The 127229-nt window shown below is 51.8% G+C and overlaps 2 protein-coding genes across 2 annotated transcripts; both read right to left on the reverse strand.

Annotated features, from left to right (window-relative positions):
* Positions 1-4196: 4196 nt before the first annotated feature.
* On the reverse strand, positions 4197-44923 carry LOC140723542 (NACHT, LRR and PYD domains-containing protein 3-like). The gene is made up of 6 exons (XM_073038117.1): positions 43928-44923; positions 9962-10048; positions 5716-5886; positions 5400-5570; positions 5077-5244; positions 4197-4912 (listed from the first exon to the last, which is right to left on the reverse strand). Exons 1-6 carry the CDS (start codon positions 44794-44796, stop codon positions 4825-4827), a joined length of 1554 nt encoding a protein of 517 aa, XP_072894218.1. The 5' UTR covers positions 44797-44923; the 3' UTR covers positions 4197-4824.
* Positions 44813-92232, reverse strand: LOC140723538 (uncharacterized). Its single transcript, XM_073038112.1, has 11 exons — positions 92222-92232; positions 85656-85750; positions 84662-84828; positions 83572-83743; positions 83408-83473; positions 80152-80315; positions 77949-78120; positions 76808-76974; positions 74977-75148; positions 74812-74877; positions 44813-45666 (listed from the first exon to the last, which is right to left on the reverse strand). The coding sequence occupies exons 2-11, from the start codon at positions 85714-85716 to the stop codon at positions 44930-44932; spliced, it is 1944 nt and encodes a 647-aa protein (XP_072894213.1). The 5' UTR covers positions 85717-85750; positions 92222-92232; the 3' UTR covers positions 44813-44929.
* Positions 92233-127229: the final 34997 nt, after the last annotated feature.

The raw sequence follows: 127229 nt of genomic DNA on the forward strand, positions 1-127229 counted from the left end.
AAGTATCTCTGATTTCAAATCATTGTTAAAGGAAGCAGAGAAGGAAAATTTCCAGAAAATGATTTATTGAAACAGTTGCGGGAAGCTATTGTTGAGGCAGAAAAGTGTGCCTTTGTTGCTCAGCAACTACTTAATGATAAACGGCGGGAGGGCAGTGGTGTGCCTCCTGGGATGATGTTTGGTGGGGAACGGGGTGGACCAGACGGAAAGCTGACCAGGAGCCTGATAGAACTCCGGGCGTTGGCCAACGAGCTGAAAGAGCAGTCCGGGGTAAACAACCCAGTGGTAGATTGGCTGAATAAGACCTTTGGTAAGTGGGGAGCGTTCCTGGGACAGTTGGCGTTAGGACTGTCTATTTCAATTGCTATTTTTATCACGTGTGGTTGTTGTTGCATACCCTGTATCAGGACCCTAGTCGTCCGAACTATAGATCGAGCTTTGACTGGAAAGGATGGACCTCCACCGGCGTACCAAACGCCGGTGTTCCCGGTGGAGGGAGAGGACACGGCCCTCCCTGAAAGCGGACGCGCTATGGGAGGACACGGACTGGAATGGACCATGGCAAAGGGGGGATTGTGAATTTGTTCTTGAATAAGTTTTCAGAAATGTTGCGTGCTACTTGTAAAAATTGCTGATGCTTAGGGAACCCCTACCCATACTTTATGACCCTAGGTCGGACAAATCAGGAAATGCAAAAAGGGAGGGCATACCAAAGAGTGCCGGGGGGACGCTCGCCTCCCTGCCTGGTCCCGACAGCCGCGGAAAAGCTTGTAATGGATGTGGCCTCGGGGAGGCCAAGGGAGGGAATGTTAGGGTTAATTTGCGACTGCCAGTTAAGGTCAGCGTGATATTAGCAGACAGAAATACAAGGGAGGGAGCGAAACAAGGGATCCTTTGTCTCTAAACTGCAAGTGTCACGTGATTCAGTAAAAACTGGGAATTCGTGAAAAAATTGATATCAGACCAATTAGAAGGGCAAAAGTGTCCAATATTACCAAATATGTATAACAAAGTTCAGCATTATCAGATATGTGTAGTGGGGGTTGGGCTAAGGGAAAAAGGGGTATAACTAAGAAAAGAATGTAAGGGGAGGGGAGAACGCGCCTTCCCAGCTGGGACTTGTCTCCTCGCTGTGCCAGTTACGCTTCTGCATTAAAGCCAAGTTTTGTAATATTCCGGTGTTGGTTGTCTCTCTTCCTAAACGAACACAGGGCAGAATTTAAAGCCCAAACAGTCTGAACCCGGGTGTGTGTGATGGGACGATGTGGGGGTAGCTTCACTCTGTGACTGTGCCGGGGGAGTGTCTGATGGACGGTGTGGAGGGAGCTTCATTCTATGTCTGACCCCAGGAGTGTGTGCTGGTACAATGCAGAGGGAGATTCACTCTGTGTCTCACCCTGGGAGTGTGTGATGGGACGGTGTTGAGGGAGATTCACTCTGTGTCTGACCCCGGGAGTGTGTGTGACGTGACGGTGCGGAGGGAGCTTCACCCTGTGTCTGACCCCGGGAGTGTGTGATGGGACGGTGTGGAGGGAGATTCACTCTGTGTCTGACCCCGGGAGTGTGTGATGGGACGGTGTGGAGGGAGATTCACTCTGTGTCTGACCCCGGGAGTGTGTGATGGGACGGTGTGGAGGGAGATTGTCTCTGTGTCTGACCCCGGGAGTGTGTGATGGGACGATGTGGAGGGAGATTCACACTGTGTCTGACCCCGGGAGTGTGTAATGGGACGGTGCTGAGGGAGCTTCACCCTGTGTCTGACCCCGGGAGTGTGTGATGGGACGGTGCTGAGGGAGCTTCACCCTGTGTCTGACCCCGGGAGTGTGTGTGACGTGACGGTGTGGAGGGAGATTCACTCTGAGTCTGACCCCGGGAGAGTGTGATGGGACGGTGCCGTGGGAGATTCACTGTGTGTCTGACCCCGGGAGAGTGTGATGGGACGGTGCGGACGGAAATTCAATCTGTGCATGACCGGGGAGTGTGTGATCCGACGGTGTGGAGGTAGATTCACTCTGTGTCTGACCCGGGGAGTGTGTGATGGGACGGTGCGGAGGGAGATTCACTCTGTGTCTGACCCCGGGAGTGTGTGATGGGACGGTGCTGAGGGAGCTTCACTCTGTGTTGACCCCGGGAGTGTGTGATGGGACGGTGCTGAGGGAGCTTCACCCTGTGTCTGACCCGGGGAGTGTGTGATGGGACGGTGTGGAGGGAGATTCACTCTGTGTCTGACCCCGGGAGTGTGTGTGACGTGACTGTGCGGAGGGAGATTCACTCTGTGTCTGACCCCGGGAGTGTGTGTGACGTGACGGTCTGGAGGGGGATTCACTCTGTGTCTGATCCCGCGAGTGTGTGATGGGAGGGTGTGTTGGGAGATTCACTCTGTGTCTGATCCCGCGAGTGTGTGATGGGACGGTGTGGAGGGAGATTCACTCTTTGTCTGACACCGGAAGTGTGTGATGGGACGGTGTGGAGGGAGATTCACTCTGTGTCTGATCCAGCGTGTGTGTGATGGGACGGTGTGGAGGGAGATTGTCTCTGTTTCTGTCCCCGGGAGTGTGTGATGGGACGGTGTGGTGGGAGATTCACTCTGTGTCTGACCCCGGGAGTGTGTGATGGGACGGTGTGGAGGGAGATTCACTCTGTGTCTGACCCCGGAAATGTGTGATGGGACGGTGTGGAGGGAGATTCACTCTGTGTCTGACCCCGGAAGTGTGTGATGGGACGGTGTGGAGGGAGATTCACTCTGTGGCTGACCCCAGGAGTGTGTGATGGGACGGTGTGGAGGGAAATTCACTCTGAGTCTTCCCCGGGAGTTTGTGATGGGATGGTTTTGAGGGAGCTTCACTCTGAGTCCGACACCAGGAGTATGTGATGGTACGATGCAGATGGAGATTCACTCTGTGTCTCACCCTGGGAGTGTGTGATGGGACAGTGTGGAGGGACATTCAGTCTGTGTCTGAACCCGGGTGTGTGTGATGGGACGATGTGGGGGTAGCTTCACTCTGTGACTGTGCCGGGGGAGTGTCTGATGGACGGTGTGGAGGGAGCTTCATTCTATGTCTGACCCCAGGAGTGTGTGCTGGTACAATGCAGAGGGAGATTCACTCTGTGTCTCACCCTGGGAGTGTGTGATGGGACTGTGTTGAGGGAGATTCACTCTGTGTCTGACTCCGGGAGTGTGTGATGGGACAGTGTGGAGGGAGATTCACTCTGTGTCTGACCCCGGGATTGTGTGATGGGACGGTGTGGAGGGAGATTCACTCTGTGTCTGTCCCCGGGAGTGTGTGATGGGACAGTGTGGAGGGAGATTCACTCTGTGTCTGACCCCGGGAGTGTGTGATGGGACAGTGTGGAGGGACATTCAGTCTGTGTCTGAACCCGGGTGTGTGTGATGGGACAGGCCATCTTGGCCCTTCTCTTCCGTGCTAAACACTCACTCTCTACCATGTCCCACTGACCTGCACTCACCCCATAACCATCCATTCCTCTCCTGTCCATATACCTATCCAATTTTTTTTTAAATGACAAAATTAAACCCGACTCTGCCACTTCTACTGGAAGCTCGTTCCATACAGCTACCACTCTCTGAGTAAAGAAGTTCTCCCTCGTGTTACCCCTAAACTTTTGCCCCCTGACTCTCAACTCATGTTCTCTTGTTTGAATCTCCCCTACTTTCAATGGAAAAATCTTTTCTACGTCAACTCTATCTATCCCCCTCATAATTTTAAATACGTCTATTAAGCCCCCCCCCCTTCAACCTTCTACGCTCCGAAGAATAAAGACCTAACTTGTTCAACCTTTCCCTGTTACTTAGGTGCTGAAACTCAGGTAACATTCTAGTTAATCTTCTCTGTACTCTCTCTGTCTTGGTGACATCTTTCCTATAATTCGGTGACCAGAACTGTACACAATACTCCAAATTCGGCCTGATCAATGCCTTTTCCAATTGTAACATTACATCCCAACTCCTCGACTGAATGCTCTGATTTATAAAGGCCAACATACCAAAAGGTTTCTTCAGCACCCTATCCACATGAGATTCCACCTTCAGGGAACTATGCACCATTATTCCGAGATCACTCTGTTCTACTGCATTCCTCAATGCCCTACCATTTCAGTTCATCGGGTGCTGGGGGCAGCAGTAACCCCATGTCACTGATTCTCCTATAATGAGACCAAAGTCAGACACCAAGACACTAAGTTACAGCGGTTTATTGATATCATCATGACAAATGTAAATCGACTCTCTCACAGTCACACACAATTAACTGACCGGCGACAAGGAGTGACCGGTTGAATAATCAGTCCCGTCTCTCACCGTCACTCTGCATCGGGGAACCGATGATTATAAAATCACACTTCAGGGCCGTGTCCGGGATCGCTGCAGATCCAGGGTCACTGCCGAGGGATTTGTCCATTTAACATCATTATATCGGCCAGGCTGCCGAATGCACCGTCCTCAGCAAAGGGAGCAAAAGGATTCTCTCCCGGGATCATCCCCCCCACCCCGGGACACCGGTGCCCCAGACTGAGCCCCGGACCCCGGGATCTTCCTGTCTGGGTAATTCCCCGGGGTGTCACGTGGGGAGTCTCGACACGCACATCCGGCGGAAGCTTCCCCGCCGGACAGCAGGCGGAAATACGTCACTGCGGACCGCTGCGAGCGACGCACACAGCGCGGGGCCCGAGCCGGTTCCGTTAAAACCGTTGGGAATCAGCCCCGGCGCGCGGCCGTTAAAGGTAAGGGCGGGAGTTAAAGGGGAGGGCGGGGAGTCGGCCAAATGTCCCCATCCCGCGGGCGGGGATGTTCACACATTCAGATGTTCACACGATCACTCTCAGTCCGGGTCTGGGTTCCTGCAGAGATCTCAGTTCCTTCTTCCCGGTCCGACTGAACCGATTCCCCCACAGCCTGAAACAGATGGGAGAATAAAGATGAAATAAACAGATTACACAACAGTGTCAGTGACAGGGGACCGGGGTTAATGTTTCAACAACACACACAGACAAATATTACCAGAAAACCCGCGGATCCACTGATATTTTATCACATTGAACATAAACACAAACACTCACTGGATCTCCTTCAGACTCGGGACGGTCAGTATGAGGCGGCGGAGAGCGGGGACAGATCGGTCTGTCAGCGAGTTGTAACCCAGGTACAGTTCCGTCAGTGATGGTTTTGTACTGAGAGCGGAGACGAGATCCTCGGCACCAGAATCTGTGAGACCGACATCCCTCAGCCTGGAGATGAGAGAGAGTGAGGGTGAAAGACACAGAGAGACAGGAGACGGTGCAAATCCCCACTGTTTATCAGTAACACAATTACTGATCACATTCATGTTCAGTGACAGACACCCAGTGACTGTAAACACAATCTCCCACAGTCTGGTACTTACCACAGTTTCTGTATTTTACACTCCGGGTTCCTCAGAGCCGCAGACACCAGTTTCACTCCTGAATCTCCCAGTTTATTTTCACTCAGGTCCAGCTCCGTCAGTGATGGGTTTGTACTGAGAGCGGAGGCGAGATCCTCGGCACCAGAATCTCTGAGACCAACATCCCTCAGCCTGGAGATGAGAGAGAGTGAGGGTGAAGGACACAGAGAGACAGGAGACGGTACAAATCCCCAGTGTTTATCAGTAACACAATTACTGATCACATTAATATTCAGTGTCAGACACCCAGTGACTGTAAACACAATCTGGTACTTACCACAGTTTCTGTATTTTACACTCCCGGTTCCTCAGAGCTGCAGACACCAGTTTCACTCCTGAATCTCCCAGTTTATTACCACTCAGGTTCAGCTCCGTCAGTGATGGGTTTGTACTGAGAGCGGAGACGAGATCCTCGACACCAGAATCTGTGAGACCGACATATTTCAGCCTGTAGATGAGAGAGAGTGAGGGTGAAGGACACAGAGAGACAGGAGACGGTACAAATCCCCAGTGTTTATCAGTAACACAATTACTGATTTTTTTCTTCAGCACAACTGCGCAAGTCGGCCAGTGAGAACAGCGAGAAGAGTTTAAAAGGAAGACAGATTTACAGAGCGAGCGTCAGAGGAGCGGGAGACAGAGTAGGAAGGCTTTGGCTCAACGGGGCTTCGGCGATAAAGGGTCGAGGCGAGGTAGGTTATCTGTTTACAATACAGACAGAGAGTATGTGTGTGAGGCTGGTTTTCTGTGCTCGGTGTCAGATGTGGGAGATCCTGGAGACTCCCAGCCTCCTGGAAGGCAACATCTGCACCCGGTGTGTCGAGCTGCAGCTCCTTAGGGACCGAGTTAGGGAACTGGAGATGCAGCTCGATGACCTTCGTCTGGTCAGGGAGAGTGAGGAGGTGATAGAGAGGAGTCACAGGCAGGTGGTCACACCGGGGCCACGAGAGACTGACAAGTGGGTCACAGTCAGGAGAGGGAAGGGCAAGAAGCAGGTACTAGAGAATACCCCAGTGGCTGTACCCCTTGACGATAAGTACTCTTGTTCGAGTACTGCTGGAGAGGGAGCAACAACAGCTACACATCTGGCACAGACTCTGCCCCTGTGGCTCAAGGGTGGGGAAAGGGAGAGGATGGCAGTAGTGATAGGGGACTCTATAGTCGGGGGTCAGACAGACGATTCTTTGGATGCAGGAAAGAAACTCGGATGGTAGTTTGCCTCCCAGGTGCCAGGGTCCGGGATGTTTCTGATCGTGTCCAAGATATCCTGAAGTGGGAGGGAGAACAGCAAGAGGTCGTGGTACATATTGGTACCAGTGACATAGGTAGGAAAAGGGAAGAGGTCCTGAAAACAGACTACAGGGAGTTAGGAAGGAAGTTGAGAAGTAGGACCTCAAAGGTAGTAATCTCGGACAGTGAGAATAAGATTAGGATGAGGTGGAGGATAAACGCGTGGCTGAGGGATTGGAGCAGGAGGCAGGGATTCAGATTTCTGGATCATTGGGACCTCTTTTGGAGCAGGTGTGACCTGTACAAAAAGGACGGGTTGCACTTGAATCCCAGGGGGACCAATATCCTGGCAGGAAGTTCTGCTAAGGCTACTGGGGAGAGTTTAAACTAGAATTGCTGGGGGGAGGGAACCAAATTGATGTGACGGAGGAGAGGGAGGTTGGCTCACAAATAGAGAGAATTTGGAGACAGTGTGAAAGGGAGGATACACAGGTGATAGAGAAGGGAGGCACTCAGTCCGATGGTTTGAGATGTGTCTATTTTAATGCAAGGAGTATGATGAATAAAACGGATGAGCTTAGAGCGTGGATCAGCTCTTGGAGCTATGATGTGGTGGCCATTACAGAGTCTTGGATGGCTCAGGGGCAGGAATGGCTACTTCCAGTGCCAGGCTTTAGTTGTTTCAGAAAGGACAGGGAGGGAGGCAAAAGAGGTGGGTGCGTGGCACTGTTGATCAGAGATAGTGTCACTGCTGCAGAAAAGGAGGACGTCATGGAGGGGTTGTCTACGGCGTTTCTGTGGGTGGAAGTTAGGAACAGGACGGGGTCAATAACTCTACTGGGTGTTTTGTATAGACCACCCAACAGTAACAGGGACATCGAGGAGAAGATAGGGAGACAGATTCTGGAAAGGAGTAACAATAACAGGGTTGTTGAAGTGGGAGATTTTAATTTCCCAAACATTGATTGGTATCTCCCTAGAGTGAGGGGTTTAGATGGAGTGGAGTTTGTTAGGTCTGTTCAGGAAGGTTTTCTGACACAATATGTAGATAAGCCTACAAGAGGAGAGGCTGTACTTGATCTGGTGTTGAGAAATGAACCTGGCCAGGTGTCAGGTCTCTCAGTGGGACAGCATTTTGGAGATAGTGATCACAATTCTGTCTCTTTTACCATACCTTTAGAGAGGTATAGGATCAGATAAGTTAGGGAAACCTTTAATTGGAGTAAGGGGAACTATGGGGCTAGCAGGTTGGAACTTGTAAGCATGAATTGGAAACAGATGTTCTCAGGGAAATGCACCGAAGAAATGTAGAAAATGTTCAAGGGATATTTGCATGGGGTTCTGAGAAGGTACACTCCAATGAGACATGGAAAGGACGGTAGGGGACAAGATCTGTGATGTACAAAATCCGTTGTAAATCTAGTCAAGAAGAAAAGAAGAGCTTATGAAAGGTTCAAAAAACGAGGTAATGATATGAATCTGGAAGATTATATGGCGAGCAGGAAGGAGCTCAAGAATGATCCTGAGAGGTAGGGTTTATGAACATCTGGAGAGGCAAAATATGATTAGGAATAGTCAGCATGACTTTGTCAAAGGCAGGTCATGCCTTACGATCCCGAATAATTTTTTTGAGGATGTGAGTAAACACATTGATGAAGGAAGGAAGAAGATGCAGTGTATATTGATTTCAGCAAGGCATTTGATAAGGTACCCCATGCAAGACATATTGAGAAAGTAAGGAAGCATGGGAACCAAGGGGACATTGCTTTGTGAATCCAGAACTGGCTTGCCTACAGAAGGCAAAGTGTAGTTGTAGACGGGTCATATTCTGCATGGAGGCCGGTGACCAGTGGAGTGCCTCAGGGATCTGTTCTGGGACCCCAAGTCTTTGTAATTTTTATAAATGACCTGGATGAGGAAGTGGAGGGTAGGGTTAGTAAATTTGATGATGAGACAAAGCTTGAGGGTGTTGTGGATAGTGTGGAGGGCTGTCAGAGGTTACAATGGGACATTGATAGGATGCAGAACTGGGCTGAGAAGTGGCAGATGGAGTTCAAACCAAATAAGTGTGAAGTGGTTCACTTTGGTAGGTCAAATATGATGGCAGAATATAGTATTAATGGTAAGACTTGGCTGTGTGGAGGAACAGAGGGATCTTGGGGTCTGAGTACATAGGACACTCAAAGCTGCTATGCAGGTTGACTCTGTAGTTAAAAAGGTGTACGGTGTATTGGCCTTCATCAGTCGTGGGATTGAGTTTAAGAGTCTAGAGGTAATGTTTAAGAGTTGAGAGGTTATGAGGGGGATAGATCGAGCTGACGTGGATAGGCTTTTTCCATTGATAGTAGGGGAGATTCAAACAAGAGGACATGATTTGAGAGTTAGGAGGCAAAAGTTTAAGGGTAACACGAGGGGGAATTTCTTTACTCAGAGAGTGGCGCTTTATGGAATGAGCTTCCAGTAGAAGTGGTAGAGGCAGGTTCGGTATTGTCATTTAAAGTAAAATTGGATAGGTAAATGGACAGGAAAGGAAAGGAGGATTATGGGCTGAGTGCGGGCCAGTGGGACTAGGTGAGAGTAAGCGTTCGGCACGGACTAGGAGGGCCGAGATGGCCTGTTTCCGTGCTGTTATTGTTATATGCTTATATGTTGCAGCTATATAGGACCCTGAACAGACCCCACTTGGAGTACTGTGCTCAATTCTGGTCGTCTCACTATAGTAAGGACATGGAAGCCATAGAAAGGGTGCAGAGGAGATTTACAAGGATGTTGGCTGGATTGGGGAGCATGCCTTATGAGAATAGGTTGAGTGAACTCGGCCTTTTCTCTTGGAGTGACGGAGGATGAGAGGTGATTTGGTAGAGGTGTACATGATAATGAGAGGCATTGATCGTGTGGATAGTCAGAGGCCTTTCCACAGGGCTGAACTGGCTAGCATGAGAGGGCATAGTTTTAAGGTGCTTGGAAGTAGGTACAGAGGAGAGGTCAGGGGTAAGTTTTTTTACACAGAGAGTGGTGAGTGCGTGGAATGGGCTGCTAGCAGCGGTGGTGGAGGCGGAAACGATCGGATCTTTAAACTCCTGGATGGCTACATGGAGCTTATAAATATAGAGGGCTGTGGGTAAAACCGAGGTAATTCTAAGGTAGTCACATGTTCAGCACAGCTTTGTGGGCCGAAGGGCCTGTATTGTGCTGCAGGTTTTCTATGTTACTTTATTTCTACTGATCACATTAATGTTCAGTGTCAGACACCCAGTGACTGTAAACACAATCTCCCACAGTCTGGTACTTACCATAGTGTATGTATTTTACACTCCCGGTTCCTCAGAGCCGCAGACACCAGTTTCACTCCGGAATCTCCCAGTTCATTCCGCCCAAGTCTAAACACAAACAGACAGATTGATAAACAAAGTGATTCAAACTGTGGGTCTGAGGGAATTTCTCTCACTCGGATATTTCAGAAAACATTAAACTCTTCAGTAATTTCACTGATTGGAGTTCCCATCACTGTCAATGTCCCTCATTGTGACCAGCTCCAGCGTATTCAAAGAAGGTCAGTAATAGTCTGTAGGTGTGACCCTGTGAACTCCACATATTCTGTCCCATTCCCCGATGGAGAGAAAAGTGTTCCTGACCGAAATGCAGAAATGTCAATGGGACACAGTGAAATAGACCCACCTGAGCTAAAGGGATGGGGAAGAGAGTTCCCACAGGAGGAAGGGGGATAGGGAAGAGAGATCCCACAGGAGGAAAAGGCATAGGGAAGAGAGATCCCACAGGAGGAAGGGGGACAGGGAAGAGGGATCCCACAGGAGGAAGGGGGATGGGGAAGAGAGATCCCACAGGAGGAAGGGAGATGGGGAAGAGAGATACCACAGGAGGAAGGGGGATGGGGAAGAGAGATCCCATAGGAGGAAGCGGGATGGGGAAAGAGATCCCACAGGAGGAAGGGGGATGAGTAAGTGAGATCCCAGCGGAGGAAGAGAGATCCCACAGCCGGAAGGGGGATGGGGAAGAGATATCCCACAGGAGGAAGGGGGATGGGGAAGTGAGATCCCACAGGAGGAAGGGGGATGGGGAAGTGAGATCCCACAGGAGGAAGGGGGATGGGGGAGAGAGATCCCACAGGAGGAAGGGGGATGGGGAAGAGAGATCCCACAGCCGGAAGGGGGATGGGGAAGTGAGATCCCACAGGAGGAAGGGGGATGGGGAAGTGAGATCCCACAGGAGGAAGGGGGACGGGGAAGAGGGATCCTCCAGGAGGAAGGGAGATGGGGAAGAGGGATCCTAAAGGAAGAAGGGAGATGGGAGAGAGGGATCCCACAGGAGGATGGGGGATAGGGAAGAGAGATCCCACAGGAGGAAGGGGGATGGGGTAGAGAGATCCCACAGGAGGAAGGGGGATTGGGGAAGAGAGATCCCACAGGAGGAAGGGGGATGGGGAAGAGAGATCCCACAAGAGGAAGGGGGATGGGGAAGAGAGATACCACAGGAGGTAGGGGGATGGGGAAGAGAGATCCCACAGGAGGAAGGGGGATGAGGATGAGAGATCCCCGGGAGGAAGGGGGATGGGGAAGAGAGATCCCATGGGAGGATGGAGGATATAGAAAGAGATTAAACAGGATGAAGGGGGTACAGGTTGAGAGATCGGCCTGGAGGAGGAGGGATTTGGAAGAGAAATTTCTCAGGAGGAAGGGGGATGGGGAAGAGAAATTCCACAGGACAATGGGGCATGCCAAAGAGAGATCCGACAGGAAGAAGTCGATGGACGAGAGAGATCCCACAGGAGGAAAGGGTATGGAGAAGAGATTTCCAACAGGTGGAAAGGATGGGGAAGAGAAATCCATAGAAGGAAGGGGGATGGGGAAGAGAGATACCACAGGAGGAAGGGGGATGAGGATGAGAGATACCCGGGAGGAAGGGGGATGGGGAAGGGAGATCCCACAGGAGGAAGGGGGATGGGGAAGAGGGATCCCACAGGAGGAAGGGGGATAGGGAAGGGAGATCCCACAGGAGGAAGGGGGATGGGGAAGTGAGATCCCACAGGAGGAAGGGGAATGGAGAAGGGAGATCCCACAGGAGGAAGGGGGATGGGGAAGAGAGATCCCACAGGAGGAAGCGGATGGGAAAGAGAGATTCCACAGGAGGAATGGGGATGGGGAACAGAAATCCCACAGCAGGAGGCGGATGGGGAAGAGGGATCCCACAGGAGGAAGGGGGATGGTGAAGAGAGATCCCACAGGAGGAAGGGAGATGGGGAAGAGAGATCCCACAGGAGGAGGGAGGATGGGGAAGTGAGATTCCACAGGAGGAAGGGGGACGGGGAAGAGGGATCCTCCAGGAGGAAGGGAGATGGGGAAGAGGGATCCTAAAGGAAGAAGGGAGATGGGAGAGAGGGATCCCACAGGAGGATGGGCGATAGGGAAGAGAGATCCCACAGGAGGAAGGAGGATGGGGTAGAGAGATCCCACAGGAGGAAGGGGGATGAGGATGAGAGATCCCCGGGAGGAAGGGGGATGGGGAAGGGAGATCCCACAGGAGGAAGGGGGATGGGGAAGAGGGATCCCACTGGAGGAAGGGGGATGGGGAAGGGAGATCCCACAGGAGGAAGGGGGATGGGGAAGAGAGAACCCACAGGAGGAAGGGGGATGGGGAAGTGAAATCCCACAGGAGGAAGGGGGATGGGGAAGTGAGATCCCACAGGAGGAAGGGGAATGGAGAAGAGAGATCCCACAGGAGGAAGGGGGATGGGGAAGAGAGATCCCACAGGAGGAAGGGGGATGGGGAAGAGAGATCCCACAGGAGGAAGCGGATGGGAAAGCGAGATTCCACAGGAGGAAGGGGAATGGGGAACAGAAATCCCACAGCAGGAGGCGGATGGGGAAGAGGGATCCCACAGGAGGAAGGGGGATGGGGAAGTGAGATCCCACAGGAGGACGGGGGATGTGGGAGAGAGATCAGACAGGAGGAAGGGGGATGGGAAAGCGAGATCCCACAGCCGGAAGGGGGATGGGGAAGAGATTTCCCACAGGAGGAAGGGGGATGGGGAAGTGAGATCCCACAGGAGGACGGGGGATGGGGAAGAGAGATCCCATTGGAGGAAGCGGGATGGGGAAAGAGATCCTACAGGAGGAAGGGGGATGAGTAAGTGAGATCCCAGCGGAGGAAGAGAGATCCCACAGCCGGAAGGGGGACGGGGAAGAGATATCCCACAGGAGGAAGGGGGATGGGGAAGAGAGATCCCACAGGAGGAAGGGGGACGGGGAAGAGATATCCCACAGGAGGAAGGGGGATGGGGAAGAGAGATCCCACAGGAGGAAGGGGGATGGGGAAGAGAAATTCCACAGGACAATGGGGCATGCCAAAGAGAGATCCGACAGGAAGAAGTCGATGGACGAGCGAGATCCCACAGGAGGAAATGGTATGGAGAAGAGATTTCCAACAGCTGGAAAGGATGGGGAAGAGAAATCCATAGAAGGAAGGGGGATGGGGAAGTGAAATCCCACAGGAGGAAGGGGGATGGGGAAGAGAGATCCCACAGGAGGAAGGGGGATGAGGATGAGAGATCCCCGGGAGGAAGGGGGATGGGGAAGAGAGATCCCATGGGAGGATGGAGGATATAGAAAGAGATTAAACAGGATGAAGGGGGTACAGGTTGAGAGATCGGCCTGGAGGAGGAGGGATTTGGAAGAGAAATTTCTCAGGAGGAAGGGGGATGGGGAAGAGAAATTCCACAGGACAATGGGGCATGCCAAAGAGAGATCCGACAGGAAGAAGTCGATGGACGAGAGAGATCCCACAGGAGGAAAGGGTATGGAGAAGAGATTTCCAACAGGTGGAAAGGATGGGGAAGAGAAATCCATAGAAGGAAGGGGGATGGGGAAGAGAGATACCACAGGAGGAAGGGGGATGAGGATGAGAGATACCCGGGAGGAAGGGGGATGGGGAAGGGAGATCCCACAGGAGGAAGGGGGAATGGGGAAGAGGGATCCCACAGGAGGAAGGGGGATAGGGAAGGGAGATCCCACAGGAGGAAGGGGGATGGGGAAGTGAGATCCCACAGGAGGAAGGGGAATGGAGAAGGGAGATCCCACAGGAGGAAGGGGGATGGGGAAGAGAGATCCCACAGGAGGAAGCGGATGGGAAAGAGAGATCCCACAGGAGGACGGGGGATGGGGAAGAGAGATCCCATTGGAGGAAGCGGGATGGGGAAAGAGATCCTACAGGAGGAAGGGGGATGAGTAAGTGAGATCCCAGCGGAGGAAGAGAGATCCCACAGCCGGAAGGGGGACGGGGAAGAGATATCCCACAGGAGGAAGGGGGATGGGGAAGAGAGATCCCACAGGAGGAAGGGGGACGGGGAAGAGATATCCCACAGGAGGAAGGGGGATGGGGAAGAGAGATCCCACAGGAGGAAGGGGGATGGGGAAGAGAAATTCCACAGGACAATGGGGCATGCCAAAGAGAGATCCGACAGGAAGAAGTCGATGGACGAGCGAGATCCCACAGGAGGAAAGGGTATGGAGAAGAGATTTCCAACAGCTGGAAAGGATGGGGAAGAGAAATCCATAGAAGGAAGGGGGATGGGGAAGTGAAATCCCACAGGAGGAAGGGGGATGGGGAAGTGAGATCCCACAGGAGGAAGGGGAATGGAGAAGAGAGATCCCACAGGAGGAAGGGGGATGGGGAAGAGAGATCCCACAGGAGGAAGCGGGATGTGGATGAGAGATCCCCGGGAGGAAGGGGGATGGGGAAGAGGGATCCCACAGGAGGAAGGGGGATGGGGAAGTGAGATCCCACAGGAGGAAGGGGGTTGGGGAAGAGGGATCCCACAGGAGAAAGGGGGATGGGGAAGTGAGATCCCACAGGAGGAAGGGGGATGGGGAAGAGAGATCCCACAGGAGGAAGGGGGATGGGGAAGAGAGATCCCACAGGAGGAAGCGGATGGGAAAGCGAGATTCCACAGGAGGAAGGGGAATGGGGAACAGAAATCCCACAGCAGGAGGCGGATGGGGAAGAGGGATCCCACAGGAGGAAGGGGGATGGGGAAGTGAGATCCCACAGGAGGACGGGGGATGTGGGAGAGAGATCCGACAGGAGGAAGGGGGATGGGAAAGCGAGATCCCACAGCCGGAAGGGGGATGGGGAAGAGATTTCCCACAGGAGGAAGGGGGATGGGGAAGTGAGATCCCACAGGAGGACGGGGGATGGGGAAGAGAGATCCCATTGGAGGAAGCGGGATGGGGAAAGAGATCCTACAGGAGGAAGGGGGATGAGTAAGTGAGATCCCAGCGGAGGAAGAGAGATCCCACAGCCGGAAGGGGGACGGGGAAGAGATATCCCACAGGAGGAAGGGGGATGGGGAAGAGAGATCCCACAGGAGGAAGGGGGACGGGGAAGAGATATCCCACAGGAGGAAGGGGGATGGGGAAGAGAGATCCCACAGGAGGAAGGGGGATGGGGAAGAGAAATTCCACAGGACAATGGGGCATGCCAAAGAGAGATCCGACAGGAAGAAGTCGATGGACGAGCGAGATCCCACAGGAGGAAAGGGTATGGAGAAGAGATTTCCAACAGCTGGAAAGGATGGGGAAGAGAAATCCATAGAAGGAAGGGGGATGGGGAAGTGAAATCCCACAGGAGGAAGGGGGATGGGGAAGTGAGATCCCACAGGAGGAAGGGGAATGGAGAAGAGAGATCCCACAGGAGGAAGGGGGATGGCGAAGAGAGATCCCACAGGAGGAAGGGGGATGGGGAAGAGAGATCCCACAGGAGGAAGCGGGATGAGGATGAGAGATCCCCGGGAGGAAGGGGGATGGGGAAGAGGGATCCCACAGGAGGAAGGGGGATGGGGAAGTGAGATCCCACAGGAGGAAGGGGGATGGGGAAGAGGGATCCCACAGGAGAAAGGGGGATGGGGAAGTGAGATCCCACAGGAGGAAGGGGGATGGGGAAGAGAGATCCCACAGGAGGAAGGGGGATGGGGAAGAGAGATCCCACAGGAGGAAGCGGATGGGAAAGCGAGATTCCACAGGAGGAAGGGGAATGGGGAACAGAAATCCCACAGCAGGAGGCGGATGGGGAAGAGGGATCCCACAGGAGGAAGGGGGATGGGGAAGTGAGATCCCACAGGAGGACGGGGGATGTGGGAGAGAGATCCGACAGGAGGAAGGGGGATGGGAAAGCGAGATCCCACAGGAGGAAGGGGAATGGGGAACAGAAATCCCACAGGAGGAAGGGGGATGGGGAAGAGAGATCCCACAGGAGGAAGCGGGATGAGGATGAGAGATCCCCGGGAGGAAGGGGGATGGGGAAGAGGGATCCCACAGGAGGAAGGGGGATGGGGAAGTGAGATCCCACAGGAGGAAGGGGGATGGGGAAGAGGGATCCCACAGGAGAAAGGGGGATGGGGAAGTGAGATCCCACAGGAGGAAGGGGGATGGGGAAGAGAGATCCCACAGGAGGAAGGGGGATGGGGAAGAGAGATCCCACAGGAGGAAGCGGATGGGAAAGCGAGATTCCACAGGAGGAAGGGGAATGGGGAACAGAAATCCCACAGCAGGAGGCGGATGGGGAAGAGGGATCCCACAGGAGGAAGGGGGATGGGGAAGTGAGATCCCACAGGAGGACGGGGGATGTGGGAGAGAGATCCGACAGGAGGAAGGGGGATGGGAAAGCGAGATCCCACAGCCGGAAGGGGGATGGGGAAGAGATTTCCCACAGGAGGAAGGGGGATGGGGAAGTGAGATCCCACAGGAGGACGGGGGATGGGGAAGAGAGATCCCATTGGAGGAAGCGGGATGGGGAAAGAGATCCTACAGGAGGAAGGGGGATGAGTAAGTGAGATCCCAGCGGAGGAAGAGAGATCCCACAGCCGGAAGGGGGACGGGGAAGAGATATCCCACAGGAGGAAGGGGGATGGGGAAGAGAGATCCCACAGGAGGAAGGGGGACGGGGAAGAGATATCCCACAGGAGGAAGGGGGATGGGGAAGAGAGATCCCACAGGAGGAAGGGGGATGGGGAAGAGAAATTCCACAGGACAATGGGGCATGCCAAAGAGAGATCCGACAGGAAGAAGTCGATGGACGAGCGAGATCCCACAGGAGGAAAGGGTATGGAGAAGAGATTTCCAACAGCTGGAAAGGATGGGGAAGAGAAATCCATAGAAGGAAGGGGGATGGGGAAGTGAAATCCCACAGGAGGAAGGGGGATGGGGAAGTGAGATCCCACAGGAGGAAGGGGAATGGAGAAGAGAGATCCCACAGGAGGAAGGGGGATGGCGAAGAGAGATCCCACAGGAGGAAGGGGGATGGGGAAGAGAGATCCCACAGGAGGAAGCGGGATGAGGATGAGAGATCCCCGGGAGGAAGGGGGATGGGGAAGAGGGATCCCACAGGAGGAAGGGGGATGGGGAAGTGAGATCCCACAGGAGGAAGGGGGATGGGGAAGAGGGATCCCACAGGAGAAAGGGGGATGGGGAAGTGAGATCCCACAGGAGGAAGGGGGATGGGGAAGAGAGATCCCACAGGAGGAAGGGGGATGGGGAAGAGAGATCCCACAGGAGGAAGCGGATGGGAAAGCGAGATTCCACAGGAGGAAGGGGAATGGGGAACAGAAATCCCACAGCAGGAGGCGGATGGGGAAGAGGGATCCCACAGGAGGAAGGGGGATGGGGAAGTGAGATCCCACAGGAGGACGGGGGATGTGGGAGAGAGATCCGACAGGAGGAAGGGGGATGGGAAAGCGAGATCCCACAGCCGGAAGGGGGATGGGGAAGAGATTTCCCACAGGAGGAAGGGGGATGGGGAAGTGAGATCCCACAGGAGGACGGGGGATGGGGAAGAGAGATCCCATTGGAGGAAGCGGGATGGGGAAAGAGATCCTACAGGAGGAAGGGGGATGAGTAAGTGAGATCCCAGCGGAGGAAGAGAGATCCCACAGCCGGAAGGGGGACGGGGAAGAGATATCCCACAGGAGGAAGGGGGATGGGGAAGAGAGATCCCACAGGAGGAAGGGGGACGGGGAAGAGATATCCCACAGGAGGAAGGGGGATGGGGAAGAGAGATCCCACAGGAGGAAGGGGGATGGGGAAGAGAAATTCCACAGGACAATGGGGCATGCCAAAGAGAGATCCGACAGGAAGAAGTCGATGGACGAGCGAGATCCCACAGGAGGAAAGGGTATGGAGAAGAGATTTCCAACAGCTGGAAAGGATGGGGAAGAGAAATCCATAGAAGGAAGGGGGATGGGGAAGTGAAATCCCACAGGAGGAAGGGGGATGGGGAAGTGAGATCCCACGGGGATGGCGAAGAGAGATCCCACAGGAGGAAGGGGGATGGGGAAGAGAGATCCCACAGGAGGAAGGGGGATGAGGATGAGAGATCCCCGGGAGGAAGGGGGATGGGGAAGAGGGATCCCACAGGAGGAAGGGGGATGGGGAAGTGAGATCCCACAGGAGGAAGGGGGATGGGGAAGAGGGATCCCACAGGAGAATGGGGGATGGGGAAGTGAGATCCCACAGGAGGAAGGGGGATGGGGAAGTGAGATCCCACAGGAGGAAGGGGAATGGAGAAGAGAGATCCCACAGGAGGAAGGGGGATGGGGAAGAGAGATCCCACAGGAGGAAGGGGGATGGGGAAGAGAGATCCCACAGGAGGAAGCGGATGCGAAAGAGAGATTCCACAGGAGGAAGGGGGATGGGGAACAGAAATCCCACAGCAGGAGGCGGATGGGGAAGAGGGATCCCACAGGAGGAAGGGGGATGGGGAAGAGAGATCCCACAGGAGGAAGGGGGATGGAGAAGAGAGATCCCACAGGAGGAAGCGGATGGGAAAGAGAGATTCCACAGGAGAAAGGGGGATGGGGAACAGAAATCCAACAGCAGGAAGCGGATGGGGAAGAGGGATCCCACAGGACGAAGGGGGATGGGGAAGGGAGATCTCACAGGAGGAAGGGGGATGGGGAAGAGAGATCCCACAGGAGGAAGGGAGATGGGGAAGAGAGATACCACAGGAGGAAGGGGGATGGGGAAGAGAGATCCCATAGGAGGAAGCGGGATGGGGAAAGAGATCCCACAGGAGGAAGGGGGATGAGTAAGTGAGATCCCAGCGGAGGAAGAGAGATCCCACAGCCGGAAGGGGGATGGGGTAGAGATATCCCACAGGAGGAAGGGGGATGGGGAAGTGAGATCCCACAGGAGGAAGGGGGATGGGGAAGTGAGATCCCACAGGAGGAAGGGGGATGGGGGAGAGAGATCCCACAGGAGGAAGGGGGATGGGGAAGAGAGATCCCACAGCCGGAAGGGGGATGGGGAAGTGAGATCCCACAGGAGGAAGGAGGATGGGGAAGTGAGATCCCACAGGAGGAAGGGGGACGGGGAAGAGGGATCCTCCAGGAGGAAGGGAGATGGGGAAGAGGGATCCTAAAGGAAGAAGGGAGATGGGAGAGAGGGATCCCACAGGAGGATGGGGGATAGGGAAGAGAGATCCCACAGGAGGAAGGGGGATGGGGTAGAGAGATCCCACAGGAGGAAGGGGGATTGGGGAAGAGAGATCCCACAGGAGGAAGGGGGATGGGGAAGAGAGATCCCACAAGAGGAAGGGGGATGGGGAAGAGAGATACCACAGGAGGTAGGGGGATGGGGAAGAGAGATCCCACAGGAGGAAGGGGGATGAGGATGAGAGATCCCCGGGAGGAAGGGGGATGGGGAAGAGAGATCCCACACGGGGAAGGGGGATGGGGAAGAGAGATCCCACAAGAGGAAGGGGGATGGGGAAGAGAGATCCCACAAGAGGAAGGGGGATGGGGAAGAGAGGTCCCACAGGAGGAAGGGGGATGAGGATGAGAGATCCCCAGGAGGAAGGGGGATGGGGAAGAGAGATCCCATGGGAGGATGGAGGATATAGAAAGAGATTAAACAGGATGAAGGGGGTACAGGTTGAGAGATCGGCCTGGAGGATGAGGGATTTGGAAGAGAAATCTCTCAGGAGGAAGGGAGTTGGGGAAGTGAAATTCCACAGGACAATGGGGCATGCCAAAGAGAGATCCGACAGGAAGAAGTCGATGGACGAGAGAGATCCCACAGGAGGAAAGGGTATGGAGAAGAGATTTCCAACAGGTGGAAAGGATGGGGAAGAGAAATCCATAGAAGGAAGGGGGATGGGGAAGAGAGATACCACAGGAGGAAGGGGGATGGGGATGAGAGATCCCCGGGAGGAAGGGGGATGGGGAAGGGAGATCCCACAGGAGGAAGGGGGATGGGGAAGAGGGATCCCACAGGAGGAAGGGGGATGGGGAAGGGAGATCCCACAGGAGGAAGGGGGATGGGGAAGTGAGATCCCACAGGAGGAAGGGGAATGGAGAAGGGAGATCCCACAGGAGGAAGGGGGATGGGGAAGAGAGATCCCACAGGAGGAAGCGGATGGGTAAGAGAGATTCCACAGGAGGAATGGGGATGGGGAACAGAAATCCCACAGCAGGAGGCGGATGGGGAAGAGGGATCCCACAGGAGGAAGGGGGATGGTGAAGAGAGATCCCACAGGAGGAAGGGAGATGGGGAAGAGAGATCCCACAGGAGGAGGGAGGATGGGGAAGTGAGATTCCACAGGAGGAAGGGGGACGGGGAATAGGGATCCTCCAGGAGGAAGGGAGATGGGGAAGAGGGATCCTAAAGGAAGAAGGGAGATGGGAGAGAGGGATCCCACAGGAGGAAGGGGGATGGGGAAGTGAGATCCCACAGGAGGAAGGGGAATGGAGAAGAGAGATCCCACAGGAGGAAGGGGGATGGGGAAGAGAGATCCCACAGGAGGAAGGGGGATGGGGAAGAGAGATTCCACAGGAGGAAGGGGAATGGGGAACAGAAATCCCACAGCAGGAGGCGGATGGGGAAGAGGGATCCCACAGGAGGAAGGGGGATGGGGAAGTGAGATCCCACAGGAGGACGGGGGATGGGGGAGAGAGATCCGACAGGAGGAAGGGGGATGGGAAAGAGAGATCCCACAGCCGGAAGGGGGATGGGGAAGAGATTTCCCACAGGAGGAAGGGGGATGGGGAAGTGAGATCCTACAGGAGGAAGGGGGATGAGTAAATGAGATCCCAGCGGAGGAAGAGAGATCCCACAGCCGGAAGGGGGACGGGGAAGAGATATCCCACAGGAGGAAGGGAGATGGGGAAGAGAGATCCCACAAGAGGTAGGGGGATGGGGAAGAGAGATACCACAGGAGGAAGGGGGATGGGGAAGAGAGGTCCCACAGGGGGAAATGGGATGAGGATGAGAGATCCCCGGGAGGAAGGGGGATGGGGAAGAGAGATCCCATGGGAGGATATAGAAAGAGATTAAACAGGATGAAGGGGGGACGGGTTGAGAGATCGGCCTGGAGGAGGAGGAGGGATTTGGAAGGTAAATCTCTCAGGAGGAAGGGGGATGGGGAAGAAAAATTCCACAGGACAATGGGGCATGCCAAAGAGAGATCCGACAGGAAGATGTCGATGGACGAGCGAGATCCCACAGGAGGAAAGGGTATGGAGAAGAGATTTCCAACAGCTGGAAAGGATGGGGAAGAGAAATCCATAGAAGGAAGGGGGATGGGGAAGTGAAATCCCACAGGAGGAAGGGGGATGGGGAAGTGAGATCCCACAGGAGGAAGGGGAATGGAGAAGAGAGATCCCACAGGAGGAAGGGGGATGGGGAAGAGAGATCCCACAGGAGTAAGGGGGATGAGGATGAGAGATCCCCGGGAGGAAGGGGGATGGGGAAGAGGGATCCCACAGGAGGAAGGGGGATGGGGAAGTGAGATCCCACAGGAGGAAGGGGGATGGGGAAGAGGGATCCCACAGGAGAAAGGGGGATGGGGAAGTGAGATCCCACAGGAGGAAGGGGGATGGGGAAGTGAGATCCCACAGGAGGAAGGGGAATGGAGAAGAGAGATCCCACAGGAGGAAGGGGGATGGGGAAGAGAGATCCCACAGGAGGAAGGGGGATGGGGAAGAGAGATCCCACAGGAGGAAGCGGATGGGAAAGAGAGATTCCACAGGAGAAAGGGGGATGGGGAACAGAAATCCAACAGCAGGAAGCGGATGGGGAAGAGGGATCCCACAGGAGGAAGGGGGATGGGGAAGGGAGATCTCACAGGAGGAAGGGGGATGGGGAAGTGAGATCCCACAGGAGGAAGGGGGATGGGGAGGTGAGATCCCACAGGAGGAAGGGGGATGGGGAAGAGAGATCCCACAGGAGGAAGGCGGATGGGGAAGAGAGATACCACAGGAGGAAGGGGGATTGGGAAGAGAGATCCCATAGGAGGAAGCGCGATGGGGAAAGAGATCCCACAGGAGGAAGGGGGATGAGAAAGTGAGATCCCAGCGGAGGAAGAGAGATCCCACAGCCGGAAGGGGGATGGGGAAGAGATATCCCACAGGAGGAAGGGGGATGGGGACGTGAGATCCCACAGGAGGAAGGGGGATGGGGAAGGGAGATCCCACAGGAGGAACGGGGATGGGGAAGTGAGATCCCACAGGAGGAAGGGGGTTGGTGAAGTGAGATCCCACAGGAGGAAGGGGGACGGGGAAGTGGGATCCTCCAGGAGGAAGGGAGATGGGGAAGAGGGATCCTATAGGAAGAAGGGAGATGGGAGAGAGGGATCCCACAGGAGGATGGGGGATAGGGAAGAGAGATCCCACAGGAGGAAGGGGGATGGGGTAGTGAGATCCCACAGGAGGAAGGGGGATTGGGGAAGAGAGATCCCACAGGAGGAAGGGGGAAGGGGAAGAGAGATCCCACAAGAGGAAGGGGGATGGGGAAGAGAGATACCACAGGAGGAAGGGGGATGGGAAAGAGAGATACCACAGGAGGAAGGGGGATTGGGAAGAGAGATCCCATAGCAGGAAGCGCGATGGGGAAAGAGATCCCACAGGAGGAAGGGGGATGAGTAAGTGAGATCCCAGCGGAGGAAGAGAGACCCCACAGCCGGAAGGGGGATGGGGAAGAGATATCCCACAGGAGGAAGGGGGATGGGGAAGTGAGATCCCACAGGAGGAAGGGGGATGGGGAAGTGAGATCCCACAGGAGGAAGGGGGATGGGGTAGAGAGATCCCACAGGAGGAAGGGGGATGGGGAAGAGAAATCCCACAGCCGGAAGGGGGATGGGGAAGAGAGATCCCACAGGAGGAAGGGGGATGGGGAAGTGAGATCCCACAGGAGGAAGGGGGTTGGTGAAGTGAGATCCCACAGGAGGAAGGGGGACGGGGAAGTGGGATCCTCCAGGAGGAAGGGAGATGGGGAAGAGGGATCCTATAGGAAGAAGGGAGATGGGAGAGAGGGATCCCACAGGAGGAAGGGGGATGGGGAAGTGAGATCCCACAGGAGGAAGGGGGATGGGGAAGTGAGATCCCACAGGAGGAAGGGGAATGGAGAAGAGAGATCCCACAGGAAGAAGGGGGATGGGGAAGAGGGATCCTAAAGGAAGAAGGGAGATGGGAGAGAGGGATCCCACAGGAGGATGGGGGATAGGGAAGAGAGATCCCACAGGAGGAACGGGGATGGGGTAGAGAGATCCCACAGGAGGAAGGGGGATTGGGGAAGAGAGATCCCACAGGAGGAAGGGGGATGGGGAAGAGAGATCCCATAGGAGGAAGGGGGATGGGGAAGAGAGATACCACAGGAGGAAGGGAGATGAGGATGAGAGATCCCCGGGAGGAAGGGGGATGGGGAAGGGAGATCCCACAGGAGGAAGAGGGATGGGGAAGAGGGATCCCACAGGAGGAAGTGGGATGTGGAAGAGAGATCCCACAGGAGGAAGGGGGATGGGGAAGTGACATCCCACAGGAGGAAGGGGGATGGGGAAGAGAGATCCCACAGGCGGAAGCGGATGGGAAAGAGAGATTCCACAGGAGGAAGGGGGATGGGGAACAGAAATCCCACAGCAGGAGGCGGATGGGGAAGAGGGATCCCACAGGAGGAAGGGGGATGAGGATGAGAGATCCCCGGGAGGAAGGGGGATGGGGAAGAGGGATCCCACATGAGGAAGGGGGATGGGGAAGGGAGATCCCACAGGAGGAAGGGGGATGGGGAAGAGGGATCCCACAGGAGGAAGGGAGATGGGGAAGAGAGATCCCACAGGAGGAGGGAGGATGGGGAAGTGAGATTCCACAGGAGGAAGGGGGACGGGGAAGAGGGATCCTCCAGGAGGAAGGGAGATGGGGAAGAGGGATCCTAAAGGAAGAAGGGAGATGGGAGAGAGGGATCCCACAGGAGGATGGGCGATAGGGAAGAGAGATCCCACAGGAGGAAGGAGGATGGGGTAGAGAGATCCCACAGGAGGAAGGGGGATGAGGATGAGAGATCCCCGGGAGGAAGGGGGATGGGGAAGGGAGATCCCACAGGAGGAAGGGGGATGGGGAAGAGGGATCCCACTGGAGGAAGGGGGATGGGGAAGGGAGATCCCACAGGAGGAAGGGGGATGGGGAAGAGAGAACCCACAGGAGGAAGGGGGATGGGGAAGTGAAATCCCACAGGAGGAAGGGGGATGGGGAAGTGAGATCCCACAGGAGGAAGGGGAATGGAGAAGAGAGATCCCACAGGAGGAAGGGGGATGGGGAAGAGAGATCCCACAGGAGGAAGGGGGATGGGGAAGAGAGATCCCACAGGAGGAAGCGGATGGGAAAGCGAGATTCCACAGGAGGAAGGGGAATGGGGAACAGAAATCCCACAGCAGGAGGCGGATGGGGAAGAGGGATCCCACAGGAGGAAGGGGGATGGGGAAGTGAGATCCCACAGGAGGACGGGGGATGTGGGAGAGAGATCAGACAGGAGGAAGGGGGATGGGAAAGCGAGATCCCACAGCCGGAAGGGGGATGGGGAAGAGATTTCCCACAGGAGGAAGGGGGATGGGGAAGTGAGATCCCACAGGAGGACGGGGGATGGGGAAGAGAGATCCCATTGGAGGAAGCGGGATGGGGAAAGAGATCCTACAGGAGGAAGGGGGATGAGTAAGTGAGATCCCAGCGGAGGAAGAGAGATCCCACAGCCGGAAGGGGGACGGGGAAGAGATATCCCACAGGAGGAAGGGGGATGGGGAAGAGAGATCCCACAGGAGGAAGGGGGACGGGGAAGAGATATCCCACAGGAGGAAGGGGGATGGGGAAGAGAGATCCCACAGGAGGAAGGGGGATGGGGAAGAGAAATTCCACAGGACAATGGGGCATGCCAAAGAGAGATCCGACAGGAAGAAGTCGATGGACGAGCGAGATCCCACAGGAGGAAATGGTATGGAGAAGAGATTTCCAACAGCTGGAAAGGATGGGGAAGAGAAATCCATAGAAGGAAGGGGGATGGGGAAGTGAAATCCCACAGGAGGAAGGGGGATGGGGAAGAGAGATCCCACAGGAGGAAGGGGGATGAGGATGAGAGATCCCCGGGAGGAAGGGGGATGGGGAAGAGAGATCCCATGGGAGGATGGAGGATATAGAAAGAGATTAAACAGGATGAAGGGGGTACAGGTTGAGAGATCGGCCTGGAGGAGGAGGGATTTGGAAGAGAAATTTCTCAGGAGGAAGGGGGATGGGGAAGAGAAATTCCACAGGACAATGGGGCATGCCAAAGAGAGATCCGACAGGAAGAAGTCGATGGACGAGAGAGATCCCACAGGAGGAAAGGGTATGGAGAAGAGATTTCCAACAGGTGGAAAGGATGGGGAAGAGAAATCCATAGAAGGAAGGGGGATGGGGAAGAGAGATACCACAGGAGGAAGGGGGATGAGGATGAGAGATACCCGGGAGGAAGGGGGATGGGGAAGGGAGATCCCACAGGAGGAAGGGGGAATGGGGAAGAGGGATCCCACAGGAGGAAGGGGGATAGGGAAGGGAGATCCCACAGGAGGAAGGGGGATGGGGAAGTGAGATCCCACAGGAGGAAGGGGAATGGAGAAGGGAGATCCCACAGGAGGAAGGGGGATGGGGAAGAGAGATCCCACAGGAGGAAGCGGATGGGAAAGAGAGATCCCACAGGAGGACGGGGGATGGGGAAGAGAGATCCCATTGGAGGAAGCGGGATGGGGAAAGAGATCCTACAGGAGGAAGGGGGATGAGTAAGTGAGATCCCAGCGGAGGAAGAGAGATCCCACAGCCGGAAGGGGGACGGGGAAGAGATATCCCACAGGAGGAAGGGGGATGGGGAAGAGAGATCCCACAGGAGGAAGGGGGACGGGGAAGAGATATCCCACAGGAGGAAGGGGGATGGGGAAGAGAGATCCCACAGGAGGAAGGGGGATGGGGAAGAGAAATTCCACAGGACAATGGGGCATGCCAAAGAGAGATCCGACAGGAAGAAGTCGATGGACGAGCGAGATCCCACAGGAGGAAAGGGTATGGAGAAGAGATTTCCAACAGCTGGAAAGGATGGGGAAGAGAAATCCATAGAAGGAAGGGGGATGGGGAAGTGAAATCCCACAGGAGGAAGGGGGATGGGGAAGTGAGATCCCACAGGAGGAAGGGGAATGGAGAAGAGAGATCCCACAGGAGGAAGGGGGATGGGGAAGAGAGATCCCACAGGAGGAAGCGGGATGAGGATGAGAGATCCCCGGGAGGAAGGGGGATGGGGAAGAGGGATCCCACAGGAGGAAGGCGGATGGGGAAGTGAGATCCCACAGGAGGAAGGGGGTTGGGGAAGAGGGATCCCACAGGAGAAAGGGGGATGGGGAAGTGAGATCCCACAGGAGGAAGGGGGATGGGGAAGAGAGATCCCACAGGAGGAAGGGGGATGGGGAAGAGAGATCCCACAGGAGGAAGCGGATGGGAAAGCGAGATTCCACAGGAGGAAGGGGAATGGGGAACAGAAATCCCACAGCAGGAGGCGGATGGGGAAGAGGGATCCCACAGGAGGAAGGGGGATGGGGAAGTGAGATCCCACAGGAGGACGGGGGATGTGGGAGAGAGATCCGACAGGAGGAAGGGGGATGGGAAAGCGAGATCCCACAGCCGGAAGGGGGATGGGGAAGAGATTTCCCACAGGAGGAAGGGGGATGGGGAAGTGAGATCCCACAGGAGGACGGGGGATGGGGAAGAGAGATCCCATTGGAGGAAGCGGGATGGGGAAAGAGATCCTACAGGAGGAAGGGGGATGAGTAAGTGAGATCCCAGCGGAGGAAGAGAGATCCCACAGCCGGAAGGGGGACGGGGAAGAGATATCCCACAGGAGGAAGGGGGATGGGGAAGAGAGATCCCACAGGAGGAAGGGGGACGGGGAAGAGATATCCCACAGGAGGAAGGGGGATGGGGAAGAGAGATCCCACAGGAGGAAGGGGGATGGGGAAGAGAAATTCCACAGGACAATGGGGCATGCCAAAGAGAGATCCGACAGGAAGAAGTCGATGGACGAGCGAGATCCCACAGGAGGAAAGGGTATGGAGAAGAGATTTCCAACAGCTGGAAAGGATGGGGAAGAGAAATCCATAGAAGGAAGGGGGATGGGGAAGTGAAATCCCACAGGAGGAAGGGGGATGGGGAAGTGAGATCCCACAGGAGGAAGGGGAATGGAGAAGAGAGATCCCACAGGAGGAAGGGGGATGGCGAAGAGAGATCCCACAGGAGGAAGGGGGATGGGGAAGAGAGATCCCACAGGAGGAAGCGGGATGAGGATGAGAGATCCCCGGGAGGAAGGGGGATGGGGAAGAGGGATCCCACAGGAGGAAGGGGGATGGGGAAGTGAGATCCCACAGGAGGAAGGGGGATGGGGAAGAGGGATCCCACAGGAGAAAGGGGGATGGGGAAGTGAGATCCCACAGGAGGAAGGGGGATGGGGAAGAGAGATCCCACAGGAGGAAGGGGGATGGGGAAGAGAGATCCCACAGGAGGAAGCGGATGGGAAAGCGAGATTCCACAGGAGGAAGGGGAATGGGGAACAGAAATCCCACAGCAGGAGGCGGATGGGGAAGAGGGATCCCACAGGAGGAAGGGGGATGGGGAAGTGAGATCCCACAGGAGGACGGGGGATGTGGGAGAGAGATCCGACAGGAGGAAGGGGGATGGGAAAGCGAGATCCCACAGGAGGAAGGGGAATGGGGAACAGAAATCCCACAGGAGGAAGGGGGATGGGGAAGAGAGATCCCACAGGAGGAAGCGGGATGAGGATGAGAGATCCCCGGGAGGAAGGGGGATGGGGAAGAGGGATCCCACAGGAGGAAGGGGGATGGGGAAGTGAGATCCCACAGGAGGAAGGGGGATGGGGAAGAGGGATCCCACAGGAGAAAGGGGGATGGGGAAGTGAGATCCCACAGGAGGAAGGGGGATGGGGAAGAGAGATCCCACAGGAGGAAGGGGGATGGGGAAGAGAGATCCCACAGGAGGAAGCGGATGGGAAAGCGAGATTCCACAGGAGGAAGGGGAATGGGGAACAGAAATCCCACAGCAGGAGGCGGATGGGGAAGAGGGATCCCACAGGAGGAAGGGGGATGGGGAAGTGAGATCCCACAGGAGGACGGGGGATGTGGGAGAGAGATCCGACAGGAGGAAGGGGGATGGGAAAGCGAGATCCCACAGCCGGAAGGGGGATGGGGAAGAGATTTCCCACAGGAGGAAGGGGGATGGGGAAGTGAGATCCCACAGGAGGACGGGGGATGGGGAAGAGAGATCCCATTGGAGGAAGCGGGATGGGGAAAGAGATCCTACAGGAGGAAGGGGGATGAGTAAGTGAGATCCCAGCGGAGGAAGAGAGATCCCACAGCCGGAAGGGGGACGGGGAAGAGATATCCCACAGGAGGAAGGGGGATGGGGAAGAGAGATCCCACAGGAGGAAGGGGGACGGGGAAGAGATATCCCACAGGAGGAAGGGGGATGGGGAAGAGAGATCCCACAGGAGGAAGGGGGATGGGGAAGAGAAATTCCACAGGACAATGGGGCATGCCAAAGAGAGATCCGACAGGAAGAAGTCGATGGACGAGCGAGATCCCACAGGAGGAAAGGGTATGGAGAAGAGATTTCCAACAGCTGGAAAGGATGGGGAAGAGAAATCCATAGAAGGAAGGGGGATGGGGAAGTGAAATCCCACAGGAGGAAGGGGGATGGGGAAGTGAGATCCCACAGGAGGAAGGGGAATGGAGAAGAGAGATCCCACAGGAGGAAGGGGGATGGCGAAGAGAGATCCCACAGGAGGAAGGGGGATGGGGAAGAGAGATCCCACAGGAGGAAGCGGGATGAGGATGAGAGATCCCCGGGAGGAAGGGGGATGGGGAAGAGGGATCCCACAGGAGGAAGGGGGATGGGGAAGTGAGATCCCACAGGAGGAAGGGGGATGGGGAAGAGGGATCCCACAGGAGAAAGGGGGATGGGGAAGTGAGATCCCACAGGAGGAAGGGGGATGGGGAAGAGAGATCCCACAGGAGGAAGGGGGATGGGGAAGAGAGATCCCACAGGAGGAAGCGGATGGGAAAGCGAGATTCCACAGGAGGAAGGGGAATGGGGAACAGAAATCCCACAGCAGGAGGCGGATGGGGAAGAGGGATCCCACAGGAGGAAGGGGGATGGGGAAGTGAGATCCCACAGGAGGACGGGGGATGTGGGAGAGAGATCCGACAGGAGGAAGGGGGATGGGAAAGCGAGATCCCACAGCCGGAAGGGGGATGGGGAAGAGATTTCCCACAGGAGGAAGGGGGATGGGGAAGTGAGATCCCACAGGAGGACGGGGGATGGGGAAGAGAGATCCCATTGGAGGAAGCGGGATGGGGAAAGAGATCCTACAGGAGGAAGGGGGATGAGTAAGTGGGATCCCAGCGGAGGAAGAGAGATCCCACAGCCGGAAGGGGGACGGGGAAGAGATATCCCACAGGAGGAAGGGGGATGGGGAAGAGAGATCCCACAGGAGGAAGGGGGACGGGGAAGAGATATCCCACAGGAGGAAGGGGGATGGGGAAGAGAGATCCCACAGGAGGAAGGGGGATGGGGAAGAGAAATTCCACAGGACAATGGGGCATGCCAAAGAGAGATCCGACAGGAAGAAGTCGATGGACGAGCGAGATCCCACAGGAGGAAAGGGTATGGAGAAGAGATTTCCAACAGCTGGAAAGGATGGGGAAGAGAAATCCATAGAAGGAAGGGGGATGGGGAAGTGAAATCCCACAGGAGGAAGGGGGATGGGGAAGTGAGATCCCACGGGGATGGCGAAGAGAGATCCCACAGGAGGAAGGGGGATGGGGAAGAGAGATCCCACAGGAGGAAGGGGGATGAGGATGAGAGATCCCCGGGAGGAAGGGGGATGGGGAAGAGGGATCCCACAGGAGGAAGGGGGATGGGGAAGTGAGATCCCACAGGAGGAAGGGGGATGGGGAAGAGGGATCCCACAGGAGAATGGGGGATGGGGAAGTGAGATCCCACAGGAGGAAGGGGGATGGGGAAGTGAGATCCCACAGGAGGAAGGGGAATGGAGAAGAGAGATCCCACAGGAGGAAGGGGGATGGGGAAGAGAGATCCCACAGGAGGAAGGGGGATGGGGAAGAGAGATCCCACAGGAGGAAGCGGATGCGAAAGAGAGATTCCACAGGAGGAAGGGGGATGGGGAACAGAAATCCCACAGCAGGAGGCGGATGGGGAAGAGGGATCCCACAGGAGGAAGGGGGATGGGGAAGAGAGATCCCACAGGAGGAAGGGGGATGGAGAAGAGAGATCCCACAGGAGGAAGCGGATGGGAAAGAGAGATTCCACAGGAGAAAGGGGGATGGGGAACAGAAATCCAACAGCAGGAAGCGGATGGGGAAGAGGGATCCCACAGGACGAAGGGGGATGGGGAAGGGAGATCTCACAGGAGGAAGGGGGATGGGGAAGAGAGATCCCACAGGAGGAAGGGAGATGGGGAAGAGAGATACCACAGGAGGAAGGGGGATGGGGAAGAGAGATCCCATAGGAGGAAGCGGGATGGGGAAAGAGATCCCACAGGAGGAAGGGGGATGAGTAAGTGAGATCCCAGCGGAGGAAGAGAGATCCCACAGCCGGAAGGGGGATGGGGTAGAGATATCCCACAGGAGGAAGGGGGATGGGGAAGTGAGATCCCACAGGAGGAAGGGGGATGGGGAAGTGAGATCCCACAGGAGGAAGGGGGATGGGGGAGAGAGATCCCACAGGAGGAAGGGGGATGGGGAAGAGAGATCCCACAGCCGGAAGGGGGATGGGGAAGTGAGATCCCACAGGAGGAAGGAGGATGGGGAAGTGAGATCCCACAGGAGGAAGGGGGACGGGGAAGAGGGATCCTCCAGGAGGAAGGGAGATGGGGAAGAGGGATCCTAAAGGAAGAAGGGAGATGGGAGAGAGGGATCCCACAGGAGGATGGGGGATAGGGAAGAGAGATCCCACAGGAGGAAGGGGGATGGGGTAGAGAGATCCCACAGGAGGAAGGGGGATTGGGGAAGAGAGATCCCACAGGAGGAAGGGGGATGGGGAAGAGAGATCCCACAAGAGGAAGGGGGATGGGGAAGAGAGATACCACAGGAGGTAGGGGGATGGGGAAGAGAGATCCCACAGGAGGAAGGGGGATGAGGATGAGAGATCCCCGGGAGGAAGGGGGATGGGGAAGAGAGATCCCACACGGGGAAGGGGGATGGGGAAGAGAGATCCCACAAGAGGAAGGGGGATGGGGAAGAGAGATCCCACAAGAGGAAGGGGGATGGGGAAGAGAGGTCCCACAGGAGGAAGGGGGATGAGGATGAGAGATCCCCAGGAGGAAGGGGGATGGGGAAGAGAGATCCCATGGGAGGATGGAGGATATAGAAAGAGATTAAACAGGATGAAGGGGGTACAGGTTGAGAGATCGGCCTGGAGGATGAGGGATTTGGAAGAGAAATCTCTCAGGAGGAAGGGAGTTGGGGAAGTGAAATTCCACAGGACAATGGGGCATGCCAAAGAGAGATCCGACAGGAAGAAGTCGATGGACGAGAGAGATCCCACAGGAGGAAAGGGTATGGAGAAGAGATTTCCAACAGGTGGAAAGGATGGGGAAGAGAAATCCATAGAAGGAAGGGGGATGGGGAAGAGAGATACCACAGGAGGAAGGGGGATGGGGATGAGAGATCCCCGGGAGGAAGGGGGATGGGGAAGGGAGATCCCACAGGAGGAAGGGGGATGGGGAAGAGGGATCCCACAGGAGGAAGGGGGATGGGGAAGGGAGATCCCACAGGAGGAAGGGGGATGGGGAAGTGAGATCCCACAGGAGGAAGTGGAATGGAGAAGGGAGATCCCACAGGAGGAAGGGGGATGGGGAAGAGAGATCCCACAGGAGGAAGCGGATGGGTAAGAGAGATTCCACAGGAGGAATGGGGATGGGGAACAGAAATCCCACAGCAGGAGGCGGATGGGGAAGAGGGATCCCACAGGAGGAAGGGGGATGGTGAAGAGAGATCCCACAGGAGGAAGGGAGATGGGGAAGAGAGATCCCACAGGAGGAGGGAGGATGGGGAAGTGAGATTCCACAGGAGGAAGGGGGACGGGGAATAGGGATCCTCCAGGAGGAAGGGAGATGGGGAAGAGGGATCCTAAAGGAAGAAGGGAGATGGGAGAGAGGGATCCCACAGGAGGAAGGGGGATGGGGAAGTGAGATCCCACAGGAGGAAGGGGAATGGAGAAGAGAGATCCCACAGGAGGAAGGGGGATGGGGAAGAGAGATCCCACAGGAGGAAGGGGGATGGGGAAGAGAGATTCCACAGGAGGAAGGGGAATGGGGAACAGAAATCCCACAGCAGGAGGCGGATGGGGAAGAGGGATCCCACAGGAGGAAGGGGGATGGGGAATTGAGATCCCACAGGAGGACGGGGGATGGGGGAGAGAGATCCGACAGGAGGAAGGGGGATGGGAAAGAGAGATCCCACAGCCGGAAGGGGGATGGGGAAGAGATTTCCCACAGGAGGAAGGGGGATGGGGAAGTGAGATCCTACAGGAGGAAGGGGGATGAGTAAGTGAGATCCCAGCGGAGGAAGAGAGATCCCACAGCCGGAAGGGGGACGGGGAAGAGATATCCCACAGGAGGAAGGGAGATGGGGAAGAGAGATCCCACAAGAGGTAGGGGGATGGGGAAGAGAGATACCACAGGAGGAAGGGGGATGGGGAAGAGAGGTCCCACAGGGGGAAATGGGATGAGGATGAGAGATCCCCGGGAGGAAGGGGGATGGGGAAGAGAGATCCCATGGGAGGATATAGAAAGAGATTAAACAGGATGAAGGGGGGACGGGTTGAGAGATCGGCCTGGAGGAGGAGGAGGGATTTGGAAGGTAAATCTCTCAGGAGGAAGGGGGATGGGGAAGAAAAATTCCACAGGACAATGGGGCATGCCAAAGAGAGATCCGACAGGAAGATGTCGATGGACGAGCGAGATCCCACAGGAGGAAAGGGTATGGAGAAGAGATTTCCAACAGCTGGAAAGGATGGGGAAGAGAAATCCATAGAAGGAAGGGGGATGGGGAAGTGAAATCCCACAGGAGGAAGGGGGATGGGGAAGTGAGATCCCACAGGAGGAAGGGGAATGGAGAAGAGAGATCCCACAGGAGGAAGGGGGATGGGGAAGAGAGATCCCACAGGAGTAAGGGGGATGAGGATGAGAGATCCCCGGGAGGAAGGGGGATGGGGAAGAGGGATCCCACAGGAGGAAGGGGGATGGGGAAGTGAGATCCCACAGGAGGAAGGGGGATGGGGAAGAGGGATCCCACAGGAGAAAGGGGGATGGGGAAGTGAGATCCCACAGGAGGAAGGGGGATGGGGAAGTGAGATCCCACAGGAGGAAGGGGAATGGAGAAGAGAGATCCCACAGGAGGAAGGGGGATGGGGAAGAGAGATCCCACAGGAGGAAGGGGGATGGGGAAGAGAGATCCCACAGGAGGAAGCGGATGGGAAAGAGAGATTCCACAGGAGAAAGGGGGATGGGGAACAGAAATCCAACAGCAGGAAGCGGATGGGGAAGAGGGATCCCACAGGAGGAAGGGGGATGGGGAAGGGAGATCTCACAGGAGGAAGGGGGATGGGGAAGTGAGATCCCACAGGAGGAAGGGGGATGGGGAGGTGAGATCCCACAGGAGGAAGGGGGATGGGGAAGAGAGATCCCACAGGAGGAAGGCGGATGGGGAAGAGAGATACCACAGGAGGAAGGGGGATTGGGAAGAGAGATCCCATAGGAGGAAGCGCGATGGGGAAAGAGATCCCACAGGAGGAAGGGGGATGAGAAAGTGAGATCCCAGCGGAGGAAGAGAGATCCCACAGCCGGAAGGGGGATGGGGAAGAGATATCCCACAGGAGGAAGGGGGATGGGGACGTGAGATCCCACAGGAGGAAGGGGGATGGGGAAGGGAGATCCCACAGGAGGAAGGGTGATGGGGAAGAGAGATCCCACAGGAGGAACGGGGATGGGGAAGTGAGATCCCACAGGAGGAAGGGGGTTGGTGAAGTGAGATCCCACAGGAGGAAGGGGGACGGGGAAGTGGGATCCTCCAGGAGGAAGGGAGATGGGGAAGAGGGATCCTATAGGAAGAAGGGAGATGGGAGAGAGGGATCCCACAGGAGGATGGGGGATAGGGAAGAGAGATCCCACAGGAGGAAGGGGGATGGGGTAGTGAGATCCCACAGGAGGAAGGGGGATTGGGGAAGAGAGATCCCACAGGAGGAAGGGGGAAGGGGAAGAGAGATCCCACAAGAGGAAGGGGGATGGGGAAGAGAGATACCACAGGAGGAAGGGGGATGGGAAAGAGAGATACCACAGGAGGAAGGGGGATTGGGAAGAGAGATCCCATAGCAGGAAGCGCGATGGGGAAAGAGATCCCACAGGAGGAAGGGGGATGAGTAAGTGAGATCCCAGCGGAGGAAGAGAGACCCCACAGCCGGAAGGGGGATGGGGAAGAGATATCCCACAGGAGGAAGGGGGATGGGGAAGTGAGATCCCACAGGAGGAAGGGGGATGGGGAAGTGAGATCCCACAGGAGGAAGGGGGATGGGGTAGAGAGATCCCACAGGAGGAAGGGGGATGGGGAAGAGAAATCCCACAGCCGGAAGGGGGATGGGGAAGGGAGATCCCACAGGAGGAAGGGTGATGGGGAAGAGAGATCCCACAGGAGGAACGGGGATGGGGAAGTGAGATCCCACAGGAGGAAGGGGGTTGGTGAAGTGAGATCCCACAGGAGGAAGGGGGACGGGGAAGTGGGATCCTCCAGGAGGAAGGGAGATGGGGAAGAGGGATCCTATAGGAAGAAGGGAGATGGGAGAGAGGGATCCCACAGGAGGAAGGGGGATGGGGAAGTGAGATCCCACAGGAGGAAGGGGGATGGGGAAGTGAGATCCCACAGGAGGAAGGGGAATGGAGAAGAGAGATCCCACAGGAAGAAGGGGGATGGGGAAGAGGGATCCTAAAGGAAGAAGGGAGATGGGAGAGAGGGATCCCACAGGAGGATGGGGGATAGGGAAGAGAGATCCCACAGGAGGAACGGGGATGGGGTAGAGAGATCCCACAGGAGGAAGGGGGATGGGGAAGAGAGATCCCATAGGAGGAAGGGGGATGGGGAAGAGAGATACCACAGGAGGAAGGGAGATGAGGATGAGAGATCCCCGGGAGGAAGGGGGATGGGGAAGGGAGATCCCACAGGAGGAAGAGGGATGGGGAAGAGGGATCCCACAGGAGGAAGTGGGATGTGGAAGAGAGATCCCACAGGAGGAAGGGGGATGGGGAAGTGACATCCCACAGGAGGAAGGGGGATGGGGAAGAGAGATCCCACAGGCGGAAGCGGATGGGAAAGAGAGATTCCACAGGAGGAAGGGGGATGGGGAACAGAAATCCCACAGCAGGAGGCGGATGGGGAAGAGGGATCCCACAGGAGGAAGGGGGATGAGGATGAGAGATCCCCGGGAGGAAGGGGGATGGGGAAGAGGGATCCCACATGAGGAAGGGGGATGGGGAAGGGAGATCCCACAGGAGGAAGGGGGATGGGGAAGAGGGATCCCACAGGAGGAAGGGGGATGGGGAAGAGGGATCCCACAGGAGGAAGGGGGATGGGGAAGGGAGATCCCACAGGAGGAAGGGGGATGGGGGAAGAGAGATCCCACAGGAGGAAGGGGGATGGGGAAGTGAGATCCCACAGGAGGAAGGGGGATGGGGAAGTGACATCCCACATGAGGAAGGGGAATGGAGAAGAGAGATCCCACAGGAGGAAGGGGGATGGGGGAGAGATCCCACAGGAGGAAGGGGGATGGGGAAGAGAGATCCCACAGGAGGAAGGGGAATGGAGAAGAGAGATCCCACAGGAGGAAGGGGGATGGGGAAGAGAGATCCCACAGGAGGAAGGGGGATGGGGAATAGAGATCCCACAGGAGGAAGCGGATGGGAAAGCGAGATTCCACAGAAGGAAGGGGAATGGGGAACAGAAATCCCACAGCAGGAGGCGGATGGGGAAGAGGGATCCCACAGGAGGAAGGGGGATGGGGAAGAGAGATCCCACAGGAGGAAGGGAGATGGGGAAGAGAGATACCACAGGAGGAAGGGGGATGGGGAAGAGAGATCCCATAGGAGGAAGCAGAATGGGGAAAGAGATCCCACAGGAGGAAGGGGGATGAGTAAGTGAGATCCCAGCGGAGGAAGAGAGATCCCACAGCCGGAAGGGGGATGGGGAAGAGATATCCCACAGGAGGAAGGGGGATGGGGAAGTGAGATCCCACAGGAGGAAAGGGGATGGGGAAGTGAGATCCCACAGGAGGAAGGGGGATGGGGAAGTAAAATCCCACAGGAGGAAGGGGGATGGGGGAGAGAGATCCCACAGCCGGAAGGGGGATGGGGAAGTGAAATCCCACAGGAGGAAGGGGGATGGGGAAGTGAGATCCCACAGGAGGAAGGGGGACGGGGAAGAGGGATCCTCCAGGAGGAAGGGAGATGGGGAAGAGGGATCCTAAAGGAAGAAGGGAGATGGGAGAGAGGGTTCCCACAGGAGGATGGGGGATAGGGAAGAGATATCCCACAGGAGGAAGGGGGATGGGGTAGAGAGATCCCACAGGAGGAAGGGGGATTGGGGAAGAGAGATCCCACAGGAGGAAGGGGGATGGGGAAGAGAGATCCCACAAGAGGAATGGGGATGGGAAAGAGAGATACCACAGGAGGAAGGGGGATGGGGAAGAAAGGTCCCACAGGAGGAAGGGGGATGAGGATGAGAGATCCCCGGGGGGAAGGAGGATGGGGAAGAGAGATCCCATGGGAGGATGGAGGATATAGAAAGAGATTAAACTGGATGAAGGGGGGACGGGTTGAGAGATCGGCCTGGAGGAGGAGGGATTTGGAAGGAAAATCTCTCAGGAGGAAGGGGGATGGGGATGAGAAATTCCACAGGACAATGGGGCATGCCAAAGAGAGATCCGACAGGAAGAAGTCGATGGACGAGAGAGATCCAACAGGAGGAAAGGGTATGGAGAAGAGATTTCCAACAGCTGGAAAGGATGGGGAAGAGAAATCCATAGAAGGAAGAGGGATGGGGAAGAGAGCTCCCATAGGAGGAAGTGGTTTGGGGAAGAGAGATCCCACAGGAGGAAGGGGGATGGGGAAGAGAGATCCCACAGGAGGAAGGGGGATGGGGAAGTGAGATCCCACAGGAGGAAGGGGGATGGGGAAGTGAGATCCCACAGGAGGAAGGGGAATGGAGAAGAGAGATCCCACAGGAAGAAGGGGGATGGGGAAGAGGGATCCTAAAGGAGGAAGGGGAATGGAGAAGAGAGATCCCACAGGAAGAAGGGGGATGGGGAAGAGGGATCCTAAAGGAAGAAGGGAGATGGGAGAGAGGGATCCCACAGGAGGATGGGGGATAGGGAAGAGAGATCCCACAGGAGGAAGGGGGATGTGGTAGAGAGATCCCACAGGAGGAAGGGGGATTGGGGAAGAGAGATCCCATAAGAGGAAGGGGGATGGGGAAGAGAGATACCACAGGAGGAAGGGGGATCGGGAAGAGAGATCCCACAGGAGGAAGGGGGATGAGGATGAGAGATCCCCGGGAGGAAGGGGGATGGGGAAGAGAGATCCCATGGGAGGATGGAGGATATAGAAAGAGATTAAACAGGATGAAGGGGGGACGGGTTGAGAGAACGGCCTGCAGGAGGAGTTATTTGGAAGAGAAATCTCTCAGGAGGAAGGGGGATGGGGAAGAGAAATTCCACAGGACAATGGGGCATGCCAAAGAGAGATCCGACAGGAAGAAGTCGATGGACGAGAGAGATCGCACAGGAGGAAAGGGTATGGAGAAGAGATTTCCAACAGATGGAAAGGATGGGGAACAGAAATCCATAGAAGGAAGGGGGATGGGGAAGAGAGATCCCATAGGAGGAAGGGGGATGGGGAAGAGAGATACCACAGGAGGAAGGGGGATGAGGATGAGAGATTGCCGGGAGGAACGGGGATGGGGAAGGGAGATCCCACAGGAGGAAGTGGGATGGGGAAGAGAGATCCCACAGCAGGATGGGGGATGTGGAAGAGAGATCCCACAAGAGGAAGGGGGATGGGGAAGTGATATCCCACAGGAGGAAGGGGAATGGAGAAGAGAGATCCCACAGGTGGAAGGGGGATGGAGAAGAGAGATCCCACAGGAGGAAGCGGATGGGAAAGAGAGATTCCACAGGAGGAAGGGGGATGGGGAACAGAAATCCCACAGCAGGAGGCGGATGGGGAAGAGGGATCCCACAGGAGGAAGGGGGATAGGGAAGAGAGATCCCACAAGAGGAAGGGGGATGGGGAAGAGAGATACCACAGGAGGAAGGGGGATGGGGAAGAGAGATCCCACAGGAGGAAGGGGGATGAGGATGAGAGATCCTCGGGAGGAAGGGGGATAGGGAAGAGAGATCCCATGGGAGGATGGAGGATATAGAAAGAGATTAAACAGGATGAAGGGGGGACGGGTTGAGAGATCGGCCTGGAGGAGGAGGGATTTGGAAGAGAAATCTCTCAGGAGGAAGGGGGATGGGGAAGAGAAATTCCACAGGACAATGGGGCATGCCAAAGACAGATCCGACAGGAAGAAGTCGATGGGCGAGAGAGATCCCACAGGAGGAAAGGGTATGGAGAAGAGATTTCCAACAGCTGGAAAGGATGGGGAAGAGAAATCCATAGAAGGAAGGGGGATGGGGAAGAGAGCTCCCATAGGAGGAAGGGGGTTGGGGAAGAGAGATCCCACAGGAGGAAGGGGGATGGGGAAGAGAGATCCCACAGGAGGAAGGGGGATGGGGAAGTGAGATCCCACAGGAGGAAGGGGGATGGGGAAGTGAGATCCCACAGGAGGAAGGGGAATGGAGAAGAGAGATCCCACAGGAAGAAGGGGGATGGGGAAGAGGGATCCTAAAGGAAGAAGGGAGATGGGGATCCCACAGGAGGATGGGGGATAGGGAAGAGAGATCCCACAGGAGGAAGGGGGATGGGGTAGAGAGATCCCACAGGAGGAAGGGGGATTGGGGAAGAGAGATCCCACAGGAGGAAGGTGGATGGGGAAGAGAGATCCCACAAGAGGAAGGGGGATGGGGAAGAGAGATACCACAGGAGGAAGGGGGATGGGGAAGAGAGATCCCACACGAGGAAGGGGGATGAGGATGAGAGATCCCCGGGAGGAAGCCGGATGGGGAAGAGAGATCCCATGGGAGGATGGAGGATATAGAAAGAGATTAAACAGGATGAAGGGGGGACGGGTTGAGAGATCGGCCTGGAGGAGGAGGGATTTGGAAGAGAAATCTCTCAGGAGGAAGGGGGATGGGGAAGAGAAATTCCACAGGAAAATGGGGCATGCCAAAGACAGATCCGACAGGAAGAAGTCGATGGACGAGAGAGATCCCACAGGAGGAAAGGGTATGGAGAAGAGATTTCCAACAGATGGAAAGGATGGTGAACAGAAATCCATAGAAGGAATGGGGATGGGGAAGAGAGATCCCATAGGAGGAAGGGGGATGGGGAAGAGAGATACCACAGGAGGAAGGGGGATGAGGATGAGAGATTCCCGGGAGGAACGGGGATGGGGAAGGGAGATCCCACAGGAGGAAGAGGGATGGGGAAGAGGGATCCCACAGGAGGAAGTGGGATGGGGAAGAGAGATCCCACAGCAGGATGGGGGATGTGGAAGAGAGATCCCACAAGAGGAAGGGGGATGGGGAAGTGATATCCCACAGGAGGAAGGGGAATGGAGAAGAGAGATCCCACAGGTGGAAGGGGGATGGAGAAGAGAGATCCCACAGGAGGAAGCGGATGGGAAAGAGAGATTCCACAGGAGGAAGGGGGATGGGGAACAGAAATCCCACAGCAGGAGGCGGATGGGGAAGAGGGATCCCACAGGAGGAAGGGGGATAGGGAAGAGAGATCCCACAAGAGGAAGGGGGATGGGGAAGAGAGATACCACAGGAGGAAGGGGAATGGAGAAGAGAGATCCCACAGGAAGAAGGGGGATGGGGAAGAGGGATCCTAAAGGAAGAAGGGAGATGGGAGAGAGGGATCCCACAGGAGGATGGGGGATAGGGAAGAGAGATCCCACAGGAGGAAGCGGGATGGGGTAGAGAGATCCCACAGGAGGAAGGGGGATTGTGGAAGAGAGATCCCACAGGAGGAAGGTGGATGGGGAAGAGAGATCCCACAAGAGGAAGGGGGATGGGGAAGAGAGATACCACAGGAGGAAGGGGGATGGGGAAGAGAGATCCCACAGGAGGAAGGGGGATGAGGATGAGAGATCCCCGGGAGGAAGGGGGATGGGGAAGAGAGATCCCATGGGAGGATGGAGGATATAGAAAGAGATTAAACAGGATGAAGGGGGGACGGGTTGAGAGATCGGCCTGGAGGAGGAGGGATTTGGAAGAGAAATCTCTCAGGTGGAAGGGGGATGGGGAAGAGAGATCCCACAGGAGGAAGCGGATGGGAAAGCGAGATTCCACAGGAGGAAGGGGGATGGGGAACAGAAATCCCACAGCAGGAGGCGGATGGGGAAGAGGGATCCCACAGGAGGAAGGGGGATGTGTAAGAGAGATCCCACAGGAGGAAGGGGGATGAGTAAGTGAGATCTCAGCGGAGGAAGAGAGATCCCACAGCCGGAAGGGGGATGGGGAAGAGATATCCCACAGGAGGAAGGGGGATGGGGAAGTGAGATCCCACAGGAGGAAGGGGGATGGGGAAGTGAGATCCCGCAGGAGGAAGGGGGATGGGGAAGAGAAATTCCACAGGACAATGGGGCATGCCAAAGAGAGATCCGACAGGAAGAAGTCGATGGACGAGAGAGATCCCACAGGAGGAAAGGGTATGGAGAAGAGATTTCCAACAGCTGGAAAGGATGGGGAAGAGTAATCCATAGAAGGAAGGGGGATGGGGAAGAGAGCTCCCATAGGAGGAAGGGGGATGGGGAAGAGAGATCCCACAGGAGGAAGGGGGATGCGGAAGTGAGATCCCACATGAGGAAGGGAGATGGGGAAGAGAGATACCACAGGAGGAAGGCGGATGGGGAAGAGAGATCCCATAGGAGGAAGAGGGATGGTGAAAGAGATCCCACAGGAGGAAGGGGGATGAGTAAGTGAGATCACAGCGGAGGAAGAGAGATCCCACAGCCGGAAGGGGGATGGGGAAGAGATATCCCACAGGAGGAAGGGGTATTGGGAAGTGAGATCCCACAGTAGTAAGGGGGATGGGGAAGTGGGATCCCACAGGAGGAAGGGGGATGGGGAAGTGAGATCCCACGGGAGGAAGGGGGATGGGGGAGAGAGATCCCACAGGAGGAAGGGGGACGGGGAAGAGGGATCCTCCAGGAGGAAGGGAGATGGGGAAGAGGGATCCTAAAGGAAGAAGGGAGATGGGAGAGAGGGATCCCACAGGAGGATGGGGGATAGGGAAGAGAGATCCCACAGGAGGAAGGGGGATGGGGTAGAGAGATCCCACAGGAGGAAGGGGGATTGGAGAAGAGAGATCCCACAGGAGGAAGGGGGATGGGGAAGAGAGATCCCACAAGAGGAATGGGGATGGGGAAGAGAGATACCACAGGAGGAAGGGGGATGGGGAAGAGAGATCCCACAGGAGGAAGGGGGATGAGGATGAGAGATCCCCGGGAGGAAGGGGGATGGGGAAGAGAGATCCCATGGGAGGATGGAGGATATAGAAAGAGATTAAACAGGATGAAGGGGGGACGGGTTGAGAGATCGGCCTGGAGGAGGAGGGATTTGGAAGAGAAATCTCTCAGGAGGAAGGGGGATGGGGAAGAGAAATTCCACAGGACAATGGGTCATGCCAAAGAGCGATCCGACAGGAAGAAGTCGATGGACGAGAGAGATCCCACAGGAGGAAAGGGTATGGAGAAGAGATTTCCAACAGCTGGAAAGGATGGGGAAGAGAGATCCATAGAAGGAAGGGGGATGGGGAAGAGAGATCCCATAGGAGGAAGGGGGTTGGGGAAGAGAGATACCACAGGAGGAAGGGGGATGGGGAAGGGAGATCCCACAGGAGGAACGGGGATGAGAATGAGAGATCCCACAGGAGGAAGGTGGATTGGGAAGAGAGATCCCACAGGAGGAAGGGGGATGGGGAAGAGAGATCCCACAGGCGGAAGTGGGATGGGGAAGAGATATCCCACAGTAGGAAGGGGGATGGGAAAGAGAGATACCAGAGAAGGAAGGGGGATGGGGAAGTGAGATCCCACAGGAGGAAGGGGGATGGGGAAGTGAGATCCCACAGGAGGAAGGGGGATGGGGAAGAGAGATCCCACAGGAGGAAGGGGGATGGGGGAGAGAGATCCTACAGGAGGAAGGGAGATGGGGAAGAGAGATACCACAGGAGGGAGTGGGATGGAGAAGAGAGATCCCACAGGAGGAAGTGGGATGGGGAAGAGATATCCCACAGTAGGAAGGGGGATGGGAAAGAGAGATACCAGAGAAGGAAGGGGGATGGGGAAGTGAGATCCCACAGGAGGAAGGGGGATGGGGAAGTGAGATCCCACAGGAGGAAGGGGGATGGGGAAGAGAGATCCCACAGGAGGAAGGGGGATGGGGGAGAGAGATCCTACAGGAGGAAGGGAGATGGGGAAGAGAGATACCACAGGAGGGAGTGGGATGGAGAAGAGAGATCCCACAGGAGGAAGGGGGATGGGGGAGAGAGATCCTACAGGAGGAAGGGGGATGGGGAAGAGAGATACCACAGGAGGGAGTGGTATGGGGAAGGGAGATCCCACAGGAGGAAGGTGGATGGGGAAGAGAGATCCCATGGGACTAAGGGGGATGGTGAAGAGAGATCCCATGGGAGGATGGAGGATTTAGAGAGAGATTAAACAGGATGAAGGCGGAACGGGTTATGAGATCTGCCAGGATGAGGAGGGATTTGGAAGAGAAATCTCACAGGAGGAATGGGGTTGGGGAAGATAAATTCCACAGGACAATGGGGCATGCCAAAGAGAGATCCGACAGGAAGAAGTCGATGGGGGAGAGAGATCCCACAGGAGGAAATGGTATGGAGAAGAGATTTCCAAAAGCAGGAAAGGATGGGGAAGAGACATCCATAGAAGGAAGAGGGATGGGGAGGAGAGATCCCACAGGAGGAAGGGGGATGGGGAAGAGAGATCCCACAGGAGGAAGGGGAATGGGGAAGAGAGATTCCACAGGAGGAAGGGGGATGGGGAGGAGAGAACCCACAGGAGTAATGGGGATGGGGAAGAGATTCCAAAGAATGGAAGGGGGATTGGGATGAGAGGTCCCACAGGAGGATCCCAAGGGTAAATGATAATCCTACAAGACGAGAGGATGCAGATTTTTTTTGTACGTGTATGTTGGGTCTGAACAGAGGCCCAGAGGAGATGCACCCTCGCTCTTTGCTTATCTGGAGGTGAGCAAAGTCACACACGGTGAATGGCAGTAGGAGGACAATCTCACAATGATATTTCTTTCCTCACTGGGACAGTCTGCTGATGGTCTCTTGTCCCTCACCGGGAAGGGGGTGTGAATCTCTGACCCACCTGCTACAGTCAGTGTCGGTCTGAGTGTCAGTAACAGTGAGAAGGAAAATTGTCAATGGACGTGTCACAGGCAGTGAGAAACACAGCCATTCCTGTGATTTACTACCATTAAACCAATGGCTGTTGTTCACTGATCTGATGAAGTCTCCAACATCCCTTCACTAGGAACTACAGAACCCTCCCGCCTTGGGGAATTACTGACCGATCCCCTGGGCATTTGTCACAACTCTTCACAATCTGATTTACTACAAATTTACTGAAATTCCTTTACATTGAAACAACACAATGGGACAGTTTCACAGTTCAGAGTGAGAGATAAATCAAGTTACCTCAACTGCTGGCACTTGTGCAGCTCGGGACCCAGCCGCTGGATTCCTTCACACTGAATGTGACAGCTCCCCAGGTCGAGGTGTTTTATTGTATCACAGAGTCCGATGGCATGAGACAGGACCGCGCAGTCAATCGGGGTCAGTGTCATTCCATTGAATGAGAGTGTTTCCACAGATCCCAGTGCGGCCTGAGCCAGTCCACGATTCTGAGACTCGAACAGGTAGTGCAATGTGTTCAGGAGGCTCCTTTTACCAGCTTCACTCTTCGTGTTTCCACTCTGGCGTTTAACCTCTTCCTTCACCCAGTCAATCACCCGGCAGGTTGTTTCATTGAGAAATGGACCCAGAAACTCCTCCAGGCCCCGAGCTGTCATTGGGGAGGAGAGACCAGCAACAAAACGGAGAAATACCTCAAATCGCCCATCTGTCGTGCTGTGGACTTCTGTAAGGAATTTCAGGATATCCCCGGAATGTGGATTCAGGAATTGTGCGACTGCAGCTACAAACTCTTGGATGGTGAGGTGTGGGAATGTGTACACCACGCTCCGGGCAGAATCCTCTCTCTCCAAAAACTCCATCAGGAACCCGGACAGGAACTGGGAAGGCTGCAGATTGTACTTCATCAAATCTCCATCTGTAAACACAATCTTCTTCTGGGACACTCCTCTGAAGGCCATCTGACCAACCCTGAGTAACACATCACGGGGGTTCTCAATGTCACGGCCGTGGTTTTTCAGGATGTTGTAAATATAGTAGGAGTACAGTTGTGTGATGGTCTTGGGAACTCGCTGCGGGTCCCTGACTCTTTGTGTGAAGAAGGGGCCCAGTGCCAGAGCGAGGATCCAGCAGTAGGAGGGGTTGTAGCTCATGGTGTACAGGATCTCGTTCTCCTTCACATGTTTGAAAACAGCTTCCGCCACCGTCTGATCTTCAAAATGTCTGATGAAATATTCCTTCCGGTCCTCACCACCAAATCCCAGGATTTCAGCCCGGACACTGATCTCAGCCTTTTCCAATAAATGTAACGCAGTGGGGACGGGTGGTCACCAGCACTGAACACCCTGGGAGCAGCTTGCCCTGGATTAAACTGTACACAATGTCAGACACCTTGCACTTGAATTTACGATCTGTGCATGTGGACCGAGGTTCTGTGTCTCTCTGACTGTCAGCAAAATCAATTGTGTCATTGAATTCATCCAAACCATCGAATATAAACAGCAATCCCTCTGGGTTCTTCCAGACTTCTCTCAGGATATTCCCAAAGTAAGGATACTGATCCAGAATCAGTTCCTTCAGGTTTATTTTGTGGTTAATGGAGTTTAAATCTCGGAATTTGAAACTGAAGACAAACTGGAATTGTTGGTATATTTTCCCCGTGGCCCAGTCATAAACAATCTTTTGTACCATTGTTGTTTTCCCGATCCCCGGGACTCCAGCCATTGCTGCCGAACTCCCAGATTTGGATTTACTCCGGGAAGAGCTGCTCTGGAATAACTGATCAGTCCGGATTTTCTCCAGCTCTCTGCAGAATTGCTGTTCTCTCCTCTCTTCGTGGTCTCTGCCTCTTGCCAGCAGCTCATGTTCCACCAGTCTCCGATCTCGAACAGTAGAAATGACCGTGAGCTCAGCGTATCGATCCACCAGCTGAAAAACCTTCACCTTCTCCCTCATCAGGATCGTGTTCACTCTCATTTTTTCCGTTTGTGCCCGCAGAGTCTCCTTGTGTTTCTGTTGAATATCTTCCATGGGAACAGACAGTGGACAAGCTGTTAGATGCCTCAACTCAGAACTCAGTATTTAAGCACACAGGAGTTAGCTCAAATCTATTGCATTGATTGCATTCACCAATGGCTGTTCATACAGTAAAGTAAATTCAATTAACTGACCACTGACTGGACAGAGAGGCCTGGTCCAGATAAACACCAGGTCATCACATTTCCACATTAACTGTGCTGTGAAGGTCAGTATTTCCCTGGTAGTTTACTGACCCCCCGACTGTCTCGTACCGAACAAACTCCCACTACTGTCACAGCTGTCATTTTTTCCTGAGGAAGAAACTTTTCATCCTCAGTGTTGATGTGGCGTATGGAGATAGAGAAGAGGGTTGTGTGCATTCTGTTAAAGTCACAGCTCCCCTTCCCACCCACCGTCACTGATTCAACATACAAAGAAGTAACTTTGCGCATCAGCACATGCAATGTGGGTGGCTGGTTGGGGTGTGTGGCATCTCAAAGTGTCTCTGAACCCTGTCAGGGGTCTGAGGGGTCTCACAGAGTGTCAGGACCCTGTCAGGGGTGTGAGGGGTCTGACAGTTTGTTGGGACCTTCCCAGCGTTGGGTGGCGTCTCACTGTCTATCAGGACCTTGTCAGAAGTGTGTGGGGTATCATGGTGTATCAGACCCTGTCACGGGTGTGTGGGGTCTCACACTGTGTCAGGACGCTTTCAGTGAGTTGTGGGGTCTCCATGTTTGTCAGGATCCTCTAAAGAGGGTTTGGTGTCCATTCAGTGTGTTTGGACCCTGTCAGCGGTGTGTGGCATCTCCCAATCTGTCGGGAAACTGCCAGGGGTGATTAGCGTCTCACAGTGTGTCAGGCCACTGTCAGGGTGTGTGCTTTCTCACAGTGTATCACAACCCTGCCAGGGCTTTATGGGGTCTCAGTGTTTGTCAGGACACTGCCAGGGGTGTGTGGCATCTCAAAATATGTCAATACCCTGTCAGGGGTGTGTGGTGTGTCACAGTGTGTCAGGACCCTGTCAGGGGTGTGTGGGGTTTCACAGTGTGTCAGGACCCTGTCAGGGGTGTGTGGGGTCTCACAGTCTGTCAGGACCCTGTCAGGGGTGTGTGGGGTCTCACAGTGTGTCAGGACTCTGTCGGTGTTTTGTGGGGTCTCACAGAGTGTCAGGACCCTGTCAGGGGTGTCTGGGGTCTCACAGTGGGTCAGTAACCTGTCAGGGATGTGTGGGGTCTCACAGTGTGACAGGACCCTGTCAGGGGTGTGTGGGGTCTCACAGTGTGTCAGTAACCTGTCAGGGATGTGTGGGGTCTCACAGTGTGTCAGTAACCTGTCAAGGATGTGTGGGGTCTCACAATGTGTCAGGACCCTGTCAGAGGTGTGTGGCGTCTCACAGTCTGTCAGTACCCTGTCAGGGGTGTGTGGTGTCTCACTGTGTGACAGGAACCTGTCAGGGGTGTGTCGGGTCTCACAGTGTGTCAGGAACCTGTCAGTGATGTGTGGGGTCTCAGTGTGACAGGTTCCTGTCAGCGGTGTGTCACATCGCACAGACGTCAGAACCCTGCCAGTGGTATTTGGGATCTCCCAGTCTGTCAGGACCCTGTCAGGGGTGTGTGGCGCCTCACAGTCTGTCGGGAAATTGCCAGGGGTGTGTGGGGTCACACAGTGTGTCAGGACCCTGTCGGTTATGTGGGGTCTCTCAGTGGGTCAGGACCCTGTCAGGGGTGTCTGGGCTCTCACAGTGTGTCAGGACCCTGCCAGGGTGTCTGGGGTCTCACAGTGGGTCAGGACCCTGTCAGGGGTGTGAGGGATCTCACAGTGTGTCAGGACCCTGTCCAGGGTGTGTGGGGTCTCACAGTGGGTCAGGACCCTGTCAGGGGTGTGTGGGGTCTCACAGTGTGTCAGTAACCTGTCAGGGATGTGTGGGGTCTCACAGTGTGTCAGTAACCTGTCAGGGATGTGTGGGGTCTCACAATGTGTCAGGACCCTGTCAGAGGTGTGTGGCGTCTCACAGTCTGTCAGTACCCTGTCAGGGGTGTGTGGTGTCTCACTGTGTGACAGGAACCTGTCAGGGGTGTGTCGGGTCTCACAGTGTGTCAGGACCCTGTCAGTGATGTGTGGGGTCTCAGTGTGACAGGTTCCTGTCAGCGGTGTGTCACATCGCACAGACGTCAGAACCCTGCCAGTGGTATTTGGGATCTCCCAGTCTGTCAGGACCCTGTCAGGGGTGTGTGGCGCCTCACAGTCTGTCGGGAAATTGCCAGGGGTGTCTGGGCTCTCACAGTGTGTCAGGACCCTGCCAGGGTGTCTGGGGTCTCACAGTGGGTCAGGACCCTGTCAGGGGTGTCTGGAGTCTCACAGTGGGTCAGGACCCTGTCAGGGGTGTGGGGTCTCAGAGTGGGTCAGGACCCTGTCAGGGGTGTGTGGGGTATCACAGTGTGTCGGGACCCTGTCAAGGGTTTCTGGGTTCTCACAGTGGGTTAGCACCCTGTCAGGGGTGTCTGGAGTCTCACAGTGGGTCAGGACCCTGTCAGGGGTGTGGGGTCTCTCAGTGGGTCAGGACCCTGCCAGGGGTCTGGTGTCTCACAGTGGGTCAGGAACCTGTCAGGGGTGTCTGGCGTCTCACAGTGGGTCAGGATCCTGTCAGGGGTGTGTGGGGTCACACAGTATGTTAGGACCCTATCAGGGGTGTGTGGGGTCTCTCAGTGTGTCAGGATCCTGTCAGTGGTATGTGGGGTCTCAATGTTTGTCAAGATCCTCTTAGGAGCTTGTGGTGTCTCTCAGTGTGTCAGGAACCTGTCAGAGGTGTGTGGCGTCTCACAGTCGGTCTGGACCCTGTCAGGGGTATTTGGGATCTCACAGTGTGTCAGGATCCTGTCCGGGCTGTGTGGGGTCTCTCAGTGGGTCAGGACCCTGTCAGGGGTGTCTGGGCTCTCACAGTGTGTCAGGACCCTGTCCAGGGTGTGTGGGGTCTCACAGTGGGTCAGGACCCTGTCAGGGGTGTGTGGGGTCTCACAGTGTGTCAGTAACCTGTCAGGGATGTGTGGGGTCTCACAGTGTGTCAGTAACCTGTCAGGGATGTGTGGGGTCTCACAATGTGTCAGGACCCTGTCAGAGGTGTGTGGCGTCTCACAGTCTGTCAGTACCCTGTCAGGGGTGTGTGGTGTCTCACTGTGTGACAGGAACCTGTCAGGGGTGTGTCGGGTCTCACAGTGTGTCAGGACCCTGTCAGTGATGTGTGGGGTCTCAGTGTGACAGGTTCCTGTCAGCGGTGTGTCACATCGCACAGACGTCAGAACCCTGCCAGTGGTATTTGGGATCTCCCAGTCTGTCAGGACCCTGTCAGGGGTGTGTGGCGCCTCACAGTCTGTCGGGAAATTGCCAGGGGTGTCTGGGCTCTCACAGTGTGTCAGGACCCTGCCAGGGTGTCTGGGGTCTCACAGTGGGTCAGGACCCTGTCAGGGGTGTCTGGAGTCTCACAGTGGGTCAGGACCCTGTCAGGGGTGTGGGGTCTCAGAGTGGGTCAGGACCCTGTCAGGGGTGTGTGGGGTATCACAGTGTGTCGGGACCCTGTCAAGAGTTTCTGGGTTCTCACAGTGGGTTAGCACCCTGTCAGGGGTGTCTGGAGTCTCACAGTGGGTCAGGACCCTGTCAGGGGTGTGGGGTCTCTCAGTGGGTCAGGACCCTGCCAGGGGTCTGGTGTCTCACAGTGGGTCAGGAACCTGTCAGGGGTGTCTGGCGTCTCACAGTGGGTCAGGATCCTGTCAGGGGTGTGTGGGGTCACACAGTATGTTAGGACCCTATAAGGGGTGTGTGGGGTCTCTCACTGTGTCAGGATCCTGTCAGTGGTATGTGGGGTCTCAATGTTTGTCAAGATCCTCTTAGGAGCTTGTGGTGTCTCTCAGTGTGTCAGGAACCTGTCAGAGGTGTGTGGCGTCTCACAGTCGGTCTGGACCCTGTCAGGGGTATTTGGGATCTCACAGTGTGTCAGGATCCTGTCAGGGCTGTGTGGGGTCTCTCAGTGGGTCAGGACCCTGTCAGGGGTGTCTGGGCTCTCACAGTGTGTCAGGACCCTGCCAGGGTGTCTGGGGTCTCACAGTGGGTCAGGATCCTGTCAGGGGTGTGTGGGGTCACACAGTATGTTAGGACCCTATCAGGGGTGTGTGGGGTCTCTCAGTGTGTCAGGATCCTGTCAGTGGTATGTGGGGTCTCAATGTTTGTCAAGATCCTCTTAGGAGCTTGTGGTGTCTCTCAGTGTGTCAGGAACCTGTCAGAGGTGTGTGGCGTCTCACAGTCGGTCTGGACCCTGTCAGGGGTATTTGGGATCTCACAGTGTGTCAGGATCCTGTCAGGGCTGTGTGGGGTCTCTCAGTGGGTCAGGACCCTGTCAGGGGTGTCTGGGCTCTCACAGTGTGTCAGGACCCTGCCAGGGTGTCTGGGGTCTCACAGTGGGTCAGGACCCTGTCAGGGGTGTGAGGGATCTCACAGTGTGTCAGGACCCTGTCCAGGGTGTGTGGGGTCTCACAGTGGGTCAGGACCCTGTCAGGGGGTGTGTGGGGTCTCACAGTGTGTCAGTAACCTGTCAGGGATGTGTGGGGTCTCACAGTGTGTCAGTAACCTGTCAGGGATGTGTGGGGTCTCACAATGTGTCAGGACCCTGTCAGAGGTGTGTGGCGTCTCACAGTCTGTCAGGAACCTGTCAGAGGTGTGTGGCGTCTCACAGTCGGTCTGGACCCTGTCAGGGGTATTTGGGATCTCACAGTGTGTCAGGATCCTGTCAGGGCTGTGTGGGGTCTCTCAGTGGGTCAGGACCCTGTCAGGGGTGTCTGGGCTCTCACAGTGTGTCAGGACCCTGCCAGGGTGTCTGGGGTCTCACAGTGGGTCAGGATCCTGTCAGGGGTGTGTGGGGTCACACAGTATGTTAGGACCCTATCAGGGATGTGTGGGGTCTCACAATGTGTCAGGACCCTGTCAGAGGTGTGTGGCGTCTCACAGTCTGTCAGTACCCTGTCAGGGGTGTGTGGTGTCTCACTGTGTGACAGGAACCTGTCAGGGGTGTGTCGGGTCTCACAGTGTGTCAGGACCCTGTCAGTGATGTGTGGGGTCTCAGTGTGACAGGTTCCTGTCAGCGGTGTGTCACATCGCACAGACGTCAGAACCCTGCCAGTGGTATTTGGGATCTCCCAGTCTGTCAGGACCCTGTCAGGGGTGTGTGGGGTCTCACAGTCTGTCAGGACCCTGTCAGGGGTGTGTGGCGCCTCACAGTCTGTCGGGAAATTGCCAGGGGTGTCTGGGCTCTCACAGTGTGTCAGGACCCTGCCAGGGTGTCTGGGGTCTCACAGTGGGTCAGGACCCTGTCAGGGGTGTCTGGAGTCTCACAGTGGGTCAGGACCCTGTCAGGGGTGTGGGGTCTCAGAGTGGGTCAGGACCCTGTCAGGGGTGTGTGGGGTATCACAGTGTGTCGGGACCCTGTCAAGAGTTTCTGGGTTCTCACAGTGGGTTAGCACCCTGTCAGGGGTGTCTGGAGTCTCACAGTGGGTCAGGACCCTGTCAGGGGTGTCTGGGCTCTCACAGTGTGTCAGGACCCTGCCAGGGTGTCTGGGGTCTCACAGTGGGTCAGGATCCTGTCAGGGGTGTGTGGGGTCACACAGTATGTTAGGACCCTATCAGGGGTGTGTGGGGTCTCTCAGTGTGTCAGGATCCTGTCAGTGGTATGTGGGGTCTCAATGTTTGTCAAGATCCTCTTAGGAGCTTGTGGTGTCTCTCAGTGTGTCAGGAACCTGTCAGAGGTGTGTGGCGTCTCACAGTCGGTCTGGACCCTGTCAGGGGTATTTGGGATCTCACAGTGTGTCAGGATCCTGTCAGGGCTGTGTGGGGTCTCTCAGTGGGTCAGGACCCTGTCAGGGGTGTCTGGGCTCTCACAGTGTGTCAGGACCCTGCCAGGGTGTCTGGGGTCTCACAGTGGGTCAGGACCCTGTCAGGGGTGTGAGGGATCTCACAGTGTGTCAGGACCCTGTCCAGGGTGTGTGGGGTCTCTCAGTGGGTCAGGACCCTGTCAGGGGTGTGTGGGGTCTCACAGTGTGTCAGTAACCTGTCAGGGATGTGTGGGGTCTCACAGTGTGTCAGTAACCTGTCAGGGATGTGTGGGGTCTCACAATGTGTCAGGACCCTGTCAGAGGTGTGTGGCGTCTCACAGTCTGTCAGGAACCTGTCAGAGGTGTGTGGCGTCTCACAGTCGGTCTGGACCCTGTCAGGGGTATTTGGGATCTCACAGTGTGTCAGGATCCTGTCAGGGCTGTGTGGGGTCTCTCAGTGGGTCAGGACCCTGTCAGGGGTGTCTGGGCTCTCACAGTGTGTCAGGACCCTGCCAGGGTGTCTGGGGTCTCACAGTGGGTCAGGATCCTGTCAGGGGTGTGTGGGGTCACACAGTATGTTAGGACCCTATCAGGGATGTGTGGGGTCTCACAATGTGTCAGGACCCTGTCAGAGGTGTGTGGCGTCTCACAGTCTGTCAGTACCCTGTCAGGGGTGTGTGGTGTCTCACTGTGTGACAGGAACCTGTCAGGGGTGTGTCGGGTCTCACAGTGTGTCAGGACCCTGTCAGTGATGTGTGGGGTCTCAGTGTGATAGGTTCCTGTCAGCGGTGTGTCACATCGCACAGACGTCAGAACCCTGCCAGTGGTATTTGGGATCTCCCAGTCTGTCAGGACCCTGTCAGGGGTGTGTGGCGCCTCACAGTCTGTCGGGAAATTGCCAGGGGTGTCTGGGCTCTCACAGTGTGTCAGGATCCTGTCAGGGCTGTGTGGGGTCTCTCAGTGGGTCAGGACCCTGTCAGGGGTGTCTGGGCTCTCACAGTGTGTCAGGACCCTGCCAGGGTGTCTGGGGTCTCACAGTGGGTCAGGATCCTGTCAGGGGTGTGTGGGGTCACACAGTATGTTAGGACCCTATCAGGGATGTGTGGGGTCTCACAATGTGTCAGGACCCTGTCAGAGGTGTGTGGCGTCTCACAGTCTGTCAGTACCCTGTCAGGGGTGTGTGGTGTCTCACTGTGTGACAGGAACCTGTCAGGGGTGTGTCGGGTCTCACAGTGTGTCAGGACCCTGTCAGTGATGTGTGGGGTCTCAGTGTGACAGGTTCCTGTCAGCGGTGTGTCACATCGCACAGACGTCAGAACCCTGCCAGTGGTATTTGGGATCTCCCAGTCTGTCAGGACCCTGTCAGGGGTGTGTGGCGCCTCACAGTCTGTCGGGAAATTGCCAGGGGTGTCTGGGCTCTCACAGTGTGTCAGGACCCTGCCAGGGTGTCTGGGGTCTCACAGTGGGTCAGGACCCTGTCAGGGGTGTCTGGAGTCTCACAGTGGGTCAGGACCCTGTCAGGGGTGTGGGGTCTCAGAGTGGGTCAGGACCCTGTCAGGGGTGTGTGGGGTATCACAGTGTGTCGGGACCCTGTCAAGAGTTTCTGGGTTCTCACAGTGGGTTAGCACCCTGTCAGGGGTGTCTGGAGTCTCACAGTGGGTCAGGACCCTGTCAGGGGTGTGGGGTCTCTCAGTGGGTCAGGACCCTGCCAGGGGTCTGGTGTCTCACAGTGGGTCAGGACCCTGTCAGGGGTGTGAGGGATCTCACAGTGTGTCAGGACCCTGTCCAGGGTGTGTGGGGTCTCACAGTGGGTCAGGACCCTGTCAGGGGTGTGTGGGGTCTCACAGTGTGTCAGTAACCTGTCAGGGATGTGTGGGGTCTCACAGTGTGTCAGTAACCTGTCAGGGATGTGTGGGGTCTCACAATGTGTCAGGACCCTGTCAGAGGTGTGTGGCGTCTCACAGTCTGTCAGGAACCTGTCAGAGGTGTGTGGCGTCTCACAGTCGGTCTGGACCCTGTCAGGGGTATTTGGGATCTCACAGTGTGTCAGGATCCTGTCAGGGCTGTGTGGGGTCTCTCAGTGGGTCAGGACCCTGTCAGGGGTGTCTGGGCTCTCACAGTGTGTCAGGACCCTGCCAGGGTGTCTGGGGTCTCACAGTGGGTCAGGATCCTGTCAGGGGTGTGTGGGGTCACACAGTATGTTAGGACCCTATCAGGGATGTGTGGGGTCTCACAATGTGTCAGGACCCTGTCAGAGGTGTGTGGGGTCTCAATGTTTGTCAAGATCCTCTTAGGAGCTTGTGGTGTCTCTCAGTGTGTCAGGAACCTGTCAGAGGTGTGTGGCGTCTCACAGTCGGTCTGGACCCTGTCAGGGGTATTTGGGATCTCACAGTGTGTCAGGATCCTGTCAGGGCTGTGTGGGGTCTCTCAGTGGGTCAGGACCCTGTCAGGGGTGTCTGGGCTCTCACAGTGTGTCAGGACCCTGCCAGGGTGTCTGGGGTCTCACAGTGGGTCAGGACCCTGTCAGGGGTGTGAGGGATCTCACAGTGTGTCAGGACCCTGTCCAGGGTGTGTGGGGTCTCACAGTGGGTCAGGACCCTGTCAGGGGTGTGTGGGGTCTCACAGTGTGTCAGTAACCTGTCAGGGATGTGTGGGGTCTCACAGTGTGTCAGTAACCTGTCAGGGATGTGTGGGGTCTCACAATGTGTCAGGACCCTGTCAGAGGTGTGTGGCGTCTCACAGTCTGTCAGTACCCTGTCAGGGGTGTGTGGTGTCTCACTGTGTGACAGGAACCTGTCAGGGGTGTGTCGGGTCTCACAGTGTGTCAGGACCCTGTCAGTGATGTGTGGGGTCTCAGTGTGACAGGTTCCTGTCAGCGGTGTGTCACATCGCACAGACGTCAGAACCCTGCCAGTGGTATTTGGGATCTCCCAGTCTGTCAGGACCCTGTCAGGGGTGTGTGGCGCCTCACAGTCTGTCGGGAAATTGCCAGGGGTGTCTGGGCTCTCACAGTGTGTCAGGACCCTGCCAGGGTGTCTGGGGTCTCACAGTGGGTCAGGACCCTGTCAGGGGTGTGTGGGGTATCACAGTGTGTCGGGACCCTGTCAAGGGTTTCTGGGTTCTCACAGTGGGTTAGCACCCTGTCAGGGGTGTCTGGAGTCTCACAGTGGGTCAGGACCCTGTCAGGGGTGTGGGGTCTCTCAGTGGGTCAGGACCCTGCCAGGGGTCTGGTGTCTCACAGTGGGTCAGGAACCTGTCAGGGGTGTCTGGCGTCTCACAGTGGGTCAGGATCCTGTCAGGGGTGTGTGGGGTCACACAGTATGTTAGGACCCTATCAGGGGTGTGTGGGGTCTCTCAGTGTGTCAGGATCCTGTCAGTGGTATGTGGGGTCTCAATGTTTGTCAAGATCCTCTTAGGAGCTTGTGGTGTCTCTCAGTGTGTCAGGAACCTGTCAGAGGTGTGTGGCGTCTCACAGTCGGTCTGGACCCTGTCAGGGGTATTTGGGATCTCACAGTGTGTCAGGATCCTGTCAGGGCTGTGTGGGGTCTCTCAGTGGGTCAGGACCCTGTCAGGGGTGTCTGGGCTCTCACAGTGTGTCAGGACCCTGCCAGGGTGTCTGGGGTCTCACAGTGGGTCAGGACCCTGTCAGGGGTGTGAGGGATCTCACAGTGTGTCAGGACCCTGTCCAGGGTGTGTGGGGTCTCACAGTGGGTCAGGACCCTGTCAGGGGTGTGTGGTGTCTCACTGTGTGACAGGAACCTGTCAGGGGTGTGTCGGGTCTCACAGTGTGTCAGGACCCTGTCAGTGATGTGTGGGGTCTCAGTGTGACAGGTTCCTGTCAGCGGTGTGTCACATCGCACAGACGTCAGAACCCTGCCAGTGGTATTTGGGATCTCCCAGTCTGTCAGGACCCTGTCAGGGGTGTGTGGCGCCTCACAGTCTGTCGGGAAATTGCCAGGGGTGTCTGGGCTCTCACAGTGTGTCAGGACCCTGCCAGGGTGTCTGGGGTCTCACAGTGGGTCAGGACCCTGTCAGGGGTGTCTGGAGTCTCACAGTGGGTCAGGACCCTGTCAGGGGTGTGGGGTCTCAGAGTGGGTCAGGACCCTGTCAGGGGTGTGTGGGGTATCACAGTGTGTCGGGACCCTGTCAAGGGTTTCTGGGTTCTCACAGTGGGTTAGCACCCTGTCAGGGGTGTCTGGAGTCTCACAGTGGGTCAGGACCCTGTCAGGGGTGTGGGGTCTCTCAGTGGGTCAGGACCCTGCCAGGGGTCTGGTGTCTCACAGTGGGTCAGGAACCTGTCAGGGGTGTCTGGCGTCTCACAGTGGGTCAGGATCCTGTCAGGGGTGTGTGGGGTCACACAGTATGTTAGGACCCTATCAGGGGTGTGTGGGGTCTCTCAGTGTGTCAGGATCCTGTCAGTGGTATGTGGGGTCTCAATGTTTGTCAAGATCCTCTTAGGAGCTTGTGGTGTCTCTCAGTGTGTCAGGAACCTGTCAGAGGTGTGTGGCGTCTCACAGTCGGTCTGGACCCTGTCAGGGGTATTTGGGATCTCACAGTGTGTCAGGATCCTGTCAGGGCTGTGTGGGGTCTCTCAGTGGGTCAGGATCCTGTCAGGGGTATGTGGGGTCTCTCAGTGTGTCAGGATCCTATCAGTTGTCTGTGGGGTCTCTGAGTGGGTCAAGACCCTGTCAGGGGTATGTGCGGTCTCACAGTGTGTCGGGACTCTGTCAGGGGTGTCTGGCGTCTCACAGTGGGTCAGGATCCTGTCAGGGGTGTGTGGGGTCACACAGTATGTTAGGACCCTATCAGGGGTGTGTGGGGTCTCTCAGTGTGTCAGGATCCTGTCAGTGGTATGTGGGGTCTCAATGTTTGTCAAGATCCTCTTAGGAGCTTGTGGTGTCTCTCAGTGTGTCAGGAACCTGTCAGAGGTGTGTGGCGTCTCACAGTCGGTCTGGACCCTGTCAGGGGTATTTGGGATCTCACAGTGTGTCAGGATCCTGTCAGGGCTGTGTGGGGTCTCTCAGTGGGTCAGGATCCTGTCAGGGGTATGTGGGGTCTCTCAGTGTGTCAGGATCCTATCAGTTGTCTGTGGGGTCTCTGAGTGGGACAAGACCCTGTCAGGGGTATGTGCGGTCTCACAGTGTGTCGGGACTCTGTCGGGGGTGTGTGGGGTCTCACAGGGTGTCAGGACCCTGCCAGGGGTGCCTGGGGTCTGTCAGTGTGTCAGGACTCTGTCAGGGGTGTCTGGGGTCTCACAGTGGGTCAGGGCCCTGTCAGGGGTGTGTGGGGTCTCACAGGGTGTCAGGACCCTGCCAGGGGTGTCTGGGGTCTGACGGTGGGTCAGGACCCTGTCAAGGGTGTGTGGGGTCTCTCAGTGGGTCAGGACCCTGTCAGGTGTGTGGGGTCACACAGTCTGTTAGGACCCTGTCAGGGCTGTGTGGGGTCTCTCAGTGTGTCAGGATCCTGTCAGTGGTATGTGGGGTCTCAATGTTTGTCAAGATCCTCTTAGGAGCTTGTGGTGTCTCTCAGTGTGTCAGGACCCTGTCAGAGGTTTGTGGCGTCTCACAGTGTGTAAGGATCGTTTCGGGTGTGTGGGGTCTCTCAGTGGGTCAGGATCCTATCAGTGGTCTGTGGGGTCTCTGAGTGGGTCAAGACCCTGTCAGGGGTATGTGCGGTCTCACAGTGTGTCGGGACTCTGTCAGGGGTGTCTGGGGTCTGACAGTGGGTCAGGGCCCTGTCCGGGGTGTGTGGGGTCTCACAGGGTGCCAGGACCCTGCCAGGGGTGCCTGGGGTCTGACAGTGTGTCAGGACTCTGTCAGGGGTGTCTGGGGACTCACAGTGGGTCAGGGCCCTGTCAGGGGTGTGTGGGGTTTCACAGGGTGTCAGGACCCTGCCAGGGGTGTCTGGGGTCTGACGGTGGGTCGGGAACCTGTCAAGGGTGTGTGGGGTCTCTCAGTGGGTCAGGACCCTGTCAGGTGTGTGGGGTCACACAGTCTGTTAGGACCCTGTCAGGGGTGTGTGGGGTCTCTCAGTATGTCAGGATCCTGTCAGTGGTATGTGGGGTCTCAATGTTTGTCAAGATCCTCTTAGGAGCTTGTGGTGTCTCTCAGTGTGTCAGGACCCTGTCAGAGGTTTGTGGCGTCTCACAGTGTGTAAGGATCGTGTCGGGTGTGTGGGGTCTCTCAGTGGGTCAGGACCCTGTCAGGGGTGTGGGGTCTCACATTGTGTCATCATCCTGTCGGGTGTGTGGGGTCTCTCAGTGGGTCAGGACCCTGTCAGGGGTGTCTGGGCTCTCACAGTGGGTCAGGACCCTGTCAGGGGTGTGTGCCGTCATACAGTCAGTTAGGACCCTATCAGGGGTGTGTGGGGTCTCTCAGTGAGTCAGGACCCTGTCAGGGGTGTCTGGGCTCTCACAGTGGGTCAGGACCCTGTCAGGGGTGTGTGCGGTCATACAGTCAGTTAGGACCCTATCAGGGGTGTGTGGGGTCTCTCAGTGAGTCAGGACCCTGTCAGGGGTGTGTGGGGTCTCACAGTGTGTCAGGACCCTATCAGGGGTGTGTGGGGTCTCTCAGTGGGTCAGGACCCGGACAGGGGTGTGTGGGGTTCCACAGTGCGTCAGGACCCTGTCAGGGGTGGGTGGGGCCTCACAGTGTGTCAGGACCCTGTCAGGGGTGTGTGGGGTCTCACAGTGTGTCAGGACCGTGTCAGTGGTGTGGCGTCTCTCAGTGTGTCAGGACCCTGTCAGGGGTGTGTGGGGTCTCACAGGGTGTCAGGACCCTGTCGGGTATGTGGGGTCTCTCATTGGTTCAGGACCCTGCCAGGGTGTCTGGTGTTTCACAGTGGGTCTGTAACCTGTCGGGTGTGTGTGGTCTCACAGTGTGTCAGGACCCTGTCAGGGGTGTCTGGGGTCTCACAGTGGGTCAGGATCCTGTCAGGGGTGTCTTGGGTCTCACAGTGGGTCAGGATCCTGTCAGGGTGTGTGGGGTCACACAGTATGTTAGGACCCTATCAGGGGTTTGTGGGGTCTCTCAGTGTGTCAGGACCCTGCCAGGGTGTCTGGTGTCTCACAGTGGGTCAGGAACCTGTCGGGTGTGTGTGGTCTCACAGTGTGTCAGGACCCTGTCAGGGGTGTCTGGGGTCTCACAGTGGGTCAGGATCCTGTCAGGGGTGTGTAGGGTCACACAGTATGTTAGGACCCTATCAGGGGTGTGTGGGGTCTCTCAGTGTGTCAGGATCCTGTCAGGGGTGTCTGGGGTCTGACGGTGGGTCAGGACCCTGTCAAGGGTGTGTGGGGTCTCTCAGTGGGTCAGGACCCTGTCGGGTGTGTGGGGTCACACAGTCTGTTAGGACCCTGTCAGGGGTGTGTGGGGTCTCTCAGTGTGTCAGGATCCTGTCAGTGGTATGTGGGGTCTCAATGTTTGTCAAGATCCTCTTAGGAGCTTGTGGTGTCTCTCAGTGTGTCAGGACCCTGTCAGAGGTTTGTGGCGTCTCACAGTGTGTAAGGATCGTGTCGGGTGTGTGGGGTCTCTCATTGGTTCAGGACCCTGCCAGGGTGTCTGGTGTTTCACAGTGGGTCTGTAACCTGACGGGTGTGTGTGGTCTCACAGTGTGTCAGGACCCTGTCAGGGGTGTCTGGGGTCTCACAGTGGGTCAGGATCCTGTCAGAGGTGTCTTGGGTCTCACAGTGGGTCAGGATCCTGTCAGGGGTGTGTGGGGTCTCACAGGGTGCCAGGACCCTGCCAGGGGTGCCTGGGGTCTGACAGTGTGTCAGGACTCTGTCAGGGATGTCTGGGGTCTCACAGTGGGTCAGGGCCCTGCCAGGGGTGTCTGGGGTCTGACGGTGGGTCAGGACCCTGTCGGGTGTGTGGGGTCACACAGTCTGTTAGGACCCTGTCAGGGGTGTGTGGGGTCTCTCAGTATGTCAGGATCCTGTCAGTGGTATGTGGGGTCTCAATGTTTGTCAAGATCCTCTTAGGAGCTTGTGGTGTCTCTCAGTGTGTCAGGACCCTGTCAGAGGTTTGTGGCGTCTCACAGTGTGTAAGGATCGTGTCGGGTGTGTGGGGTCTCTCAGTGGGTCAGGACCCTGTCAGGGGTGTGGGGTCTCACATTGTGTCAGGATCCTGTCGGGTGTGTGGGGTCTCTCAGTGGGTCAGGACCCTGTCAGGGGTGTCTGGGCTCTCACAGTGGGTCAGGACCCTGTCAGGGGTGTGTGCGGTCATACAGTCAGTTAGGACCCTATCAGGGGTGTGTGGGGTCTCTCAGTGTGTCAGGACCCTGTCAGTGGTGTGTGGGGTCTCACAGTGTGTCAGGACCCTATCAGGGGTGTGTAGGGTCTCTCAGTGGGTCAGGACCCGGACAGGGGTGTGTGGGGTTCCACAGTGCGTCAGGACCCTGTCAGGGGTGGGTGGGGGCTCACAGTGTGTCAGGACCCTGTCAGGGGTGTGTGGGGTCTCACAGTGTGTCAGGACCGTGTCAGTGGTGTGGCGTCTCTCAGTGTGTCAGGACCCTGTCAGGGGTGTGTGGTGTCTCACAGTGTGTCAGGAACCTGTCTGGTGTGTGTGGGGTCTCACAGGGTGTCAGGACCCTGTCGGGTATGTGGGGTCTCTCATTGGTTCAGGACCCTGCCAGGGTGTCTGGTGTTTCACAGTGGGTCTGTAACCTGTCGGGTGTGTGTGGTCTCACAGTGTGTCAGGACCCTGTCAGGGGTGTCTGGGGTCTCACAGTGGGTCAGGATCCTGTCAGGGGTGTCTTGGGTCTCACAGTGGGTCAGGATCCTGTCAGGGGTGTGTGGGGTCACACAGTATGTTAGGACCCTATCAGGGGTTTGTGGGGTCTCTCAGTGTGTCAGGACCCTGCCAGGGTGTCTGGTGTCTCACAGTGGGTCAGGAACCTGTCGGGTGTGTGTGGTCTCACAGTGTGTCAGGACCCTGTCAGGGGTGTCTGGGGTCTCACAGTGGGTCAGGATCCTGTCAGGGGTTTGTGGTGTCACACAGTATGTTAGGACCCTATCAGGGGTGTGTGGGGTCTCTCAGTGTGTCAGGATCCTGTCAGCGGTATGTGTGGTCTCAATGTTTGTCAAGATCCTCTTAGGAGCTTGTGGTGTCTCTCAGTGTGTCAGGACCCTGTCAGAGGTGTGTGGCGTCTCACAGACGGTCTGGACCCTGTCAGGGGTATTTGGGATCTCACAGTGTGTCAGAATCCTGTCTGGGCTGTGTGGGGTCTCTCAGTGGGTCAGGATCCTGTCAGGGGTATGTGGGGTCTCTCAGTGTGTCAGGATCCTATCAGTGGTCTGTGGGGTCTCTGAGTGGGTCAAGACCCTGTCAGGGGTATGTGCGGTCTCACAGTGTGTCGGGACTCTGTCAGGGGTGTCTGGGGTCTCACAGTGGGTCAGGGCCCTGTCAGGGGTGTGTGGGGTCTCACAGGGTGTCAGGACCCTGCCAGGGGTGCCTGGGGTCTGACAGTGTGTCAGGACTCTGTGAGGGGTGTCTGGGGTCTCACAGTGGGTCAGGGCCCTGTCAGGGGTGTGTGGGGTCTCACAGGATTTCAGGACCGTGTCAGGGGTGTCTGGGGTCTCACAGTGGGTCAGGGCCCTGTCAGGGGTGTGTGGGGTCTCACAGGGTGTCAGGACCCTGCCAGGGGTGACTGGGGTCTGACGGTGGGTCAGGACCCTGTCAAGGGTGTGTGGGGTCTCTCAGTGGGTCAGGACCCTGTCAGGTGTGTGGGGTCACACAGTCTGTTAGGACCCTGTCAGGGCTGTGTGGGGTCTCTCAGTGTGTCAGGATCCTGTCAGTGGTATGTGGGGTCTCAATGTTTGTCAAGATCCTCTTAGGAGCTTGTGGTGTCTCTCAGTGTGTCAGGACCCTGTCAGAGGTTTGTGGCGTCTCACAGTGTGTAAGGATCGTTTCGGGTGTGTGGGGTCTCTCAGTGGGTCAGGATCCTATCAGTGGTCTGTGGGGTCTCTGAGTGGGTCAAGACCCTGTCAGGGGTATGTGCGGTCTCACAGTGTGTCGGGACTCTGTCAGGGGTGTCTGGGGTCTGACAGTGGGTCAGGGCCCTGTCAGGGGTGTGTGGGGTCTCACAGGGTGCCAGGACCCTGCCAGGGGTGCCTGGGGTCTGACAGTGTGTCAGGACTCTGTCAGGGGTGTCTGGGGACTCACAGTGGGTCAGGGCCCTGTCAGGGGTGTGTGGGGTTTCACAGGGTGTCAGGACCCTGCCAGGGGTGTCTGGGGTCTGACGGTGGGTCGGGACCCTGTCAAGGGTGTGTGGGGTCTCTCAGTGGGTCAGGACCCTGTCGGGTGTGTGGGGTCACACAGTCTGTTAGGACCCTGTCAGGGGTGTGTGGGGTCTCTCAGTATGTCAGGATCCTGTCAGTGGTATGTGGGGTCTCAATGTTTGTCAAGATCCTCTTAGGAGCTTGTGGTGTCTCTCAGTGTGTCAGGACCCTGTCAGAGGTTTGTGGCGTCTCACAGTGTGTAAGGATCGTGTCGGGTGTGTGGGGTCTCTCAGTGGGTCAGGACCCTGTCAGGGGTGTGGGGTCTCACATTGTGTCATCATCCTGTCGGGTGTGTGGGGTCTCTCAGTGGGTCAGGACCCTGTCAGGGGTGTCTGGGCTCTCACAGTGGGTCAGGACCCTGTCAGGGGTGTGTGCGGTCATACAGTCAGTTAGGACCCTATCAGGGGTGTGTGGGGTCTCTCAGTGAGTCAGGACCCTGTCAGGGGTGTCTGGGCTCTCACAGTGGGTCAGGACCCTGTCAGGGGTGTGTGCGGTCATACAGTCAGTTAGGACCCTATCAGGGGTGTGTGGGGTCTCTCAGTGAGTCAGGACCCTGTCAGGGGTGTGTGGGGTCTCACAGTGTGTCAGGACCCTATCAGGGGTGTGTGGGGTCTCTCAGTGGGTCAGGACCCGGACAGGGGTGTGTGGGGTTCCACAGTGCGTCAGGACCCTGTCAGGGGTGGGTGGGGCCTCACAGTGTGTCAGGACCCTGTCAGGGGTGTGTGGGGTCTCACAGTGTGTCAGGACCGTGTCAGTGGTGTGGCGTCTCTCAGTGTGTCAGGACCCAGTCAGGGGTGTGTGGTGTCTCACAGTGTGTCAGGACCGTGTCAGTGGTGTGGCGTCTCTCAGTGTGTCAGGACCCAGTCAGGGGTGTGTGGGGTCTCACAGGGTGTCAGGACCCTGTCGGGTATGTGGGGTCTCTCATTGGTTCAGGACCCTGCCAGGGTGTCTGGTGTTTCACAGTGGGTCTGTAACCTGTCGGGTGTGTGTGGTCTCACAGTGTGTCAGGACCCTGTCAGGGGTGTCTGGGGTCTCACAGTGGGTCAGGATCCTGTCAGGGGTGTCTTGGGTCTCACAGTGGGTCAGGATCCTGTCAGGGTGTGTGGGGTCACACAGTATGTTAGGACCCTATCAGGGGTTTGTGGGGTCTCTCAGTGTGTCAGGACCCTGCCAGGGTGTCTGGTGTCTCACAGTGGGTCAGGAACCTGTCGGGTGTGTGTGGTCTCACAGTGTGTCAGGACCCTGTCAGGGGTGTCTGGGGTCTCACAGTGGGTCAGGATCCTGTCAGGGGTGTGTAGGGTCACACAGTATGTTAGGACCCTATCAGGGGTGTGTGGGGTCTCTCAGTGTGTCAGGATCCTGTCAGGGGTGTCTGGGGTCTGACGGTGGGTCAGGACCCTGTCAAGGGTGTGTGGGGTCTCTCAGTGGGTCAGGACCCTGTCGGGTGTGTGGGGTCACACAGTCTGTTAGGACCCTGTCAGGGGTGTGTGGGGTCTCTCAGTGTGTCAGGATCCTGTCAGTGGTATGTGGGGTCTCAATGTTTGTCAAGATCCTCTTAGGAGCTTGTGGTGTCTCTCAGTGTGTCAGGACCCTGTCAGAGGTTTGTGGCGTCTCACAGTGTGTAAGGATCGTGTCGGGTGTGTGGGGTCTCTCATTGGTTCAGGACCCTGCCAGGGTGTCTGGTGTTTCACAGTGGGTCTGTAACCTGACGGGTGTGTGTGGTCTCACAGTGTGTCAGGACCCTGTCAGGGGTGTCTGGGGTCTCACAGTGGGTCAGGATCCTGTCAGAGGTGTCTTGGGTCTCACAGTGGGTCAGGATCCTGTCAGGGGTGTGTGGGGTCTCACAGGGTGCCAGGACCCTGCCAGGGGTGCCTGGGGTCTGACAGTGTGTCAGGACTCTGTCAGGGATGTCTGGGGTCTCACAGTGGGTCAGGGCCCTGCCAGGGGTGTCTGGGGTCTGACGGTGGGTCAGGACCCTGTCGGGTGTGTGGGGTCACACAGTCTGTTAGGACCCTGTCAGGGGTGTGTGGGGTCTCTCAGTATGTCAGGATCCTGTCAGTGGTATGTGGGGTCTCAATGTTTGTCAAGATCCTCTTAGGAGCTTGTGGTGTCTCTCAGTGTGTCAGGACCCTGTCAGAGGTTTGTGGCGTCTCACAGTGTGTAAGGATCGTGTCGGGTGTGTGGGGTCTCTCAGTGGGTCAGGACCCTGTCAGGGGTGTGGGGTCTCACATTGTGTCAGGATCCTGTCGGGTGTGTGGGGTCTCTCAGTGGGTCAGGACCCTGTCAGGGGTGTCTGGGCTCTCACAGTGGGTCAGGACCCTGTCAGGGGTGTGTGCGGTCATACAGTCAGTTAGGACCCTATCAGGGGTGTGTGGGGTCTCTCAGTGAGTCAGGACCCTGTCAGGGGTGTGTGGGGTCTCACAGTGTGTCAGGACCCTATCAGGGGTGTGTAGGGTCTCTCAGTGGGTCAGGACCCGGACAGGGGTGTGTGGGGTTCCACAGTGCGTCAGGACCCTGTCAGGGGTGGGTGGGGGCTCACAGTGTGTCAGGACCCTGTCAGGGGTGTGTGGGGTCTCACAGTGTGTCAGGACCGTGTCAGTGGTGTGGCGTCTCTCAGTGTGTCAGGACCCTGTCAGGGGTGTGTGGTGTCTCACAGTGTGTCAGGACCCTGTCTGGTGTGTGTGGGGTCTCACAGGGTGTCAGGACCCTGTCGGGTATGTGGGGTCTCTCATTGGTTCAGGACCCTGCCAGGGTGTCTGGTGTTTCACAGTGGGTCTGTAACCTGTCAGGTGTGTGTGGTCTCACAGTGTGTCAGGACCCTGTCAGGGGTGTCTGGGGTCTCACAGTGGGTCAGGATCCTGTCAGGGGTGTCTTGGGTCTCACAGTGGGTCAGGATCCTGTCAGGGGTGTGTGGGGTCACACAGTATGTTAGGACCCTATCAGGGGTTTGTGGGGTCTCTCAGTGTGTCAGGACCCTGCCAGGGTGTCTGGTGTCTCACAGTGGGTCAGGAACCTGTCGGGTGTGTGTGGTCTCACAGTGTGTCAGGACCCTGTCAGGGGTGTCTGGGGTCTCACAGTGGGTCAGGATCCTGTCAGGGGTGTGTGGGGTCACACAGTATGTTAGGACCCTATCAGGGGTGTGTGGGGTCTCTCAGTGTGTCAGGATCCTGTCAGCGGTATGTGTGGTCTCAATGTTTGTCAAGATCCTCTTAGGAGCTTGTGGTGTCTCTCAGTGTGTCAGGACCCTGTCAGAGGTGTGTGGCGTCTCACAGACGGTCTGGACCCTGTCAGGGGTATTTGGGATCTCACAGTGTGTCAGAATCCTGTCTGGGCTGTGTGGGGTCTCTCAGTGGGTCAGGATCCTGTCAGGGGTATGTGGGGTCTCTCAGTGTGTCAGGATCCTATCAGTGGTCTGTGGGGTCTCTGAGTGGGTCAAGACCCTGTCAGGGGTATGTGCGGTCTCACAGTGTGTCGGGACTCTGTCAGGGGTGTCTGGGGTCTCACAGTGGGTCAGGGCCCTGTCAGGGGTGTGTGGGGTCTCACAGGGTGTCAGGACCCTGCCAGGGGTGCCTGGGGTCTGACAGTGTGTCAGGACTCTGTGAGGGGTGTCTGGGGTCTCACAGTGGGTCAGGGCCCTGTCAGGGGTGTGTGGGGTCTCACAGGATTTCAGGACCGTGTCAGGGGTGTCTGGGGTCTGACGGTGGGTCTGGACCCTGTCAGGGGTGTGTGGGGTCTCTCAGTGTGTCAGGATCCTGTCAGTGGTATGTGGGGTCTCAATGTTTGTCAAGATCCTCTTAGGAGCTTGTGGTGTCTCTCAGTGTGTCAGGACCCTGTCAGAGGTTTGTGGCGTCTCACAGTGTGTAAGGATCGTGTCGGGTGTGTGGGGTCTCTCAGTGGGTCAGGACCCTGTCAGGGGTGTCTGGGCTCTCACAGTGGGTCAGGACCCTGTCAGGGGTGTGTGCGGTCATACCGTCAGTTAGGACCCTATCAGGGGTGTGTGGGGTCTCTCAGTGGGTCAGGACCCTGTCAGGGGTGTGTGGGGTCTCACAGTGTGTCAGGACCCTGTCAGGGGTGTGTGGGGTCTCACAGTGTGTCAGGACCGTGTCAGTGGTGTGGCGTCTCTCAGTGTGTCAGGACCCTGTCAGGGGTGTGTGGGGTCTCACAGTGTGTCAAGACCCTATCAGGGGTGTGGGGGGTCTCTCAGTGAGTCAGGACCCTGTCAGGGGTGTGTGGGGTCTCACAGTGTGTCAGGACCCTATCAGGGGTGTGTGGGGTCTCTCAGTGGGTCAGGACCCGGACAGGGGTGTGTGGGGTTCCACAGTGCGTCAGGACCCTGTCAGGGGTGGGTGGGGCCTCACAGTGTGTCAGGACCCTGTCAGGTGTGTGTGGGGTCTCACAGTGTGTCAGGACCGTGTCAGTGGTGTGGCGTCTCTCAGTGTGTCAGGACCCTGTCAGGGGTGTGTGGTGTCTCACAGTGTGTCAGGACCCTGTCTGGTGTGTGTGGGGTCTCACAGGGTGTCAGGACCCTGTCGGGTATGTGGGGTCTCTCATTGGGTCAGGACCCTGCCAGGGTGTCTGGTGTTTCACAGTGGGTCAGTAACCTGTCGGGTGTGTGTGGTCTCACAGTGTGCCAGGACCCTGTCAGGGGTGTCTGGGGTCTCACAGTGGGTCAGGATCCTGTCAGGGGTGTCTTGGGTCTCACAGTGGGTCAGGATCCTGTCAGGGGTGTGTGGGGTCACACAGTATGTTAGGACCCTATCAGGGGTTTGTGGGGTCTCTCAGTGTGTCAGGACCCTGCCAGGGTGTCTGGTGTCTCACAGTGGGTCAGGAACCTGTCGGGTGTGTGTGGTCTCACAGTGTGTCAGGACCCTGTCAGGGGTGTCTGGGGTCTCACAGTGGGTCAGGATCCTGTCAGGGGTGTGTGGGGTCTCTCAGTGGGTCAGGACCCTGTCAGGGGTGTCTGGGCTCTCACAGTGGGTCAGGACCCTGTCAGGGCTGTGTGCGGTCATACAGTCAGTTAGGACCCTATCAGGGGTGTGTGGGGTCTCTCAGTGGGTCAGGACCCTGTCAGGGGTGTGTGGGGTCTCACAGTGTGTCAGGACCCTGTCAGGGGTGTGTGGGGTCTCACAGTGTGTCAGGACCGTGTCAGTGGTGTGGCGTCTCTCAGTGTGTCAGGACCCTGTCAGGGGTGTGTGGGGTCTCACAGTGTGTCAAGACCCTATCAGGGGTGTGTGGGGTCTCTCAGTGAGTCAGGACCCTGTCAGGGGTGTGTGGGGTCTCACAGTGTGTCAGGACCCTATCAGGGGTGTGTGGGGTCTCTCAGTGGGTCAGGACCCGGACAGGGGTGTGTGGGGTTCCACAGTGCGTCAGGACCCTGTCAGGGGTGGGTGGGGCCTCACAGTGTGTCAGGACCCTGTCAGGGGTGTGTGGGGTCTCACAGTGTGTCAGGACCGTGTCAGTGGTGTGGCGTCTCTCAGTGTGTCAGGACCCTGTCAGGGGTGTGTGGTGTCTCACAGTGTGTCAGGACCCTGTCTGGTGTGTGTGGGGTCTCACAGGGTGGCAGGACCTTGTCGGGTATGTGGGGTCTCTCATTGGGTCAGGACCCTGCCAGGGTGTCTGGTGTTTCACAGTGGGTCTGTAACCTGTCGGGTGTGTGTGGTCTCACAGTGTGTCAGGACCCTGTCAGGGGTGTCTGGGGTCTCACAGTGGGTCAGGATCCTGTCAGGGGTGTCTTGGGTCTCACAGTGGGTCAGGATCCTGTCAGGGGTGTGTGGGGTCACACAGTATGTTAGGACCCTATCAGGGGTTTGTGAGGTCTCTCAGTGTGTCAGGACCCTGCCAGGGTGTCTGGTGTCTCACAGTGGGTCAGGAACCTGTCGGGTGTGTGTGGTCTCACAGTGTGTCAGGACCCTGTCAGGGGTGTCTGGGGTCTCACAGTGGGTCAGGATCCTGTCAGGGGTGTGTGGGGTCACACAGTATGTTAGGACCCTATCAGGGGTGTGTGGGGTCTCTCAGTGTGTCAGGATCCTGTCAGCGGTATGTGGGGTCTCAATGTTTGTCAAGATCCTCTTAGGAGCTTGTGGTGTCTCTCAGTGTGTCAGGACCCTGTCAGAGGTGTGTGGCGTCTCACAGACGGTCTGGACCCTGTCAGGGGTATTTGGGATCTCTCAGTGTGTCAGGACCCTGTCAGGGGTGTCTGGGGTCTGACAGTGGGTCAGGACCCTGTCAGGGGTGTGTGGGGTCTCACATTGTGTCAGGATCCTGTCAGGGGTATGTGGGGTCTCTCAGTGTGTCAGGATCCTATCAGTGGTCTGTGGGGTCTCTGAGTGGGTCAAGACCCTGTCAGGGGTATGTGCGGTCTCACAGTGTGTCGGGACTCTGTCAGGGGTGTCTGTGGTCTCACAGTGGGTCAGGGCCCTGTCAGGGGTGTGTGGGGTCTCACAGGGTGTCAGGACCCTGCCAGGGGTGCCTGGGGTCTGACAGTGTGTCAGGACTCTGTCAGGGGTGTCTGGGGTCTCACAGTGGGTCAGGGCCCTGTCAGGGGTGTGTGTGGTCTCTCAGTGTGTCAGGATCCTGTCAGTGGTATGTGGGGTCTCAATGTTTGTCAAGATCCTCTTAGGAGCTTGTGGTGTCTCTCAGTGTGTCAGGACCCTGTCAGAAGTTTGTGGCGTCTCACAGTGTGTAAGGATCGTGTCGGGTGTGTGGGGTCTCTCAGTGGGTCAGGACCCTGTCAGGGGTGTGGGGTCTCACATTGTGTCAGGATCCTGTTGGGTGTGTGGGGTCTCTCAGTGGGTCAGGACCCTGTCAGGGGTGTCTGGGCTCTCACAGTGGGTCAGGACCCTGTCAGGGGTGTGTGCGGTCATACAGTCAGTTAGGACCCTATCAGGGGTGTGTGGGGTTTCTCAGTGGGTCAGGACCCTGTCAGGGTTGTGTGGGGTCTCACAGTGTGTCAGGACCCTGTCAGGGGTGTGTGGGGTCTCACAGTGTGTCAGGACCGTGTCAGTGGTGTGGCGTCTCTCAGTGTGTCAGGACCCTGTCAGGGGTGTGTGGGGTCTCACAGTGTGTCAAGACCCTGTCAGGGGTGTGTGGGGTCTCTCAGTGTGTCGGGACTCTGTCAGGGATGTGTGGGGTTAAACAGTGTGTCAGGATCCTGTCAGGGGTGTGTGGGGTTACACAGTGTGTCAGGATCCTGTCAGGGGTGTGTGGGGTCTCTCAGTTTGTCAGGACCCTGTCAGGGGTGTCTGGGGTCTGACAGTGGGTCAGGACCCTGTCAGGGGTGTGTGGGGTCTCACATTGTGTCAGGATCCTGTCAGGGGTGTGTGGGGTTACACAGTGTGTCAGGATCCTCTCAGGGGTGTGTGGGGTCTCTCAGTGTGTCAGGACCCTGTCAGGGGTGTCTGGGGTCTGACAGTGGGTCAGGACCCTGTCAGGGGTGTGTGGGGTCTCACAGTGTGTCAGGACCCTTTCGGGTGTGTGGGGTCTCTCAGTGGGTCAGGACCCTGTCAGGAGTGTGTGGGGTCTCTCAGTGTGTCAGGACCCTGTCGGGTGTGTGGGGTCACACAGTGTTTCAGGACCCTGTCAGGGGTGTCTGGGGTCTCACAGTGTGTCAGGATCCTGTCAGTGGTATGTGGGGTCTCAAAATGTTTGTCAAGATCCTCTTTGGAGCTTGTGCTGTCTCTCAGTGTGTCAGGACCCTGTCAGAGGTCTGTGGCGTCTCACAGTCGGTCAGGACCCTGTCAGGGGTATTTGGGATCTCACAGTCTGTCAGCACCCTGTCAGGGGTGTGTGGCGTCTCACAGTGTGTCAGGACCCAGTCAGGGATGTGTGGGGTCTCACAGTGTGTCGGGACCCTGTCAGGGGTGTGTGGGCCCTCACAGTGTGTCAGGACCCTGCCAGGGGTGTGTGGGGTCACACAGTGTGTCAGAACCCTGTCGGGGCTGTGTGGGGTTTCATAGTCTGTCGGGAACCTGCCAGGGGTGTGTGCGGTCTCACAGTGTGTCAGGGCCCTGTCCGGGGTATGTGGGAAGTCACAGTGTGTCAGGACCCTGTCAGGGGTGTGTGGAATCACACAGTGGGTCAGGACCCTGTCAGGGGTGTGTGGGATCTCACAGTGTGTCAGGACCCTGTCAGGTGTGTCTGGGGTTTCCCTGTGGGTCAGGACCCTGTCAGGGGTGTCTGGGGTCTCACAGTGGGTCAGGACCCTGTCTGGGGTGTGTGGGATCTCACTGTGTGTCAGGACCCTGTCAGGTGTGTCTGGGGTTTCCCAGTGGGTCAGGACCCTGTCGGGTATGTGGGGTCTCTCAGTGGGTCAGGCCACTTCGACTCCAGCCAGTTCACGTGGGACTTCACACTGGCCGCCGTAGCCCAACCGCTTCTGGGTGCGGATTTCTTGCGGGCTCACAGCCTACGGGTCGACCTGCCCAGGAAGAGACTGGTTCACGCCGAGACCTTTCAGACATTCCCCCTGGGTGCAGCCCAGTTGCCAGCCCCTCACCTCGGCTCCATCACGCTGTCCGACAACGACTTCACCAGGGTCCTGGCGGATTTCCCATCGGTTCTGGCACCGCAGTTCACGGCAGCCATGCCCCGACACGGCGTACAGCACCACATCCTGACCCAGGGACCACCCCTCCACGCCCGTGCTCGGCGGCTTCCCCCGGACAAGCTCCGACTGGCGAAGGAGGAGTTCAAGCGGATGGAGGAATTGGGCTCATTCGGCGGTCCGACAGCCCATGGGCCTCTCCCCTGCACATGGTGCCCAAGGCGACAGGGGGCTGGAGACCATGCGGCGACTACCGCAGGCTGAACGAGGCTACCACACCGGACCGCTACCCTATGCCGCACATTCAGGACTTTGCAGCAAACCTGCACGGCGCGCGGATCTTCTCCAAGGTAGACCTCATCCGCGGATACCATCAAATCCCGATGCATCCGGCCGACGTCCCCAAAACGGCTCTCATCACCCCGTTCGGCCTTTTCGAGTTCTTCTGCATGCCGTTCGGCCTGAAGAATGCCGCACAGACGTTCCAGCGGTTGATGGACGCGGTGGGACGCGACCTGGACTTCGCATTCATCTATTTGGACGACATCCTCATAGCCAGCAGCAGTCGTCAGGAGCATCTGTCCCACCTCCGACAACTCTTTGCCCGGCTGAGTGACTACGGTCTAACGATCAACCTGGCCAAATGCCAGTTCAGGCTCGACACCATTGACTTCCTGGGCCACAGGATTACCAGAGACGGGGCAACCCCTCTGCCCGCTAAGGTAGATGCGGTCCGCCATTTTCCCCGACCCACCACGGTCAAAGGCCTCCAGGAATTCGTAGGTATGGTCAATTTCTACCACCGCTTCCTCCCTTCAGCTGCCCGGATCATGTGCCCCCTGTTCGCCTTGCTGTCCGGTCCGGGCAAGGACATTACCTGCGACGAGGTGTCCGCTGCCGCTTTCATTCAAACGAAGGAGGCCTTGGCGAATGCCACGATGCTAGTGCACCCCAGAATGGACGTCCCTACCGCCCTCACGGTGGACCCCTCTAACACGGCAGTCGGTGGGGTACTGGAGCAGCTCATCGCGGGCCGCTGGCAACCCCTGGCGTTTTTCAGCAAACACCTGCGGCCACCCGAGCTCAAATACAGTGCTTTCGACCGGGAACTGTTGGCGCTATACCTGGCAATCCGGCATTTCAGGTACTTCTTAGAAGGTAGGCCCTTCACCGCGTTCACGGACCACAAACCGCTTACCTTTACATTCACAAAGGTGTCCGATCCCTGGTCGTCCCACCAGCAGTGCCATCTGTCCTACATCTCTGAATACACGACGGACGTCCGGCACGTCTCGGGTAAGGACAATGTCGTGGCGGATGCGCTCTCTCACCCTAACATTCATGCCCTTTCCCAAGTGGTAGACTTTGAGGCACTGGCTGAGGCACAGCTGGCAGATGAGGAGATCCCGTGTTACAGAACAGCAGTCTCCGGTTTGCAGCTCCAGGACCTCCCCGTAGGCCCAGGTGAGAGGACCCTACTCTGTGACGTCGCCACCGGCCAGCCCCGTCCCGTCGTCCCGGCACCTTGGCGACGACGCGTTTTCGACTCCATTCATAACTTGGCGCACCCCTCCATCCGCACTACCGTCCGGATGGTCTCCAGCAGGTTCGTTTGGCACGGACTCCGCAAGCAGGTCCGTGACTGGGCCAGAACGTGCCTGCACTGCCAGACGGCCAAGGTGCAGCGACACACCAAGGCCCCGCCGCAGCAGTTCCACCCCACCCACCGGCGTTTCGACCACATTCATGTGGATATCGTGAATGTGTCGCACGGGGCGCGGCACCTCCTCACTATCGTGGACAGGTTCACAAGATGGCCAGAGGCGGTCCCACTCACCGACACCACCTCCGAATCTTGCGCCCGGGCGCTGATCGCCACCTGGGTTTCCCGCTTTGGTGTCCCGGCCCACATTACCTCCGACAGAGGCGCCCAGTTCACCTCCAGCCTCTGGTCAGCGATGGCCAACCTGTTGGGGACTCAGCTGCACCACACCACTGCCTACCACCCACAGTCGAACGGACTGGTGGAGCGTTTCCACCGCCACCTGAAGTCGGCTCTCATGGCCCGCCTGCGAGGAGCTAACTGGGCGGACGAGCTTCCCTGGGTCCTGCTCGGCATCCGCACGGCGCCCAAAGACGATCTGCACGCTTCGTCGGCCGAGTTGGTGTACGGCGCGCCCCTGGTCGTTCCCGGGGAGTTCATACCAGCCCCAAGGGGGCGAGAGGAAGAACCCGTAGCGCTCCTGGGCAGACTACGCGAGAGACTCGGTGCCCTGGCCCCCATACCCACTTCGCAGCATGGGCAACACCCGACCTGCGTACCCAAAGATCTGCGGAACTGTAAGTTTGTGTTTGTACCTCGGGGTGGGCATCGGCCACCGCTGCAACTGCCCTACGAGGGGCCGTTTACGGTGATCAGAAACGACGGGTCCACGTTCGTGCTGGACGTTGGGGGGAGAGAGGAGGTTTTCACGGTGGACCGACTCAAACCGGCCCATGTGGACTTGGCGCAACCGATCGAGTTTCCGGCACCGCGGCGCAGAGGCCGACCTCCCAAACAGGGCCCGGCCCTGTGGACATTGGGGGTCTACCGCCGGTTCTTGGAGGGGGTTATGTGGCGACCCAATCACTAGCACACTCGAACCGGCTGACAATTAGCCAGAGCCAGAGACAAAGGTAGATAGCCTCAAGGAGTTTCAGTTACGTGCCTCTCGAAGTATCGAGTGGGGGAGACAGGCTTTAAAGCAAGACTGTGTTTTTGAAATAAACTTATTCTGTGGTTGCAGTTTATCGACTCCGTGTCGTAATTTCAGCGCTGCGCGTAGCACCCCGCTACATTATCATCTTTGGGATTTGTTCCTGTAAGTGAGAGAGACTGAACCAGGGTTCTGGCTGAGATTCTCTATATTTATGTTAAGAGCTTCGAATAATCAGATAAGACATGGTCTGATGCAATATTAGTAAGTTTTGTGATATCTGTCTTTCCTTCGCCCTCTCCTCTGTTAAATGTGCAGTTGAGTGATCCAACTCAGTCTGCAATGATGAAGCCTTACAATCTCTGAGCCCATGCACTGCCCCGGGCTCCATTTTCACAGACATGATGGGCTTATGGATGTAGTGAGCTCCCATCCAGACGGTCATAATTTAACTAATTGCAATATTATTTATAGATATTTTCAGTCCTCTGCACCTTCCTTGCCGCGATCCCACAACCCTCGGTTTCCCTGTTCTAATTCCCATCTCTCACCCTTCCACAGTGTCTATCACACAACACCGGCAGACAGGAATTTCAGCTTCTGTGGACTGAGCTGAGGAATATGACCCCCAGTCTCACCCTCTCTGACACTGTAGCAGTGTTTGCACTAGGGAGTGCAGATGTGAACACAGCGGGGTTCATCTGCTGCTCTGTGGTTGAACAGACCAGTTGGGATGTTACCTGCTTTTTTAATTAAAGTGATGCTATTATTACTATTCTGTGACTGGAACTTCACTGGATGCCCAACTCTAAGAAAAGATAATCTGCGGGAACTGGGGGAGTTTAGAAAATGGTTCAGGATCAGTCTGCTCAGGAGGGGGCAGTGGCTGGCAAGAGAAGGTTTTGACTTTTTGGTGTGAAGAAATATAATTTTTTCCCCATTCACCAGATCACCCCTTCTCCACTCAGACTCTGGTGGGGTTCTGTAGTCGCAGGCCCCAGAGTGGTGTGAGCACTTTCCTCAAACTCGTCAGCTCTCTGCCTCTTTCCTCAAAATGTCCTGTGAAAACTCTCCCGCTAGCAAACACGTTTCCCTGTGTCTCACTGTATTCTCTGTCACAGTGCCAATATTTACCTGGTCAGATCCTTGGGGCTCAACAACTGAACCTTCCGACGCAAATTACAACCGCTTGTGGAAACAGAGGTCAAGTTTCAACTTGATGAACTCTGCTTCAGCCTCATCTGGGCCATTGCGTACCGTTCCGATTGCCCCACTACCGGAGGGATGTTGAGGCTTTAGAGAGGGAGCAGAAAAGGTTTACCGGGATGCTGTCTGGTTTGCAGGGCAAGTGCTATCATGAGAGGCTGGATAAAATTAGATTGTTTTCTCTGGATCATCACAGGCTGAGGGGGGCTCTGACACAGGTTGACAAGATTATGAGAGGCATAGATAGAGTGGACAGAGATAACTGGTATCCCGCGGTTGAAATGTCTGTTACCAGAGGGAATACATTGAAGGTGAGAGAGTGTAGAATGAAGGGGAACGTGAGGGACAGGACTTTTAATCAGAGAGTCGTAGCTGCCTGGAACGCACTGTCTGGTAAGGTGGGAGAGGCAAATTATTAGAAGCTTCTAAGAGACGTTCAGATAGGCACATGAATGTAAGGAAGATGGAGGCAAATGGAGATGCTGTAGGAAGGAGAGATTAGAGTTTGGGTGTGTTTGATTTATTTCTTGTGTTATTCGTGTGTTATACTCATCAAAGTTCAATGCATGTTCACTTACCTTTCAGCTCACTAAGAATCTTTAGTAAAATTTGAGCGGAAATTGGTCGATGGGACGAATCACAACCTGTTTGAATTTAAACAAATTGAGGAAATCATTTTTGTCAAATTGTAAACTGTGCTTTGTTGCGATCCAAATTTAAATTAATCTCTGATATAATCTTACCATATATCTGTATCTCTTTCAGTATTTTGTCCAAATTTGGGACAACAATCCGCATTTTCACAAAGGTTTCCCACATCACCCTCCGGGCACGGGAGCCTTTCTCCATCACCAGGCTCAGGAGGAGTTTAGAACTGTCCGCCCGCTCTCCCTTATCAGCGAGATCAGAGATTTCCTGTGAAGAGTAACAGTGAACATATTGGGGACTGACAGATTCAAACAGGGAATGAGAAGTAAATGATGTGCTCTGTAACGGGATCACACTGAGCAGTCACCCGGACGGGTGCTGATCCTATCTGGACATGGACTGTACATTCTGAGTGCAGAGCACACGGAGGGACATTCACCGTGAACCTGGTCCACCAGTCAATGAGATCCTGGCTGGTCTGTGACCGCTTCATTGGCGTGGCTCCAAATCCATAAATAATTCCTCACCGGATTTGACGGAGCAAAACAGAAATCAGAAAATATAGATCACAGATGAAAGAAATCAGGAAGGTTATTGTATCAGCGTGAACAGTCTCAGAGAAGTTTGCAGAAAAGATTATGTGATTCATCTCCTCATTCCGCCAGTGTCCAACATGACAGCAGATTACTGGCTGACACCTGATGCCTTTCTTTTGCCTTTTCCAGTGGAGGTTTATTCAGTGATTCCACATTACAACATGGCAGTATTCCCCGATCCACACTGTTTGCAAATACAGATTGTAACACAATCATCTCCACCCAGAACAGAACACACTCGAGCTCCTATGGCACCCACTGATGATGTCCCGGTTCCCACTGACATCCTGCCGTCACGCTGCACGGTCTTCCCAAAATAATATTTCGTACCGTATTTGATGACTGAAAAGTTGGGAGTGTTGTGGATAGTGTGGACAGGGGTTACAGTGGGACATTGATAGGATGCAAAACTGGGCTGAGAAGTGGCAGATGGATTTCAACCCTAATAAGTGGGAGGTGGTTCATTTTGGTAGATCAAATATGATGTCAGAGTATAGTATTAATGGTAGGACTGTTGGCAGCGTGGAGGATCAGAGGGATCTTGAGGTCCGAGTCCATAGGACACCCAAAGCAGCTGCGCAGGTTGACTCTGTGGTTAAGAAGGCATACGATGCATTGGCCTTCATCAATCATGGAATTGGATTTAGGAGCCGAGAGGTAATGTTGCAGCTATATAGGACCCTGGTCAGAACCCACTTGGAGTACTGTGCTCAGTTCTGATTGTCTCACTACAGGAAGGATGTGGCAGCCATAGAAAGGCTGCAGAGGACATTTACAAGAACGTTGCCTGGATTGGGGTGCGTGCATTATGAGAATAGGTTGAGTGAACTCGGCCTTTTCTCCTTGGAGCGACGGAGGATGAGAGGTGACCGGATGGAACTGTATAAGTTGATGAGAGACATTGATCGTGTGAATAGTCAGAGGCTTTTTCCCTGGGCTGAAATGATTGCCACTAGAGGACGCAAGTTTAAGGTACCGCGGAGTAGGTACAGAGATGTCAGGGGTAAGTGTTTTACTCAGAGAATGGTGAGTGCGTGGAATGGGCTGCCGGCAATCGTTGGTTTTCTATGTTTTCTATGTTTCTATATCCATTTAAACTCATTTATTGCAACCTCGTTCAATTGTTACCTGCTCCTCTTGCTCTGAGCATTCAGCTGCAACTGGGGGTATTTACACCTCTTTCAATCATTGCTTCTGATTCACAGTTTTAAGAATTATATACATTTATTTGTGAAATATTTTTATGCTTTATTATCTGATAAATCAGAGTTACAACACCCATCAGTCCTGTGATGTGTGAAAATTCAAACCCATTCTCCCTCCCACTCACCCGATGTTCCTCTCCACTGAACTGATTCTCGGCCGTTAAAGCCAGGCTCACTCCGTGCACCCCTCCTTCCATCGCCTGCTCCAGCCTGTCCCGGTAGAATTCCGTCAACTGCAGCAGCTGGGAATCGTCCCAGCTTGCCAGGAGCTCGGTGATCACTGAGCCTGGACCTGTGATGGAAAATGGAGAAAATTGAAGACATTACTGAACACCTATTGGTCCGCAAATTTCTTTCTGGAGCCTGAAGACAGGGTTTCTGTGCAACAGGTGACCGAACACAATCCGAAATAGATGCACTAATGTGTTACTGTTTGAAAGGACAAGTCAGGGAAGGAATTACACAGTGAAAGACAGGGCAGTGCAGAGTGCACTGAGAAAGTAGATACAACCCAAAGGAATTTAATTAATTGAAAGTTGTGTCACGTGGAGATAAGGTTGTAAAGAAAGCTTTGATACATTGGATGCTATAAATCTAACTGTTGAGGATAGACACACAAAATACTGGAGAAATTCAGCAGGCAGTCAGCAACTAAGGAGATGTGTATACAGCCGACGTTGTAGGCTGGGACACTTCCCGAAACGTTGATTCCCATAGCTGCTGACTGACCTGCTGAGATCCTCCAGCATTTTGTTTGCATTGCTTAGGTTACCGGAATCTGCAGGTTTTCTCGTCTCTGTTGAACAGAGAAATTGGCATGTCATGTTGGAGTTGTATGGGTCGTTCGCGAGGTCTAATTTGGAGTATTGCGTGCAGTTCCAACTTGGATCAGCTTTGGAGGCATACAGTTCTCAGTAATTACACCTGTACTTTTGGACAGACAGAAGGATGTAAGAAAGATGGAGGCAACATGGTGTAGGAAGGAGAGATTAGAGTTTGGTTATGTTTGATTTATTTATTAGCTGTGTTCAGCACAATATTATATGCCTAATGGCATATTTCTGTGCTGTATGATTCAATATTCACTGCACATTCACTTACCTTTCAGTTCACTGAGAAACTTTAGTAAATGTTGAGCAGGAATTGGTCGATGGGAAGGATCACAACTTGTTTGAAATTAAACAAATTGAGGAAATCATTTTTGTAAAATTGTAAAGTGTGCTGTGTTACGATCAAAATTTAAATTAATCTCTGATATTATCTCACCATAAATCTGGATTTCCTTCAGTATTTTGTCAAAATTTGGGACACCAATCAGCATTTTCACAAAGGTTTCCCACATCACCCTCCGGGCGCGGGAGCCTTTCTCCATCACCAAGCTCAGGAGGAGTTTAGAACTGTCCGCCCGCTCTCCCTTATCAGCGAGATCAGAGATTTTCTGTGAAGAGTAACAGTGAACATATTGGGGACTGACAGATTCACACAGAGAATGAGAAGTAAATGATGTGCTCTGTAACGGGATCACACTGAGCAGTCACCCGGACGGGTGCTGATCCTGTCTGGACATGGACTGTATATTCTGAGTGCAGAGCACACGGAGGGACATTCACCGTGAACCTGGTCCACCAGTCAATGAGATCCTGGCTGGTCTGTGACCGCTTCATTGACGTGGCTCCAAATCCATAAATAATTCCTCATTGGATTTGACGGTGTAAAACAGAAATCAGAAAATAACCATCACAGATGAGGAAAGAATTCAGGAAGGTTTTTATAACAGAGTGAGCAGTCACAGGGAAGTTGCAGAAAAGATGATGTGATTCATCTCCTCAATCCGCCAGTGTCCAACATGACAGTGGATTACCGGCTGACACCTGATGCCTTTCCTTTGCCTTTTCCAGTGGAGGTTCATTCAGTGATTCCACATTACAACATGGCAGTATTCCCCGAGCCACACTTTTTGCGTAGAAACATAGAAAACATACAGTACAATACATGCCCTTCGGCCCACAAAGTTGTGCCATACATGTCCCTACCTTAGAAATTACTAGGCTTACCTATAGTCCTCTATCTTTCTAAGCTCCATGTCCCTATCTAAAAGTCTCTTAACAGACCCTACCATACCTGCCTTCACCACCGTTGCTGGCAGCCCACTCCACGCACTCACCATTCTCTGAGTAAAAAAACACTCCTGACATCTCCTCTATACGTACTCCACAGCACCTTAAACCTGTGTCCTTTTGTGCCAGCTATTTCAGCCCTGCGAAAAAGTCTCTGACTATCCACACGATCAATGCCTCTCATCATCTTATACACCTCTATCAGGTCACATCTCATCCTCCTTCGCTACAAGGAGAAAAGGCCGAGTTCACTTAACCTATTCTCATACGGCATGCTCCACAGTCCAGGCAACATCCTTGTAAATCTCCTCTTCACCCTTTCTATAGCTTCCACATCCTTTTTGTAGTGAGGCGACCAGAACTGAGCACAGTACTACAGGTGGGGTCCGACCAGAGTCCTATACAGCTGCAACATTACCTCTCGGCTCCTAAATTAAATTCCTCTGTTGATGAAGGGTAATACACCATACGTCCTCTTAATTACAGGATCAACCTGCGCAGCTGCTTTGAGGGTCCTGTGGTTTCGGACCCCAAGATCCCTCTGATCCTCCACACTGCCAAGAGTCTTACCATTAATACTATATTCTGGCATCATATTTGACCTACCAGACTGAACCTCGTCACACTTATCTTGGTTGAATTCCATCTGTCACTTAGCCCAGTTTTGCATTCTATCAATGTCCCACTGTAACCTCTGACAGCCCTCCATACGATCCACAACACCCCCAACCTTTGTGTCACCAGCAAACTTTCTAACCCATCCCTCCACCTCCTCATCAAGATCATTTATAAAAATCACGAAGAGTAAGGGTCCCAGAACAGATCCCTGAACCACACCACTGGTCACCATGCAGAATATGACCCGTCTAAACCACTCTTTGCCTTCTGTGGGCAAGCCAGTTCTAGATCCACAAAGCAATGCCCCCTTGGATCCCATGCCTCCTTACTTTCTTAATAAGCCTTGCAATTACAGATTGTAACACAATCATCTCCACCCAGAACAGAACACACTCGAGCTCCTGTGGCATCCACTGATAATGCCCCAGTTCTCACTGACATCCTGCCGTCACACTGTACACTCTTCCCGAAATAATATTCCTGCCATATTTCCATTTAATCACGTTTATTGCAACATCATAGAACTGTTGCCTCCTCCTCTCGCTCTGAACATTGAGCCGCCAGCAGGGGTATTTACAACTCTTTCAATCATTGGTTGAGATTCACATTTTTAAGAATTATATATAGTTCTTTGTAATTTGTTTTTATACTTTGACATCCTGATGAAACAGAGTTCCGACACCCATCAGTCCTGTGATGTGTGAAAATTCAAACCCATTCTCCCTCCCACTCACCCGATGTTCCTCTCCGCTGAACTGATTCTCGGCCGTTAACGCCAGGCTCACTCCGTGCACCCCTCCTTCCATCGCCTGCTCCAGCCTGTCCCGGTAGAAGTCCGTCAACTGCAGCAGCTGGAAATCGTCACAGATTGCCAGGAGCTCGGTGATCACTCTCAGATCTGTGAAGGAAAATGGGGAAAATTAAAGACATTATCGAACACCTAATGGACCACAAATTTCTCTCTGGATCCTAAAGACAGGGTTTCTGTGCAACACGTTGCCGAACAAAATCCGAAATAGACACACTAATGTGTTACAATTTGGAAGGACAGATCAGAGAAGGAATTTCACAGCGAAAGACAGCGCAGTGAGTAGTGAACTGAGGAACATGGATACGACCCCAAGGATTTTAATTGATTTTAATTAATTGATTTAATTAATTGGCGGATTGAGGAGATGAATCACATCATCTTTTCTGCAACTTCCCTGTGACTGCTCACTCTGTTATAAAAACCTTCCTGAATTCTTTCCTCATCTGTGATGGTTATTTTCTGATTTCTGTTTTACGTCGTCAAATCCAATGAGGAATTATTTATGGATTTGGAGCCACGTCAATGAAGCGGTCACAGACCAGCCAGTGGTGTCATGTGGAGTTAGGAGTGTAAAGAAATGTTTGATACACTGGATTTTATAAATCCAACCGTGAGTAGAGACATACACAAGCTGCTGTAAGAATTCAAAAGTTCAGGCAGCAACGATGGAAATGTGTATACAGTTGATGTTACGGGGCGAGACCCTTCCCAAAACGTCAACACTTTACTCTTTCCCATAGCTGATGTCTGGCCACTGAGTTCCTCAAGCATTTTGTGTGTGATGCTTAGAATTCCGGATTCTACAGATTTTCTCATCTCACAGTGTGTAAGGACCCTGTCAGGTGTGTGTTGGGTTCACAGTGTGTCAGGACCCTGTGAGGGGTATGTTGGGGCTCACAGTGTGTCAGGACCCTGTCAGCGGTGTGTGGGGTCTCACAGTGTGTCAGGACCCTGTCAGGGGTGTGTGGGGTCTCACAGTGTGTCAGGACCCTGTCAGGGGTGTGTGGGGTCTCACAGTGTGTCAGGACCCTGTCAGCGGTGTGTGGGGTATCACAGTGTGTCAAGACCCTGTCAGGGGTGTGTGGGGTCTCACAGTGTGTCAGGACCCTGTCACGGCTGTGTGGGGTCTCACAGTGTGTCAGGACCCTGTCAGGTGAGTGTGGGGTCTCCATTCAATGTACTCGGTTGTGATAGGGAGCGTAGGAAAACATTGATTGTGGACATATTTACTTTAGAGAATGTGATAGTGGTAGAAATGATGTTCTTCAATTATCAGGGAGTGTTTCTGCTTCATATTCAGAAATGGGTGTGGGAATTTCACTGTTGTGTCTGTTCCCTCGGCAAACAACAAGAGGAATAGTGACGAACAAGCTTGTAGCAATTTACCAAATCCATGTTGCTGGGTTTCATTCAGCGGATGTGGACTGGAACTACATTGACTGAAGTGACAGAGGCATGAGTAGTTTGTAAACTTCCTGATTTGTCTATCTCTGGTCCCATGTTTAAATTATCATCTTTGGGATTTGTTCTTGTAAATGAGAGACCCTAAACCAAGGTTTTGGCCGAGACTCCTTATATTTCTGTTACGAGCTTCGAATAATCAGATAAAACATGGGATGATGCAACATTAGTAAGTTTTGTGATATTTGTCTTTCCTACGCTCTCTCCTCTGTTAAATGCACAGCTGTGTGATCCAACTCAGTCTGCGATGATGGAGCCTTACAATCTCTGAGCCCATGCACTGCCCTGGGCTCCATTTTCACAGACATGATGGGCTTATGGATGTAGTGAGCTTCGCATCCAGACGGTCACAGTTTAACTAATTGCAATATTATTTATAGATATTTTCAGTCCTTTGCACCTTCCTTGCCGCGATCCCACAACTCTCGGTTTCCCTGTCCGAATTCCCATCTCTCACCCTTCCACAGTGTCCATCACACAACACCGGCAGACAGGAATTACAGCTTCTGTGGACTGAGCTGACGAATATGTCCCCCAGTCTCACCCTCTCTAACACTGTAGCAGTGTTTACACTAGGGAGTGCAGATGTGAACACAGCGGGGTTCATCTGCTGCTCTGTGGTTGAACAGACCAGTTGAGATGTTACCTGCTTTTCTAACTAAAGTGATGCTATTATTACTATTCTGTGACTGGAACTTCAGTGGACGCCCAACTCTAAGAAAAGATAATCTGCGGGAACTGAGGGAGTTTAAAAAATGGTTGAGGATCAGTCTGTTCAGGAGGGGGCAGTGGCTGGCAAGAGAAGGTTTTGACTTTTTGGTGTGAAGAAATATGTTTTTTTCCACCCCATCTACAGATTGCCCCCTTCTCCACTCAAACTCCGGCGGGGATTTGTAGTTGCAGGCCCCAGAGCGGTGTGACCACTTTCCTCAAACTCGCCAGCTCTCTGCTTCTTTCCTCAGAATGTCCTTTGAAAACTCTCCCTCTGGTAAACACATTTCCCTGTGTCTCACTGTGTTCTCTGTCACTGTGCCAACATTTACCTGGTCAGATCCTTGGGGCTCAAAAACTGAACCGCCCGACGCAAATTACAACCGTTGGTAGAAACAGAGGTCAAGTTTCAACTTGATGAACTCTGCTACAGCCTCATCTGGGCCATTGCGCAGCGTTCCGATCACCACACTACCGGAGGGATGTTGAGGCTTTAGAGAGGGTGCAGAAGAGGTTTACCAGGATGTTGCCTGCTTTAGAGGGCATGTGCTATCATGAGAGCCTGGATAAATTTGGAATGTTTTCTCTGGATCATCAGAGATTGAGGGAGCTCTGACAACTATCCAAAATTATGAGACTTAGATAGAGTGGGCAGAGAGAGTCAGTCTCCTGGGTTTGAAATATCTGTTACTAGAGGGCGTGCTGTGAAGGTGAGCGGGGTTTGGATTAAGGGGGATGTGAGTGGTAGTTTTTTTTTTAAATCAGAGAGTCGTGGATGCCTGGAACACACTGCCTGGTAAGGTGGTAGAGGCAAATTGTTAGAGACTTCTAAGAGACGTTTGGAACAGGCACATTGATGTAAGGAGGATGGAGGCAGATGGACACGGTGAAGGAAGGAGAGATTAGAGTTTGGGTGTGTTTGATTTATTTCCGCTGTTTCGGCACAATATTGTTTGCATAATGGCTTATTCCTGTGTTATACTCTGCAATGTTCAATGTTCACTTACCTTTCAGCTCACTGAGAATCTTTAGTAAATGTTGAGCGGGAATTGGTTGATGGGAAGAATCACAACCTGTTTGAATTTAAACAAATTGAGGAAATCATTTTTGGCAAATTGTAACGTGTACGGTATTCAAACCAAATTTGAGTTCATCGCTGATATTATCTTACCATGTTCCTGTATTTCCTTCAGTATTTTGTCCAACTCTGGAACATCATTCCACATTTTCACAAAGGTTTCCCACATCACCCTCGGGGCACGGGAGCCTTTCTCCATCACCAGGCTCAGGAGGAGTTTAGAACTGTCCGCCCGCTCTCCCTTATCAGCGAGATCAGAGATTTTCTGTGAAGAGTAACAGTGAACATATTGGGGACTGACAGATTCACACAGAGAATGAGAAGTAAATGATGTCTCTGTAACGGGATCACACTGAGCAGTCACCCGGACGGGTGCTGATCCTGTCTGGACATGGACTGTACATTCTGAGTGCAGAGCACACGGAGGGACATTCACCGTGAACCTGGTCCACCAGTCAATGAGATCCTGGCTGGTCTGTGACCGCTTCATTGACGTGGCTCCAAATCCATAAATAATTCCTCACCGGATTTGACGGAGTAAAACAGAAATCAGAAAATAACCATCACAGATGAGGAAAGAATTCAGGAAGGTTTTTATGACCGAGTGAGTTGCAGAGAAGTTTCAGAAAATGTGACGTGATTCACCTCCTTAATCTGCCAGTGTCCAACATGACACCGGATTACCGGCTGACACTTGATGCCTTTCTTTTGCCTTTTCCAGTGGAGGTTTATTCAGTGATTACACATTACAACATGGCAGTATTCCCCGATCCCCAATCTGTTTGCAGTTACAGATTGAAACACTATCATTTCCACCCAGAACAGAACACACTGGAGCTCCTGTGGCACCCACAGATGATGTCCCGGTTCTCACTGACATCCTGCCATCACGCTGCACGATCTTCCCAAACCGAAACCTCCAGTCATATTTCCATTTAATACTGTGAGCCCACACAACTGTTACCTGCTCAACTCACTCTGAACATTGAGCAGCCACCCACCAGTCCGCGGGGTCTTTTCACCCCTTTCTATCACTGGTTCAGATTCACATTTTGTGATTGTATGTACGGTATTTATTTCCCAGTTGTTCCTTTATCTAATGTAATATCTGATGAGTCAGAGTTCCGGCACCCACCAGTCCTGTGATGTGCAAAAATTCAATCTCATTCTCCCTCCCACTCACCTGATGTTCCATTACACTGAACTGATTATTGGCCATTAACGCCAGGCTCACTCCGTGCACCCCTCCTTCCATCGCCTGCTGCAGCCTGTCCCAATAGAATTCCGTCAACTGCAGCAGCTGGGAATCGTCCCAGCTTGTCAGGAGCTCGGTGATCACTGAGCTCGGACCTGTGAAGGAAAATGGGGAAAATTAAAGAAATTGCCGACCCCATATTGGGCAGTAACTTTCTCTCTGGAACCTAAAGGTGGTGCGCCAGGTCACCAATCACAGTCCGAAATATGAGGAACATGAGGAAATCTGCAGGTGCTGGAAATTCAAGCAATACACACAAAAATGCTGGAGAACGCAACAGGCCAGGCAGCATCTATAGGAAGAAGAACAGTCGACGTTTCGGGGCGAGACCCTTCGTCAGGACTACTGAAAGAAGAGATAGTAAGAGATTTGTAAGTGGGATGGGGAGGGGTGATCTGAAATGATAGGAGAAAACAGGAGGGGAAGGGATGGAGCTAAGAGCTGGAAAGTTGATTGGCAAAAGGGATACCAGGCTGGAGAAGGGAGAGGATCATGGGACGGGAGGCCTTGGGAGAACGAAAGGGGGAGAGGAGCCCAGAAAGTGGAGAGCAGGTAAGGAGTTATAGTGAGAGGGACAGAAGGAGAAAAAAGTGGGAGAAAGTAAAAAAAGGGGGGGGGAGATTAATAAATAAATAAACAAACAAACAAACAAACAAGGGACGGGGTATGAAGGGGAGAAGAGGCATTAACGGAAGATAGAGAAGTCAATGTTTACGAACGGAAGGAGGGGCATTAATGGAAGTTAGAGAAGTCAATGTTTATGAAGGGGAGGGGGGTGACTTTAACTTCCGTTGATACTCCTTCTCTGTCATCTCACTTTACCCAGTCCATTCACAAATATTTTGTGAAGTGCGGATATTGAATTAAACCCAGACACGGAGTCAAGACAATATTTATAAATGAAAACAATCCGCTGGCATACCCGTGTCCTTTCCCGATGCTGACGTCACTGGAACTCCTTCACTGCTCGCTCCGTTATCCATTTTGAGGACAGTTTTGATCAAATTTTGCTGCTTTCTAACAAACAAAATTAACAGGATGCTCAGACATTATTTGAAGTGTAAATGAAAACACTTTTTATTTTTTTTAACTGTGTCGCACTATTCCAAACATTGTGGGCCTATTCACCGAACACTTGACATGGCCTGATCCACCTGCGCCCATGCACCCACAGTCACATGATGCCCAATTCCACTCTCTCCATAGATTGTACACTAAGCCAGGATTTTCCAGGGCATCTACTTGCTATATTGCAGGCAATTCCTTTTTAGGAACCAAACTTGTGTCCTGGACCGGGGGTGATGTGTCAACGGAATGGCAAGCCAGGTTGAGCAGACAGCGCCCACTGCCATGGTCCTCCTACCACTGGTACGCTATGTTGAGTAATGGACAATTGTTACAGCAAAGTGGGGTGAAACATTTCTGCTGACCAATGGGACATCTATTCCTCTCGTCACTGAATTATACAGATTTCTCAGTCACACCTGATTCCCACCGTCTCCCTTCAGTTTAATATCGTCTGGCATTGACCCTTCTGGCGATATACAGTTTGGGTCTATATAGAAACCCTCTGACATCCTGAACAATGCAAAATCACCCATAACTTCGCGACATTTTGTCCCGAAGCACGATAGATTCTGCAGCAAGGCTTTAAGACCATAATTAACGTCTAAACTCCGGTCAAGATTTCTTTGAGTATTCTAATGGCTATTATCAGAGTTACATGACGCTTGTTAAACACAACGTTGAGCCGCCATACATCCAAAAGAGCAAGCTGACAAAAAAGTATTTAAAATAAATAAATAAAATACTGGAATTATTCAACAAACAGTTTAAAAAGAAGGCAGCAATAGACAGAGGGCAGCGGAGTGAGAGGCCGCAGAGTGAAAGTGCTTTGGCTCAACGGGCTTCGGCGGTAACGGGACGAGGTAAAGCAGCTGTTGATTGCAAAAGGAGGTGGTATGCGTGTGAGGCTTGTTCTCTGTGGTTGGTGTCAGATATGGGAGGTCATGGAGTCTGTCGGCGTCCCGGAGGGCCACATCTGCACCCGGTGCATCGAGGTGCAACTTCTAATGGACCATGTTAGGGAACTGGGGATGCAGCTCGATGACCTTCGTCTGGTCAGGGAGAGTGAGGAGGTGATAGAGAGCAGTTACAGGCAGGTGGTCATTCCGGGACTACGGAGGACAGAGAAATGAGTCACAGTCAGGAGAGGGAAGGGGAAAAGTCAGGTACTAGAGAGTACCCCTGTGGCTGTACCCCTTGACAATAAGTACTTCTGTTTGAGTACTGTTGGGGAGGACAGCCTACCTGGGGGGAGCGACAGTGGCCGTGCCTCTGGCAGAGTCTGGCCCTGTGGCTCAGAAGGGTAGGGAAAGGAAGAGAAAGGCAGTAGTGATAGGGGACTCTATAGTCAAGGGGTCAGACAGGCGATTCTGTGGACGCAGGAAAGAAACTCGGATGGTAGTTTGCCTCCCAGGTGCCAAGGTCCGGGACGTTTCTGATCACGTCCAAGATATCCTGCGGTGGGAGGGAGAACCACCAGAGTTCGTCGTACTTATTGGTACCAATGACATAGGTAAGAAAAGGGAAGAAGTCCTGAAAGAAGACTACAGGGAGTTAGGAAGGAAATTGAAAAGCAGGACCTCAAAGGTTGTAATCTCGGGATTACAGCCTGTACCACGCGACAGTGAGAATATGAATAGAATGAGGTGGAGGATAAATGCGTGGCTGAGGGAATGGAGCAGGAGGCAGGGATTCTGGATCATTGGGACCTCTTTTGGGGCAGATGTGAGATGTACGAAAAGGACGGGTTGCACTTGAATCCCAGGGGGACCAATTTCCTGGTGGGCAGGTTTGATACAGCTGTTGGGGAGGGTTTAAACTAGTTTGGCAAGGGGGTGTGAATCAGAATGTGAGTGCAGGGATTAAGATAGGACAAGGGCATAATGTTGTGTTCTGACTTGATGAGGAAATGACAGGCCGGGGACAGAACATAATTGTAGGTAGTTAATTGGGTTGAAATGTGTCTATTTCAATGCTAGGAGTATTAGGAACAAGGCGGCTGAACTTTGAGAATGGATTAGTACGTGGAACTACGATGTTTTGGCCATTACTGAAACTTGGTTAGAGGAAGGGCAGGATTGGATGATGCAGGTCCCGGGGTTCAGGTGTTTAAAAAGGAATAGGATGGGTGGTAGAAAGGGGGGACTCGCATTACTGGTCAGGGATAGTATCACGGCTATAGAAAGGGAGGACGCTGCAGAAGGAGTGTCCACGGAGTCAGTCTGGGTGGAACTCAGATATAGGAAGGGATGAATCACTGTGCTGGGAGTAGTCTATAGGCCCTTAAATAGCCCTCGGGACACCGAGGAACAGATAAGAAAGCAGATTTTAGAATGGTGCACAAAATACAGGGTAGTAGTTATGGGTGATTTCAACTTCCCTAATATTGACTGGCACCTCCTGAGTGCAAGGGGGATAGTTGGGGCTGAATTTGTCAGGTGTGTTCAAGAAGGATTCCTGACACAGTATGTGGACGGGCCGACGAGAGGAGAGGCTATACTGGATCTAGTTCTGGGTAATGAACCTGGTCAGGTGACAGACCTCTTGGTGGGGGAGCATTTTGGTGAGAGTGACCACAACTCCCTTAGCTTCAGCATAGCTATGGAAAGGGATAAAATCAGACAAAATGGTAAAGTGCTTAACTGGGGAAGGGCTAACTTTGAAGGGATGAGGCAGGAACTAGCGAGAGTAAATTGGAAACAGATTTTCAAAGGGGAAAGCACAGAAGTAATATGGGAGACGTTTAGGGACCACTTGAGCTGGATTCAGGATAGGTTTGTCCCACTGAGGCAAGGGAAAAAATGGTAGGCAAAGGGAACCGTGGCTGACGAAACACGTGAGGCAACTCATCAAGAGGGAAAAGGAAGCATATGTTAGATATAAGAAGCAGGAAGTAGGTGGGGCTCATGAGAAATATAGGGTAGCCAGGAAGGAGCTAAAGAAAGGACTTAGGAGAGCTCGAAGGGGGCATGAGAAGGCCTTGGCATACTGGATTAAGGAGAACGCCAAGGTGTTCTATGCGTATATGAAGAATAGGAGGATGACGAGAATGAAGGTGGGACCACTAAAGGAAAAAGATGGCAACATGTGCCTGAAGGCAGAGGAGTTAGGGGAGGTGCTAAATGAATACTTTGCTTCAGTATTCACAAGTGAAAAGGATCTTGATCAGGATGAGGTCGAAGTAGAGTGGGCCTGTGTGCTGGACAATGTGGAGATTAAGGATGAAGAAGTGCTGGATCTTCTTAAAAACATCAAGATTGATAAATCCCCAGGGCCGGATATGATACACCCCAGGTTGTTGTGGGAATTGAGAGAGGAGATCGCAGGAGCATTAGCTATGATCTTTGAATCCTCTTTGGCTGCAGGGGAAATGCCGGAGGACTGGAGAATGGCAAATGTAGTTCCCTTGTTTAAAAAAGGTAATAGGGAGAAACATGGAAACTATAGACCGGTGAGTCTTACGTCGGTGGTCTGCAAACTACTGGAAAGGATTCTTAAGGATAGGAACTACGAGCATTTGGAGAAGTACAGTCTACTCATGGATAGTCAACATGGCTTTGTGAAGGGAAGATCGTGCCTCACGAGGCTGATTGAGTTTTTTGAAGAGATAACAAAAGAAACTGATGAGGGTAGGACAGTGGATGTGGTCTACATGGACTTAGCAAGGCATTTGACAAGGTCCCTCATGAGAGATTCATCCAGTAGGTCATGAGGCATGGGATAAGTGGAACCTTGGCTGTTTGGATAAAAAAATGGCTTAAAGGAAGTAAGCAGAGGGTAGTTGTGGAAGGAAAGTATTCTGCCTGGAGGTCGGTGACTAGTGGAGTGCCGCAGGGATCGGTCCTGGGACCCCTGCTATTTGTGATTTTTATAAATGATCTGGATGTAGAGGCGGAAGGATGGGTGAGTGAGTTTGCAGATGACGTGAAGATTGGAGGAGTTGTCGATGGAGCTGTAGGTTGTCGAAGGTTACAAGAGGATAGAGACAGGATGCAAAGTTGGGCAGAAAAATGGCAGATGGAGTTCAATCCGGACAAGTGTGAGGTGATGCATTTTGGAAAGACAAACCAGGAGACTGAGTACAGGATTAATGGTCAGTTACTTAAGAGTGTGGATGAACAAAAGGACCTTGGGGTTCAAATCCATACATCCCTCAAGGTCGCTGCGCAGGTTGATAGTGTAGTTAAGAAGGCCTATGGGATGCTAGGCTTCATTAACAGGGCGATTGAGTTCAAGAGTAGAGAGTTCATGTTGCAACTCTACAAATCTCTGGTGAGACCGCACTTAGAGTATTGTGTTCAATTCTGGTCACCTCATTATAGGAAGGATGTGGAAGCTATGGAGAGGGGGCAGAGGAGATTTACCAGGATTTTGCCCAGTTTGGAGAACAAGGCACATGAATCAAGGTTAGCAGAGCTGGGGCTTTTCTCTTTGGAGGTTAGAAGAATGAGAGGGGACTTTGTAGAGGTTTACAATGTTATGAGAGGCATAGACAGGGTGGATAGTCAGTACCTGTTTCCCAGGGCACCAATAGCAAACACCAGAGGGCATATGTACAAAATTAAGGGAGGGAAGTTTAGGGGAGACATCAGGGTTAAGTTTTTTTTTTACACAGAGGGATGTGAGTGCCTGGAATGACTTGCCAGGGATGGTGGTGGAGGCTAAAACTTTCGGGGTACTTAAGAACATCTTGAAAGGATGTTCAAGAACATGGATGAAAGAAAACTACAGGGTTATGGGGTAGTGTGGGTTTAGTACATTTTTTCAGGATTATATGGGTCGGCACAACATGGAGGGCTGAAGGGCCTGTACTGTGCTGTAATGTTCTATGATTTAAACAAAAAATACACACGAATCCGTTAATCCACGAAACACTAGAAATACTACCGTAATAAAACACCATAACATTTATTTGCTAGACTCCTGCGAATCCGAGGATCTGAATTTTATTGGCAGTAACAGTAAGTGAACACACCCTGAGCAATGTCCAGTTGATAACACGCTCATAAACCTGAACTTCAGTCTATTCAGCATGTAACGCCACACCCTGTTCCACAATGCTGTGTTAAACCACTCAAAGACTCACTTTGCTGGAACCCGTCTTTCTAACAAGTGATCCGAGTCAGAATTAATACTTCAGTGCAAACGGTGCAAAATCGAATATTTGTTTCAGAGAGGAAGAACAACTCGTATCCTGGTTCCGTTCGGTTGGTGTCGTCGCTTTGACTTATTGTTCACTTAGGACCAGTTTATTGTCAGATTATAAACCCCAGCGACAGCTCAGGGCAAAGATCGCTGTGGGTTTATTGCACAGAGACAACAGAAGGAAGGGTGCTCGCAACTCTGATGGAATATTATGTATTTGGAATAATGTTCTGTTTTGAACAGGAGACATTCCCTTTCTCCAGATTTTACTGTACCCCCCTCTGCCTGGAGCTGACTTCAAGGTCACCCTGTTTATAAAGAACCATTTTTAACAGTTGTCTGCAGTTGACCCATTACAGTAATGGGCCGACTGGAAAGCAACTGTGCCGAGATAACCATCTCTTAGAGATACCAACCGGTCAAAGTCGACAGCGAGATAAGAACGCCCTTCCCCTTCAGTTTATTGCTCATTGACTGGAAACAAGTTACCATGTCACAGCAGCAATCATCTGAAATTATGATCATTTCCCACTGGCAAATTTGCCTGGCAACCCATTTACTTCACACATACATCAACCAGCATCGCATTTACTTTACAAGAACTTGTACCCTTCTTCGATAGAGAAGGATGGAGGGAAAAAAAAACATTATTTTCACTCTGTCTCTGATCTCTCAGTGTGTGCTACTAGTATGTTGAATTAGTAACTTTGCATTCGCCCCCTCAGTCTTGTTCCACCGTTCTCTGTGATCACAGCTGGACTGTGATCTCAGTGACACATCCCTGCGACCGTCTGCAACACTTCATTCCCTTGTCTGTCAAGAATTTCTCCGCTGCGGAATTAAACTCATGGAAAATAATCCCTGCTTCTCGTTTCCTTTGAGGAAGAGAATTCCAAACACTCGCTAGTTCCACCACATAGCGTGTGGAATTAGTAACCGGACATTCGCCCCCTCATCGTGTTCCGCCGTTCTCTGTGGTTACAGCTGGACTGTGATCTCAGTGACACATCCTTACGACCACCTGCAAAACTTCTCTCCCTTGTCCGTCAGGAATCTATGCACTGCGGAATTAAACACATTGGAAAAAAACTCTGCTTCTCGTTTCCTATGAAAACAGTTCCGCCTCAAAAAAAAACCCTCATCTATCTTCATCTGTTTCATCTTCCCCTGGAACAGCAAACGATTGTCTGGAATCGGTAGAAAAACTGGAAATACTTGCCCTGACAAGTGGGGTTATTGAAACACCCTAACACAGCCCAGTACAGTCCCTGTTCTTACCTGGTGCTGGACTCCTGAGTCTGGTTTCAGTGAATCCGAGCATCGGAATTTTATGTCCCTAACAGTAAGTGAACACACCCTGAGCAATGTTCAGTTGATAACACGCTCATAAACCTGAGCTTCACCCTATTCAGCATGTAACGCCACACCCTGTTCCACAACGCTTGTAGTGAAAAACACAAAAACTCGTTTCTAACATGTGGTTCGAGCCAAAAGTATGACTTGAGTGCGCGACCTTTCTCTGGAAAATTTGATCTGCTCCAGGGAGGGAGCACAACCCGCATCCTGGTTCGGTTCTGTTGGTGTCGTCCCTTTGATTTATTGTACTCCTTGTGACCAGTTTATTGTCGGATTATAAACTCCAGCTGCAGCTCAGAGCAAAGTTCGCTGTGGGTTTATTGCACAGAGAGCAGGAGGAAGGGCGCTGTCAACTCTTGTAAAATATTATGCATTTGGAGTCATTTTTATCTTTTTCATTTTGAACACTGACATTCCCTAAGTCTGTCCCAGCTCCCTGGAGTTGACTTGAAGGTCTGCCTGTTTATAAAGAGCCATTTTTAACAGAAGTCTGCAGTTGGTCCATTACAGTAATGGGCCGATTGTGGAACAACTGTGCCGAGATAACCATCTCCCAGAGATAACTACCGGTCAAAGTCGACAGCGAGATAAGATCGCCCTTCCCCTTCAGTTTATTGCTCACTTACTGGAAACAAGTTACCATGGCAACATAGAATCATATGAAATTATGATCATATCCCGCTGGCCAATTTGGCAGGCATTGCCCTTATTTTACAAATACATCTACTGTTCCACGTCCGAGATCGATGGAGAAACACCAAACACTAAATTCACTTTGTCTCTGATCTCTCAGAGTGTGCTGCTGGTACGTTGAATTAGTAACAGGACATTCGGCCCGTCAGTCCTGTTCCGCCATTCTCAGCAGGACATAGCAGGACTGTGATCTCAGTGACACATCCCTGCGACCGTCTGCAACACTTCACTCCCTTGTCTGTCAAGAATTTCTCCGCTGCGGAATTAAACTCATGGAAAATAATCACTGCTTCTCGTTTCCTTTGAGGAAGAGAATTCCAAACACTCGCTAGTTCCACCACATAGCGTGTGGAATTAGTAACCGGACATTCGCCTCCTCATCGTGTTCCGCCGTTCTCTGTGGTTACAGCTGGACTGTGATCTCAGTGACACATCCTTACGACCACCTGCAAAACTTCTCTCCCTTGTCCGTCAGGAATCTATGCACTGCGGAATTAAACACATTGGAAAAAAACTCTGCTTCTCGTTTCCTATGAAAACAGTTCCGCCTCAAAAAAAAAACCCTCATCTATCTTCATCTGTTTCATCTTCCCCTGGAACAGCAAACGATTGTCTGGAATCGGTAGAAAAACTGGAAATACTTGCCCTGACAAGTGGGGTTATTGAAACACCCTAACACAGCCCAGTACAGTCCCTGTTCTTACCTGGTGCTGGACTCCTGAGTCTGGTTTCAGTGAATCCGAGCATCGGAATTTTATGTCCCTAACAGTAAGTGAACACACCCTGAGCAATGTTCAGTTGATAACACGCTCATAAACCTGAGCTTCACCCTATTCAGCATGTAACGCCACACCCTGTTCCACAACGCTTGTAGTGAAAAACACAAAAACTCGTTTCTAACATGTGGTTCGAGCCAAAAGTATGACTTGAGTGCGCGACCTTTCTCTGGAAAATTTGATCTGCTCCAGGGAGGGAGCACAACCCGCATCCTGGTTCGGTTCTGTTGGTGTCGTCCCTTTGATTTATTGTACTCCTTGTGACCAGTTTATTGTCGGATTATAAACTCCAGCTGCAGCTCAGAGCAAAGTTCGCTGTGGGTTTATTGCACAGAGAGCAGGAGGAAGGGCGCTGTCAACTCTTGTAAAATATTATGCATTTGGAGTCATTTTTATCTTTTTCATTTTGAACACTGACATTCCCTAAGTCTGTCCCAGCTCCCTGGAGTTGACTTGAAGGTCTGCCTGTTTATAAAGAGCCATTTTTAACAGAAGTCTGCAGTTGGTCCATTACAGTAATGGGCCGATTGTGGAACAACTGTGCCGAGATAACCATCTCCCAGAGATAACTACCGGTCAAAGTCGACAGCGAGATAAGATCGCCCTTCCCCTTCAGTTTATTGCTCACTTACTGGAAACAAGTTACCATGGCAACATAGAATCATATGAAATTATGATCATATCCCGCTGGCCAATTTGGCAGGCATTGCCCTTATTTTACAAATACATCTACTGTTCCACGTCCGAGATCGATGGAGAAACACCAAACACTAAATTCACTTTGTCTCTGATCTCTCAGAGTGTGCTGCTGGTATGTTGAATTAGTAACAGGACATTCGGCCCGTCAGTCCTGTTCCGCCATTCTCAGCAGGACATAGCAGGACTGTGATCTCAGTGACACATCCCTGCGACCGTCTGCAACACTTCACTCCCTTGTCTGTCAAGAATCTAGTGTTCGGCGGAATTAAACACATTGAAAGAAGGCTCTGCTTTCACGTCTTAATAAGCTGGTAAGGAAGGCGGGCTCTGTCGTGGGCAAAGTACTGGAGGGTTTAACATCGGTAGCTGAGCGAAGGGCGCTGAGTAGGCTACGGTCAATTATGGATAACTCTGAACATCCTCTACATAGCACCATCCAGAGACAGAGAAGCAGTTTCAGCGACAGGTTACTATCGATGCAATGCTCCTCAGACAGGATGAAGAGGTCAATACTCCCCAATGCCATTAGGCTTTACAATTCTACCGCCAGGACTTAAGAACTTTTTTAAAGCTATTATTAATGCTTTTTGAGATAGTGATTTAGATGCATATCATATTTTTTACTGAGTTAAGTATTGTATGTAATTAGTTTTGCTACAACAAGTGTATGGGACATTGGAAAAAAAAGTTGAATTTCCCCATGGGGATGAATAAAGTATCTATCTATCTATCTATCTATCTATCTATCTATCTATCTATCTATCTATCTATCTATCTATCTATCTATCTATCTATCTATCTATTTTCCTTTGTGGAAGAGAATTTCAAAGAGACACTCGTTCCAGCTCAGAAAAATAACCTCATCTATCTTCATCTGTTTCAGCTCCCCCTACAGTAGCAAACGTGTTCTCCACATTCCTGTCTAGACTCCGCGTGATATTCAATGTCCCCAGCAAGGGCTCAACTCGATGGATCTAACCACCTCCTCACCTCCTAAATAACAGCGAATGCAATTAACTCCACGTCTTAGTCGGATGCCAGCGAATACAGCGCAGTGGTCAGCGTTGATGCGGACGGGTAATCGCAGCGGAAGCCCCCCGGACATGCACTCAGTGGCCACATTATTAGGTACAGGGGGTTCAGAGTAAAGTGCCCAATGAGTGTAGAATTTGCTGTTTTTATCTACAGCCAGTGAGAATTACCACAATATCTGTTAATATAAATATCACTGCCGGATCTACCTCGTCTTTCCGTAAAGCCGTGCAATTTCAATGATAATATTGATATGGTAGAATTATTAGTAATACTGCCGTTACAAATGGGCTTATTAAAACACCGTATACAACATATACAGAATAATCGAGCACCCAGATCCGTAAAGCCGTGCGATTTCAGTGATAATATTGATAGAACCAAAGAACACCACCACCCCAGCACAGTACAGGCCCTTCAGCCCTCCATGTTGTGCCGACTCATGTAATCCTTAAAAAAGTACTAAACCCACACTACCCCATAACCCTCCATTTTTTTGATATGGTAGAAACATTAGAAATATTGCCGTTACAAGTGGACTTATTAAAGCTCCATTACACTGCTGAATACAGTCCCTGTTCCTACCTGATGCAGAACTCCTGGGTCTGGTTTCAGTGAATCCGAGTATCTGAATTTTATGGACACTATCAGTAAGTGAACACACCCTGAGCAATGTTCAGTTGATAACACGCTCATAAACCTGAACTTCAGGCTGCTCAGCATGTAACGCCACACCCTGTTCCACAACGCTTGTGTTAAACCACACAAAGACTCACCTTGCTTCAATGAGTCTTTCTAACTTGTGGTCCGAATCAGAATTAACACTTCAGTGCGCGAAATTTTACCACCTCCAGAGAGGAATCATAACCCGCATCCTGGATCCGTTCTGTTGGTGCCGTCGCTTGGAGTTATTATTCACCTTGGGAGCAGTTTATTGTCAGATTATGAAATCCAGCGACAGCTCATGGCAAAGATCGCTGTGGGTTTATTGCACAGAGACAGCCGAAGGAAGGGCTCTCTCCACTCTGATGGAATATTATGCATTTGGAATAATGTTCTTTTTTGATCAGCAGACATTCCCTTTCTCCAGATTTAGCTGTGCCCCCGTAACCTGGACCTGCTCTGATTTTAAGTTGGCTAATTTAAAAGCCATCGTTCACAGCTGTGCGCTGTTGTACCATTAGGGTAATGGGCAAGTGGGGAGCGGCTGTGCCAAGATTACCATCTCCCAGAGATAACTACCGGTCGAAGTCGACAGCAAGATATCGATGCCCTTCTCCTTCAGTTTATCGTTCACTTACTGGAAACAAATTGTAGGATCACAGCGCCATCATATGAAATTTAGACCATTTCCCGCTGGTGATTTTGCCTGATATCGCATTTACTTTGTACATACATCAACCGTTTTTCATCAGTGAGTGATGGAAGAACTCGAAACATTAAAGTCACGGGGTCTCTTATTTGTCGGAGGTTGATGCTGGCATATCGAATTAGTAGCAGGATATTCGGATATTGAGGAAATAACAGGCGGGTTAGAGAGAAGTGAATACGTTGATGTTGGGTACTTGGATTGTCGAAAGGCCAATGACAAGGTGCCACACTCGAGGCTGCTTAGCAAGCTAGGAGACCATGGTATTACAGGAAAGATTCCAGCATTGATAAATCGGTGCCTGATTGGAAGGAGGTCTTATGGTTTTATGGAAATGCAGCTTCCCTGGAGGTGGAGGAAAGAGGTGGAAGAGGCAGTGGGAAGACATGTTTTGTCAGGTCTTAAAACGATTTGAATGTACCATAACCTTCTGACTGAATCAGAAAACCATTCTGAGTGTATTTGAATTGTCAGAAGCAGGGGAGATGTGATCACATGTGCAGAGGGCAGGGGTTGTGTCTCCATTAGGGATGAAAGCACAGTGTTTTTTGGGCCGCATTTAATCACTGATTCTGACACAGTGAGAGGGTTAGTTTTGCTGGAAGGCAGCAACATTAATGGAAGAAGACACAGAAACTTCATCGGTTGCCAGTTGTTTAGCTGACGTGTCCAATCTCTATGCTACCTTGACAGAAACTGATACTCACAGTGGTGACAAAGGGGTGCAGTCAGGTTTATTTCAGGTTGGAGAGGGGTGTGGAGCATGTGCGGAGTGGTGGATCACACAGCACGGAAACAGGCCTTTGGCCGGCCATACCTGTTCTGACCATCCACTCACAGTCTACACCGGTCCCATTATCAGCACTTGGTTCATAGCCGACTGTATCTCGGCAGTTCCAATGCTCATCACGATTATTCCCTAGCTCCCTTCTTGAATGATGGATCAACATAAGGTACTCGCCAGTTCTCTAGGAGTCTGCTGGTGGCTAGGCAGGACACAAGGATATTGATCAATGCCACAGCAATCTCTTCACTGGCCTTTCTGTGTAACTTGGGGTATATCCCATCAGGCCCGAGAGTCTTATATGCCTTAATGCACTTTAAGAGACCCAACACTGTGCCCGAGCAAAATGCACTCTCCTCACTGATCTCCCTATACTCCGTGTCTTTCTCCTTGGTAAGTACTGTTGCAATTTACTCATTAAGGTCCTCACACACATCCTCGGGGGCTCTGTTTGATTCGATCTTCCTGAGCTTTGCATACTTTTCCTTTTCTTGATTGACTAAATTCATCACTTCTCTCCACATTTAAGGATCTCTTACGCTGCCAATATCATCATTTCTTCGTAAAGGAACATACCCGTCCTATACTCCGTGCAGATGGACTATAAACACCCTCCACATGTCAGATGTGGACTTGTCAGAAACAGATGTCTCCCATTAACTCTCTATAGTTCGTGCTTAGTTAATTAGTAATTTACCCTCATCCAATTCTTTTTCTCCTGCAAAGTCTACACTTTAATTCTGTATAGCTCTCTTAAACTTAAGGAGTTCTGCCCTAACCATTCACCCACCAAATGGTCGGGTATCTAGCTGGCATAATTACCCATCAGTTTCAGTGCAGCACCTGCTTTATTGGACTATTTACATCCTGATTTAAGATGTCATCCTAGATAGAAAAAACAGTTCAAGCTAGAGAATCGGGGAACTTTTAATAATCAAAAGAAGGCAATTAAAAAAGGAATAAGCAGATAAAAGGTGAAATATAAAGGCAAGGTAGCTAATGATATCAAATAAGATATCAAAATAAAGTATTATAATGAAGGACAGTAATGTATCATATTCAATCGTGATTAATATGCATAAAATCTAACATGGCCCGGTCTCCAGCGTTCCCACTAATTGCTATTTTTGCCGCTGCGTGAATCAACCATTGCTCTGAGCCGGATATTTTCACACGGCCTGAAAAAGCGCGACATCTTAGATGTGTTTGTTTTTCCAATGCGCATCTATCAATATTTAGAATGGACTGACAGAAAATATATACTTTTGTCTTTATCTATTAATGGAAGGATATGATAAATTGTAGTGCAACAAAGAAAAACTCTCAGATTTCATGAACTTTTTTCCAGCTGCATTTTAATCCAACTGCGCTCCAACAAAGGCTCCGTGACGTGAGCATTTTAATCACAGCGCAGCCGCACACCGGCGCAGCTCAGAAGGAACAGTGACAGTCTCTCTCTCCAGGTTACCCCAAACTGACTTTTCAGCGACAACCTGTTGTTGGAAACAGGAAAATCGCAAAAACCAGCACCAAATTTCACCAATATTCAAATTCGAGATAGGTGAGGGCCCGTCTAAATGGTAAGTGCACTAAATGGCCGTGTTATTATGTACAACTGTACGCCGCTCATTAATGGGAATCTGTTAATCGTGTGGCAGCAACTCAAAGGATACAACATGCAGATATGGTCAAGGGGTTCAGTTGTTGTTCAGGCAAAACATCCGAATCTGGAATAAATGTGGTCTAAGTGACCTTGACCGTGGAATGACCGCTGGTGCCAGACAGGGTAACATGAGCATTCCGGAAACTGATCATCTCCTGGAACTTTCACGCACAATTCGCTCGGTTTGCAGCGAATGGTGCGAAAACAAAATGAAAGGAATTCCAGTGAGCAGCAGTTCTGAGGGTGAAAACGCCTTGATAATGAGAGAGATCAGGGAGATTGACCAGACTGATTAAATCCGACAGGAAGATGACAGTAATTTAAATAGCCATGCGCTCCAAAAGCCAGGGTGCAGAAGAGCGTCACTGAACGCCGAGCATTGGATTTGGACAGGGTACAGCTGCGGTAAACTCCGAACATACACTCAGTGGCCATTTCATTAGTTACGGGAAGTAGATAAAAATTGCCCACTGAGTGTAGACGCCCATAATTTTAACAACTGCCAGTGAGATTTACTACAGAATTTTTTATTTTAAATATCACTGCCAGATATACACCGTCTTTGCTCACAAAAATATACAGAATTAAAAAAAAACACGCATCCGTAAATCCAGGCAATCTTGTGGACAATATTGAACTAGTGGAAACTCTCTAGAAATACTATCGTGATAAGTGGGGTAATAAAACACCATAACAAACCGATTTTACCATGTTAAAATATCCCATGACTATTGTAACGTTGTCTTTTTAACATACATTTTCTATCTCCCATTGTAATTTTCAGACCATGTCATTACTACTGAGTGGGGGTCTGTATATAATCCCCATCAGGGTCTTTGTATCCTTGCAGTTTCCTAGCTCTACCCACAATGATTCAAAACCTTCCTACCCTATGGCACCTCTTTCTAATGATTTGATTTCATTTCCACCAGGAGTCACGCCACCCTGTCTGCCGACCTGCCTGTCCTTTCGATACAGTGTGTATCATTGGATGTTAAACTCCCAGCTGTAATATTCTGTCAGCCACGATTCAGTGACGCCCACAATGTCATGCATGCCAATCTGTAACTTTGCTGCGTTCGTCTATTATTCCCTTTTCTGTTCGCCTTCAAATGTAACACCGTCAGTCTTGTACTCTCCGTTTTGCATTTTGTCTGCCTTTTATGTTGCAACTCATCCCATTGACTGCAATGTTACCCTATCGTCAGCCTCCCCTTTCTATCACTATGACTGCACTCTGCCTCTGTTTGTGAACCAGCTATCCCATTCTCAGCATTATAACTCCAGTTCCCATCCCCCTGCAAAATTAGCCCTCCTGAATTGTTTTGGAAAACCTGCCCGCTAGGGTATTGGTTCCCCTGGGATTCTGGTGTAACTCATCCCTTTTGTACCCGTCATACATTGCCCAGACGACATCCCAATTGTCCATATATCTGAACCTCTGCCTCCTGCACCATTTCCTCAGCCATTGCCAAATCATTACACTCTTGTCCTCGCTGGCACGTGGCACAGCCAGCAATTCAGAGATTACTACCCTGTAGATACTGCTTCTCAGCTTTCTATCTAGCTTCCTATATTATCTCCCAGGAACCCCTTCATTTTTCCTGCCCAGGTCATTGGTGCCAGTATGCACCAAGGCATCTGGCTGCTCACCCACCCCCTATAGAATGCCATGGACCCGATCTGAGACATCCCTGACCCTGTCACCTGGGAGGCAACATACATCTAGAATCTCCTCTCTGTTCCTCTGACTATGGAATCTTTTCTACACACTGTAGACCTCTTCACTTCTGTTCTCTTCCGAGCCGGAGACCCAGAGGTTGCGCTTCCAGCTGGTAGATCGTCCCTCTCACTTGGTGTATACTCAGAGTGGTTTACCTATTACTGAGGGGCACATCCACGGGGCTTGTCTGCACTGGATGCTCATTACGCTTCCTTCTGCCGACAGTCACCAAGTTACTCTCCTCCTGCAACCTAGCGGTGACTAACTCCTTGTATTTCCGAACTGAAACTTAAACCATACCGGTACCCAAGAAGAATGTGGTTAAATTCCTCGATGACTATCGCCCTGTGGCACTTACATCCACAGTTGAAGTGTTTTCAGGGGCTGGTGTTGAAGCATATCAGCTCCTGTCTGAACAGTGACCTGGATCCACTCCAATTTGTCTACTGAAACAACAGATCTACAGCACAACTTCTACGTCTTCAGTGATCAACGTTAATCCTGAATTGTAAAGCACTTGAGCCTGATCGCCTCACAGTACAATTCCCCTGACGAGGTGAATTCCGTTTTTGTGTGCTACACATTACCATTTCCATGATGCCAGTGTGTCGCCAATAAAACAGTTTTAGCTGCTCTTTTCAGCCTCAATATCCCGTCTGCGACAGGGAAGTGCGATACTGTGCCATGTTCAAATGTATTTGTTCTTCGCGATTATTTTGCATAGATTCCAGTATTTTATGTTCCCTATGATTAACCCACCCTTGTCATCACGACAATGTTTAGTTCACGGTCTTGTCTGCGCCATCCAGTTGTGGGAAACAGGGGAATGAATAAATAGATCCAGATCTCATTCTTGATAACACCCGAGATCGGGTTGAGTGCGTTGTCTAGTTCGGAAATAAACTCAGTTTTAATTTTACGAAGTGCACCTGTACACCAGCTCGTTAATGCTGATCAACAAATCACGTGGCACCAGCTCAGTCACTTTAACAAAAACATGCAGAAATGGTCAAGAGGTGTAGGTGTTGTTCAGAACAAACATCAGATTGGGGAAACATGTGATCTCACTGACTTTGACAGTGGAATGATTGTTGGTTCCAGACGGAGTAATGTGAATACCTCTGGGATTGTCATGCACAACTGTCTCGATTTACAGACAATGGAGTGAAACACAAACAGACAAACACCCAGTGAGTGTCAGTGCTGGACGGGAAAACGCCGTGTGTATGAGAGAGACCGGAGGAGAATGGCCAGACTGATTCAAGCTGCCGGGAAGGCGACCTGAAGTCTAATAAGCAAACGTTGCAACAGGGAAAGCGGCCAGTGAGTGAGTAGGCGAGTGAAGGAGTGGAGCTTTGAGGCTTTGACTGGAGAGGCTTCGACGAGCACGAGCTTGTTCCCAGTTGGTCTTTACAATGTCTCCTCAGACGGTGATGTGCCTCTCCTGTGAGATGTGGCAGTCTTGGGGGAACTCCCCTCTCCCACAGAGGAACATCTGCCAGAAGTGCGTACGGCTGGGTGATCTGGAAGACAGTGTGAGGAATCTGAAGCAGCAGCTGGATGACCTTCGACTCATAAGGGAAAATGAGGCAGTCACAGATGAGAGCTACAGGGAGGTAGCTTGCTGGTAGGTTTGCTAGCATGGTTCGGGAGGGTTTAAACTAATTTGCAAGGGGCATGGGACCCGGAGGGATCGAGCAGTGAAAGAAGTGCATGGAGTAAAGCCAGATCTAACATATAGAGAGGCTTTGAAGGAAGAGAAGCAGAACAAAGGGTGTAAAGGTAGTAAGGTAGAAGGGCTAAAGTGTGTGTACTTCAATGTAAGAAGTATCAGGAACAAAGGTGAAGAACTGAGAGCTTGGATACATATATGGAATTATGATGTAGTGTCCATTACAGAGACTTGGCTGGCACCAGGGCAGGAATGGATTCTCAATATTCCTGGATTTCAGTGCTTCAAAAGGGATGGAGGTGTGGAGAGGAGGAGGGGTGGCATTACTGGTCAGGGACACTATTAAAGCTACAGAAAGTCTGGGTAATGTAGCAGGATCCTCTTTTGAGTCAGTATGGGTGGAAGTCAGGAACTGGAAGGGAACAGTTACTCTACTGGGGGTATTCTATAGTCCCCCTGAAGGCAGCAGAGATACCGAGGAACAGACTGGGAGGCAGATTTTGGAAAGGTGCAAAAATAACAGAGTTGTTATCATGGGTGACTTTAACTTCCCTAATATTGATTGGCACCTGATTAATTCCAAGGGTTTAGATGGGGCAGAGTTTGTTAAGTGTGTCCAGGATGGATTCCTGTCACAGTCTGTTGACAGTCCGACTAGAAGGAATGCCATACCAGATCTAGTACTGGGTAACGAACCGGATCAGGTCACAGATCTCTCAGCGAGTGAGCATCTGGGGGACAGTGATCACCGCTCCCTGGCCTGTAGCATTATCATGGAAAAGGATAGTATCAGAGAGGACAGGATAATGTTTAACTGAGGAAGGGCAAATTATGAGGCTATAAGGCCAGAACTTGCGGGTGTGAATTGGGATGATGGCTTTTCAGGGAAATGTACTATGGACATGTGGTCGATGTTTAAGGATCTCTTGCAGGATGTTAGGGATAAATTTGTTCTGGTGAGGAAGATAAAGAATTGTAGGGTGATGGAACCATGGGTGACAAATGAAGTGGAAAATCTAGTCAGGTGGAAGAAGGCAGCATACACAAGGTTTAGGAAGCAAGGATCAGATGGGTCTATTGAGGGATATAGGGTAACAAGAAAGGAGCTTAAGAAGGAGCTGAGAAGAGCAAGAAGGGGGCATGAGAAGGCCTTGGCGAGTAGGGTAAAGCAAAACCCCAAGGCGTTCTTCAATTATGTAAAAAAAAAGGATGACAGGAGTGAAGGTAAGACCGATTAGAGATAAAAGTAGGAAGACGTGCGTGGAGGCTGTGGAAGTGAGCGAGGTCCTCAATGAATACAGTCAGCCCTCCTTATCCGCGAGAGATTGGTTCCAGGACCCCCGCGGAAACCATAATTCACGGATGCTCATCCCTTATTCAACCTGTCTCAATATGTTTGATCTGATGACCCAACGGAACCCAAGAGCTTATTTAACCTGTCTCAGTGCGGTAGACATTAGGACCAGTGGCAGAGATCTGAATCCGCAGTGTTACTGTTCACGAAAAAATCACGATAATGATTGAAAATAAAGTGGAAATAATAAAGCGGTCGGAAAGAGGTGAAACGCTATCGGTCATTGGAAAAGTGTTAGGCTACGTTGGTGAACGATCGGAACAAGGATAAGGGGAGAACGCTGCAATTATTACTAACCAATGCAGTGCTGTAGTTAGTGGGTTTTGGGAATATGGGTTTTTGATCCTCCACATTAGCCCGGCACGGTGGGGAGCGCACTCTATAGTGATCTGTCACTAGATCTATCTCGCGAACTTGCGTTCCTGAGCCCTACGCTGAAGCGTACGTTGTTAAGTATTTTATATGCATAGAAAGGTAAAATATATACTATATACGAAGACAAATGTTTGACTAACTGTCGCTAAATATTATCGGATGTACGTGTTCCGACGTACTTAGTTAGAGAACTGCCGATTTTATTCGATCCTGATCCACGATAACCCACGCACATCCTCCCGTATACTTTAAATCATCTCTAGATTACTTATAATACCTAATACAATGTAAATGCTATGAGGTCCAGGTGTTGTTCAGAACAAACATCAGATTGGGGAAGAATGTGATCTCAGTGACTTTGACAGTGGAATGATTGTTGGTTCCAGACGGAGTAGTGTGAATATCTCTGGGATTGTCACGCACAACTGTCTCGATTTACAGACAATGGAGTGAAATACAAACAAACAAACACCCAGTGAGTGTCAGTGCTGGACGGGAAAACGCCGTGTGTATGAGAGAGAGTGGGGGGGGGGGGGGTGGTGGAATGGCCAGACTGATTCAAGCTGCCGGGAAGGCGACAGGAAGTCTAATAAGCACAGGTTGCAAAAGGGAAAGCGGCCAGTGAGTGAGTGGGCCAGTGAAGGAGTGGAGCTTTGAGGCTTTGACTCGAGAGGCTTCGACGAGAAGAGGCGGAGGACGAGCTTGGTCCCAGTTAGTCTTTACAATGCCCCCTGAGACGGTGATGTGCCTCTCCTGTGAGATGTGGCAGTCTTGGGGGAACTCCCCTCTCCCGCAGGGTCACATCTGCCAAAATTGCATGCGGCTGGGTGATCTGAAAGACCATGTGAGGAATCTGGAGCAGCAGCTGGATGACCTTCATAATGGAGAATGATACAGTCATAGATGAGAGCTACAGGGAAGTAGTCGCACCTTGGCTGCCGGAAGAGAGTCGTTGGGTGACAGTCAGAGGGGGAAAAGCGAATGTGAGTAGACAGGTAGTGCAGACCACCCCTGTAGCCATTCCCCTGAATAATAAGTTTACCGTCCTGGATACTGTTGGCGAAGACAACCGAGCAGGTGTGAGCCACGGTGGCAGGGCCTCTGTCACTGAGTGTGACCCTGTGGTGCAGAAGCATGGGACGGAAAAGAGGACAGCTGTCGTCATTGGAGACTCTATAGTTGGGGAGCACACAGGAGATTTTGTGGACGTGAGAACGACACCCACATGGTTTGTTGCCTCCCGGGTGCCAGGGTCGGGGATGTCTCTGACCGGGTGCATGACATCCTGGTACGAGAGGGAAAGCAACCAGAAATCGTGATACATGTTGATACCAACGACATAGGCAGGAAGAGGGATGAGGTCCTGAAGTGTGAGTTTTGGGAACTAGGCAGAAGGCTGAATAACAGGACCTCAAGGGTGGCGTTCTCAGGATTGCTGCCAGTGCTACGTGATAGTGATGGTAAGAATTGGAGGAGATGGCAGTTGAATGCCTGGCTGAGAAGTTGGTGCAGGGGGCAGGGTTTTTGTTTAGGGATCTCTTGCAGGATGTTAGGGATAAATTTGTCCCGGTGAGCAAGATATAGAATTGTAGGGTGAAGGAACAATAGGTGACAAGTGAGGTGGAAAATCTACTCAGGTGGAAGAAGGCAGCATACATGAGGTTCAGGAAGCAAGGATCAGATAGGTCTATTGAGGAATATATGGTAACAGGAAAGGAGCTTAAGAAGGGGCTGTGAAGAGCAAGAAGGGGGCACGAGAAGGCCTTGGAGAGTAGGGTAAAGGAAAACCCCAAGGCATTCTTCAGTTATGTGAAGAACAAAAGGATGACAGGAGTAAAGGTGGTACTGATTAGAGACAAAAGTGGGAAGATGTGCCTGGAGGCTTTGGAAGTGAGCGAGGTCCTCATTGAATACTTCTCTTCGGTATTCACCAATGAGAGAGAACTTGATGACGGTGAGGACAATTTGAGTGAGGTTGATGTTCTGGAGCATGTTGATATTAAGGGAGAGGAGGTGTTGGAGTTGTTAAAATACATTAGGACGGATAAGTCCCCGGGGTCTGACGGAATATTCCCCAGGCTGCTGCACGAGGCGAGGGAAGAGATTGCTGACCCTCTGGCTAGGATCTTTATGTCTTCGTTGTCCACGGGAATGGTACCGGAGGATTGGAGGGAGGCGAATGTTGTCCCCTTGTTCAAAAAAGGTAGTAGGGATAGTCCGGGTAATTATAGACCAGTGAACCTTACGTTTGTGGTGGGAAAGCTGTTAGAAAAGATTTTTAGAGGAAGGATCTATGGGCACTTAGAGAAACATGGTCGGATCAGGGACAGTCAGCATGGCTTAGTGTAGGGCATATCGTGTCTAACAAGCCTGATAGAGTTCTTTGAGGAGGTGACCAGGCATGTAGATGAGGGTAGTGCAGTGGATGTGATCTACATGGATTTTAGTAAGGCATTTGACAAGGTTCCACATGGTCGGCTTATTCAGAAAGTCAGAAGGCATGGGATCCAGGGAAGTTTGGCCAGGTTGCTTCAGAATTGGCTTGCCTGCAGAAGGCAGAGGGTCGTGGTGGAGGGAGTACATTCAGATTGGAGGGTTGTGTCTAGTAGTGTCCTACAAGGATCTGTTCTGGGACGTCTACTTTTCATGATTTTTATTAACGACCTGGATGTGGGGGTAGAAGGGTGGGTTGGCAAGTTTGCAGATGACACAAAGGTTGGCGGTGCTGTTGATAATGTAGAGGATTGTCGAAGATTGCAGAGAGACATTGATAGGATGGAGAAGTGGGCTGAGAAGTGGCAGATGGAGTTCAACCCTGAGAAGTGTGAGGTGGTACACTTTGGAAGGACAAACTCCAAGGCAGAGTACAAAGTAAATGGCAGGATACCTGGTAGTGTGGAGGAGCAGAGGGATCTGGGAGTACAGGTGAGAAGCAGGATTTGGCAGGATTAAGGCGCTGAGATCACAGACAGACCTAGATCGGTCACCGTAAATTCAGCATGTGAATTTTTATTAAATCTCCCATCAGCATCCTCCGGCTGACAAAACACATCCAGTGAATGTAACGTTAAAGGGGTTTTCATCACACTGTAAAGAGTATCATCTCAGATATTTGTAAAGTGTGTGTGATAGCAAGGAAACATATCAACGGCAGAAACATAAATAGACCCATTAGAGACCCAGAGGGGTGGCAGAAAGAGTGGGGGAGGGAGGAGAGGAGACAGGAGGGGAGAGAGGGGGGGGAGGGGGAGAGAAAGAGACAGATAGAGAGAGACAGAGAGAGAGAGAGAGAGAGAGAGAGAGAGAGAGAGAGAGAGAGAGAGAGAGAGAGAGAGAGAGAGAGAGAGAGAGAGAGAGAGAGAGACTGTCTTCAACTGCTTTCAGTTCCTCCCAGAACAGGAAATATTTTGTCGACGTCCCTGTCAAGACGCCGCAGGATACTTTATTTCTTATCAAATATCCCACTGATATTACCAAACTACTACGGATACAATCAAGTGCATTATTTTTTTTTAAAAAAAACAGTGCAATGTATACACCACACTGTAACCTTAGGTCATGTCGAATTCTTCTCAATCACTGAAAAAAAGCCAAGATCACAGACATTTCCTCACAGGACAACTCACACGGTGCAGAAGTCTCTCTGTTAAACCGTCTTTTGATCTCCCAGCTATCCACACACTTCTGACAGAAGGGAATCAACACTGCAGGCGGTGATCCACAACAGGTCTCACCAACTGACTATATAATGGAACCGTCACATCTTTACACCCCTCCCCGGGGCAACCCCCTCCCCCAGTGTGAGGAGTTCTCATAATTTCGCCCTCTCCCAGCAGCTACCTAACGAAATGTCGTAAAGGGTAGACAGATAGTGTCGGTCCCGCCAGTGAAGGAATAAGCAAAGCGAATCCTCAGTTCCCTCGGTCGGGGATCGGTAAATCCCCGAGTGTGGACGGATCGGCTTCCTGTTACTGCAAGCAGTAGCCCGGGGACATTTCCGAGATGTGAGAAGCACGCACCTCCCGACCCTTTGCTGATGGTCCGGAGCTGGGTTGAAAGTGCGGCGTTTGCAATAACACTTCCAACTGCCCCGATTTCCCGCGGGACATGCACAGGAAGCCGATGCATTCAATTAGCTGAAGGGAATTATTAATTCCTTCAAAAGCGATTCGCTACAGTTCAATTGTTGAACAAGCGAATAAAGTCTCATTTAAGTGGTTGACTGCCTTTGTGATGTTTATATATCAGTATATAGGGCTTCTTACCGTGTACCGCGGCTCCAGGTTCTGTTACCACCCTGTCCCAGTGAGGCTGTGTTACGGGTTCTGTAAGTAATGAACACACGCTGGTTAATGTTCAGTCAGCTCCTGGTGATAATCATTAACTAAACCCACAGCCTTATCAGCGGTTTACTCCGCGTCCTGTTCCTTAGCACAGGGTACGTTCTGTCTCCAAACAAACATCACCATGGAGATGAAATGTGATCTCAGTGATTTTGAGAGTGGAATGTTTGTCGGTGCCAGACGGTACAGTTTGAATATCGCAGGAACTGTTGAACTCTTGGGATTGTCCCGTTCAACAGACTCAGTTTTGCGGAGAATGGCGCGGAAGATCAGTGAGCGGCAGTTCTGAGAGCGAAAACGCCTTGTTAATGAGAGAGATCGAATGGGAAAAGCGAGATTGGTTCAATCTGCCGGGAAGCCGACAGTAACTCAAATAACCACGCTGCAAATGCATTGTGCAGAGAGGCGTCATTGGACGTGTAACATGTCGAACATTGAAATGGACGGGCTACAGATGTAGAAAACCACGGACATACAATCAGTGACCGCAGTATTAGGTACGGGACGTGCACAGTGCCAATTGATATGTGTTTTTGTCAGCCAGAAGTTGCTGATGGAAGATTTAATTACATTGGCATCTCGCATTCACTGTGACCATCGCAGATCTGACTGTGATCTCGGCTCATCAATCCTGCCTCTCACCTGTAACATCTCACTCATTTGTGTATCAAGGGCCACCACACTGCAGGATTACAATATTAACTGAAAGACTCTCCTTCTCCTGAATATTGAGGGCGGTCATTCCCATGACACACTAGACCCACAGAGAGAGAGAAAACATCTCAACTGTCTTCAACTGGCGGTGCCCGGTTTCAGATCCTCACACAACAGGAACTATTTTGTCCACGTCCCTGTCAAACTCCGCGGCATACTTTGTCTCATCGAAGTTCCCACTCATTTTACCAAATTTCCGCGGATGCAATCAAGTACATTATTATTAAAAAACTGTAATGTATGCAAGCAGGTCTCCCCTGTTTTATGTAACACCACAAGTCAAGATCACACCAGATTCCTCATAGAAAAACTCACGGGGGCAGATATCCGTCTGGTATACCTTCTTTTGATTTCCCACCTACCCACTCACATCTGACAGAAGGGAAACAACACTGCAGACGGTGATCCACAACAGGTCCCACCAACCGACTATATAATGGAACAATCAACTCCTTACACCGTCTTCCCCCACGACCACCCCCCGCCCCGGCTGTAATCTCCAATGTGGGTGGTTCCATACTTTTGACCACCAACCAAAATGCCGTCTAGGATGGACAGATAGTGTCGATCCCGCCAGTGAAGGAATAAACAAAGCGAATCCTCAGTTCCCTCGGTCGGGGATCAGTAAATCCCCGAGTGTGGACGGACCGGCTTCCTGCTGTTGCAAGCAGTAGCCCGGGGACAGATCCGAGATGCGGGAAGCTCGCACCTCCCGAGCCTTTGCTGATGATTCGGAGCTGGGTTGAAAGTGCGGCGTTTCCGATAACACCTCCAACTGCCCCGGTTTCGCCCGGGACATGCACAGGAAGCCGATGCATTCAGTCAGATGAAGGGAATTATTAATTCATTTAAAAGCGATTCGCTACAGTTCTAATATCGATCAACACAATACGTTATCAATCTCATTCAACTGTTCATAAAAGTGGCTAAGTATCTTTATGATGTTTATATTTTAGTATGTACTGCTTCTTACCTTGTACCGCGGCTCCAGGTTCTGTTACCACCCTGTCCCAGTGAGGCTGTGTTACGGGTTCTGTGTAATGTACACAGCCCGGTTAATGTTCAGTCAGCTCCTGGTGATAATCATTAACTAAACCCACAGCTTTATCAGCGGTTCTCTCCCTATCCTGTTCCTTAGCACAGGGTACGTTCTGTCTCCAAACAAACATCACCATGGAGATGAAATGTGGTCTCAGTGATTTTGAGAGTGGAATGTTTGTTGGTGCCAGACGGTGTAGTTTTATAGACAATAGACAATAGGTTCAGGAGTAGGCCGTTCGGCCCTTCGAGCCAGCACCACCATTCAATGTGATCATGGCTGATCATCCGCAATCAGTACCCCGTTCCTGCCTTCTCCCCATATCCCTTGACACCGCTGTCTTTAAAATCTCTATCTAACTCTTTCTTGAAAGCATCCACTGCCTTCTGAAGCAGAGCATTCCACAGATCTACAACTCTCTGGGTGAAAAAGTTTTTCCTCAAATCTGTTCTAAATGGCCTACCCCTTATTCTTAAACTGTGGCCTCTGGCTCAGGACTTCCCCAACATCGGGAACATGTTTCCTGTCTCTAGCATGTCCAATCCCTTAATAATCTTATATGTTTCAATCAGATCCCCTCTCATCTTTCTAAATTTAGGTGTTCCAGTGAAAACACTGTCATTCAAGCGCTAAGAAAGGTTAACTCTTTGTGGTACAGTGAAGAGCGATAGAACCAATGACGCGATGTAAAATACATTAGCTGGGGTCTCGAAGGTCGACCGTTCTTTTCTCCATAGACGCTGCCCGGCCTGCAGAGTTCCTCCAGCATTTTGTGTGTGTTGCTCGGGTTTCCAGCATCTGCTGATTTCTCTTGTTTCAGAGAGATCGGTGACGGGTCACTGCCCCGTGGGATATTTCACATGTCACCACCGGGGTGAAAGATGCTTTCTGCTCACACTCAGTAGAAATCACCCAGGAGAGTATTTCTGGTTGACGGCAAAGACATTGTTTCTCTTAATTCATTTGGACAGTAACTGACTCGTTAACATGAACATGCCAGGACTCCCTTCTCCCACTAAATTCACTACCGATTCCGATGAAAGCCGAGCCTCGCTGTAAACGCTGAATAGTTGTGCAGAATCATAGACAACACTTAGCTCTGATGTTGTAACCGGACGGCGTTCAGTGTGGTCCCGGGAAATCACAGTCTGACTTCCCCGGTGATCAACAATGGTCCTGCACCGGTGTGCTCACCCTGTACGGAGAGTTGAGTCTGAGCTGCTGCTCCCGAGGCCACTCGGCTGTGATGTGTCCGTCGCTCATTACAGATGGACAGGGCCAGGTGAACAAGGGTAGAGCGGGAGTGCCGCAGTCCGGGTCACACTAACTCTCACCGGCTCAGGACGGGTCTGACAGCAGGAGGAGGCGGGAGTGGGATCAATGTAGCAAACCTAAAGAGGAAAACAAACAGGCTGCGTTAACCTTTCTGTCCAGATTTCCGTGTGGATCCCTCCTTTTCCTTTCATCGTAACCAGTGGGGCGGAGTTTCTCTGTTTAACGCAGCGAGTCCCAGGCTGCGGATTTGATCCAGCCCGGGTTCTGGGAGGGTCTGAGCTCCGCCCTCTGTGTAAGAAAGACTGCCTGACATGGATAGTGTTTCAGTTCAAACGTCCCTCGCCTGTTCAGGTACAGTGAGCAGCATTTCTGCTGAAATTAAACCAAACACGTTCGACTATATATTTCCACTAACTGGAAAAAATACTAGTAAAGATTTTTGCATTTCCATCGGGACAACTATTGTCACAAGAACCCTCCTCGCCCACGGATTCATTCCACACACCGCCGGAAATACTTGTTGAATTATTTCTCTTAAAAGCCATCTATTCCAAATGGCCAGAAGTTTTACCGAGGGAGGGAGTGACACATTCACTGAAAATTGTCACATACGTTAAAATGGCCGACAGGGAGGGGAGGACGCACTGATTGACATGAGCCTGGGGGTGGGGGGGTGAGTTGTTTGCCGATTAAAAATGGTAGCCTCACTCCCTTCTATCCCCTGACCTAACCCTTCCTATCCTCATCCCTCTACCCCATCTATACCCCTCATGATTTTGTAGACCTCCATCAAATCTCCCCCAAATCTTCTGCGTTCCAAGGAACAAAGTCGTAACCTATTCAATCTTCCCTTATAACTCAGGTCCTCCAATCGCAGCAAATCCTTGTAAATTTTTGTTGTACTCTGTCAACCTTATTTACATCTTTCCTGTGGGCAGGTGATGTAAACTTCAAACATGCTCCAAATCCTGTACTGAATACTTTAATTTATGAAGGTCAATGTGCCAAAGATTTCTTTACTACCTTATCTAGGTGTGCTGCCACTTTCAATGAATTGTGGACCCGTATTCCCGGATGCCTTTGTCCTACCGCACCCCTCAGTGCTGAACTCTTCACTGTGTAAGTCCCACCCTGGTTGATCCTACTGAAGCGTAACAGCTCACAAGCCTGCATTAAACTCCATCTGCCTTTATCAGCCATTTTTACACCCGATGCAGATCCCGCTGTAAGCTCCGATGGTCTTCCTTGCTGTCAAATACACCCCGAACCTTGGTGTCATCCGCAAATTTGCTGATCCGGATAATCTAATTATCATCGAGATCATTGATATAGATGACAAACAACAACAGATATCAGCACCGATCCCTGTGGAAATCCACAAGTCACAGGTCTCCAGTCAGAGAGGCAACCATCTGGTACCACTATCTGCTTTCCTCCTCGATGCTAATGTCTACTCCCATTTACTAACTCAACTTGAATGCCAAGAGAATGAAATTTATTGGTCAACACCCTGTGCGGGACCTTGCCAAATGCCTTGCTAAAGTCCATGTAGACAATATCTAGAGTCTTGCCTTCATCAACTTTCCTGGTAACATTCCTTGTAACCTCTTTGAAAAAATCAATAGATTGTCTAGGACACACAAAGTCATGTTGGATGTCCCTAATCAGTCCTGTTTATTTAAATACTCCTATATCCAATGTATTCACACGACTGATGTCAAGTGCACCGGCCTATAATTTCCTGGTTTAATTTTGGAGCCTTTTTTAAACAATGGATCAAAATTAGCTATCCTCCAATCCTCTGGTAGCTCTCCTGTCTTTGAGCATAATTTAAACATAACGGTTACATCCTTGCAATTTCTGCATCCGCCTACATCGGGGTCCAAGGACTGATCTTCTCAGTCACTGGGGATTTATACACTCGAAGTTGCCCAATTTGCCCCAAATATTTAACTCATCCGTAATTTGTATAACATCCGTGGCCTCAGTTCTCCTTTGTCTCACTTATATAGATTATTTTCACGAGTGAACACGGAAGCAAAAATCCACTTAAGAACTCCTCTATCTGTTTCGGCTCCATGCATACATTGGCATTCTGATGATCCAGACAATCAATTGTGTCCCCTGAAATCCTTTTGCTTTTAAAACATCTGTATGATCCCTCACCTTGTCTGCTAGGACAACCTTATGCCACCCTATAGCCTTCCTGGTTTCTTTCCTCAATCTTATCTTGCTTTTTCTCAACTCCACAAGTACCTCAATTTTTTCCTACCTGCCTACACCTGTTATGCATCTATTTTTTTTCTAAACACAAAGTACACTGCAGATGCTGTGGTCAAATCAAGACATACAAAAAACCTGGATGAACTCAGCAGGTCGGGCATCATCCGTTGAAAGCAGCAGTCAACGTTTCGGGTCAAGACCCTTCATCAGGACTAAAGAAGGAGGGGGCAGAGGCCCTATAAATAAAGTGGGGGAAGGGTGGGAAACCATTCAGAGGAAAGATCAAAGGGTGGGGGAGTGGAAGCAGGCAGGGGATACGCAGGAGAGGTGAAGAAGGAATCTAAGGGGAAAGCACTATGGGTAGTAGAATAAGGCAGAGTCATGAGAGGTGATGCGCAGCAAGAAGAGGAGACAGAGTGAAGGTGGGATGGGGGAAGGGAGAGGGAGGGAATTACTGGAAGTTGGAGAATTCGATGTTCAAGAATTCGATCCTTCTTCTGGTTTTCCACCCTCCCCCCACCTTATTTATAGGGCCCTTGCCCCCTCCTTCATTAGTCCTGATGAAGGGTCTCAACCCGAAACACTGACTGCTTCTTTCAACGGATGCTGCCCGACCTGCTGAGTTCATCCAGCTTGTTTGTACGTTTTTTTTTTTCTATACCAGGGCCTCAATATCACGGAGCAGAGCTATCGTTCTCCATACTTCCTTTGAATCTGATGGCATTGTGATCACCAGATGCAAACCGTTTCCCTACACAGACTTCTGTTACGTCTGTCCTGTCTCAGTCCCTAATGGGAGACCAAGTGTCACACTTGAGTCTTTGGGACTTCGATGTACTGATTAATGAAACTTTCCTGAAGACATTTGACAAGTACATGAGTACATCTATAGTATGAGAGTTCCAGTCCGTATGTGGAAGGTTAAAATCAAATTATAACAAATTATGTTTCTTGCAATATTCTCTGGCGTGTACTAATTTGTTCCTCTAAATACCGCAGACGCTTGAGTGGTCTATAAGACAGACCCATTAATATGTTCAAACAAATTTTATTTATCCGATCTACCTATAAAGCCTCACTAGATGAGTTCTCCCATCTGCCTTTACTGCACACTGCCGTGAGTTTCCCTGAGTAGTGAAACCCTTTAATCCCTCACGCTCTGTCCTGTCCAAAACAACAGAACCCCAGAATATTGAGCTGCCAGTTCGCTGCAAGCCAGTCTCAATAATGGTGACAATATCATAATGCCATCTGTTGATCCATGACCGAAGCTCATCTGCCTTTCCTTCAATACATCGTGGGAATTTTTTTTTTGTGTTTCCGTCGATTTACGGAGAGTGAGGAAGTGGTGGGTGCTGTCGTCACACAGATTTACAAGGGATTTCAGCCACCCCAGAAAAACAGGAGTTGTATTCTGTGAATGCTTCAGAGATGGGGACATTTTTGCAGCAGTTGGAAGTTTCCACATCCCTTAAAAGGCTAACAATTACACCAGTGCCCAGGAAGAGCAGTGTGAGTTGCATTAATGACTATTGTCCATAGCAATAACAGTTATTGTGATGAAATGATTGAGAGGTTTGCAATGGCTAGAATTAGATCTTCTCTCAGCAAGGACCTGGGCCCACTGTAATTTACCTGTATCCACAATAGGTCACAATGCAATCTCATCGGCTACTCACACGGCTTTGGATAACCTTGACAATACGAATACTAACATCAGAATGCAGTTTCTCAACCAGAGCTCAGTGTGTAATGCAATTATTCCTACAGTTCTGATCGAAAGGCTCCAACCGCTGGGCCTTTCTACCTCCCTCTGCAACCGGATCCTCAATTTCCTCAACAGAAAACCACAATCTGTGCGGTTTGGATATAACGCCTGCACATCGCCATCGATACTGGTGCACCTCAAGGGTATGTGCTTTGCCCACTACTCTACTGTCTCTGCACCCATGGCTGTGCAGTGACAAACTTGCTGTTGTTGGCAGATTTACAGATGGCGAGGAGAAGGGAAACGGGCGAGATATATCACCTGGATGAGTGGTGTTGCAGCAACAAACTTGCACTCAACATCGGTATGATCAACAAACTAATTGCGGACTTCTGAACGGGTAAGACGAGGGCACACACACACACCAATCGTCATTGATCAGTCAGCAGTGGAAAGAGTGAGCAACTTCATGTTCCTGTGTGTCAGCATCTCTGAGGATCTAACCAGGACCCAACATATCGATGCAGTAACAAAGAATTTCATTAGGAGTTTGATGAGATTTGGGATGTGACCAAAGACTCACAGATTTCTACACTTGTACCGTAAAAGTTTGTTCTAACTGGCTGCACATCGCTTGACATGATGGGGTGGGGGAAGTGGTGAAGCTACTGCACAGGATCGAAATACTCTGAGGAAAGTTGTCAATTCAGTCAGCTCCATCATGGGCGGTAGCCTCAGGAGCATCCAGGACATCGTCATGGAGCGATGCCTCAAAACGGCGGCATCAGTCATTAGGGATCTGCTTCACCAAGGAGATGCCCTCTTCTCATTGGTATCACCAGGAAGGTGGTACAGGAGACTGAGGGCACACACTCAACTAGTCAGGAACCGCTTCCTTTCCTCTGCCATCCCATTTCTGAATTGACATGAAACCCACGAACCTACTTCACTGAATTCATTTTTGCAATACTTATTTGATTTAACTTTCAGTAACAGATACTTATTACAGTTCTTTTTTTCTATTATTAGAAGCCGTGTTGGCTAAACAGCTTTTCTCACACTTGCTTTGGAATCGTAACCCCTGATTCGGGAACTGTTTTTAACCTTGACATAAACTGTGGAGAATCTCAACCGTAAAGACAGGATAATGCAAGAACACAAATACCACGACCGACAGAACAGGCTTGAAACAGAGCGAATAACTTCTTGCAATACACACAAAATGCCGGGGGAACTCAGCAGGCCAGGCAACATCTAGGCAAGGAGTCCTATCGAAGGATTTTGGCCCAAAACGTCGTCTGTTCACTCTTTTCCTAGATGCTGTCTGGCCTGCTGAGTTTCTCCAACATTTTGTGTGTGTTGCTCCAGCATCTGCAAATTTTCTCTTGTTTGCAAGTAACTTCTTGATCACTGATCCAAAACACAGAGAACGTGTCGACTGGAAACAAAGATCGGAAATAAATATCAGAAGCTGAATTATTCTCACCTTAATTCGCTAAAAATATTCAATCTCCGTGTGGGTAGATTCTAACTTTACAGCAGACAGTCATGCGAGGGTCATTTAGTAGCTACGGGGGAGGAGGGGAAGGTGGGGAGCGGGGGGGTGGTGGTTGCTGATCTGTGAAAACTCACAGCGCGATTCTCTGTGTCCACAGGGCGAATTCCAACATACAGACATCCCTCAGAGCAGGAAGCGGCTTCTCTGCTGAAACCAAACAAACCAGTTCGACTTTCTGCGCTCACCCTCAACTGTGAAGACAGCTAATTTAACACTGTGTTTAAATATTTATGTTACGGAAAAAAAAACGATGATATAGAAAAGGAAGTACACCATTGTCTGCAATCTGAATGTCGACTTGTTAGAATTACTATCACACTTTGACAGCTGATATATGTATTATATATACACACAATTAATTAAATACATATATCTGTGGCATTGTCCACTGCGGCGTTCCGAAAGGCAAAATCTTACAGTAGCTCTGTATTCCGAATAGTTTTTCGTGTGTATGTGAGTGAGAGAGTGACAGGGAGTGAGAGGGAAAAGAGGGAGAAGAGGGAGAGAGACTATTTCCCTGCCCCGTGGCGACATTTCGCATATCATTGTCGGTGCGAAAGGCTTTTCTGCAGCGACGGAGTCGAAAACAACTGGAGAATGTTTGCAATTGAAGTCAATCGTTTCTTTTAATCCATTTAGTCAATAATTAATTCGTTAATTTGAAGATTTCAGAGTTCCCTTCTCCCACTGAATTCCCTCCCACCTCGACAGAAGCCGAACGGCGTTGTAAACGATCACTGATTCTGGAGAATCGGAGACAACACTTACTGTGATGTTGAAACCGGACGGAGTTCAGTGCGGTCCCGGGTGAACGGTGTGCTCACCGTGCACGGAGATTTCAGTCTGAGCCGCTACACCCGAGATCATTTGGTTATATAGTGTCTGTCGCTCATTTCAAAAACACTCACTCTCCTCCCACCCGCCCCTCCCCGTTGTGCTCTCCTCCCAATCAACTATTCGGGATGGAATAAGCATCTGTCTTAGGTACTGCATTAACTTTCCTGTAATCAGTACAGAATCTCATACTCCCATCTGACGTAGGGAAAATCACGCACGGTGACACCCAGTCTGAAGTGGATGGCCTAATAATGCCGGCTATTAACATATATTCAATTTCTTGTTCAATCATTTTATTTTTCACTTGGTTCATTCTGTAAGGGTGCTGCTTAATGGGATCAACTTCATCTACAATTACGTCATGCACCGCAGCCGTGCACGGTCTTCGAATATCAGGGAATAAATCTTTATACTTGTCCGCGTAAGCCACATGTGATTTCCGCGCAGGACATATGTAGACATTGCAATGATAACATGAGTGCCAGCAACTCTTTTTCAACAGTGGACTAATTTTTCTGATGCACATTAAATTTCTTTGAGAAATAAGCTCCCAGATGTTCAATTTCATCATCATCCTTTTGCAACAATACCGCCCCAGCAGCTTCACCACCAGCGTCTACCGCGATTGAAAACGGTTTATTGAAATCAGGTGCCTTGAGCACCGGGTGATAACACAAGATGGCTTTCAGGCGGTCAAATGCCTCTCGGCAAAGGTCATACACACAAATCTGCAAAAACAAAATTCAACAGAGTTTCACATACTTCTTTAACAGGCCACTGTCCTGCAAGCGGGGCCAAAGGTCGCGAAACCAGTCCAAACTTCACGAGTTCTTTATTCAAAAATCCAGAAACATCACCTTTCTCAATATTTTCAAATAGATTTACCTTACCAGCTTTCAACTCATCACCAGCTTTTAGAACGCAAGTGACTGAGTATCCTCAATTTCCACTGGCACCAAGGTTAACCCTTTATTCACTGAACCATCTGACACAAAAATATTGCATTCCATTTCAACCAAGTCAGACACCTCAGATCTTAACTGAGTTTCAACACAAGATCCAACACCCTGGAAATGCACAGGTGCTTCAACAACCTGAACATAGGCAATCGGGTCAGCAGCCTCTTCTAGGCTTTCAATACCAGTCCCAGTTTCAAATTCCACGTTCCCTTGATTCTCCTAGCTACTCTCTGGAAAACTCCCATCTGGAGTACGCTCAACCTTCTGTGTTTAAAGAACCTCGTCTGTCAACCTAGCAGACTCCCACAAGGTAGTGGCGTCCTTTTCATCTCGGTATGCCCTTACGTCATCGAGAACACACTTGTTAAAGTCTTCAGTCACAATCAGCTCTTTCAAACTGTCCAAACAATCAGTTACCTGTTCCGAGGTATAACAGCGATTGAAGTATATAAATATCTACCTCTCGAACTGTCTCTGTCTTTCTGCTTCGTCCTTCTGTTTAAATGCCCCCCTAGCCGCATGTATCCACCTCTTTTCTGCTTCATCAGCCTCGAGCTGTTTAATTGCAACTCATACTCACACTTCACTGCTGCTACCTGAAGCTGAACCTCAGCCTCAGTAAGTACTTTAACTTCAGCAAACATTTCCAACACCTCCTCTTCTAATTTTCCCTCGGCTATATAATGCTGTGCTATTAACAGCTGTATCGGAGCCTTCTTCATGCGAGTGGTCACTTTAGCCTTTTAACTTACGAGCAATTCCCAACAGTACGCCCCTCTTAGCATCATCCAACGCCTCAGGGCTTGGTTTGGCCACAAACGTATTAACTCCGAACTCCATTTCCGCTGTTTTCCACTGACACAAATCGAAAGAAAAATTTCCCAATCAAACCAACTAGTCAACCAAGACCCCAACAGGTTTTAGAATGGCGCCAACTAATTTTTCTTCATATCCCGGGCGAGCCCCCAAATCATTACGTACCCTGTAACGGATTAAAATGAATCAGCAGAAATGGATACACATGGAGTCTGTCTTCCGTTATAAATCCTAACACATTAGTAACTACGTGAATAAAGTATATAAAACAAGTTATAAGTGTAAATTAGGTTCCCAAGCTTCCCAGCTCAGGTGATTATGTGATACAGTCGTACGGCGGGATAGCAAGTAATTAGTTCAGTTCTGGAATTTGATTTGAGCAGAGTTGGAGAGAGAGAGATAGAAAGTTAGTTTGTTTTCCCAATGCCGATGCCGATGCTGATCCTCCACGTTGTCCTCCTGCTCCCGAAACTTAAAGTCACCGACTGTAACCACAAAAAGACGATGCCGTCTTTTGTGGTGGAGTTATCAACCCAGACCAGGGATAAACACACCGATAGCTCCCCACCGGTTACCCCTTTGTCCACACTCTGAGCAAAACCCCACCCTTGTCGTGTGCACACAAACCTCACAAGTGTCCTCCTTGCCTCTGGCGACGTGTGTCTCTTGTGTGTCTGATTAAAAGGCCGACTGACCTTGCATATATCTCCAAGTGCTGAACACATGCTGTCCATTATATAGCTCCGCCTTTCAGTTTCCAAGGCAACTCACAGACTTTCTCTCTCTCTCCCTGCAGCTGAATTAGCACACAAACTGCTTGCTCCCCCTCTCTCTCGTAAAAGGAACAGTCCACTTTAGAATAGTCCTTCAGATCTCGTCACAGTTGCTGCCGCAGTATCAGCATTAACGAGCTCGTGTACAAGTGTACCTGATAGAATAGCCACTGTCTGTATTTCCCATTTAGACAGTACTTCCCCCATCTCGAATATGAGCACGGATGAAATCTAGGGCTAATTATTGCATTTTCCCCTGTTTTCCAACAACATGTTGTCGCTGACATGGCAGTGCACCAAACACTGTTATGATGGTGTGGTGTTGGGGGTCATTGTCCCCTTTCAGCTCCACGGGTCGCGCGGCCGCGCGGTGACGTAAATGCTCCCGCGCGCGTGGAGTCTGTTGCTGCGCGGATGGAATTGCGAACGGCTAGAAAACATTTCAGAAATGTGAAAGCTTTCCTTTGCTGTACTGTATTATATAATACCTTCTATTGATAAATGAAATCAAAAGTAAGTGATATAATTAAATTTCAATCAAAATATTGATAGATGCATATTGCAAAAACAACACATTGGAAGTGCCGCACAGTCTTCAGGCCGTTTAAACATTTCCTGCTGCAAGCAATGGTTGGTCCGCGCCTCTCTAAACAAAAAAGGTAGAGGGAACGTTGGAGACTGCACAACGTTACAGCCGATACACATTAATCACGATTAACAAATAGATTTGAATATGTTTCAGCACCAGCGGGAGGGAAAAAGGTTACTACCAAAGGAGTTCTAAAAAGCTCCTCCTCTCCACTTGGGCAAGGTGCAAAGCTAGGTTAACACCATCACCCCCAACCCCCACGTACAAGTCCCTTGAAGTCATGAGCAAAGATCGTGGATTGTCCTATGAGCTGCTGGTGAATATCACAAGCGCTGGTTATACGACCATAGACCCAGGCATACATTCTCTGAGTAGTATTGATAATGGCCTGGGTCACCCGTCTTGTAAACACACGGTCCAGAAGAATGCAATTGAAAGCCACTTCTTCAGAAATAAAATAATGCGAAGAACAATCATGGTCCTGGAAAGACCATTTTCGCCCGTCACACAACACGGCACGTAACGACCGCGACAGCAACAGTACCGAACTTCCTTTTGCAGATGGGATATTAAGGCTAAATAGAGTGGACAGAACTGTTCGACCCGCAAGATCTGTGGCGTTATGGAAATAGTAAAGAATAACACAGAATAAATTAATTTCTCCCGATTTGATAGAGAGATGATGCTCAAGTACTGAATAGCAGAGAATTAACGTGGAACAGCGACTAGTCAGAGCGTCCAATTGTAGTAATGACTGAAGATCTTCCTTTAACTTCCTTGAAAATTCACTGCGAATTCTTCCATAATCTCCTCAGATACCTTTTGCAGAAACCTGGAATGCAGTCCGGCTGGTTTAGTTTAGTTATATAACCTCGTACCCTTCAGCTTCCCAGTCAAACTCTTCTTAGTCAAAGGTTTCGAAGGTACATATAATGTCAGAGAAAGCATACGGTATACATCCTGAAATGTTTTCTCTTCGCAACCATCCACAAAAAGCAGAGGAGTGTCTCAAAGAATGAACGACAGTTAAATGTTAGAACCCCAAACCACCCCCGCTCCCCTCCCTCCCGCGTGTAAGCGGCAGCAAGCACGATTCTCCCACCCCAACTGGCAAAAAAACAGCTTCAGTACCCGTCACCGGGCACTCAAGCGTGCAGCAAAATCAACAGTAAAGACACAGACTTGCAAAACGGAAAAGACTACACTGTTCACCCGACATTCGACACACCACAGGCTCTCTCTCCCCGAATAAGTGAGAAAGAGATGTCTCCATTTCACAGCGAGAGGGGAGACACAACAAACAACTCGCTGCTTTACGATGTTAAAAGTCGCTTGCGTCGATTTTCTCAATCTCTGATCTCATGTCTCTGGGCACACAGCCAAAGCAATTACAAACAGCTGCCCCAGATACTTACAAATTCAGACATTTTCCTACTGATTTCCACAGTGGTGACTAATACAAAATACTTAGTAAGTTCGTCCGCCATTTCTTTGTTCGCCATTACTACCTCTCCAGCGGTCTTGCCTCTATTTTACTCTTTTTATATCTGAAAGCAAAGGTATCCTCTTTTATATTCCGAGCTATCTTACCTGCAAATTTATTATTATTCTCCGCTCATTATTACTCTTTATGTAGTTGTTGCAGTTGTTTTTTTAAACTACCCAATATTTTTGTTTCCCACTATTTTTTGTTATACGGTAAGCACTGACTTTTTTTTTTTTTTTTTTTTTTTAAACTTTTTTTATTGTTTTCAAATAGTTACAGAATAAATGTGCGTGGAAAAAAAAAGTGTTACCCAGCCCCCCTCCCCTTAACCCCTCCCCCTAACCCCTCCCCCTAACATCCCTATTAAAAAAAATCAGAAAGAGAAAAAAAAGGGGATGCCTGGATGTTGGAAGATCCCCACATGCTCCACGGAGTTCTCATTTTTTTAAAAAATATATGTTAAAATTCTTTTTCTTTTCAATCTATAATAATACCTAATCTTTCCACTTTCGTGGTATCCTGGGAAATCTTTATAAAAGTCTCCATGTTGCTATGTGTGTCCCCACCAATCATCCAGGCAAAAAGATAGAAAAAAATTAAAATATAAAGGAAAAAAAAAAATACCCCCCTACTAATGTTGTGGAAAAAAGACACAACATTACCCCCCTCTGCTGTACGGGTCATGGCAACCGCCATGATTACACACGTGAATCCCGCAGTAACCGATCCACAGCCTCCCAGCTCCCCCGCAACATAAAAAAGTATATATATAAGAAGAGAAAAAAAAATACTGTTCTCATTTAGTATTTCTAAAATTTTGCTTTTCTCTTCTGTAATATCCATAAATGTCCATCACTTCTGTTCCTTGGGTCTATCTTCATCTTTAATCCATTACGTTTGGAAGCCTCTATGTGTAATTAGCGAATAGATGGAAGTTCTTGTACAAACTCCTCCGCTTTTCGATAATCGGAAAAAAAAATTTTTCCGTCCTCCAAATAAATTATCAGTGTTGCTGGATGACGCATTGTAAATTTATAACCCTTTTCCCATAAGGCTTTTTTCGCTGGGTTAAATTCCTTCTTTCTCTTCAACAGGTTGTGACTTATATCAGGATAAAAAAGAATTGGTTTCCCTGCTATCATCAGTGGCCCGTTTCTATTTTTGGCACTTTGGGCAGCGGCCTTCAGGATCTTTTCTTTGTCTTGGTATCGTAAGCATTTTATCAAAATTGATCGAGGGTTTTGATCAGCTCGCGGTCTTGACCTTAAAGATCTATGCACCCTTTCAATCTCAATTGGAGTTTCTCTTTCCATTTCCAATTTTTCAGGAATCCATTTTTGAAAAAAAATTATTGGATCTTCTCCTTCTATATCTTCTTTAAGTCCAACAATTTTAATATTATTTCGTCTACTGAGATTTTCAAGCTTATCAATTTTTTCCATAAATTGTTTTCTTTCTGATGTCCAAGCAGTATTTTCCTTTTCCATTTTGTCCATTCTTTCAACCATGTCTTCCGTTGTAGTTTCCAAGTCCGTAATTCTTTTTTCCATTTTTTCCTGTCTCTTTGTCATTTTATCAAGCATAGCCTCCATATTGGTAATTTTTTTTTCGAGTATTTTTTGATTATTTTTAATTACTTTTAATGTGTCTAATTTACGCATTATTTGCCTCAAAGTCTTTTCTATATTTCTAGAAGGACTTTTACCTCCTTCAGCTGATCCTTCCGAGAGATTTGATTCTCCCTCCGATTCGCTATCACTTTCAGTTGCAGTGGTAGCTGGGCTTTGTAGTTCTTTTTGCTCCCGTTTGCGCAGTTCACGATGTTTTTTTCCTTTGGAAGTGGCCGGTGTTGCCACCATCTCCTGTTCCGTATCACCGGTGATATAATGTACCTGAGATCGCGGTTCCTCGGTAGACGTAGGCCTTGTTCTTGTTCCAACTTGCGTAGTCTTCCCGGTATTAGTTTTCTTCATCTTCCTTCCTTGAGGCATAGCTTGACACAGTCCGGAGACGTTTATAAGTAACTTTTAAAAAGTATTGACTAACTTTTCTTCATTTAAACATTAATTTATTAACTTTTTACGGGAGAGCTGGGTCCCTGCGTCTCGATCCTACGTCATCACGTGATGTCCCCCAAGCACTGACTTTTGCTTTATTTTTGTTTTTTATTTTCATTGTCGGCCACCTTGCCTCATCATCCTTTTTCACCGTGGATCTTGGCACTTCTCCGAAGTCTGAGGTAAGACTGAAAAATTATAGGATTTTTGACCAGTGAACTTTGGAAATTTCGCTCTTAAAGGAATTAACGAATTCCTTCAGCAGATTGGATCAACTTTCTGAGCAGCGGAAACCCAATCCGGTTGAATATGTTGCTGGAAGCACTGTACGTTCCATGCGGTTTCGGGCAAAGGACAACATTCCCACCAGCCCGAACCCTCCTCAGGACTGCGCTTCTTACAGCAGCAGCCATCCCTTCCACACTCTGTGCTGCATTGTTCCCGGACCGAAGGATTGAGGATCGCTTCATTCAACACATATGCGCTGCTGTTTTCTTTATGTCAAACTGATGTCGCAGTTCTCAGGACAATTACTACATTGATAACTGGTTTGTTTGTAATTTCTTTAGAGGAAATGCTTTTGAACTTCAACATGCTTTTGGCCGATTTCGTAGAAATCTTTGTGAATCCAGAACTGGTTTGCTCACGGAGGCAAAGAGTGGTTGTAAACGGGTCAGATTCTACTTGGAGCTCAGTGACCAGTGGTGTGCCTCGGGGATCCGCTCTGGGACCCCTACTGTTCGTGACTTTTATAAATGACCTGGATGAGGAAGTGGAGGGATGGGTTAGTAAGTTTGCTGATGACACAAAGGTTGGAGGTGTTGTGGATAGTGTGGAGGGCTGTCAGAAGTTACAGCGGGACATTGCTAGGATGCAAAACTGGGCTGAGAAGTGGCTGATGGAGTTCAACCCAGGTAAGTGTGAAATGGTTCATTTTGTTAGGTCAAATATGATGGAAGAATAGTGTATTAATGATGACTCTTGGCAGTGTGGAGGATCAGAGGGATCTTGGGGTTCGAGTCCATAAGACTCTCAAAGCAGCTGCGCAGACTGACTCTGTGGGTAAGAGGACGTACGGTGTATTGGTCTTCATCAATTGTGGAATTGAATTTAGGAGCCGAGAGGTAATGTTGCAGCTATATAGGACCCTGGTAAGACCCTATTTGGAGTTCTGTGCTCAGTTCAGGTCGGCTGACTACAGGAAGGATGTGGAAGCCATAGAAAGGGTGCAGAGGAGATTTACAAGGATGATGCCTGGATTGGGGAGCATGCCTTATGAGAACAGGTTGAGTGAACTCGGCCTTTTCTCCTTGGAGCGGAGGAGGATGAGAGGTGACCTGATAGAGAAGTATAAGATGATGAGAGGCATTGATCGTGTGGATAGTCAGGGGCTTTTTCCCAGGGCTGAAATGGTTGCCCCAAGAGGACACAGGTTTAAGGTGCTGAAGAGTAGGTACAGAGGAGATGTCAGGAGTAAGTGTTTTACTCAGAGAGTGGTGAGTGCGTGGAATGGGCTGCCGACAACGGTGTTGGAGGCCGATACGATAGGGTCTTTTAAGGGACCTTTGGATAGTTATATACAGCTTAGAAAAATAGAGGGCTATATGTAAACCTAGTAATTTCTAAGGTAAGGACATATTCGGTGCAACTTCGTGCGCCGAAGGGCCCGAATATTGCTGTAAGCGTTCTATGTTTCTGTGTTTCTAAACAGAGTGCTTTTTTTTTCGTTGTTACTGGATGAATGTCGGATTTTTTTGCTGTATTCGCAGGTATTAGCTAAAGGTTCGGAGGCGATGGTATTCGCTGCTATTTGGATCAATGCGACTTTAGTTAAATGAGCTTGTTTAGTTAAATGAGTTGAGCAGTTGCTGGCAATATACAAAATGTCGAGACATCTTGACAGCAATGTGGACAATGTTTGCTGCTGTAAGGGAAGCTCAAACTGGTGAGGATATACGAGGTTATTTTTACGAGGTGGAACAGTGTGTTTTGGAATTCCCTTCCTCAAAGTGAAAAATAGACAGAGGTTTTTCGATGTGTTCAATTCCGCAGGACACAGTCAGTTTCTTGACAGCCAAGGGAGTGACGTGTTGCAGGCTGTGCAGTCTTGGGCCGCTGAAAACATAGTTCAGTTGAGATCAGAGAATATTATAGAGTGGTGGAACAGAACTGAGAGTCCGAATGACCTGCTACTAATTTAATATGCCCGCATCAACCTCCGCCAAATAAGAGACCCAGTGAATTTAATATTCAGAGGTTTTTCATCCGTCACTGACGATAAACGGTTGATATACACGTAAAGTAAATGCGTTGTCAGGCAAATTCACCAGCGGGAAATGATCTAAATTTCATATGACAGCGCTGTGATCCTGCATTAAGTGAATAATAAACTGAAGGAGAAGGGCATCACAAT

This window comes from Hemitrygon akajei, unplaced genomic scaffold (genome assembly GCF_048418815.1).
Source record: "Hemitrygon akajei unplaced genomic scaffold, sHemAka1.3 Scf000118, whole genome shotgun sequence".
In the NCBI taxonomy this organism is placed as follows: Eukaryota; Metazoa; Chordata; class Chondrichthyes; order Myliobatiformes; family Dasyatidae; genus Hemitrygon; species Hemitrygon akajei.

Bases quoted from the DNA above. Each gene is read 5' to 3' on its own strand.
- LOC140723542 (XM_073038117.1), bottom strand. From the start codon at position 44,796: ATGAGCTACAACCCCTCCTACTGCTGGATCCTCGCTCTGGCACTGGGC. The intron at 5,887-9,961 runs GTAAGTACCAGA...TCTCATCTACAG, and splicing joins TGTAAAATACATACACTATG to GCTGAAATATGTCGGTCTCA. The intron at 5,571-5,715 runs GTAAGTACCAGA...TCTCATCTCCAG, and splicing joins TGTAAAATACAGAAACTGTG to GCTGAGGGATGTTGGTCTCA.
- LOC140723538 (XM_073038112.1), bottom strand. From the start codon at position 85,716: ATGGATAACGGAGCGAGCAGTGAAGGAGTTCCAGTGACGTCAGCATCG. The intron at 83,744-84,661 runs GTGAGTGGGAGG...TACTCTTCACAG, and splicing joins TCAGTGTAATGGAACATCAG to AAAATCTCTGATCTCGCTGA. The intron at 75,149-76,807 runs GTGAGTGGGAGG...TACTCTTCACAG, and splicing joins TCAGTGGAGAGGAACATCGG to GAAATCTCTGATCTCGCTGA.